The sequence below is a fragment of the Epinephelus fuscoguttatus genome, linkage group LG11, assembly GCF_011397635.1.
Source record: "Epinephelus fuscoguttatus linkage group LG11, E.fuscoguttatus.final_Chr_v1".
NCBI classification, from domain to species: Eukaryota; Metazoa; Chordata; class Actinopteri; order Perciformes; family Serranidae; genus Epinephelus; species Epinephelus fuscoguttatus.
Genome location: NC_064762.1, coordinates 19,559,648 through 19,703,826, shown reverse-complemented (window position 1 = coordinate 19,703,826; position 144,179 = coordinate 19,559,648). Strand labels below are relative to the sequence as shown.

Genomic DNA, 144,179 nt, shown 5'->3' with positions numbered 1-144,179 from the left:
TAAATCTTCATTTGGTGTCTCAAAATGACTATGTGTTCTTTCTCATTAAATTGATATACTATGTCATTATAGTAGGATTAGTAAATCATTATTTTGAGATAAGTAAATCATTATTTTGAGAACATTCCTCATTATCATTTTCATCACACTGGCACAAATGGGCTTCCATAAAAACTGATATCCCAGATTTTATGTTAAAAAATAGTAAAATTATTTTAAAAATGAATAAATTAGAATGATAAAAACAGAGGGAAAAAGCATCATGTACACCACTGACCCTCTCTAGCATCTTCATCATCTGACTGCACCTCAATAAGTCACTTTATAGTGCAAGAACACCATCTATGTGCTCATATTCCTGATGAGGGACACACTCCACCGCTATGACATGCCTCATGTATATGTAGGCCTTCACATACCGTCTCATGTTTTGTATCAAGGACCAACTGTTGCTGGTATTCCCTATCTATTTAAAGAATGATGAAGATGCAGTGTGAAGCAATCTGAGAAATGCTTTGTGGATGAAAGTGATGTAACAAAAACAAGCTGACCTTCAGACAGGGAGCTTTTTTTCCTTGAATATTTGAGATATTTTGATTTAAACTGTCCTTCACAGTTTCTTTCAAATGCCACTCACTCTGACTGTGAGCAACAGTTAAATCCTCGCAAAAGAAAGAGTCAATACTTTTTGAGATAATGTTGAAAAGCAATGTAGAAAAACAAGATTTAGTCTTAAAGGAAAAGAAAGAAAAACAGCTAAGCAGCGCTCCACCCCGGGCCCTCAGATCTGGATCAGTTTCCCTGAGACGTTGCCTTTTTCTCGTAAATGGGTGGGATTCCTGATCCCGTCCCTCCAGGGGGATACAAGTGCATGAATAGCTAATGTTCCAGTGAGACCTCCCCCGCTTTCATTTGGTGCCAGAGAATTTCTTCTTCACTGTCAGAGGAGCAACAATGTGTCGTCTCGAAACTATAGTTGCCTGAGTCAGACGGGATGTTTAAATATTTCCTTCCTGATTTGTTTGGAAGAAAACCCCAAGATTAGGGAAAATGTGAGATTTATGTTTTTATTGGCACATGTTGAGAGAAACTAGAGATGACTTATCTTACAGTATCAGCTGTATCGGTGGGATGCTTTAATATAAGTAAGGCCTATAAAGCTGTCCTTCAACATGTGACCTGATCAGTGGAGGAGGCCAGAAAAAATCAGTGCAAACAGTAGTGACCCCGATCGAAGACCTCGGGAGATAACCAGGAGGATCCTTTTCAAATTACAGGCTTGTAATTTAAGGCGGACTGCACCAAGTTGACCTTCTGGTGACTCGTGTCCATTATGAATGTCTAATGTGTCCAGAGTGTCAGTCAAGTGAAGCATTTGGCCTCGTTCATGATAAGCGATACACATGACATTGATCTGCCCACCAGCCCAGAGCGCTCCATTGTGTGGTCCCTGTTGCACCTGATGTGCGATGCCTGCCAGTGCTGCGCTCCCTTAACAGAGCTTTAATTGTTTTATATCCCCTTCCACATTCTTGGGCTCGCCGTTTCACCTCAGCACACACTCACACACATGTGGTCATACAATCAGATTGAGGCAACACTCATCAGACGCTATTTTTCCTTTCCAGTGAAGTGCTACGCCTGGCCAGCAGTACTAACAAATACAAGCATATGGGAATGTGGCCTTCGCAGGAATGACTCGTCCCAAAGTGAAACCACATTTTATGCAAGCTGTGTTGAGTAAAGAGAGACAGACAAGTATGAAAGATGTTTTCAGTTTGCTAAGACACGCTTAATGAAACTGGAATCCACTTGTTGTTCATCGTCACCTTCTCTGGCAAATGTGTCGACACATTTTCATCAGTTGCTTGAACACATTTGTCCATGCAGGAGTAGCATTTTCAGAACAGCTCACACACACAGGCCTAAACTGAAAGTTACTGTCCAACATGACACATTTTGTTTGCAAAATACTCTACTCACAGAAAATTACAGTTTTTCCCAAGCATTTGAACACATTTCCTGACACTGTAGCTCAGTATCTCAAAACTGTAAACACAAAACCGATTCTTACCACCAAAGCTATCATATGAATATCTCTTACAGAGCATAAATTAAACACTTGGGTGATGAATTTAAAACATCCATCCATTTTCAACCGCTTACCCAGCGGTACTGAGCAAGGCACCCCAGACGTCCCTCTCCCCAGCAACGCTTTCCAGCTCCTCCTGGGGGACCCTGAGGCTTTCCCAGGTCAGATGAGATATGTAATCCCTGCAGCATGTTCTGAGTCTGCCCCGGGGCCTCCTAACAGTTGGACGTGCCTGAAACACCTCTTGTGAGAGGCGCCCAGGAGGCATCCTGATCAGATGCCCGAACCACCTCAACTGACCCCTTTCGACGCGAAGGAGCACCTCTCGCCCAATGTCAGATGGAAGAGTCTACAGACGTTCGCGACCCTGTACCAGGAGAAGCAGTTACGGAAAAAGGAATGAATGAATTTTATACATTCAAATGTATAAAACTGTGTTGTTTCTAAAATTAGAAACCCTACACTAAGAAAATGTTGAGACTGTCTTTCTGTTATGACGAAATCAGCGCACAAGTACAAAAGGTAATAGAGCAATTCATTTGTTTGTTCAGCTGACCAAACTGACTACAAAGTAAATATTTTTTATTTTGGTAGCTCTTCCTCTCTGTTTTCCATGCTGCTCCATTTCCCTCCAACACAGCAGAGGTCACCTGAGGCCTCCTCTATGCTCTGACACATGACTGGACTGTTTTGCCAATACAGTTTCAACAAACTGAAAGCAGGCGTAAGCGAGACCGATTGGTAATTAGGATGTGTCATTTTGAAGGCTGGTGTTTATCAGGTGAACAAGGTGTGTTGTTCAAGTTGTGCTTTGAGTTCATCAGTCTGGAGTTTTGCTGTTGATACATGAGCGTCACTGAGCGAACTGTGTGCATAGTTTCATTTTTTGTGTGTGTATAATACAGAAAAACTAAGTCGAACTGTGTCAACACATTTGCAAGAAAGGACTTCCACTGTGTTAAGAAGGTGATGATGAAGATCAAGGAGATCCCATTTTCATTAAGCATGTCTTAGCAATTGAGAAAAACTGTAATACATTAAATGAACCGTTTGCTCTTCTATAACAGCAGTTCCCAACATTACATCATAGTTTGTTGACAGGCCCTGGGGACTACTACTGCGTATATAAACAGAGCTGTATAAAGACTGTCTGATAAATTGCCTCAAGTGATGTCACTTGGGTCGGTGATGGTTGAGGCTGACGACTTTAAGTTTAAAAATGTAAAGAATCTGTGGGTGTGGGGTTAGAGAGATGATCTGCCCTCCTGTGGTTGGAAACCACTGCTCTATAAAATGGAGAATCTTGTTCTCGTTAGCACCGATGAGGCAATGTGAAATGTTTGTCCCTGTCATACAGCACTGAAGAATAAAACATGTCCCATAACTAAACCACACGTACATAAACTCTTCAATAAACCTTTCATGTCATCTTTTTCTTTTTGGACATTTCCCGCTGCTGCTGCCAGGACCTCATTTACTCTTATTCAGGGCTGGGAAACAGGTTTGAGACACCGGGGAAATCTGGTGCGCCTTTGCTCCTCTCACAGCTAATTAGTGTGTGAACTAATTGCATTGCTAACTTTAGCAAAGCGACAGCCTAGTTCCATCTGTCCGCTATCTATAAAGTAGGGAGGGAGATGGAGTAGAGCCTGCTGCTGACATCCAGGCTCCTTTTAGAATATTCTAGCAAGAACTTTTGTCTTGGGAGCCTGCGAGCTGGTCCAGCCTGGTTCGGATGATCTTTTGTCAGTTTGGCAGAACACTATAAGGACACTGAGACCTTTTGCAATTGACCACAGTTATGTATCCGGTTTACTGAGACTTTCCAAACATGGTGTTGTGTCTTGGAGCATGGACAAACTAAAGCTGTTGAAACACAGCTGCTCTGAGCATCTATTAGACTGTCGGACCTCGAATGGAAATATGCTTATTCTGTTTCTCAACCAGAGTTAGATGAGACAATGAACACCAATCTCATGTTTAAATATGGAGCTGACCAGCAGCCAGCTTAGCATAAAAAAAGTGGTAAAACAGCTGTCTTGGTTCCGTCAACCTCATGGTAATGGCAAATTTGGAAAGCCACTTCTCCCAGCCAAATAGTCAGTGATTTAGTGACGGTTAATATGCAGGTGTATGAGGTATACCCATCTCTTTTTCTAGCAGATTTCAATATACCCACCTATCAGCCAAAAAGCCACTGAAATGGAGTGCCCCTCAAATGAGTCCTAAAACTTGTAAATGACTTAGCATTTTAGCACTTGTCTTAAAGTCTATGGATTTTTTGAATGGGTTTTTGGTTGACCTGAAATAAGGTCTGTGGTTAACACAAGCTTAAGAGACTTTCATGTTTTGTTCTACGGCATAAAATACAGCATTAAATACCCCACTCATGAACTTTGAAGCTACTATGTGCATCATAAAAGGTGGTTGCTAATAAGTGGCTAAAAGAAACCACAGAACATTATCACACCGAGCTGGGATAAACACAGCTTTACAGTCTTGTTACGGTGGTGACATTAGGTCATGTCACCAAAGTGTAGTTAGTTTATAGCCTAACGTTGACCTTTCACTTCTGGTGATTGCACGTAGACTTCAGTAACCATGGAAGTTGTGTAAAGTGAAGACTATTTTTTTGAACAAAAGGTGTAAATATCCTAAATGTTTGTTTGCCACAGAGCTTATTTTCTGCAATAATCCAAAATCCAATGACAAAATCTGCTGTAACCTGTGTTTTTCCTAGTATTTCCCCTTCTCTGTGTTCCTGTCTGTCTTCCCTCCCGTGTTTAGTTTTGTCTTTGTGGTGGCATAAGCTTGGTCCCCCTCCTTGGTTTCCCTGCTTTGCTCACCATACTCACCTGCCTCATCAGTTCATCTCATCAAGTTGCAGTATGTCCTCTCCGGCTCTTCAACCACTCACTGCTAGAAGTGGTAGAGAACCTCACAGCCATGTAAGATATTCTAAGTAACTTTACTCCTTGTGTGTTTTTTTCCATGTTGATACCCTGTCTGTTCCATGTTCAGGATCATTCCTCTCCTGCCATCAAGTTTCACCTGAGTAACAAAGTGACCTCAGGTTTTTTGATGAGGGACCCAATGGGACGCTAACTTCCATGTCGGCCTACAGAGAAATGTCATCTCCAGACCACTCTGTACCCTCATACTCCTCTGTAACCTACCAATCTACCTAGTGATACACCCACATCATCAGCCATTACTACACCACTGCAAATAGGTGTTTTCCCCTTATGTGATGTCAGTCTTCATGCGAAGCTAAGCTAATTGCCTGCTGGCTCTGGATTCATACATGATGTACAAACATAAGAACTGTATAACCCCAAATGTGTTTCCCTTTAAAGCAGCTATGAGTGTGGTTCAATAAATTCAATCAATTGAATGTTCCTTTTATAAGTTACTACCTTGCTACAATGACAAATTTTATGATGTAAACTTAAAGTGAGCTTCCCCTGTTTGAAAGACCAGCAGCCGCCACTGAGCTACACATACACTACTTTACATGTGTATTGTGACACCTTAAAGGTTCACTTCACTCAAATTACAAGGAAACATATCTTCTGTTCTACCTTTCAATGGTATTTATCCAAGCAGATAGTCAGATAGTTTCTCTGACATTCCTGCCTCCATCCCAGTACAATATGGGAGAATGAAAATGTTTTATTGTGCTCATGGCATTGTAAAATTACATTAAGGCAGATGCTATTTGGTGGTAAAGTGAGCCACAGCCAACAGTGCTATTTGCACTGTTGGCTGTGGTGGAATAACCAATGTGGCTATTCACCCCTGGTGTATGTATATTCCTGGGCGTTATGGCAATGTTGAAATTACATTAGGACAAACGGGTCTATTCAGCTACTCTGCTAAAGTTAAGGTATACACAGAGTGCATTCAGCAACTTCATACATTACAAAACTAAAAATAATAAGTCCGCTAAGTCTAAAAATGAACATGGTCCTCACAGGACTGAAACCCAAGTCTACTGTGATACCCTCACACACCTCACATCCCTCTATCTCTGTGGACTGTGTCACTATTTATACTAAATCACCTGATCTTATAGCAGTACATGTGTGAGTTCTTTCTCATAAATGTACCACTTTTTCAGAGTATATCTGAGATTGGCTGGTACTAGCCCTGACCGTGACCTCTTGGCCCTAATGCTGCTTGTCAACGTGACGAGTACAAGCCAATCACAGCACATAGTGGAATCCATAGCAATATGTTGTGGGGACTAGTGTAAATGAAACCTGCAGCGTAACTACTCTTACCCAGGTGCAAATAGACACTCCCTGAGTATTCACACAAATTGTTATAAGCAATTTTCACTTGAAATTCTACAGATTCAACACTTTTTCATTGCTGTGAGTGAGGCAGATGATCTGAAAACCTGGGCAAATAAAAGTGAAGTGAACCCTTTAAAGTCTACTCCTAAAACCATGTCTTTGCTCTGATGTGTTATGATGTTTTCTAGTTTTTTTTCTGACTGCGTAGACTCGCCATAATCGCTACTTATAAGATTGCACACTTTTACAGGCAATAAAAAACTTTGCACTGTCACCAAGTCTTCAGATTGAAAGATTTCACACACATTCTCACATTCCCAGCTTGATAATAATGGCCCTTGTTTAAAGCTCGTTAAACACCGCTCCGTTTGTGGCAGATGAAACCAAAGTTTGTCTGAGGTGAGCCAGAGGCTCTTGTGGTTTGATGACCTAGACTTCTCTTGATGAAGAAAACAGACACCCACTTCCAACAGACCCCCCACATGTCACTCGCCTTCCTGCAGTTGAGGTTGGGTGGATGAGACTCAAATATGATATGTAACGCAACCAACACGCAACAGATGACAGTACAAGAAAGACGATGCAGAGTTACGATGGGAGGATTTAAAGTCAAGGTTTGTAGGTAGCAGCGTATCAGGTTTCTGGGAAACTGAGCTGCGGGGTCGTACAGAGGTGGCTACAGAGGAGATGAGGCACCAGTGGGACTTAACGTCTAACTTACTTGTTAAAGTGAACATGTAAACGTATCACTCACAGGAGATGGTGGTAAAGTTGCACCTGGTTTAGAAATGTCCGGTCCAGGTGCAAAGTGAAATCCTCGTGAAAGGTATAATGTGAGATCAGAGGTCAGGGTGTGTGTTGCTGCTGCTGTACAGTGATCCACAGTAAGAAAGGAGAGAAGCAAGTCAATCCTCATAGACACCCATGTTAAAATCAACTTTACAGTAGAGACTAACATGTTTACAGTCTGGTACAAAAATAGTTTTGGTCTCTTTAACTAATTTCCCCATTATTAACAACTGTGCGGAGGATGAAGTTTTATATAACGTAAGCTTCATTAAGGCTTACAGTTACACATAATTAAAGCTGTGGCTGCTTTAAATGACAGGCTGTCTGCGAGGCGTCACCTCAGGCTCTGAGTCAGACCCACTCCTCGCTGCTCTCTGTATTTTGTCACCGTCATCAAATGTGTGAGCCCAGATTGCAGCAATTTTGAATAAACAAACTTTAATAATATTTATCTTATCTTGTCTATAAATAAATTGCCTGTTTTCAACCTTCAAAATTTGCTGTCCTCACTCATTTTATTTTATTTTTTTAATTATTCTTTCCGCTTTTGGCTTTATTAGATAGGACAGTTTACGTGTGAAAGGGGGAGACAGGTGGGTAGACATACAATGAAAGGGCCACAGGCTGGAATCTAACCCAGAGCCACCGCAGCAGGGACACTGCTATTGCACATGGGATGCCCGCTCCACCCACCAAGCCACTAGACGCCCCCAGTCCATACTGATCTTTGCGGAGAGACAAAACCAGTTGCAGCAGCCCCACATAGGTCAGGTGTATGCAGGGTCCCTTCTAGGATTTGAGGACATAGCCTGGACTTGGAGGAGGTCCAGGGAATCCTCTGCTGGTTGTCCTTTTTTTTTTTTTTTTTTTTTTTTTAAATACATTAATCATTTTTAGTGTTTTTTTTTAATGCACTCTGGTATGTTATTAACATTCATAGTGCCAAAAAAAACATACCAGTTGGAATGAGTTGATTTCCATTGTGAAATAGAAAATGTTCGGTGGGCTACTTGGCATTGTATCATGGGCCAGATTTGGCCCACAGGCTGCAATTTGAGTATCACTGTGTTACTACTGGAGGAGGAGGGAGGCCAGGAAGGAGCCCTTCTGTGCAAAGTTTGCATGTTCTCCCTGTCTCAGCGTGGGTTTTCTCCAGATACTCCAGCTTCCTCCCACAGTCCAAAGACATGCAGGTTAATTGGTGACTCTAAATTGTCCGTAGGTGTGAATGTGAGTGTGAATGGTTGTCTGTCTCTATGTGTCAGCCCTGTGATAGTCTGGTGACCTGTCCAGGGCTGGAGCCTATCCCAGCTGACATTGGGTGAGAGGCGGGTACACCCTGGAGTACTTAATAGTAGTAGTAGTAGTAGTAGTAGTAGTAGTACACATAATGTAGTCTGAGTCTGTGGGACCCCAAACACTGAGCAAATAAAGCCAATATCAACAATATACAAAGTGAATGTGGGAGGCTGTAAATTGAGAAAGGAAAGAAATCACCTCTTGTGCTAACATGCTGTTTGTCTCAGATAAGTCTGAATCATTCATCATCATTTAGGCCGAGCATTTATTAGTTTTTGATGATTCATTTCACTCATTGAATAGACTGAACAACAGAATCTGGAGTCAAGTTCAAGAAGATATGTGTGAAGGAGTTCCCAGGATCATCCTTTCACTGCAGCCAGTCACCCAGATGACATCATCATCTCCGGACAACCTGACACCAGGTAGTGATGTAACAAATAGTATGTTAAAAATAGAAGAAAAGGGCAAAGACGGCAGATATGATGAATAGAAACGTTCTCTACTGAAGGTCAAACACTGAAGGATTGTGTGGCTCCTGGTCTGTGCTCCTCTTACACTGATGTCTCTTACATAACATCTCTTGTCATATTCCTACACAGGGACCTTAAATTTATCATCCAGTGTTGTACCCTTGTTGGCGTATATAGCGTACATGCGGGCATCATTGGCCCATGGAGGACGAACAATAAAAAGTGAATTTATAAAACATGATCTGATCATGAGATACAGTTCATGCTGACACCTTCCAACCAGCTGCCCGTACATCCACCTTGATTAATTTAATCCTCTCATGACGGCTGAGCTAAAAAAGAAAAGAGTTTCATTGTTACTCAGTGAACCCAGAAGAATAACAAAGTGTGAACTTGTGTTTCCTGAGGATTCTGTATGAGCCTGATGACAGAGATGACAGATGCACGTAGTTTCTTCCTGTGCTGATTAGATAGCAACTCGCCATCTCTCCGTTTCATTGAGTGTGAAATATACACATGGGGGACGAGACTGGGCTCACATACCTGGGAGATATCAAACATTTTTCAATGTGGACTTCCTATTTTGTAAATTAAATAAATGTATTGTAAAAATAAAACCAGGAGAAGCTAAAAGTAAAATCACTGTAGAAGAATGTACAATTTTGATGTTGGAGAAAAAAGTTGTATGGGGTAATATAAAGTTGATAAATGCTCTCTTTTCTGGTTTTCAAATTTAAATAGTATTATTTCAGATTAAAATATAAACAGCTGTATATTCTTGCATAATGATAATTTACTTTATCAGTTGTCTATATATTTTGTATAAGCTATGAAATGGTTTAAACCAGTATCAAACATTTATTTATACCTATCGTTTTGCATATTACTGTGTATATTACTATTACACATACACACACACTGTACAGTTTAGTTAATTTAAAACACACATTACACACACATTAAACATGGCTTAATAGAGACAATTTCAAACGCAAGTACACAACTCAGTGTCACTATAACTCGCAGAATTCACAAAAAAAACATTTATCTTTTGCTGGACACATTTTCCCCACAAATATGACATGCTAGCATTATTAGCACAAGCCTATGGCATTTTACATTGTATAAATTAGCCTAGCAGCTAGCGGATGTTTCCCCTACTCATATGAAGCCAGGGACAGCAGCAACATTTACCAAAGGTAACATCACAAAATTTGGCTCCATTACAACTCACAAAGTGCAGTGACAAAACAACTGTCTTATAGTGAACACGTTTTCCAAACAAATGCAACATGCTAACGTTATTATGATGGCATTTTACATTGTATAAATTAGCCTAGCAACGAGCAGAGATTGAAGCCAGGATAAATCACACACAAGACTTAAAATGCTCTTTTGTGAACGTTTTATTGTCTTCACAATTTATTGTTTCTTATCTGTGAAATTAAAGTAAATAAAAGCTTTGTTTCCACTGGTTTCAGCTTACAAAAATAGGAGGCTGTAGGCTAGTATAAGTCATAATGCATGTTTTTGTGTAATACTTTGTGGTGGTGTTGTGTCTCTTTGAGGTAATTTAGTGTCCTTTTTGGTCATTTTGTGTCTCTCTGTGGTTGTTTTTCCTTTTTCTGTAGTTTCTTTGAATCTCTTTGTTGTCGTTTTGAATCATATGACCAATATTGGTCAGTACATGTTAATCTGAGAGGCATTTTGCAGGTTAGGGCTATCACATATTTATATAACTTTATTTCATATTGTATTTGTATGCTAATTTATCCCTTTTATTTGCATTACTTTATGTCTTCAGTTCTCTTTGTGTTCCTATTCTTGCGATTTATTTTTTTTTATATTTAGCTGCATTGTCGGAGGGAGCCTGAGTCAATTGATTTTCAGTGGCAAAGACTGCTCTTGTAATTGTTTTACATTTGACAATAAAACACTTTGAACTTTGATTCTGAGCAAATTGTGTTGAAAATGTAATCAGTGTATCTAATATGCCTCTCCACTTGAGTTTTGTGACTGTTGTTTCTGCTGGCTCTCCGTGTCTTATGACAGAAACGATACAATCACTTTCTCTAAAACATCTCGGTATATTTAGCATCTCACGGGTGTGCCAAATGTACAAAAGCCCCCACTATTTTCCCACCACATCAGCATACATAATGCGGGTGCCACATGGGCAGTGATCAGAGATAGCATTACACACCCTCTGAGGCATTTCCTGTGGCGTTTCCTGCTTTCTTCACGACTTCATGTGCTAATGTCCATTAATCCTGGCAAACTCTCGACAGCTCTTTCTGTCTCAGGCTCTGATATCACAAAGGCTCTCTCTCTCTCACACACAGTCGTGGCTCTGAACTGAAAGCAGCAGACCGGGGCTCCCACTATTTCACAGCCGATGGTGGAGATAAGCTTTCTGATGTGTGTAGGTGTACATGCACAGATGCTTGTGTGTGCGTGTATGAGAGGACAAACAGTGTGGCTCAGCTCGGGGGGAAAAACGGTCTGGGAAATTGTGAAACTGATGCCAAGCTGCACAGAATCTGTGTCAAAAACGTCTGTAAGTGAGTGCTCACACAAACGGATGTATTCAGGTTAAGACATGGGGGCGTGAGCTGAGCAGTGTTCGAACCTGCAATGCATGTTTTTCTGTATTGTTGTGTCTGCGAAGCTTAATGAGAAGTTTTTCCAAAACCAACATTGCGTGTCATCTAATATCCAACATGCAGTTTCAGTCAAGTCTGTAATGATTTTATTATGGCTGCCCTCATCTTTCTTACAGTTACAGCCTTTGTTTGTGGGGCAGCAAAATCTCATTCTATTTTTGGCATCTCATCTGTCATAATGCCCTTTGACACCATAAACACAGCAGACATCGTTTATCTCTGGCGTGACTCATTTCAACAGCAGTCCTTGCGATGTCTCCTCCTCAGTCTGTCACAGATAAGCTCGCCCTAAACCATGCTGCCATTCAATATTACACTAATCAGCTAAGTGACACACCAATGCAGTGGGCGAAACTCTTAAACCATGCACACACACCTCCCACTCTCTTTCAATAACAACCAGCTATATAACCAGCTATATATATGTGAACAGTTGGAACAACATAACTCGTGTGCTGTGCGTCCTCGTCTTCAGTAAAACGTGACTAATATTCATGAAATCAAAACAGGATGGGCCCTTGGAGTTACTTTCCACATTCCTGTGTTGGTAATGACATGGCATATAGGGACTTAACAGCATTTTCTCGCACATAAAGCCGCATTATCTTCAGATGCTAATCTGCTACTTCGTTGCCCCACTTTCTAATTTTGCACGATTTTAGGTATATAACGTACTTTCACTGATAACAACATGAACTGATATGCATAATGAGAACATAGCATCCTGTTATACAACTCCCTTAAAACACAATTAGTAGAGTGATTCTTTTCTTTGCTTATGCATGTGCCCTAGATATATAGTGAGCTAAGACCACTTCAGAAGTTTAGGGCGATATTTGATATCATAAACAAAAGCTAGTTGGATCAACAGTACATCTAACTGTAGAAATAGATGTGTACAGTAACAAGGAAGCTGGACAGAGTAGAAACACCACAGAAATGTTAACATTGAGCCTCCAAAACCAGACCCTACCCACTCCCACTCCATCGCAGAGTGTAACCTAATTTGAAGTCACCTTCGCCGCTGAATGAAGCACCCTCCATCAAGGTGTAGGATATATGAACTCTACTGTTTTCTACAGATGAGAGAAGGATATATTTGATCCTAAATACATTGTAACCTGTAAGATATTAACACCAGTATTACAGTAGGCTAAACGTCTATCTTAGTTTTGTAAGGTTAGTTTCGGAACTTTATCTGTAATGTCTTAGACCATGACAAACAAAATATGGCATTGCACATGATAAGTGAGGCGGCATCGATGCAGACTCTCTGTTGGGGAGTTTTATAACTCACTTCCACTCCTCACTAGTTGGTTTGGGATGGCTCTCAATGTGGCGGACCTTCCGCGTGAGTGCAGAAGCTGAGTGAAAGTAGGTAAGCAGAGGGTGTAGGGAGTGGTTTGGGAAAGGCCCAGGGGAACTACAACACAGTACAATTAATCTAGTGAACATAGGCCTGACATAACAGGAAATTAACAGTTACCTAGAATGTTGTATTAGCACCAAATTAGCTTTGGACAGCTAATGACTAGCTTGGTTAGGAGTAAACAGATAGCACAAAAACGACTGGTACTACCTGCAGCACAGATAATGCTACCATTAGCATTTGAGGAGTAAATAAAAGATGACAGGTAATTCAAATTTTTGGGCACAAATCTGACAAAATGGTGGATGTAACAATGACAGTTAAACTGTAACTGCTGTGGAACTGTGCCAGTAGTGGTTGCTACTAGCAACTAAGTGTTCAAGAAACGTTAAAGCTGTCATGAAACAGCTGGCAGTGTGCTATTTGATTCTGCATATTTATATGTTTCCTGTTAAATCAAGAAGCCAAGGAATATTAATTGTGTTAGTCTTAGTGCTGAATGTGCGTTATAACCCCACTGCCAAATTTCAGATAAACAGTAGCAGCTACTGGCTCAACATGTACAACAGCCATGAAGACAGCCTAAAGTCAAGGACTGCTCGCCACCACCATCGCCTATGCCTGGGGATTTTACAACAAATCAAAGAGGGATGAATTGGAAGAAGATGACCATTGTGAGGTTTTTAGAGCTGAGTTGTACATGTTTGAGCCCAGATCCAAAGCCAGCAGTGCTGCTGGTAAATGAGATACACAGGCTCATTCCTGCAATAAAGCTGATGCATCTCAATGGTATGCTTGTGTCTATATTTGAGAAAGCATTTCATTGGATGCAAAAAAGAATGTACAACCCGAGTGCAGGATGAATCATAAACATTTTTCATCATTTTCCAGAGACCATTAACAACAGGCCTGCCTACAAAAAAAACAAAACAACTTCTCATCTGTTTTTAACAGGAACTTTAACATCCAATCATTTAGGAGAAATGGCAGCAAGAATATTCTTCAAAACAGAAGGCTGGAAATGACACAACAACTCGTACCCACGTTATCAGACATGCATAAACATCGTTAAACGCAGGAAATATCTATCTTGAGCTCAGGAAGTCATTTTGTGTGTCTCACAGCCCAAGTCATTTGAGATAAATGCCTGTTTTTGAGCAGCACATAATTTCCTGATGTTGTAGAGCATCACATGATACAACAGGACGCTTGGACATTGTAAAGTGACGACTAAATTAGGCAGCATTACAGCAGTTAAACGAGATTTATATACCTTATTTAAATCAACAACTGAATATTTTCAGTCACCACCACTGGTAATTGTTTTCAGGCTGCCAAAGGTTCATGACCGCAACCTTCCCACATGAACTCAAAACTATTTGGACTATGGGACTTACTGAAAATGGCCAGGCATGCCTATACATGTGTGGAGTAAAACAGTTATTGGCCAAGTATAATTTCTTTCACTGGAGGACTAGACACTGACATGTTGAGAGGACAGCACCGTTAACAGACAGCTTTGGCATTGTTTGTCTGTTCAGCTGCTACCTGAGGGGAAATCCTTATCACCTTCAGGATTTCAGCGGTTTCGGTTGACAATGAAGTCATCTTGCTTGCGAGAAAGATGATATTGTATGGAAAGGCTGCGGGGCCAAGCCTATCCCCTGTGGGACAATCATTTAGGCTGCGACCTCGCCACTGCCAAGTTATTACTCACCAGTCCAAACAAAGTGATATGGTTCTGTATGAAAGCTGCAAACTGTGGCTTTATTTCAGTATTTCTCAAGAAAGTATGATCACAATGAAGTGTGAATTCAGTAGGAAGGAGGGGCACGGATATGAGGAGCAGGTACAGGACTGAGTTCACCATCCCCATGGGTTCCTCACAATGGCCCAGTTTCCATTCAGTGAGCTCAGGCATGTCCTGCCCCTACACTGTTTATGTGCCGAGATGATAGGCTGCTAATAAAGACGAAAGGACTGAGTTGGGTTTTGGGTTTCCTTTGCATTCTGTGTGCATGCAGGGAGGTTCCTGGAATCAATTACTGGCACTGTAAATGTCAGCGTAAGGAAAAAAGTATTAACTGTTATCAAGGTGGTACATTTAAAGCAACATGATCTCTGCAGACGGTGCTAGCAAGCGTGGATGAATTACTGAATGGGCCCAAAGTGTCAGGCCCTCAGTCTAGTTTCTCTAATCTCTAAATTATGATTATGATCACCATCTTTTATAGGCCAAACAATTTAATCAGACTGAAGGAATCTTTGCCTTATCAGACAATAAGAAGAGATCTGGTAACATCTAGAAACAAAGGGTGCATAATAATATCAGAACAAAAAGATCACATCCGGGAATGTAATTATTGGTTACTATAGGTTTCCATCATTTTTTGGACATATATGACGAGATTACGTAAATGGAGAAAATCTGCTTTGCTCAGAATGTTCGTCAGTGGTTGAACCTGACACCTGACATGACCTAAAACAATGTGACCTCAGCTACTGTTTGTAAATCCTACAAGGACCTTCAGGGACTCATTTTCACACAGGTTACTGAGACGCCCTCGAGCCAAGGAAAAATTTAACTTTGAAGCTGAAAGCTTAGAAAAACATGTTGTGAACAGAGTGTGGAGGATAAACAGGCTCTGAGTTTACTGCCCAGTTTAGTTAAAATCTGATGTGTTGTTTGCTGCAGAAAATATTGTGATTGGCATTTTTTAAAGAGGAAATTCCACTCATACCAGTATCTTTTAGCTGCTGCGATGTCATCTCTGTGTTTGGACTCGTTTTTCACCACAAACTACAAGGTTCTGTAAAGGCTGTTTATGGGAATAAAGTTGTGTGGAATAATAAGTAAACTTGTTTATTTATGATGAAAATGTTTTTAGTATGATATGGCAACAAATTTGACCAATTTTAGCAACAGTAACATGCTAAGACACTCTTAATTAGGAAGTACTTGTTTGAGGACATTAGGACTTAATTATCGTTGACAATGTTTAGTTTTGTATACTTACTGGGTCCTACTATTATTTCAAGGTATGTTGCTGAGTTTATTTTATAATGAGCAATTTTCTAATGTAGGTTAAGAATGAAGTCAGATGGGGAAAGACAGGGATATCATGTACTGACATTGAGTGACGGACCTGTCAGAGGTGTCATTCTCTTCTGCAAATTCTGATTTAATACTTTTTCGCTATGTCTCGTGAAACTCTGGTGTTTTTATTTTTCATATCAATGGTACCTTTGGCAACAGGAACAATACTTTTTTGTTCTGGTTACATGTTCAACACACATGCTGTGTCTCAAATCGCGTACTTCTGTACATACACTTAATATTTTGAGTGCCCAAGTGTGTTCACACTGAGAAGTATGGAACAATGCAGTGCACTATGAGTACCCGGATGGTGCACTCAAAACGGTCAAGAAGTTGAGTGTGGAACTATGGACACTTCTCGCCCTCAATGGTCGCCATCTTGGCTACGTAGCGGAAGGGGAGGGACCACTTTTCAAACTGGAAATGGTGGCCGAGGACTGTGCGACCGTGAACGTCGCTGCATACATGTGTTTTTTGCACTAAGCACCACTATACTGTTGTCGGGTATAAGCCAGCAGTATGTTTATTGGGTTAATTTAGCAGTCTGTAATAATTTGTTACCGCCAACAATAACGCGAATGCTAGTTTGCTAACTAGCTAATTTGCGGTTGACATTTCCGGTGAGTGCACAACGGCCGTGTTTGGTTTGAGACAACACTACCCTAAATTTACGCACTACGCCAATAAGTATAGTGCACATAGTATACTACATGGAAGTGTGCTAATGGAAGTATGTGATTTGAAACACAGTGACAGTTGTTGAAGACAAAAATTTAGCTTAGACTGGTATTTAGTCCTTACAGACACGGACAGTGCAACAGGTACCAGAGCTCCGCAAAGACATTTTAGAAAATGCTAAGTTAACATTAGTTAAATATTTGTTAAAAAAAATAAATTAGTAATTGCTGAAGTGAAGGCAAATTACTTTTGAAAAGAACCAGCATTGGTGGTTAGCCGCCAAGAGTAGCCACTGGGACTAACTAGCTATCTTACTGCTACTTCCGCTATCTCACCGGAAGTTGCGCACATAATAATTTCAACAGGAAAATGTGTATTTTTTTTATTTTAAGGCGAACTGTCCCTTTAAAGCAGTTTCAAATGCATCAACTTGGTGCATTTTAAATTAATACATTTATATTGGTGAAAAAAAGCAGCCGTTAATGTAATGGACCTGAAAACTAGTGTAGTTTTTATTAATAACTCCACCTCTGAGGTCAACTTTAGACCCCTGGAAGTATCTCAAAGTCAATTTGCATCAGGTGAGCCGCCTGTCGGTGTGACGACGATGACGCAACGCGACAGGGACCTGTGCAGTGTGATTGAGGTTTTACCGCCGGACAAAAGGAGGACACCATGTTCGAGCTGGCAAACTTGCCAAGTGGGTCAACGTAGAAGCAGTTTAGTGAAGTGTAATGGAGAAGTTTCAGCCGCTTGTAATGAAGAACGGCTTGTCTCCAGCAGCAGGGAGTAGGAGGAGGAGGAGGAGGAGGAGGAGGTCTGCTCATGTGGTTTCTACAAAGACATCTTGGAAGAAAAAGAGTAAGTGGAAAATGTCCAATGTCGAGCCCCTTCTGTGTGTGTGCAGTGAATCGGCGTGCTGACACAGGTAAAACACACACCATGTTTTCAGGTGCAGACCTCTTGTTGTGTTGCTCTGCTCAGGTGAGGCGCGTGTGTGCAGCCTGCAGGCCAGACTGCAGAGCAGATGACTGCTGACAGATGAATGCTGATGGCAGATAATAGGGAGATTGATGGTGGAGCAGGTTGCATAACGGGGGAGATAATGAAGACCATGGGGCAGTGAAATTCACTCTGGTATGAGATGTGTGTGATGGACAGAGGGAACATGAAGTACTGCTGCTGTGGTCCTGTGATGAGACATGATGAACTCTGACACTGACCCTGTGTGACACTGATCTTACATAACTGGAACATCTTCTTACAAAAGACCTGTTGGGCCAGAGATTGATCCTGTTGTCAGTTGCAGATCAGCCAGGATTTTTTTTTTTTTTTTAACTTGGACAGACTTCAGGCTGTTATGAAACAGCAGCAGATGGAGGATGGAGGTAGCACTGAGCAGTGTTTTCAGCATTCACAGGTGACTTTCACACTTCACAAGTGATGATTTATGCTGAACGCCACCATAAAAACACACACACATATTTAGTTGTAGCGTCTGTGATTGACAAGACCCTTTTGCAACCATAACATCTACTCTTGCTGTTGCATGCTCAGCTAAAGGAAAGATTGGCATTTGGGGAAATATGCTTATTCATTTTCATACTGAGTTAGATGAGAGGATCCAGACCACTCTCATGTCTTTACACCAATCGGTGTTGATTACAGGGGGGATGCAAGGGACACGTCCCCTCAATATATAGAACATGTGCATATGCCACCCCCAATAAAAAAACGGAATTTAAGACATTTACCCCATAAATTGATGCAGAAAATATACAAATGTGTGCAAAAAGAAAAACCACCAGAATGCAGAAAATTACATGTTTGATGCTCTAATTTCTGTATGAAGGACCCCCAAACCTCCCGTTAAATATGTGTCCCCACAATGTTGACATGAACCTACACATTACACTTTTGGAAGCTACAGCTAGCAGGCACTTACATTAGCTTAGAATAAAAGCTGGAAACAAGGGGAAATAGACAGCCTTAATCCAGTTACTAGGAGACCAGCTAATACTCCAGGAAGCGACTTGTAAAATTTAGGGATGTGCGCGATTATTAATCGAGTCGATTAACCGTTGCTAACCTCGTAAGTCGGCACCTGTAATATTGGTTGGTTAAACTCACTCTTTGAATTATTATTATTTTTGTGTAACTGGGTCCCCCCAATGACAATGCTGTAGTAATAATCAGGCACGTTTCCTAAAGATTTATTTTCTTAAAGAATATTGTTTTCAATAAAGGTTATTTATTAACTTTGAGTTGTGAGTTGTCGCCATGTTTTGTAGGATAATGTGTAATCTCCATAATGCATGGTGCATTATGAAATGCCACACATTTTAGCAGCATTTAAAATATAGTTTGGTTATTGCAAAGCGTGATTAACAATTTCTAATGGCTTTTAAAATATAAGCAATCATTTTTTTTGTACATTTCTTTAACCCTATAGATTAAGTTGCACACAATTTTCACTGTTTTGTTTTCTCACTTTTGGACTAGATGACTAATCACAATTCAGACTTTAATTTAAACATAAGAGAAATTAGTTGTTAGGAACATCCCTGGTAAAATGGTGAATAGTTGTTTTAACACTTATTATTTTTTATGGAGTAAGCAAAGACTGAATATTGAGCTTCAGAGGTGCTTGGAGGAGGAATTTATTACCTCCGGATGCAGCCAGGATAGTTGTTTCCCCCTAGTTCTAGTCTTGATGCTGAGCCAAGCTGACCAGTTGTCGAAACCAGCTTCATTTTTACTGTACAGACTGACATTAGTCTTCTCATTTAACTCCTGGCGAAAAAGCAAATAAATGTGTTTCCCAAAATGTCTAACTATTCCTTTAAACTATAGACCTTCTTTTCAAAGAACAATAGAATGTGCTTTACTGTATGGCTGTAACTAACAGTTATGTTCACAGTTAATGGATTAATTGTCTAGTTTATAAAATGCCAAAAAAAGGTGAAAATGCTCATCTCAGTTTACCACAGCGCAAAGTGGCATCTTCAGATTGCCTCTTTTGTGCAACTGACAGTTCAGACTCTTCATTTACTATCAACTGACAAAGAAAAGCAACAAATTCTCACATACAGTATAAAAAGCTCTTGAGGAGCAATATTTGACATTTTTGCTTAAGAAAATGACTGAAATGATTAAGTATCAAAATAGTTGGAGTCATATCAACATTGTCATGAAAAAGGGATAAGGTCATTTTTAAATGTTATGTTAAGCTGTGTGTGCCCGTTCTGCTTCATCCCTGATCAGAGAGAAGATGTTAGTTTGGATGGCAGTTTCCTTCCTCACAGTTAGAGGAAGAATGGCAGGTGTTCTTCCCACTCCTAAATCTCGTGAGAATGTAATCTGAGACTGAACGACCTTAGCACCTTCACCCCCCAGTGTGCCACCCTGTAATGTTAAGCCCAGGACAGACCTGACCCTCGCTTCTCACGTCCTGTCAGTAGTTTGGTCGTGGTGATCTAGTGTCCTCGCTTGTCTTCTGATGATATTGTGGCAGTGGGTTTATAGAGCATGTGGCTGTGGGAGCCTCTTTTTAACCACGTGAGAAGCACGGTAACCCCCATTCAGCAACTACTTTGTCCAATTTGTTTATGACCAAATACCTGCAAAATGAATGACATTCCCATCAGCCTCAGCTGTGCTTCATGCTAATTAGCAAATGTTAGCATGCTAATACACTGAACTAAGATGGTAAATATTATACCTGCTAATCATCAGCATGTTAGCATTGTTATTAGGAGCATGTTAGCATGTTGACGTTAACGTTTAGCACAAAGTACGGACTTACAGAGTTGCATGGCTGTAGACTCTTTGTCGTAAGATCCAGACACACCAAACCGACATCAAAGAACTAGTGGCGATGGCGGCTGATCGTTGAGTTTCCTCATGTCGCCTGACTCTTGCGCAAAAAGTCACACTTGAACGCACCGCAAAGACAACAGCTAGTAGCCAGCTGACAGTGGCAGTCTGTATTTGTTATTCAGAAAGGAACACGGGAAGGCAGGCTGGATTCAAGGTGCTAGTTAGCCAGTCAGCATGTAAACAACACAACCTGTTGTTGAAAGAACAAATGATATTAACAATGTGTTCGCCAACAGTCATAGAAACAATTACAAACTGATTCTGCTAAATAGCTCAGTGTTGCCTGTTGTTACAACTTTGTTTTGATCTCACGCTCTCTAGACTTCAGTCATTTGTTTACTTTCCTCACTTCTGTTTCTCATCTTATGAGCTGAGCTGAACTGCCAATCAGAGCGATTTCATTCACTATCGGGCTTCGCCATCTCCGATGCTGATTCAACTTGCTGAATCGGCCGGAATAAAAAGCTGACAAGTGCCAACGGCGCGGGACACACTGCAAAAACTACGGTGTCTGACGTTTCAATGACTGCCTGACATTGACCAACGGCCGACCATGGGCTTGGTGTGTCAGGGCCCTTATGTGAAATGACCTACAAAAGTATCAGTCACATATATCCATATATCTTCTGACAACATCTTGTCAGGTATTCAGGATATTAAATCTCTGTAAACCTAGAGGTGGCAGGTGCCTCAAACAGCCATTGGCAGGCCTACTGTATTCATCTTTGTCACACGGAAACAAAACCATCGTAGTGACGGCTGGTCAAGTTTATAACGAGCTTCAGCTGTCAGGTAGTTTCTCTCCCTTGTCTCCTGATTGATGTTTTTACTGGAGGTCGTTCAGACGAATGGCTCCACAGGATGTCTTTGGTCCCGCGTTGTATCACGTTTCTCTCCCTTGAAGATGATCCTAAATCACTCCACAACCTGCTCTATTTATATTGAGGTCCAGGTGGTGTGTGTGCAAGTGTATGGCACCAGTGTGTTTGATGGCGATGGTTTATAAGGAAAACAGTTAAGCGTGTACATGTGTGTGTGTATATATATGTTCCTGTGTTTAATGATTATATACCTGCCCTCCTGATGTCCAGTGTGATCCAACACTTTTATCTGTGCTCTGCCTAAAGCAGTTCCAGATAGCGTGCAGAGTTCAAACGCGCCGCATGCGGAAGAGGCCCAACTGTGCTTCCATATGTGGCGTGTTACATATCTGGAGTATAATGTGTGACTAGTGCAACTACAGCAGCTTTTTTGGATACTGATACTACGATCACAATAGACTGTAAGGAGAGTTCACCAGAAAATAATGAATGGTTAGTTTTATTTTGAGAGCCGAAGCGGAAACATCTTATTTTCTCTATTGTTTCCATATCAGTTCTTCTGTTACAGTTCATGGCCGTGTGAATTATAGTAGTCGTATGAAGGCAGTTTGATGATGAGATTTGCTGAATCTCCATTTCCTACTGAGTCTGCCTTCTGTTCGTGAAACCGTCCCTGATAAACTGTTGGTGTTGAGAGATGTAATATCCCCCTGTTTTCCTAATCTCCGCTTGAGGCTGGAGCTGAGCTCTCCCTGCCCGTAGGAGGAGGGCAGTGAGTCTTTGTGCTGGGGGTCATGATCTTTCACCTGTTGCTGGCAGTCCCTCCTGCCGGGAGGTCACATGTAGGAACTGAGGCGTGAAGGAGCTGACAGTAGGGTGGGAGCAAAGGAGGATGGGAAGATGGGAAAGGAAGAAGAAGCTCAGAGAAACAGACTTATTTCTGTGATGTTTTACCTTCAACACTTTGGGAACTCGAGCTTTTGGTCAATAGATCTCAAAGCTTTCATGTATGAGTGTATGTAGGGAACAGGTGGGAATAACAGTAACTCATGATACCATGCTACAACAATGTGTTGCCCACGATAACAACAGTATTACAATACAGCAATTCTGTGAAAGACTATTATGAACTGCAGTTTGTGCTCTTTTATACAGAGCAGGTACAACGGACTGACTAAAATGCACATGTGACGGCATTGTAGCACTTGAACTATGCTCTAATGTTGTATTCCCTGCAGCGATTAACACTGTGCAGCATTAGTTATTACTTTGGGATGGTGTGGGAGTCTGCCTGAATACTGTGACAGACTCACCTTCCAGTCTGTTTTGTTTTGTCCCGCCAATCAACACATTCGGGTGATGCTGTACTGAATGAAATGTTGGCAGCCGTCCTGAGAGCTCCGCCTTGTAATGCAATGAGAGCTCAATAGGCTGCCCCTGCAGCACTCGCAGTGGCAGCCGGTTATTTTTAGGACTAAAGTTACTAGGGGGTCTGAAAAGTTGCTAAATCCAGATGTAAAGGAAAGATGTGCCCGGAGTCAAAAGGAGAGCATCATTGCGTAATTGAATGTGGCACAATGATTGTTTTATCTTCATCTTGCTTATCGCAAAGTCTTTATTGATTTTGTTTGTCCCATATGTCTCATAAAAGCTGAGTTAAAAGATGTCATGCCTTACGTACTTTCCCCCGGTTTCTGACTCTGCACCATTTTCCTCTGCGAGTTTCTTCTTCACTGCAAGCTAATTAACTTCCATTCACTTTGCCCTCATGAATTTGATAAGAGCCGCCACATGGAGTCATGGAGTAGTGACTCTGAACACAAGCTGGCAGGGGAAGCTATTTAAAGTGCCTGCATGTTTTAATAAAAATATCGACATTTGGTGCCAGTGTGTTGACGTATCGCAAGAGCAAGTAGCACGATATATTCCTGTATCGATATTTTGTCCCACCCCTGATGTAGGGTTATCAACAATGCTGCAATACTAGTAAGACAAGCACTAATTACATGGTTTTGGTGCGGTCCTGAGAAGCCACCACACTCATGAACATCTGTCTTCACCTAGCTTTGTCTCAATTAGACATCCATGCTTTCAGCTGCACAGCTGAGTGACCTTTTCCTGCTCCTCATACAGGAAAAGGAAGTGAGCTGTGCTAACAAGTAGGGCATCCAGCTTTAAAATTAGCTTCTGCATAGATGCATACAGGGCACAGAATCCCTGCATTGTGAGAGGTGTAGATGTTTGCTCTATACAGAGTGCTGTTAACCTTTGCAGAACCTTTAGCCACACCCTTCTGTTAAGTTTCGCCTTGGTAGAAATGTCAGCATTAAGACAGGTACTGCCGCCTCTATCAGAGATTAAAACATCTGTCATTTTCTCACCGCCTGCCGTGAGTGGAGATGCAAAGAAAACCGCAGATCTGGGCTAACATGCAAAGCGTGCCCTTTCACATGCAAAGTCATGTGGCAGCAGCACAAGGTGCAGCCTGGTATCATAGATAGACATATAAAGATGAGGTCACACAGTGTTTCAGCATCAACCTGGTTAAATTCATTAACCTGTCACAAAGTGCAAACACATGTTAATGAAGAGATTTTTTAGTCTAGCAAATTTTTGGTTGGCATTCAAGGTGGTTTATGTGGTTCTGACTCTCTAATGTTGCCTTGATGGATGAGCTGCTGCTTCCTGTTACAATTTCCAAAACTCACGGTTTGTCGCTACTTGTGTGTCCGTGTGTGTGCATGCATGACAGAGGACAAAAGGTTGATGTTGATATCGCCATGTGTTTCCTGTTACATAGTCAGGTGTGTGTGTATGTGTGTGTGTGTGTGTGTGTGTGCAGGTTTGTGGTTGTGTCTCCAGGTCCAGCCCATATTTCCGTGGCCCGGACTGCAGCAGCAGACGGACATGCAGAGACCTGCTCCGTGCTGCACAGGGATATTTTTGGACTGTTGTGTTACTGTGAGACAGGCTGTTGGATGAACTTCCCTTTCAAAACCCACTTTGTTTCCAGGTCTCGGAGGCTGGATTTGTCTATATGCACCAGGCTTCTAACTTTCTATTCATAGTTTTTTTTTTCGCATTATAGCAGTGCACGTCAACAGTGACAAAATAACCAGCTGGTTTGAACCAACACCTGCAAGCAAATAGTTCACTGCAGTCTTGAGATTAGAAAATGAAGATTATCTCAAAGTGAAAAAGGAGACTGTCCTCTGTCAAGACTTGATCTAGATGTAAAACTAACCCAGCCTCGTTACCTTGGGGCTAAATACAGATAACCCACATAGGGAACCTTGACCTGACTCACATGCACAAACACACACACAGATTCATCCAATGAACTTGCTCAAGATATCTAGCTGAAGTGACCATCTAACCAGATGCAGGCAGAAGTTTAGTGTCCTAGAAGACTCATTACTCATTCATCATGCAGAGGAGTGTGCTTGTAGGTTAATGTTTCCCACAGATTGTTCATTAGATTTGAGTGGGCTGGTTCTTAGGTTGATCGTTTGAGTTAAGTCTTTTGATCACAAGCAAGCTTATTGTGCATTTTTTTTAGTACTGTCTACTACTTAAGGGAAAAGTAGGCGTTATCAATCATGCGTTTGGTCATGTCTGTATGTACATGTGAGTGTGTGTATTCGTCTGTCCACAGCTACCAACTAATGGACCAATCAGCCTAATACATTGTCTTTGGTAAAACCTGCACGTGTATAGCGCCTTTCTAGTCATCCAACCATTCAAAGCGCTTTTTACTACGCACACTGTCACCTGCTACTCAAAAATAAGTTGTCATATATCGGCATATCAGGTATCAGCAAAAAAATTCAATATCGTGCATCCCTACTTCTTCCTCTGTATTTATTTATTAAAGATACAACCTTCTTCATTATAACATTGTAACTTTGTCTCACAGACAGTGCTTGTTAGCATGAGAACTAAATCTGCTCAGTGCAACGTGCTACAACTCCGTCAAAAATACATGAGACGCATATTTTTATCAGCTTCTGGGATAATTCTGAAACATGCTGCAGTGGATCTGTTGGAACAGAATTGTCTAGAATGGCCGTGATCGACTCCGTCGGTTGCCTGGCAGAGATCTGCACTCCACTGAGAGCACTTTTCTAGTTTAATCTACTGTCTAGTGCTCATTAGCACTGCTTAGAAAGTGGAAAACATCAAGTAAAAAAAGACTTGTTTTCCCCTTAACATAGCTAAATTTAGAAAGCTTCGTGCAGCTGATGGTGCTTAAAGATGGTACCATTTAGATTTGAAGTCATCTTCTGGCTCAGTGCAGAATTGACTCAGGTCGTCCCAGGTTTTTAGGTCTGTGCTGGTATGTATTTTTGTGTCTCTGGTTTGAATCAGTGAAAATGACTCAGATGAGCTGAGACATTTGCATTACCAGGGGCACAATGGACTCAACCAGAGCTGTCAAAGACACATATATGAAATCTGCTGAGTACACACATACATCGTGTATCCACTTCAGACGTGCAACGAAGCATGTGTGGGCGTATTTACGCATATATATATGTCACAGCCCATCCCGTGCATCTGATAACACGCCGCTGTCTGTATTTGTTCAGCAGGGAATAAAAGCATTCCAGCAGACATACCTATAGGCTGCATGTGTGTTCTCAAGCTTTTTCTATACTACTAACCGCCACTTAAAGTACTTTAGAGATCTGCTGTAAAAACATGTTCCATGTAATTACAAGGTTTGTGACGAGGACAGGGAAAGTTTGGCCTGCTGACATTTAAAATGCTAACCTTAGAAAATATTTTAATGCATGCTTTGGAATAGCTTTTATCACCCACCTGGTCGAACAAGAGTTGTTCTTGAGAGACAGATTACCAAGATTGTAGAGTTAGTCAGAATTAGATTAAGTGCCACTCTGCAAAGATTTATATTTGTATAAATTACAGTGCTCATAGGGCACATAGTGCTAACCGCTCAAGCGTGTAATATACAGTGTCAGAATGTGCAAAGCTTGTAATGCAGGTCCTACATGGCTGCATTGTGTTTCTGTGTTTGCCTGCTTATCCCTCCAATTTAGATTATTTTAAAATGCTTTAACATCCCAACACCTCTCATTACCAAAGTATTCTGCCCCTAAAGATATAATATGTAACTTTTCTGCATTAAAATGTTTAAAAATGTTGTGTATTTACATCCCAAATGTTTCCAACAATGTTCATGCCTGAGAAATATGTCATTTTAATCAAAGATGCTTTGTCATATCCCCTTTGTGCACGCATCAGGGTTGTGGTTGTCTGCCAGAAGGCGTCATAAATTGACTTTTTATCCAGTTTAAGCCACATTATTATGCTACAATTTTTAGATCTTGATTGTTTTTAATCATATATTTTAACCGGATGAAGGATTTTTGTCATCAGACGTTTGGATCTGAAGTAATCGGAGAAACAAGCTGAGTAAACGTTAGCTGCAGCTCAAACATCATCAAAGAAACACTGATTTTAACTTGAAACTGCTTTTATCAGTGCTTATACAAGTCGAAATCAGCAGGTCCGTTTGTTTTGGGTAGGAAGAGACCTCTGTGGATAATTCGGCTCCTGCTAAAAGTCTCCCGAACGATGAATACTGAAGAAATCCTGGCTGGGGAAAAATGACTGTAGTGATAGCACTGCGTCATCTTTTGTTTTTGTCTTTAAGGAGAGACCACTAGCCACTGAAAATTACATATTGTAGGTTTAAAGGGGAATTCACTGATTTTGTGCTAATTAACCATTAGCCACCGCAAGCATAAAGCTCTCATGTCTCAGACTGTCTTGCAGCAAGAGCTTGCTTGTTGAATACACTGCACTGGCTTTGAGAAGTGTGTGCCAGTGCACTTGCCTCTCCGTGGCCGTGTAAACTAAAGGCCAGAAGGTCGGAGGTCAGGGGCAGGGTGAGACTGAAATACTCCTGCTCTGAATGCTGCCCGCTAATTCCAGATAGCATGAAAAGAATCCTAATAGTAGTGGCTATATATGGGAGTGCAGGTTCGGTTGACACACTTACTTATTGTACAGTGCCTTTACACGCTATCACTGCCCACTAAGGGTCTGTAAACATTACGAAGGACTGAGTGTGGTGCTTTGTGGTTTTGCTGAGTGTGTCTCGACTCGCTGTACAGTGGAGAGTTAATTCTGTATAATAAGGGCATGTAAACACACCTGCTTATCAAGTGGCTACATGTAGCACTTTGTCCTTTGTGTGTGTGTGTGTGTGTGTGTGTGTGTGTGTGTGTGTGTGTGTGTGTGTGCGTGCGCCTTACCCTGCTGGTTCAAGGATCAACTTTCATTACATAACATAATATAAAGTGTAATGTGTAAAGAGTGGTTTGAGAGTTTCCAGTGGGTCAGTGTAATGGATGACCATCTTCCTCACCACAGCTTTCTAGTTCTCACTGGCTTATTTTATTCCACCACCAACTTTTCTGATCACATTTGTCATTATAATGCTGTAGCTGTTCCTCTTGTGTGATACAGCGGCTTTAAGCCAAGTTCCCAAGCTCCATATTGAGAACTCACCCTCATGGGGCTTTTTTTTTTTCTTACTCACTTCATCATGTCGCTCAGCGAGACAGTCCTGTAACGATCCATTGGATGTTTCCTACTGGGGGGGAAGAGAAGGAGAAGAAAAAGAAGACTGCCAGGATGGGTCAGGGGTCACCAGCACACCATAACCAGAGAATGTCTCATGACAACCAGTGGCGTTTTTATGCCAGTCATGCAGATTCCTTGCTAAGTTTATCAGGTTGGTGAAGTGGGAAACTATGTGGAGTTGAATGTTGCGGTGAAAAATAAATTTCTCTAGTTTTATTTAGATATCCTTTCTGCCCTACACTGGCAGTGGGAATCTGTTGCTAAAGTGCGAGGGCGAGGAGGTTAGGAATAGTGATCCCCTGAGATTGGTGGTGGGTAGTCCCTTCAGTCCCTCCAAAATATATAGTACAATTATTTTGGAATCAGATGATTTATTGTTTTAATGTTGTTCCCATTTCTCTTCACATTGTTTTTTTTTAGTATCTCAATTGCATAATGTCTTTTTAGCTCTTTTAAGGAGCAGTGTGGAAGATTTAGAGGGATTAAGTGGCATCTAGCAATGAGGATTGCAGATTGCAGCCACCTGAATCTCCACCCAGATAGGATTTCTTTATTGTTGTTTGTTCAGGAAGCTTTTACCATGAGCTGAATTATCTGCAAAGGTCTCTTCCTCTCCAAAACAAACAGACCAAGTGATATAAACCGGTAAAAATACTAAATAAAGCCGTTTCACATTCACAATCAGCGTTTTTCCGATTCAAAAATGTGAATGGCTCTACAGTATCTAGAGACAGTGTTTGGTTCGTTCGTTCTGGGCTACTGTAGAAACGTGGCAGTGTAGCATAGTGATCTCTGTGGACAAAGACTCGCTTTCTATGTAGATATAAATGGCTCACATAATGAAAACACAGTAGTTATTTTTAGGTCATTATACACTAATGAAAACTTAACGGCTGCCCCTCAACAGTCGAACAAACGCTAGTAGACCAGAAAGGTCATTAGTCGGCAAGATTTCATTGGTCACTTAGTCCACACTCAGCAGTCAGACAAGAGTCATGTTAATTTCCAGGGCTGGTACCTGCGGTTATTCCACAGGCTAGTTAATAACGTGTCGGGCAGGAAATCCAAAGTGTAGGATCACTCTGAGAAGGTGAAGGACGAACCCAAGGTGATAGTAAACTCATCTTCATTGGTCGACTACAAACATGACATATCATCTGAAACATGGAAGTAGCTACATGCCCATTAGCCCACAGCGTCATTAACAGGCGGCTCGCTCAGTGTGTGATGTGCGCTTGTAGATAAAATATAGGCCTATATTAATGAAGGTTCATTAGTACGGTTTTGTATTTCTCTGTAATGTAGCACAGTGTTAACATTGTTACTGATACTATTCTTTCTCACACCTTCAACTCAAACCATTGTGTTGCCCCGCCCAAAATATATCATTTACAGTGTTCAACATAACATTTTTTTTATAACAGTTTTACTATTCCCTTGTAAATTCTTACTGTCCCAAGTGGAAAAAAAAGAGAGAGAGAGAGAGAGAGAAAATGTCTATAAAACTTCATTTAATTTAACTCCATTATACCTCATTGTAGTGATGGTATATACAGCAGTCCTCACAGAAGCTGATGGATGATGTCACAGCCTCTGTGTACTCATCCACTTCTTAGATGACCTCACAACAGGTTTACAGAGCTTTAACTTCTGCCTGTATGAGGGAATCAGGTGGACGGTGTTGTGGTCAGAGTGGCCTAGTGCAGCGCGGGGGATGGCGTGATAGGCGTTGTTAACAGTTGTGTAGGCCTAACTGTGATCCAGGATATTCTTCTCTCTGGTTGGACATTTTATAAACTGTTTGTATTTGGGGAGTTCATGGGTGACGTTATCTTTGTTAAAGTCGCCAAGGACAGTAACTAAGAAGTCTGGGTAAGTCCGCTCCACACACAGTAGCCTATCTGGTCGGCGAGCATGTGCTGTAGCCTACCTCCTGCACGTTGGCGTGCGGTGTGATGTAAACACCGACCAGAATGAATGAAGCAAACTCACGGGGGGAGTAAAAATGTTTGCAGTTGATGAAAAAAGATTCCAGATCAGGAGAACAGTGCTGCTGGATCACTGTTATGTCATTACACCAGCCACTGTTAACATAAAAACAGATACCACTACCTTTAGTTTTGCCGGAGAGTTCCGTGTTACAATCCAGTCTAAAGAGTTGGAAGCCTGCCAGCTGCAACGCAGATTCCGATATCGATCCACACAGCCATGTCTACGTTAAGCACAAAACTGCAGGTGTAGAAAGTCTTCGTTTTTCACCATCAGTAGCTGAAGTTCATCCAGTTTATTGGCCAGCAAACACACGTTGGAGAAAAATATACCTGGCAGTGGCGTGTGGTGTCCGCGTTGACGGAGACGCACAAGCACACCGGCACGTTTTCCCCTCCTCCGGTGTTTCACTGGACAAAGGTGAGGGCACCTTTGGCCAAAAAGCCCAAGTTGACCTGTCAGTCAACTTGCCCGACGTACTTTTTGATTGGCCCCGGGCCATCGCTTATGTCGAATCGTGATTTAGTAATTAAATTAATATCGTAAACATGCGGGCGACTAGTTGACTAATGGGCATAAATGACGACTATTGGTCGACTAGGAAAATTCTAAGTCTGGGGCAGCCCTAGAAATCACACTTAGTTAATGAATTTACCTTGTGTTCCTGTTTTCTATGGAGGGTCCATCACTGGTTAACCTCAAACCTGAGATTTTATCATGTATAAATAAAACAGATTAAAATCTGATGACTGAATATGAAGCTGTAGGGTGTGAGATTTAATTGGGTGATTATACTAGACGATACTGCTTCACTGAACTGTAACTGACTGAAATGATTTTTGAGCAGCTCAAACTGCCATGAATTAGTCACCCATCTGTTGTTTATGGAGCTGCTCATGATACAGTTCATTTGGGAGAGTTTTCCATATTCACTGCACCTTTATATAACAATTTGAATACCAGAATTGAATTCTTACACCGACTGCTATTCCACTTATCTGCTGAATAATGAGGCCACCAGAAACTTGTAGGTTGAAGCAGAATGTGAATGTGTGCCATTGTTGGCCTCAGCGCCGCCCTCCCTCCTCCCGCTGTGCTCCCCAAGGCCCCATATATGTGGCTGGCTTCTTTCCTCACTGATTTTGTTATGTCTACAGTCCCCCCCCAAATACACTGCACTATTTCTGGCGACCATTCGTTTTAATGTACATGTGAAAGGCAGTGCCAAGTGACAGAGGCACAGAGCAAGAGAAGAAGAGAGCAGATGAGACCCAGGCACCCTATTAAATACTAACAAAAATAAAAAGCCGTGGTGAGGAAGTCGGTAAAGTGCAACTAACAAACTTTTTTTTAGCTCCTGTTTTAAAATAGAGACTAACCAGCTTCCCTTAAGTGAATAAAAATATCCCAAATAAATTTTGTTTTGGGCATCCAGTTGCAAATCCGTCTCCAGCCTTTTCATGTGCTCACTGGTGTTTTATAGCAACAGGCTGAGTGGAGTGAACAGCTGTATTTGGATGTCTCCAAGAGCTCAAACATCGACTCGGACCAACTGGAGGAGCGTATAAAGTGAGCCTTGCTTTGTACCCCCTAGCTCGCATACTTGTACGTCATTGCTTTGTTTCTTAGAAACAGTCAGGTAACCAACAACAGGTTGTCCAAGTGGTCGTAAAATTTACTGGGGCAGTGGAATGAGGGTATGTTGTTTTATTACTTGTTAATATTCAAAGCACTAAACAATAATAATAATGTTGTAAATTTACGAGGTAACCTATTCCTGAGAAATGCCCTCCAGCACCAACATGTGTCTGCTGATGTGAAGACTTGATGCTCAGCTGAATTTTACAGCGTTTCTTTATGACTTGCAGAGCAATAAATGAATGCAAGTGTAATTTCGTTTCACAGATACATTGAAACAACCGTAAATTAATGAAAATACCAATAAATGAGTCGGAAAAAATGGTAAGTGTGTTAAAAATTTAAAAGTATTTTTCATGATGATAGCAAGAGGAGTTTAACTTATGGACATGCAGTAGGCAGCTGTTGTCAGCAAAAAAACCCCTCTAAAACAAAAAGTAAGGCGAAAAGTAAGGCGCCAAAACTTGTCTATCACTCAGGTCACTCAGGATATACAGGTATCATGAGCCAGTAATTTGTGAAAAATCCATGTGAAGCAGGATTTATACTTCTGCGTCAAATCTATGCCTTACTATGCCGTAGCCTGATTTATGTACTAGTGTTTGAAATTGTTGCTATTAAGCCATGTTTAATGTGTGTTTTGTACCAACTAAACTTAACAGCATGTCACAGAAACCCCACCGCTGACTAGTGTTTTGAAGGTGTAACTGCAGAGTGACACAGACACACCAACGCACAGTGCTCACATCGGCGTAGGCCACATGCGTAAGCTACAGCGTAGCTCTGCATAGAGCTGACACACAAGTATAAATCCTGCTTAATTGTTAAGGCTGCAATCATGTGACAGGAGTAAAGAAGGAAGCAGTATGAGGAGCATAAGGTGGCAGGTTGGGGAGGTGGATGGGTTAAACAAACACAGGATTTTCCCTCAGGAGACAGGTGTTCGTGTCCTGTGTAAAAACCGAGTGAACTTTGAGTTATTTTAAGGTATATCGTCATGTTATGTTAAGTAGGTAACTTAAAGTTAACTACGTAACGTGATGACGCCTAACTGTTGGGTGCTAATTTGCAAGATATCCTATAAACTGTTGTATGAGGATACGTTGTGTGTTGACAACCTGTTTCTGCTGCCCCCAAGTGGCCAAAAAATCTTTTGTCAAAACATTTCCAAAAGCGATTATTTTTATATTACTGTATTGTTTACAGCCATGTGTGCTAACTAGCAGTGCTCTTCTTTTGCTGATGCATTATATTGTTTGTCGGCGCTACCGCCAAGAACTGCTGATCATCGGAAAGCACAAAACAATCTTTAAGAATGTGTATTGTGTCACCTGCATGCTTTTACTTGTAGGAAGACATTAAGACACAAACAAAACAGGGACACACTCATCAAAACATTGCTCTATAGCACCACTACAGGTTAAACGAATAGTTAACCCCTGAATGACCATTTGTATATCAATTGCCCACCTTGTGCTATGTTTAATTCATGAAGAAAATGTAGAGGAGTCCTGATAAATTGAAGTTGTGGGGCCCACATTTACCAACAGCAAAACTATATGTGTTATTTACATATGTGTTATGTTAAACTAACCCATTAAAATACCAAAGGCACACAACAACAGAAACTATTGATCAAGGCATCAATAGACCAGCAACTCCTGTGTTCAGCGGGGTAAAATTACTGTTTTTTCAATGAAGTCTGGGTTTGAAGAGAACATAGATAAGTTCCATTCAGTTCCCCGTCGTAAAGGTATGTTTGTTTGGAAAGCACTGATCCTACAACTGGATAAATGATCAGCGTGGATCCCTATGACTTAAGATCAAGACCTTTCTGAATTTTTGGATTCTTCGTTCACTGTGGAGGCTTATGACAAAATCAGCGTTTTCTTCACCAACTCAACGTAATACGGGGTGAGCAATTAATGGTCATATGGGGGGGTGAAGTGCTCCTTTAAAAACTCCACAGGGAGTACTACTAATAATAATAATCTTCAGAAATGAAACAGGTAAATGTCAAAATCTGACTTGCAGAACCATGTCTCACACACACACACTGATACACACGCCTGGCCAGCCTCCAGCTCTTGACTTAACAGCAGCTTTTAGTTGTCATCTCCCATCCCTGTCTTAAGCAGGTCTGTCAGCACTCTGCAAGTACGCCCATGGAGTGACACACTGTTTCTAATAATGAGAATTCCTCAGAGATGGAGGGACAGCAGAATATGTAAAAAAAAAAAAAAAAAAATCAGACTGTGACAATTTGTGTAAGACTGTTTGCACGTTGGGAAGCTTTTCTAGACATTTTTCCTGAACTCCCCTCACTGGGGGAATATTGTGCAGAGAACAGTATAGCTATAAGCTGTGTCATTGTGCGCTTGTCAATTTGTGTACGCCTAAAGAGAGCAGAGGGGGGTTCTCACCCTAACGATAGCATCGCCTCAACAGGCCGCAAACATAAAAGTAATTTATTTCACCGAAAGAGAAAAGAGAGAATTCCCCCCCTCCTTCCTCCAGCTTTCTTTCTCTCCCGTGTCCTCCCCCTCAGCCAACTCTCCCACTCAGCAGCTGTTCCTCTCACTTTCCGCCCTCCCTCCACCCCCACCCTGCACCCCTGCATGCTCCCCCCACAGGCCCCAATGTGACGGCTTTGTTTTATTGTTGTGCAGCATTCGGCAGGGAAACCCCGTCTGGAGTGGAGCAGGGGTTCGACCCCCTCTGAACGCTGGGGTGTAGCCGTGCGGATGCCCAGATAAGCAGAGGATTAGGGGAGTCGGTTGGACATTTGCTTTCTAAATGAGCTTTATGATGTTAGTTTTGGCTCTTGGCACCCACACCCACTTTTAACACCTGTTCTACATGTGAAACTGAACTGTAAACACATATTTCTATGCTGAGACTGCAGGTGAGAAAACACTTTCAACAGTTGTGTGCTTGTGTTAAAATTACAGTCTAGCTAATTTGTTTCGCTGTCAAAAAACAAAAGTAAAGTTTGCATTTCTCGCACCTCTTTTCTTCTGTTAACGAAAAAAACAACTAAAAAGCTGAAGTTGCATACATTGTTTTTTATGTTTTCCATAAATATCAGCGCCAGCCCAAATTTTTATGGTTTGCATAGCTTAGAAAAACATGTATCACATGTCAGCTCCAAGATCTGCCATGCTGCTGCCAAATGGGCCGAAACCCCCCTTGTCAAGGACAGGAAACAAACACCATTTATTTGCGGTGTTGACAAACGACTGTTTCCTGTACAGAGCAGAAAATATGTAGAGGGAGCAAAAAATCAGGACGGCCTCTATTCCTGCAGCAGCAGCCACAAAGTACAGCAGCCTCGTGAAAACACGGAGGATGTGTGTTTATCCTCAAACCACCAATCAGGATGAATGTGGTCCCTACAGGAGATAGGAAGAGCCCGGGGTGTATTTGTGTGAAAGTGTGTTTACCGAGGAAATGTTATGTACACTGCAGTATAGATTATTTTCTCTACAGACGCTCACTTGCTGTGGGGCTGATTTTGGCTACATACAGTTGTTATTTGCTATTTGCGACATAAAACTTTGCTGAGATTCTGTTTGCGTATTCTGCATATTACTGGATTTTAAAGGATTTTGTGTCTTCTCTTGACATTGTTGCACTTCTTTTACCTTTTACACAAACTTTTATCTTACAATTTCAGAAAAATATGATAAGTAAAGTCAAATTTGCTTGCAGTTAAAAGTTTTAGTGTGGGATATATTGGCAGAAATGGAATATGATATCTTCTTTAGTGTTTAAACACTTAAAGATAGGAATCATTGTGCTTTGTTACCTTAGAACAATAGTTTTCAATCTTTTCGTGCCCAAGGTACACCAAAGGGCAAGCCAAAATCTCAAGACACACCTGTATTTATATCTGTGTACAATAGCCTCTAACGTGTTATCTCTCTTATCACAACATAAATGTTTGTTTTTAATTACTTATATCAAGTGACAATGGACAACCAACAATTACTTATTAGATATGCATTAACAAAATGATACAATAATCCATTTTAAATGTTTTAAAATGACATCAAAGCACCAATAACACATCCCTTTAAATGGGAAATAATGTAAGATAATGTAATGTGTCACACACTTCTAATTCCCATGCATGAATGGCGTCAAAAAGGTTCCCTGTGAAGGTTTTTTTTAAAAATTAAATTTCTTTTTGGGTAGAGTTTGCCTCTTTATAAGGAAATGGGTGCACACAACATACCGATACAGTCAATTAAAAATTCATTCCTAACTTCTTGTATAGGCCCAGTTGAATATTGTAATTCTAAGGCAGTGGTTCTCAAATGGTGTCCCGCATCACACACACCATTTGAGAACCACTGCCATGGAATGAGCTGTCTATATCTACATAGGGAGCGGGTCCTCATTGACTTAGATCATCATGTTGCACGTGTTTCCACAGTCACCCAGAATGGACGAACCAAACACTGGCTCCAGATGGGAACATTCAAGTTGGCCAGCATAATTAGCAGCCCCTTTGCAACGGGCCTAACAGCGTCAGAAAAACACTGATTTCTGATATGAAACTGCATCATTCAGTGTTTTTACTGGTTTACATCTTGGGGTCTGTTTGTTTAAGAGAGGAAGAGACCTCTGACATAATTCGGCTCCTGGTAAAAACCTCCTGAATGTCTGTATCTTAAGTTATCAGCATAAAAAGGTGAGCACACATTAGCAGACTGGTGGCCCAGCATTGAAGAAACACTGATTTGTAGCATGAAACTACTTTATCCAGTGTTTTTACGGTTTTACATCACCAAATTTGTTTGTTTTGGAGATGAAGAGACCTGTTAATAATTCAGCTCCCACTAATAACCTCTGTAACAATAAACAGTGAATGGATCCTAACTGAGAGTTCACACTTGGGAGACACTTCAGCTGGTTGCAATCTGCAGTCCTCACTGCTAGATGCCACTAAACCCTACACACTGCTCCTTAAAGTAATGCAACTTGCAGAGGGTGTAAACCACCTTAAATTGCAGGCTTCTACAACATCTCTGTGTACCTACCTGGATCTGATTTTAAGTATGTCTGCGGTGGGCTGGTTGGGTTAGTGGTTTGAAAATGAAACCACAGTGGTTTCCTGTACCCCCAGTCTGCCCCACCACTGTACCCCTGTGGGCTGCTGGTGAAGCGTTGGGAAGATAATGATCTGAGCTGTTTACCCCGTGGGGGCCGTTTTGGGGCAGCTCCCGTCCTCATAGGAAATAACTCACACTAACTGGCTAAAAGCGACGGCGAAGTTTTTAGATTTACGGGAATTTAAGGTCATTGCATGTCTGCTTGTGTGTTTTTTTTAGGAGCTGAGTTGATCCTTGGAGATTTATGCAGCTAACAGACTTGTTGTGTGTACATGTGCCATGTGGTCTGCTGCGCTGCTCTCGACTCCTCAGCTGCTGCTGCTGTGAGCCGACAGACTCCGGGCCATGAAGGTTATGAGCTGTCCGGTGGCTTTTTAAAGCCCCCAACTGACTTCCTGTTGTATTAGAGCTGACATGAAACAGACAGGCTGTAATGAGCTGTCATCTCCAGCACTTAGTCAAACTTCCAACTGTGCCAGTAGAGCTAACATACGGCGTCTGTGCAGGTCTGTGCGCCGGCGCGTGTGAATTAATGCATGTTTGGATGTGTGTGTGTGTGTGTGTGTGTGTGTGTGTGTGTGTGTGTGTGTGTGTGTGTGAGACTGTGAGTGTTGGTTTGTGGGCGTGAGCTCCCGAGTGTGTGTGTGGGTGTGTGTGCAAGAATGTCAGGCTGTGTAACAGGTGGTATCAGCTTTTGGAGTTTGTCGCTCGGACTCAGAACAAAAGCTGTAGATATTTCTGAATGCTGGCTTGTGTCTGGCTGCTACTTCAGTCTTTGTGCTGCAGGGCCACACTGTGTGTGTGTGTGTGTGTGTGTGTGTGTGTGTGTGTGTGTGGTCAGCTATATGGACTAGCCATTGTGCCCTTGGCCCTCAGCAGATGTGGTCTGAACAATGAGCAGGGTAAATAAAAGGAAGTGGTGTATAAATAGCCTCTTACGTCTGCATGAGTGGAGTTCTTGTGCTGTGTGAGTGTGTGTGTCTGTGTGTGTTGTGTGTGAGGGAGAGATCCTGTTTGATGTGAATGAATTGTACTTTAGGAAGTTGCACTGTACTGGGCGCTTCACAGGTGCAGTTTGCTAAACTATCAAACTGTTGCAAATTCCCGGCGCAGCAATATTTCATAGGTCGTTGTTTTTGTTGCTGGTGTCTCTTCTGTTATGACTTGTTCTCATTTGAGAATATCAGCAGCTCTACTTTCAGATTTTTCATCTCCGTTTGTCAGCGCTGCGATGTAAAACCTTCACAGTCCTTCACGAGCCTCACGGCAGGTCTTTATGAGCGGCGAAACTCCGTTAGAAACTTGTCTCTAAATCACATCCTGGCGATAAGTGCGCAGGGGAACAATGCTAAAAATAAAGAAACCTCCTCCTTCTTTCATCCAGCGCTCTCCTTGGCTCGCGTGTATCCAGGCCACATATAGACCAAGGCCGTACAGTCTCACCAGCAAACATCACACAAATGAATGTCATCTCACACATGGTAATGCGACCTTTGTTTTCTTCCTCAGTCACTTCTGCTCGCAGTGTTTTTGTGACAGTTACCTGACACAGCAGCTTCTCTACAGGACGACTTTGCTGACTGACACAGATAATGTGAAATGATATTTAATGACCTCTGTGTTAATGTCGAAACATAGCAATTTAAGACAAGATACAGTGTCTCTCAAAGGAATACATTTTAGTCCAGGGGCTGGAGGCAAACTTCCTTTTTTGGGGGGATGTTGTGATCATTCTGTGAGGGTTTTGCAGGTCTGTGAATGCAGTGCAGGCAGAACTCATCATGGCAGGTGAAAGCAAACTTTGTTTTGCTGGACTCAGCACTGGACTGGTTTCCATGGGAACACAGCCAGTGTAAAGTAGGTTGAAAAACGATAGATAACACTTAACCTTTATAAATCGGAGAGCAAGAGAAATGCAGCTAGCAGCAAATGCTGATACTGTGACGTTTTCTTACAAATATATGAATGTAAGGTAATATCCATGTATCCATTTGTGCTGAAATGATTGGTTAATTGGCAGCAGATCAGTTAAAACTGATTTTGGTAACTGATAAATAGTTTTAAAGTGATTATCAAAGCAAAACTGCCAATAATTAGCTGATCCCAGCTTTTCAAAGATGATTTGCTGCTCTCACCTGTTTTATAGAATCTTATAGAAGTCAGGTAATCTCAATGACCTCTCACTCAGGGCAGAAATGATGAGCATTTTTCTTTTTTTTTTCTACTATTTTCTACAACCTGTTTTATACATCCAAAGAACTTCTATAAAAATGAACTGTGTGGCAACGGGACCAGGCTTCTAATTGAGACAGGCCTTTATATGTCAAAATGTGTTGCCATGCTAGGCTAGTAAAAGGGACTTGGCGTTTAATTGAAGTTTTACGGTATACAGACAGTCCAATGGTAACCTTCAGGGTTTGATTACAGTGCATTAAGCAATGTTTGCTTACGTTGTAAATATCAGTAATTTGAGTTAAAATTATGCAGACTGGATGTGATGGTTTTTATCTCAAGCCATTTCTCTCTCTCATCCCAGATCCTAAATTCTGTTACACCTCCATGGGGACAAGTGTGTGTGTATGTGTATCTGTGAGGCAGTCTGGGTGTCCAGGCTGGGCTCGCGGTGGCTGTGTGTTGTCACTGAAGTCACCGATGGCCTATATTAGCAGCAGCACACTTCAGCTGGAACATAATACAGGTGCTGAACACTGCGGCGAACCTACAGACTGATAACAACAGACAGAGGGGAGGGAGATAAAGAGAGGTGGAGTTACAGTGTCAGTGTCTCAGGCTTAATTTATAGTTGTGCCACTCGGGGCCATGTGACCTTCTCAAAGAGCTTTTCATATGTTGCGTAATAATGCAGATCAGCTTCAGCTTTAAATGCAGCACAAACATATCAGTTTCAGCTGTGTCAGCACACACAGAACAGTCGTTTATATCAGTTTCAGCTGCTGATTTTGACCTCTTGATAACGTCTTTATGATCCCACATGCTGCTTTACCACACAGTAGCACAAAGCCACTCTTTAGTTTGGAAACACTGCTTTCTGATTGATGTTTAACACTTGAACATGGTTTAAAATGCAGTGTTTTATGTGTTTGATCTTTACATTTTATTACCTAAAAATTGGAATTAGAAAATATTTACAGTTTCAGTGAAGACAAATAGTTTTGTGTCCTTAATTAAGCTGAAATGCTCTCATATCTCAGTATTGTTGACCTCAACATTCTCAGCATTCTGTGTCGGAGACTGTGATTTTTCTCAGAGGTGTAGAAAGTGCTGTCAGGGTGTCTGCGGGTGCTGAAGTGTTTATGGGGCCCATCTTCCTCTTGGTCACATCTGGGTCGAGTTAAGACCTGTCACTAACATCTGTATTTACTGTAAACACAAGGGTAGGGACTTTTTCCACTTCCAGAGCCTTTAACAACTTTATTTAGACGGACTGCAGACATATTTCTAGTCTTGGTGTCCAGCTGTTTTTACAGCCACATGTGACCTCATGCTCGTCTCTGTCAGCTGGACCACAGTGTGGACTACTGTTTATACGGTGGCTTGTAATTGAGAGGCTGCAGGTTCTCGAACAAAACACTGGCTACGGATCATGTTGCTAAGCAACTATTAAAACCTGTTATGCTAATACCTGAAATGAATATCACCCCACAGTTTAATCTCGCCATGTGTGAGACAGATTTCAACATGAAAGAGTTACTTCAGTGGAAGCTGTGTGCAGATACTGTAATGCCAGTGTGCCAGGGATTAAACGCATGTTATCAATCGTTAGCTTCCGGCACAGTTTTCCTTGTAGTTTTGATTTATTAATAAAATGTATTCAAAACAAACTTCAAAAAGGGTGCCAGTAAAAAGCCGTCAAAGCAGCGTTTGTTTTAGTTTACACTGAATAAGGCAAATCTGAAGCCCAGTTTAGATCAAAGAATAAACTACTTGCAATGAGCCGTTCTGCAATGTTCTAAAAACCTGTCAGTTGTCACCAGTGCAACTAGTTGAGACTGTGTATCATCTGTACTTCCACTCTGATTTCCACCTGTCAGGCTTATTTTGTAGCTGAATATAATTTGTAGCTTCTTAGAATATGAATGAGGATAGTGATAGTGAGATACTGGCTATTTGAAAAACAAAAACAAAACGAGCATCAGATGGACTGTATTCATAATCAATACGCCACAGTAATATAAGTAAGCAGCACCAGTTAGTCAGTGAGAATGTGTGTGTGTGTGGGGGAGGCATAAGCACATACAGCAAGCAGCAGCAGTGACTCACCTTCTGACACCAGAACACGTGAAGATGGAAACAGAGGGCTCGGCAGGGACAGAGCACCTGCTGTAGCAAGGGAACATGCCATTTGCGGTCATTTTGACTTGTCCAGTGGACTTCACTACAAGCCAATGCATTACATTCTAAAACCAGCCGCCAGTTCACACCACTGCAACTTTTCTCTGCAACGTTCTAAAATGGTTTCATGTTGTTGCTAATCTTTGGTCAATCTGGGCTTAAAGCATGCAACACCTGCATTGTAACTTCATGGAAACTATCAGAGAAAGCTGATTATATTTGCTGTTTGTAATCAGCCTAATCTCCCTTTCTTCCGCCAGATTTGTGCTGGATCATGAATGCACCCTTACTTTGGCCATCGTCTACCCTCTCACCAAAAAAAAAAAAAAAAAAAAGTTCCAGTTTACATATTTGCAAACCACAGATACATTACATTTTTACGTTATTTTGTGGCGGATACATAAAAACTTCACATTTGTGTTTCCCAGCGGCTTGCATGCCACTGGGAAATACTGCGATGTGTTAGTGAAAATCACCCAGGTTGAATGGCACAAACGCTGTTGCAAAATGGCACGATGCGTCAGTAAAAAACACTAAAGTTTAATGGCTTAAAGGCTGCTGGGAAACGCTGCAATTCAATGATAAAAACACCCGAAACACCCAGGTTCGATAGCACAGATACTGGTGGGAACGCTGCAAAGGGTCGCTAAAAACCAACCAGTGTTGGTTGGTCTCGAACAAAGGTCTGGAGTGGTTTGTAGCTTGGCAGGCGTCTCGTCTAGGTAGCATGCCACCCACTATTTCCTTCATCTCCCTCTGACAAAAGTCAGCTCATAAATAACGTCACTTTCTAAACTTTGATATGAAGCAGGCAAATGTACCATTTTCCTCTGGCAGCTGGGCTGGTGTAGTTTGAAGTCCATGTTTTTGTGTTTCAGCTTTTGTGTAAAGCTTTCATTTATTTATTTATTTTAATTTAAGTTTGCCAAATGGAGTGTCTCCTCTCAGAGGGATTTATACGATCAGCGTGGATTTTTCCGCCTGTTTTGAATGGCTCAGTGAAGATTGGCAAAGCCACGGTTTAGGGCTTACTCCTAATTTTGGGCTTACTGGTTACAAAACCCACTATTTACTTTATTATGGTGGCTAGGAGAGGGCTAGAAAAAGAGAGGGAGAGAGGATTGGAGGAAAGTGAAGATGGAGAAAAGAGAAAAATGAAAGGAAGGTATTGGAAAAGGGCAAAATAGGGGAAGCATTACAAGGAGACAGACGGCTGACGCTTGGAGGGAAGGGGGGGGGGGTTACTGTTCGGGAGAAGAGCGATTTTCTTTTGGTACTGTAAATAATAGCCCCTGCTTGAGTTGGACGGCTTTCACGGCTCCTTTTGTGTGCAGTGACATCTTAGGTTCCCTAAAGAGAGGAGAGGGCCGGAGAGGGCTCGGCTTCCAGGGTTTTCACTGGCATGGGAAAGGCAGAGTATTAGCCCAATATGAATATGAGGGAAAATAAAGCCTCCACAGGTCAAAGGGAACCTGCCAACATGCACTCCTGGCTCTTTATCCCACTCAAACCCACATGAGCACACATACAGGCACACACACACACACACACACACACACACATACACACACATCAGCGCTTCACCCCTGCTTTATCATAGTCTGAGCAATAATGTGTTTTGGCTCCTACTTCTGACAACAGCAGCCCAGCGGTTGAGTTGTGGCCTCCTCTCAGTTTCTAACTATAATGTAAAGCTTTTAATCTTAATGCCAAACACATGCACTCTCTAAGATGCCTCATTCATATTTATAGCAGTGGATATAGTATCACTTACACTCTTCAAACCGCACCAAGAAATATTATCTTAATCTAAGTGTGTTTGTGATGACTCATTCAAGAAGTCACTTAAATCCTGATGCTGATTTCAGCTGATTTCCACTCTGCCACCATAATTTGCCAAGATAAGGTGTCATTGATTGTCTCCCTCCTGCAGTATACATAATATGGTTCAAGTTTTTAAGCAGTTTTATTGTAGAAAAGCTTAAATTACATTTCTTTCTACCATGCTAGTGGTTTTATGCGGTCTCTGGGCAGTAACACATTACTTACACATGTTACAGTAATGTGATGACTTTGTTCAGGACCAAGAAATATTAAGGATTACAATTTGAGAGTTACAAATCAGTAATGCTTTTGTGTACTTGGACAATTTTGGGTTTGATTTGCTTGCTGCACTACCAGGATGAGGGAGGGTTTATATCAGTTTCTTCTTGACTGCTGCGGGAAGAGTTAGCCAGATGTGTGAGGTGTGATGAGGTGGGAAGCCTCTGCCAAAAGAGGTTACTCAAACGTTAAAGCCAAATGTGCCCCGCTGTTAATATCTCCACCAGACGTAAGCCTGGAGAGGATCATGTGTTTGATAGTGTGTGAGTGTGTGTATCTGTCTGTCAGTAGCTAATCTTGCACACTACTGGGCCAGTCAACCTAATATTTTGTCTGCACAAGGCCTCAAGGTCTTTCTGTGGCTACCATGATTCGCAATTGTTGAAAAAACTATTTTGTTGACTGTTTATACCGTCATTGAACGCTGACTCCTCATTCCTCTGAACCAATCGATAGGGTCTGCAAGTCCTCATCAGCATCATGTAGCAAAAGCATAGAGTGAAAAGACATTTCCAGAAATCATCTCGGCTTAAAACAAGAATGTCTACTGTCTGTTCAACCCGGTCTCACTCCAAAGTTGTCGAAAAGTGGTGCTTGGTCAGTGACTTCCAACCGATGAAAGAAGCCGTCCTTTCATGTTGGCATCATATGTGGCTGGTTGCCATTATTGTTTAGCGGTGCGGTGCCTGGCAGCATCAAATGGAAACATGGCAGGACAACAACAAAATTAAGCTAGTGGAAGTCTAGGTAGGGTGGATGGGAGGGGTGGTGGATGGGTCCAACAAACCCCGGCTTTCACCCAGGGGGCCAGTGTTTGCTTCCCATAAGTTTGTAAAGCCAAACCCTGTTCGTTTTACCTAAGCCCAACCATGTGTTTTTGTTGCCTAAACTCAACCTCTTGCTTATGTTGCAAAATGTAACCACGTACGTTCGTTGTTGGAGGAAAAAAAACATTAGTTCCCTGTGTCATACAGACCTAGTGCGTTTATTTTAAAAGAGACTGTACTGCACATTTCCTCAAAAATTCGATGTGTACTTTGAAAACAGACGATGCATGTAACAGGCTGAATTTGACAAAACGTCCCAGAACGTCAAGAACCAGCACACCCAGGGTACCTTTCATGTCCTATCTTGAAGTGGAAAGTCCATGACCAAATGTCTGTATGTGACGAGGTCGGAGTGAGAATATGTTGGTCTGTTGAAGGCCACATTTTGGCCTTTATTGTGGCTCAAACACTGACATCCGTAGAAAACTTTGATCTAATGTTGAACCTGAGCATCTGTAGAATAATTCCATTCCCAATATGTTATGATCCACTAAATATCATTCAGTGTATTGTCTTGAGCGGTGCCGATGATCAGCTTCGGCCTGGCCGAGATCTGTATACCACTGAGTGCACTTTTTTAGTTGTTCAGTTATTTTTATATGAACAATATATGACTTATATATAAGACTTTGGGTATTTTTTTTCTTTTCTCTCCGTAAAATGGTTTTGATAATTTATCTTGAATTCAGGGATGGTTACATAAATTTACCCAGAAGCAAATCGAAGTGACTCCTGCTGCTCATCATCGATTGTCAGCTTGTGGGTCGTAGTATTTTGCAGAGCAATATCATGGGTCAGACATTGGGACTTCTATTTACAAAGTGTGGTTGAGGTCTAATATATTTATTTCTCACTCTTCCTGCGGATCCAACAGTGCAGATGAGGCAGGTGAAGGTGCAAGAAACATTCCTCTTCAGCTGGGTATCTCACTACAGCTTCTGAAGTGCATTTAAACGTTTATATTTGCAGGCTCTGGTGTTATTTGAAGGCACATTTGATGGAGCTGGGCAGAGTAATCAAACAAAATGAGTGAGTAATGTCACCATTTAATCATTAATATTGAGTAATTCATACTTTTTCAGTGAGTCATATGTCATGAGTAATTGATTAGCAGTGTGAGTTGACATCAGAGAAACAAAGATCACTTCAAGAGAATAAAAGAACAATATAGAAGTAAGTGACACTCATTAGCATTTCCTTCTCTGTCAATTCGATGCCACCAGGAAGTCTCTGAGCGGAGCTGATAAAATCGTGATGTTTGGTGACGCTGGTATGACAAAGCCATCACATGAGTATGATTCACCTGCCTGGTGATGTCACATCCTGTTTGATTCCTTCATCTGTAAACAAGCAGCTGAAGACGTGCAGGAAATGGCTATGGGGAAGGGGGGAGGTGGGGTTTTCCGTCTGCTGTGAGTTGGGGAGGTCCTGAGCTGCTGTGTAATACACATCTCCACTTTTATTTTGTTTTCCTGCTGCCGAAAACATCTGTCTGTCAACACTTTGATGATCCCATGGTGCCCACCAGACAAAAATATGTTGACCTATTTTCCTTTTTTCCATTACAGGCAGCTATTTTATTCTGAGTTTCAGGCTTTTATGGAGAGGCAGCTCCTGTTTATTTGGAATGGGATGTGACAGATTTCCTCTCAATGGTCACACAGTTGAATGTAGCTTATGACATCAGTGCAGGCAGACTTTGTGGGGCTGCGACCAACAAAATCATTAGCGATCACTCCTCAGGTTATTTTCTCTTGTAGCTGATTGATAATTGAATGGTCGGAAAAAAGAGAAAAAGAGTTGTTATAATTTACAGAATGCAGCTTATTTAAATTTTTGCTCTGTTGAATGTCAGAGCAGATCTTTCTCAGAAAACTGGAAAACAAACTGACCATAAATTTGCCCCAGATAGCATTTATGTAATTCCTGAGGGTTTAACTGTGTCCAGAACTCTGCTAAATTAACTTATATGCCGTTTCTCTATTGTTTATAGCCTTATGCCTTTGCAGACAGATTTCTAATGTCGGAATAATATCATGAGAGTTTTACTGAAGTTGTGGCCCACTGCTGTGAACTCGATCATTTGGAATATAACAATCATAAACCTCAGTCAGAGGTTACTTAATGCAGTCCTTCCCTCGTCTTGATGTTCTGACAAAACCAAATGTGTTCAATATTATCGTACGTTATTAGTCGTGGTTCACACATATAGTAAAGTTCAATGACGTGAATATTGGTCAACAACCAATAGTTGCGCTCTTTCCAGCACCAAACAGGAAGTAACAAACTGGGTTGGCAGTACACATGGAGGGGACTCTAGGGAGGCAAGAAAGAGAAGAAAGGGTGTGTTCCGAATCGCATACTGTTACTTTTGGGACTACAGCTGCCCTCAAAAAGCACGTACTGTTGTATGCAGTATGCACACAATGGGGACATACTACTTTCTCATAACATTACTTCCTGAACTTTGACCCTCTTACTTACTAGTTCGCCAGAGACGGAGATCAACCCGGAGAGCTCTGTTAATGTATGTAGTTTAACCTTAACATACTGTATTTGTGACAGTGAAATTACATCTGCAGTTCTCTTTCTTGTTGTTGTTTGTAATATTTATGATTATTTTGTTCGCTTAAACAATCAATATTCCTATTATTACTAACTTAAATTTACTTCACTGTATGGATGTTCTATCCCGGACGAGCCCTCATTTGTTATGCCCCACCCTCTATGGGATGAACAAAACTCCACCACTGACCCAAAATAACCACTTAAGACACCTTAAAACACTCAAATCCATGGGATTTATTAACAAATAAAACGAGCAAACAAGACAGCAAAAAAATCCCAGGCTGAGAGGCAGCAGGACCAACAGTCCAACCAACGACCAACAGCAGGACACCTGGCAGATCTACAATGAACACATACAGCCAGAACAACTGGTCGTCAGTTACTTGAATGCTCTGTCCATCCATCATTGTGACTGGTCCACCAACCAGCACTTATTTTACTGAAAAATCTTAATTTTTTAAACAGTCCGCCTCCTATTCCCATGGTCTCCTTCCACTAAAATAGCAGAGCTCAGTGGAGGCTGGTAACAAAATCCAATGTGTTAAGTTTCTTCACAAACACAGTTTATCTTTATGAATTACATTGATATCGAATTTACAAGAATACTATAAACATATGACACCTTTATCTTGTGTTTCCATGGTTAAGTGTTTTTGGAGACATGTACAGAGTTGATAATATGTCCTATCTCTTAAAGGGATTTTGGCGTTATTTTCCACCAGGAGCAGGATGGGAAATGATCTGAAAAGTAATCCAACTGTAGTCTTGTAAAAAGTGAGTCAGTCTTTGCAAAATCTGTCTGTGAGTATAAACTTTCATTGTTTTTAGATGTGAGAGGAAGTCACACTTAAGTCTTTAAAAAGTCCCTTCAAAGTCTTGTAGTGTATGGTAGGCATTACTGTGTATATGTAGGTCACTAACACAGAATAAACAAGACGTTAAGGAATACTTCAGCCATAAAATGTTGTCATAACCATATACTTTCAGATTTTAGATATCTCAAACAATCACAGGAACCCCACTTTAGAGAAGGAGGTAGTGGTGCACTCAAAGACTGAAAAAACACAGGTGTTCTTGAAGAAAAGGGTCAGCACATGAAAAGAAAAAATAAACTTCAGGCACTCATGCGTGGAGCAGGAACAGATGTACTTGAATTAAGTTTAAAAAAAGCCTTTATTAAAAACATGGCTGCTTACATCAAAACTTTGACCCTAAGGTCTTCGTCAGGGTGCAAAAGCATGAACAGGAGTCAAGCAAATATTTTATAATCTTGGTAGGGAATGTCACCCAATCCTGACTGATTGTGAATGCCTTGTTGATGCCAGAGGTCAGAGGAGAACGGCCAGACTGGTTCAAGATGATAGAAAGGCAACAGTAAGTCAAGTAACCACTTGTTACAACCAAGGTCTGCAGAAGACCATCTCTGAACCAACAACATGTCCAACCTTGAAGCAGATGGGCTACAGCAGCAGAAGACCACACCAGGTGCCACTCCTGTCAGCTAACAACAGGAAACTGAGGCTACAGTTCACACAGGCTCACCAAAACTGGACAATAGAAGATTGGAAACATGTTGCCTGGTCTGATGAGTCTCAATTTCTGCTGCCACATTCAGATGGTAGGGTCAGAATTTGGTGTAAACAGCATGAAAGCATGGATCCATCCTGCCTTGTATCAACGGTTCAGGCTGGTGGTGGTGGCGTAATGGTGTGGGGGTATTTTCTTGGCACACTTTGGGCCCCTTAGTACCAACTGAGCATGGTTTAAACACCACAGCCTACCTGAGTATTGTTGCTGACTGTGTCCATCCCTTTATGACCACAGTGTACCCATCTTCTGATGGCTACTTCCAGCAGGATAACACACCATGTCACAAAGCTCAAATCATCTCAAACTGGTTTCTTGAACATGATAATGAGTTCACTGTACTTCAGTGGCCTCCACAGTCACCAGATCTCAGTCCAATAGAGCACCTTTGGGATGTGGCGGAACAGGAGATTCGCGTCATGGATGTGCAGCCGACAAATCTGCAGCAACTATGTGATGCTATTGTGTCAATATGGACCAAAATCTCTGAGGAATGTTTCCAGCACCTTGTTGAATCTGTGGCACCAAGAATTAAGGCAGTTCTGAAGGCAAAAGGGGTCCAACCTGGTACTAGCAAGGTGCACCTAATAAAGTGGCCAGTAAGAGTACATCCATCACATCGAAAAAGACAGAATCTCTATCCTATGTTGTTCTGAAGTTGCTGATTCATTGGCAGACACCACCTACCAAGTTTATAAAATGTTTGCTTGACTCACGTCCACCCTTCTGCACCCTGACGAAGACCTTAGGGTCGAAGCCAGTTGGTGTTTTAATGTGAGCAGCATTTCTTCCTGCTCCACGCATGAGTGCCTGAAGTTTATTTTTTTCTCCCCAATCACAAGAACCCATCAAAGTCAATTTAGTCTAAATTTCTCTGTCTGACAAGCTACCTGCCACTTCCAGTAAACTCCACCCATCTTATCCTCGAAGCAGAATGAAAGCAATGATAAGAAGGACCAGTTGGCAGCCGGCTATCAGCTTGTTTTTCCTCAGACACGGTGCTATCGTCTGTCATTGTCTCTGCATGTTTTAAAGTGCAAGGTGTGGTGTTGGGTTACAAAGACTCGGAGCTGTGTTTGTGGGTTTATCCAGGTTAGGATAACAGCAGCAGCAAGTCGCTCACCCACATCAGCTCTGTTTGTGTGGTCACTGGTCACTGCGACAGTAGGTCACAGACAGCGGGGGTTAAAAAGGTGCCTCAGGTTAATTGACGTGTGCTGAAAGTCACTGCGCGCTCCATTGTGCGTGTTTTTAAGAAGATTTAGGTCATTTATTTTCAGAGTTAAGTGCATCCCAGGTGGTTTCTTATCAAAGGTCAATGTTCGCCACCGTCTGCGATCGCACAGAGACCACGTGCAGTTTTGTTTTCCCTGGAAAAACTTAAAAACATGGAAGTGAGAAAGTGTGTGAGCTGACAGGAGCTGCTTTATCAATCCCAGGAAGCCTTGCTGCCAGGAGGCAGGAACAACAGCCACTGGCTCGGAGAGAGGGGACTTTCCTCCATCCTGCTCTGTTAGGATGCAGAACAATGACCAAATTACTCACACACACACAATGACCAGTGGCTTGGATATTTTGTGTGTGTGCTCACCAGCTCACAGCAGGTTGCACTTTGAGCTCTGAGCCGTGTGGTCTGTGCTCGCTGGCTGTTTTAGGGGGCAGTCCAACCCTTTACCCTGACTCTACCTCTACATCTAAGAGGGTCTGATATTGAAAGTGACACAGAGGAGTCAAGACTGAGAAAGTGGCAGAAATAGAGACTCTAAAGTGATGCTGTGTGTAATGTGACCCACTTGTGTTTTTCGGGGTTAGACGAGACGGCTCGTCCTTGTGCTGCCCTCTTTTCCTCTCCTTGTCTGCATCAGCTTTCTGTCTCGCCCACCACACACTAGATGACACCATTATCTCCCTTAATTCTCGATCACTGTCTCTCACTTCTCTCCTCGTCACAGTTTCAACGACAGCCCGCTCTCACCTTTTTTTGCAGTGTTAATTTCTGTCACTTGTGTCGCCTGCAGTGCTGGCCGCTCTCCAGTCCTCGCGGCGATCCCACACCGCAGAGTGAGATAGGAGCGGGGAGCGAGGGCCCGGTTGGAGAGAGGCAGAGAGAGACTAGTCTTGCAGCAGTAATTGGTCAGGAAGTGGGCTGCTTGGATGTGCGAGCTCTGCTCTCCCTCGCCGTCCCCCCCTTCCCTCCCTCCCCTCCCAGTGGGCAGTCAGTTCAGTTGCGATTTGCTTCCATCTGTTCCCCCCTCTTTCCTCTCAGTGTCTCTCTTTCTCTCTGAACTGACCTCATAGAGGGGTGGACCACGGACCGGGCCGCCTTGACATGAGCCCTACCTACCTCTCTGAAACCAGTCAGCGTTTCTAAGACTGTACGTTTAGTGAGAAACTTTTTACGAATGCGTGGACATGGATCTAACCTGTGACAGGATACTGGGATACCAGCAGCTGAGGAAAGGCTAATTGTGGGAATGGTCTCTTTGAGGTGAGTTGTCTTTGTGTTTTAAACTTCCAGGACAGAGCATGGCCTTGGTTTTACTTTAATTTACTTTAAATGGCTCTGCTTAACAACACGCTTCGACGTCACGGTGCAGAGGTTTTTCCTCCCAAACAGCTCAGCTCTTTATTTAATCGTAATTGCAGAGGTCGACTCCGCCAAACCCTGTCTGACCTCCAATTACTTAGCCCAAAGTTTCAATTTACTCTAATGGCACCTTTGCCCACTTGTCTGATTCGGAACCGTGTCAGACTGCTGCAATTTGGGTTTAAGCCTGGGAGTCAGTGCTGGGTGGACGTTGTGTGTCTGAGATGATGACTAACATGGTGTTGCAGGTGTTTTTAAGCCTTGGCTTTGCGTTTTAGCGCTTTCTGTTAGGAAAACATTAGGAGAAGCTGAAGTCTGAATATAGCTTCAACAGATGTGCCCTATCTCCACAGGGACTTTTTGATGATTAACACTGGACACGACAGATTTGTCAGTTTTACCTGACGGAAAAACACAGTCCGCACACTAGTTAATGCTCCCATGAACATATATTTGTCCCTGAGGTGACGTTTCAGGCTACAAGCTCTTCATCAGACTGTCTGATTGACTGTTGTCTGACTCTGTTTTTCCATCTTCCACATAGCCCTCCATCCAGCTCCTTGTGTTTATCGTCTGGATGCATGTTCTTTAACAAACCTTCCTGTCGCAGTTTATTACCCGAAGCATAGTTATTTTAGAGCGTAGTTTAAAAACAGCCACCCTCACACTCTTACCTAAGTGTTTGGTGTGTGTGTGTGTGTGTGTGTGTGCGCATGTGTGTGTTCTCCTTTGTGGTGTGTCCTCATTCTGGGAGCTCTAACTGGAGCACCCAGCTTCTGAGGGACACACATTTACAGAGAAAATGGGATGAACTCATTTGTCGTCACAGGTGACTCGCGCCGTAAATCTTAGCAATTCAGATTTATGGCTTTTGTCACTTGACTTTTTGGTCATCCGACCCTGTTTTTTTACACTTTTTTCTTTATTTTTTTACTGTGTTATGGTGTCTTGTACTTGTTGGTTTTATGTTAGGCAAGACTTTTAACATTTTCAGTCGCAGTCTCCCATGTATGCTGTGTACTATGTGGTTAAATCTGCATTATATTCCAGTATTTATAATGGTAAAACTATCTAAAATATTACTGATGATCACCCCGATCCAGATATGCACTTTTCAGAAATACCAAATCCAGATAACAAGTGCTCTAAATGGGATTTCATATCACTTGTTCCCTTTTTTTTATATTATTTTAACTGTCAAATTATTTTATTGCCTTATTGTACCGTGTGGTTTGGGGTGTTTCGCCTTTTAAAGTGGTTGTATATTTAATTTTTTAAAGTTTTATGTAGACTAGTTTGAGATTTTCAGAGGCAAATAGTTTTAAACTTTATGTTTTGCGAGACTTTTTGTTGCCTTTGTTTTTATGATTTTTGTTTGTTTGTTTGTTTGTTTGTAGAAGGATTCCGTAAGTGGTTGGTTGTTCATCTCGTTGAGGTAGAATCGCCAGTGTGGGGTCACTTTTAGTATTTTTATTTTAAGAGAGAGAAAATGGGGGGGATACAAGTTTTAGAATCTGCTTTAGACTGTGTCATTGTGGTTCATTTTATGGGGACAAAAGCCTTTATTATTTTTTACCTTACTGTACGGAAAGGCTTAATAGGTCACTAATGTCTACTTTATCTACTACTCAGTTTAACCAATCAAGTAGACAATATAAATAAATCTTGATATATTTGAGCAATTAAAAAGTTTTATTGCATTTTGTTCCAGAAGTCCAACCTTCTCCCAAGGTCAGGATAAGATTTTTGTTTTTTTTTTAATCAATTAGCGGAAATCCAGTCAGATTACTTCTAAACCACTGGGTCTTGTTTTACATAGTGTTCAAAAATTCAGGGATCAGCGTCCTCTGTTGTAAATGTTAAATGTTGTTGTTGTTAAACGGTATACATTACCGTGTTGTCTTTGGTTACCCCCAAAAAATAAATATAAGAAAAATAATTACAGACAAATATCTTCCTTAATCACTTTTAAATCTTTTCTTTTGCTCTTAACAAATCCATGATATAAATGTGCATATTAAACACATTACTACACATTTAAGAAATATATTATTCAGTTTCCTCATAGCATTGTAAATAAAGTAGGAGCACCATATATACACTGTGTTATCAGAAGAGACACTGGACACACATTAAAGCAAACTTTATTTTAGGGCTAACATTTTGACGCCAGGTGTGTCTTCATCCTTGTGAGATGGTTGAAGTGTGTTTAACCTCTTCCTTCATCTAATAAACTGTATTATTTTAGTAAGCATCACGTGTTTCCCTAATGGGACAAAAGTCCCTATGTCTGCGCTCTGCTGGTCTCCTTTCCTGGAGCGGGACCCTCGTCCTGCATTTTAATCTGAGGCCAAACACAGCTTCCTCCCTGTATCCGCCACACTTGCTCACGTATTCACTCGGCACACAATAACTCTGCGTGCACACACACACACACACACACACACACACACACACACACACACACATATACATACACACAGTGGACATTAGCAGTGTATTGCTTTTGATTTATAAAGAAATCCCCACAGCCAAATAATCTTCACCTATGAGAAATGAAAGTTTCTGTGAACCACCTGTTTTTCTTCTCTACTCCTCCCTCTGATTTCCTTCTGCTCTTTTATCTACATCTGTTAATGTGAACCTAACTCCCCGCATACTTTATCCTGACATTATCTTGCATCGTAAATACTTTCCCCGGGTTCTGCTATGGCCCGTGGTGCCACCCTTCTCTATCATTAGCTGCGGCTGTTGACCTTGTTGTTGTTGACGTAGTAGCTGTAGTTATTTCTGTGTAGCTGTTGTTTAGTCTGCTGGAATGGCGAAGACGCTCCTTGTTTTCCTGGATGCTCCTCCGGCCAGTTTTGAGGGATTCCTGCTCTTATATAAGCTGAAACCACTGCCTCAGTCAGATTTCTGGCCGGCAGGAGTCAGAAATTCCTGGACTTGTCCTGGCACTGCGAGCAGGCTGCTGCGGCCCGAGGGAATACCGTCCATGAATCTGGAAACCTCATAAGTCTGGGAAAGGGAGAATCAATACGGGATATTACAGAGTTAATCAGGATTGTAGATTTGACACAGATGAAATCAGTTGCGGCACAGAGAATGGTAAAAGTTTCTCACTGGTTGTTGTTGGCCAGAGATCTGCTCATGATTTATGGACTCTGTTGATGTAATAAGACAAATGTGCTGAAACAAGTGTGCTGCACCGCATCACTAAAGGGATGTAGACCACTTTCTCACATCAGCCTGAAGGGAAGTCTGAAGTAGAAGTGCCACTTAACAGAGGGAATTTATCCTCTTGAACCTCAATGACCTGTCGTTGGGTCAGTGATCACTACTCAAAACCAAAATTTGTTCAAATTTGTTCAAAGGCTCTCAAATATGGCTTTAAGTGTTCCAGTCAGACATGACAGTGAGTCAGTATTCGCAGTGTCAGGACCCTGAAACTGAAGCAGCCAGATTAAATCATCAATATTATGACATGTTAAATGTCTCCCAGTAAAAAGGCCTATTGTCGCCTGTGTCTCAGTTTGCATGAGAGTGTTCAGTGATTTAAAAACATCAGGTGTCGGACCAATTAGGCAGATTCAAGGCAGGTCTAAACTAAGCTAACCAGCTGCTAGCTGTAGCTTCTTAGTTAGTGCACAAATAGCGGTATTGATCTTCCCATCTTATGCAGCTCTCTGCCAGAAAGCAAATAAGTGCATTTCCCAAAATGTCGAACTATTCCGTTAAATTAGCATTTGCATTTTGGTATTGGTGTGAAAATGTTACTTGCCTCTAACTGCAACCGCTTTTGTATCAACTGAAAATAAAGAAGGCAGATGCATCACTCGTACTGATTGAAATCAGTATGGCAGTCGTTCCCAAACACAATTATGATGCTGATTGCATTTACCTGTGGGACCTCGAACTAATGACTAAGGAGAAATCTGGGCCGGTTGGAAACCATTGGGTTATGGTACGGGTCAGGGGTTTGTTATTGTGCTTCCTCCCTAACACTGGACGCTTGATGGGTGGACTGTTTGTCTTGTGGGCTGTTCTCTCCCAGATTTCAACATAGCAGCTCGTTTGGAAACTTTCTGTCATAGCAAAGAAATGCTCACCAAAATGTGTTTCTGAAAACTTTTAGGGCAAGATATAAGCCATGCAGTTGCTGAATCTGTCTTCATTTGTAGATCGACAACGTATGGTTTAAAAGTTTCCAGTGGCGGTGACGTGCACTCAACGTCCCTGATTTGCATAAAGAAGCCTAAATTCAACGTCATGCAAATGATGCCCTGTCTCTCAAAACGCAACACAGCGTTACCACAATGCTAATACCATTAGGCTGAAACAAAGCAGAACATCCCCCTCGTAACAAGAAACTGGCTGCCAGTCCACTCTGACTATTAAGTTGATAAATTAATGTTTGAATAGTGCCATAAAACAACAGACTTTAACACAGGAGACAGCTGATTTAGAAAATTTAACGAAAAAAAAATACTATGTAAACAGAAAAAACAAAAGTAGCTAATAAATAACGGTGAACATACACAACAGATTTTCAATAAGCAACAACATTTATATTTCATGTCTGAAAAGGAATAGGAATTAATTTCCTGTTTCCAACAAAAACTGTAACCATGGCAATGAAGGTCCCCTAACCTTACGGATGTATTCACTTCAACCCAACCCTTAATTAAGGACTTCTTTTAAACCAAACCACGATCTCTCCCTAAAGCTACGTAACTTGTTTTTGTGCCTAAGGGTGCCGTCTGACCTAGAGTTGTCTTGCTTTGGTCTGACTCAGGGACTAGTATTGTTACAAATATGCATAATTGCCTAGAGTTGGTTCGTGTTCTCGAGGCAAGGCCAGGACTCCTCCAGGACTGTAACATGCTCATGTTTAACCCAAACAATGTGTCATGTGACTGCAGTTGGTTCAGATCGAGGTCGGAACACGTTCTCACCACAAATGAACCGCACCAGAGTTCGTTTGTAACCGGACCGAGACCACCTCTACAAGAAGGTCTCAGTCTGGTTGTTTTGGTGTGCATCCAAGTGTGATTGCTGTGTTCACACCTGCCCAAACGAACCGCACTTAAGGGGCAAACAAACTTGAGTTCGACTGAACTGTACCAAACAGGGCACCCTAAACCAAACCTTAACCACAGTGTTGTCACATGTGGAGATAGCATGGACTAATGATGGATTTCGTAGTTTCATTTGGAGGACTTGTCGGATAGAGAATATCTGTCAGACTGTCAGAGTGTGAGGAATGAATTCTTCAGTCTTAAAGTTACTTAAGAGGCACAAAACTGTGTGTTAAGGGGTTAATGAAGAGCTCAGGCGGCAAGAACAAAAGCTTTAAGGGTTGTGACACTTTAAGAGTCTGTGCGTGTGTGTGTGTGTGTGAGAGAGAGAGAGAGAGAGAGAGAGAGAGAGAGAGAGAGAGAGAGAAAGAAGGAAGGAGAGTGTGTCTGCAGATGATCCATCTCAGCAATGACAAAGACAGACAGGGTCACAGAGGGAGGGGGAAACTGTATATGAATGACCCCTCCACCCACAAACTCCTGTCATTAGTCACAGTCTCTCTCAGTCTGAATCTGTTTCCCTCTGTATTCTCCCGGCTCAGTCCTCCAGTGTGCTGCAGACGTTACCACAGAAACAGCCTTCACTTTAAACTGTGGACAGCTGAGAAAATGAAGAAGCTGTCAGGCTGTATGAACGAGAGGTTGGACCTGATTTCACACACACACACACACACACGCACACGCACACACACACACACACACACACACACATATATACACACACATGCGAACACACACACACTGCCCACTGCAATAACAACCATTAAATAAGCTCTCCGCCTACAGCCCTTGTCCCTCCAGGACATGCTTAAGTGCACAGAGACAGTTTTTTATTTCCGATTACACACACACACTAAAACATTTTCAAGAGGCCGTGGCCTTTCAAGTCAGAGTTTACAATGCTGTTGGAAAACAAGCGATTGTGCGAGTATGTGCGAACACCAGTAAAAGTTAAATAGAGTGTGTATGAACCCCGTGCCCTGCCTCACTGTTTGCACTGCCCGAGTGTTATGAGGAACGGAGTGGTTTATTGACAATAAGCATTTTCTTCCCTCTCTCCCGCCCTCTGTCTCTTTCTCCCTCACTGTCTTTCCACATGCCACTCTGCCCTGGAGATGAATGCCTCGCTGTCGTCATAGTGACCACCACGGCGCTATGGCTCCCAATCATCTTGGCAACACTGCAAACTCTCAAACCATCAATTCTGACTCTGGGTGCATGGAGGGTGTTTTGGAGGGTGTTTGTCTGTGTGTAGCTTGTTTTTATCCCTGAGAAGAGGAGGGAGGTGTGTCGGGAGAGCTGTTCTCTGAGTGGCGAGGGATGACAGGCGAGAGGGGAATGAGACTGGAGCAGAGCCAAGAGAGGGTGCCGGTGTTGAGAAGTGTGGCGCACTGGGCGCACTGCAGAGGGAAAAAACATGTTATTGACTTGACCGCTAGTAGTGCAGAATCTATAAGTCGATTTAAAGTTTGATAATCAGTTAAAGGTCCAGGGTAGGGCTGGGTGGTATGACCTCAAATTAACATCATGATTGATCAAACATTTTACCTTAATTGCAATAACTGCACGACTATTTTGTTTTTGCCATCATAGTTCACTGACAAGGTTTGTGCTGTAAATATGCTCAACCATTGAAGCAAGGATATTTTTTCTGATGGAGTGCAAATCTTATTTTGTAATTTTAAAATAATTGAATGAAACTTACACATATGAACTGTTTATGGTTATTTATTGAATTTTTGATATTTTGAATATTGTGTAGCCTTTGTAAATACTTGAGTTATCGAGAGCTGCTTTGTGGAGCCACTTGTTGCTGGGCGCTTGTCAGACTCTTTCTTTTTTTTGAGCTGTGCACTGTTCATATTCGGTAATGTGATTGAGCCCAGTGCTGAAACTAATTGGTGGTTTTGCTGAAATGTTTTTTTCGAAGTGTTTACACTTGATTTCTTTCTGTACAGTGTCGTCTTTGTGAAAGCCAAAATGTGTCCAAATGACGGACACACCATTTCTCTTTGGTACAAGCTGCTGAAGCTGCTCAGTTGGCACGGTGTTTGAGTTCTCCTCCATGTTGCTTTCAGGTTGTGGACTGGATGGGACGGAGTCTTGTGACTTCACGCAGTAGTATGTCTTTAAGGGGACAGTACATGAACACACACAGTGGGGAAGGTAGTAATAAACCGTAAAAAATACCCCAAATTAAATTACAGACATGGGCAAGATTACGTTGGCTAGTGATTCTGAATGTCAGTTTCATCAAGCTATGGTTACAGCTTGAGTAGGCCATTTCATCAGACTACTGTCCTTTTCCCAGTCTACAAGCACAGGAGGGGAATCAGCTTATTGACAGAGGTATGTCCGACTCTGCTACGACAGGTGGCGATGTGCCCCCTTTCACCTTGTTAGTATTGGACCTTTTTCCGGTTGACCCATTTCGTCACAGGGCAAACAATGGGCAAACAAGTTAGCTATGGTTAGCTAGTGGTAAAATGGTACCATGGTGGACAACTTTACAGCTCTGAACATTTTGCCTGTCTAATAATGCACGACTCTGAATGTAGACTTCTGCATATTGTTACCAGTTTCTTCTTCTGTTACGCATTTAATGCTTTCGACTTGGGGGTCAAAGCGCGAATGGAACCTGTGGAGAATGCACTGAGTGCCTCGAACAGTTTGGATCTGATTGACTGTATACATGCTGAGTAATTTGACTCCCAATCACATTAACTTGGTTTGTAAGTCCGACTTTGAGAAATTCGATTTAGTACGATTTCAGTTGGACTAACATGTTTACATGTATTTTAAAAGTCCAGTTTTAGTCGGACAAACACATATTGATTTTCACTAATGTCCTGTAAACGTACTGACTGTCTCTTGATAGATAATTTGCATTTTCTTGTTGACCACCATAGTTAGCAGCCCCACTGTAAGAAGCCGAACAGCGTAAGGAAAATAAAATATTTTTAATGTGTTACTTTTACTAGGTATAATCACCTGGTCAGTTTGTTTGGGAGAGAGGGAGACCTCTGTGGATCGTTCGGCTCCTGAGGAATCCTAACCACAGGTTCACACTTGGCACATGGGAGAAGTTTCAGCTGGTTTCAGTCTGCAAATACTCACCGCTAGAAGCTACTGAAGTCTTGATGCTAAGCTAAGCTAACCACCTTCTGGCTCCAGCTTCATATTTAGTGTATAGACATAAGATTGGTATCAACGTCCTCATCTAACGCTTGGCAAGAAAGTGAACAAGCGCATTTAACAAAATGTTGCACTATTCCTCGAGACAGCCAAAACCAAGGAAGACATCAGACATTTCACAGACTGGATGATTAATAAATTATAATCAACAGATTATATCAGTAATGGAAATTATCATCATTGGAGCGCCAACCTCAAGATGATGCAAGGTTTCTCTCTTCAAAGAAAAGATACACTGCTAAAGAAGGTTTTCTCATGCTGGATCAAATCTGCAGCCAAAACATTGAGCTAATCTTTGATTTTTATCAGCACCCTCAGCCTCAATGTCTCCCCTTTCATCCCCTTTTAAATCACTGTGTCTACATGTGTTACAGCTCATATAGTGATTGTCATATCCAGTAAAAGAGGAACAATATTGTTTCAGCGGTCGATCTCCTGCAGAGAGTGGCGTGGAGGCCGCCAGAGCACACGAGGGGCATCAGATAAGCCGGACTGCTGCTGTAGGTTTCTGTCATCAACGGGTCGTGCTTGGCTGAACCGAGGAGTTTAGACGCTCCCACTGTGTGTTTGCCAAGCTAGAGGTGCTCATTATGGATGGTGTGTGTGTGTGTGTGTGTGTGTGTGTGTGCGTGTGTGAGGAGGGGAGGTGGCAGGGGGAGGTGGACAGTATTTGGTTTGGGAGTGGAGGTTTAGGGGCTTCGTGGGTCAGCGGACCCTCAGACCATCAGAGAGAGGGGTCGTGCTACTTGGGGTCTGGTGTGTGTATGTATGTGTGTGTGTGTGTGTGTGTGTGTGTGTGTGTGTGTGTGTGTGAGTGAGGGTAGTCTAGGGGGTCTCTATTATTGTATTGCTGAGGAGAAGGGGGTGGTGTTAGCAGGACCCCATGCTGCTGGGACCAGTCCCTGTCCTTAAAGAGGGACGACAAATAGTCAACACATTTGCTTTAGTGCGTGAGACTAAGGGCCCATTGTCTAACATGTGTCTTCCTCGCGGGACACATGGCCTGTCCTGAACTATAACTGCTTTCCGGAATTATACACTTTTAGAGCAGAGGGTCCCAACCTGGGGATCAGGACACCTATGAGGGGTCACAGCATGAATCTGAGAGGCCCTAGGATAAAAACAAAATGGACTGTGTTTATTTTTCCAAACTGTCCTCTACTCTTTGCTTTTTCTCTTGAAATTATTGGATATTTTAGTTCCTCAGACCTCAAAAGTATTCAGTTAAAACAAGGAACTTTGGTTGGTCTGGTCACAACCTGTAGATACATGCAGCTAGTGACAGGAGTGGCAATTAGATAGAGCAGGGTATCAACCAAAAAGGTTTTTATACTCGGTATAGAGAAGGATTGAAAATTGTAAATCTGTTAAAAGTTGGCAATGAATACTTGTTCGGATTCTTATGTTCTTGCTTAAATATTTCCTGTTGTAGTACATTGACTAACCAAGGCTACATCCACACTCATACATTTTTATTTTGAACAGCATATCTTTTGCTACGTTTACGTCCACACGAACCCGGAATTTTAGAATCCCTAAAATGGAGACCTTTGAAAACACTGCTGATCCTGTTTTAGTTTGAAAACTGTCAAACATGTCAAGCCAAAACATTATAAGCTAGGTCTACGCATCTTCTGTGAGTTCATCCTTCTTGTGTGTGTAATGTTATTCCTTTCCCACTGCCATGGCTTCCTCCGGCAATGGATAATGCTCCTGGAGACGCTCTGATATGTCCTTTGCAACGTCTTGATCACATTATACTTATGTGATATTTTCACTTACAGTTCCACCTTATTGTCGGTCCAAGTTAGGAAATCTCTGGCCTTCGCCATTTTTGTTGTATTTTCTGTACCTAAGCAAGCAACCACAGAGTAGACAACCTGCTTCCTGTTTAAGTCGGCATACGCATGCCCTGTGTACTTGAATGGTCATGTGATATGCATTTTCAGAGGTGTTAGCATGGACGTAGATCATCTGAAATGGTGCTAAAACGCTTGTGTGAACACTAGAGATTGTTTTTGCTTTAAAATGCTGTTCTGAAATGTAAACTTATTAATGTGGATGTAGTTTTTTATTTAAGCAAAGTTCTTGTCGCTAAAGTGGCACTCCAGGGATTGAGTATGGCACTTCTATAAAGATCGGGGACTTACAAGACATATATTGAAATCAAGGGATGGTCACAGAAGCTGAGACGTCCTAATTTTCACTCCTTTGTATGAGTCAAGCTCCGGAAACATTCCTACAGTTACCAAAATGCAACTCAGTGTCTTTAACCAAACACTTCCTGGCTCCTAAATGTCCCACATCTCAATTTTTTAATGCAGCTCAACACAAAATACTTCTGATGATGACAACGAGTTAACTGAACCTAATTGGCCTGTGCCTTTAAACACAGATGCATTGAAAAGTTTGATGTGTTTTGTTAAAAACATGTTTATTCCCCAAAGTATGGATTTAAAAAGAGTTATTTAAGTTAAAAAGTTTGGGAACCACTGTCGTTCATCTGTGTCCATCCCCACTGATGTTCATGTCCATCTTGAATCCCACTTCTGACATTTTATGTGCTCAATCTGTGCAGCCTGTCTCTGATCTCGGACACAATGAGCGGTGCAGTGTCTTGCAGTGGACGAGGAGCTTTTGTGTGAGCTGGCTCCCGGCCCTATTGATCAGCCGTAACCCCCTCCTCTCCTCCTTGTAAAGTGTGTGTACGTGTGTGATCTCTGGAGCTGTGCGCCTACAGCAGCAGTTCAGCTGCCCCGCTGAGCGTGCAGCAGACGCACACACACAAAAGGGTCGCCAGCTCCGCGAGCGTCGCAGACTGAGCTTAAAAGTTTGATTTTTGGGAGGAGAGGAGAAGAAGAGGCAGAAATGAAGTAGAGGGGGAAAAGAAAAAAGAAGGGAAAGAAAGAGAGGAAAGAGGAGAGGAGGAACTCCCAGCTCCTTGTAATTTGCTGTGGGAGAGAGGGAGGAGGAGTTAAGGGGAGGGGAATACCCAGCAGGGAGGGAGCAGGAGAGAGCAGAGGCCATTCACTCTGACACACACACACACACACTCACATGCAAACACACACATGAACACTTTTAGACACACACATGCAGGCGGTGGATGTGTTGCCACAGGAGAGAGGGAGGGAGAGAGGCATTCAGACAGAGGAGATCCTCAGCAAACTGAAGTGAGAGAAAGACTCAGCCTGAAGAGTGTGTGTGGAGAAAACCTGAGAGTGTATGCTCCTGTGTTTATTTTGGAGGAGCGGACTGCACGTTTGCTCCAGGAGAGAGGATTCACAATGACTGGGACAGTTTGGGAAATCTAAGGGAATTCTTTCCAGGCTTCTGCTGGGAATACTCTTTGGAATACTCTGGATATGTGACCTGCTCGGGAAATCCTGCTTTCCTTTTAAACCTGTGCCTCACTTTTTAAAAAACTCTCTCTAATTTCTGTTGATTTGGAGCCAAGCCGCAATGCCTACCGGTAAGCTTTTTCTTCCTTCAAATATACTCAAAGATGTTTCCCAGCATGTTAAATTACAGGCACTCTGAAAGTTTTACCGGAGGTGAAGTGAGTCTATGATGTGGTGGGGACTAGATTTTGCTGTCAGGAGGTGTTGCATGTCTACAAACCTCATCAAACATGCTTAAATCATCTTCATGTAGAATAATATCCTGTCTCTTTGGTGAAATAAGGAAGCTGCTGCTGATGATCAGAATTAGACATCATGTGTGGCATCGCAAAATTACACAAAAAGTGGTTCTTTTCAAGTGGCGTCTGGTCAAAACTTCACACAACAACTTATAAATACAAGTTCCTTTTACTAGCCATTGATGGTTTGGCTGTTTGTTTTGGTGGCTCTTTTGTGTGGTGTGTGTGTGTGTGTGTGTGTGTGTGATATTTTTTTCCTCAGCTGACAGCGCTGTGTGAAGTGCCCCTGCAGCGTCCGTCTCTCGGGCGGCACAGTTGTATGAACAGCGTCTCCTGGTTGTTTTCTCACCCCTGGTGTTGAATGGAGGGTGTTTGCTTTCTCGCAGACTACGAGGGTTCAGTTCCTGATGATGCTGAGTTGATGGTGCACACAGCTTTCTGTGTGGTTAAATGTTTTACTTTGTTGGTAGTTATGGGTGTCATTTAAAGGTTCAGTGTGTAGGATTTCAGGGGATGTAGTGGAAGAAATGGAATATGCTATAATAAGTATTTTTTCTTTAGTGTATAATCACCTGAAAATAAGAATTGTTGTGTTTTCGTTACCTTAGAATGAGCTGTTTATATCTACATAGGGAGTGGGTCCTTATTTACGGGGATCGCCATGTTGCACTGCCATGTTTCTACAGTAGCCCAGATCGGACATGCCAAAGACTGGATCTAAACAGGGCCATTTGCATTTATGCATTTGCATTTTTGAACCTGGTCACCTGGCCGTTTGTTTTGAAAGGGGGGGCCACCTTTGATTTAGTACAATTTCAGTCACTCTAACATGTTAACATGTATTTTAAAAGTCCAATTTTGGTCGGACTTGTGCAATAACTAGATTTTCTCTTACGTTATATAAGCGTACTGACTGGCTCTAAGGCCATTTGTATTTTGGTGTTGGCCACCATAGTTAGCAGCCCCTCCGCAATGAGCCGAACAGCATCAGAAAAGCACAGATTTTAAGGTGTAACTACTTTGTTCAGTGTTTTTACTGGTTTTAACCACCTGGTCTGTTTGTTTTGGAGAGGAGGACACCCATGTGGATAATTCGGCTCCTGTTAAAAACCTCCTGATCATTGAACACTGAAGGAATTCTAACCGGGAGACGTTTCAGCTGGTTGCAATCTGCAGTCCTCTCCGCTAGATGCCACTAAATCCCCCTTAATCTTACACACTGCTCCTTTAAATGCAGGCACTGCAGAAGTCTAATTTGTGGTATGTGTTTAGCTAAATGTGACTCACTTTTTTGTGCATGGTTCTAGACAAAAGAAAAAAAAATAAATCGACTTATATCTCTTAAGGCAGGCGCATGTGTCGGCCTCTTCTTGCCGGGTGTAGGTTTGACTGAGTGTTAAGATGCCATTCTGCAGCCTGTGACCCAAATTAGAGCCTTGAGGGCAGCAGTTGGGGGTGCCTGCAAATGGGGATAGAGGAGAGCACAAGAAGAGGAGGGGGGGGGGGGGGATAATTACTGTTTAGAGCAAACTCTTTGGTTTAGAGGTGCTGGAGACAATGGACCCCTCCGTCCTCCTCCTCCCACCCTGCTCGCCCAGTCCTCTGGGGAGGACATCTGCCCCTACACCGAGCACTCACGTGCAAGGAGCTGCAGTGTTGTGGAGGCTGGTTGGGTGGAGGGTAGGGGGCAGGTCCTTTTTTTGTCTAATATAGAAAACAAATCAATAGCTTTCCAATCTCATGCTTCAGTGTCCACCCATGTGTGTGTGTGTGTGTGTGTGTGGAGGAGCGACAGGACTTCACAGAGAGTGACTGAAGAGTCGGGTGGCGATCTTTTTTCCTCTGGGCCGCGATCCAAACGGGTCAGAGAATGAGGCTAGTGTGTCACACTCCGAGGAAAGGCAAGGGTGTGTGCAGCCAGGGTCGCCTGGGTGTCCCAAGGGTGGGTGTGAGAGTTTGTGTCCGAAAATAGGGGGGTGTAAGTTTGCAGGTGGACATTTTTTTTTTCCCACTGTGGTTAAACACCGTCAGCTTCAGAGCTGCTGCACATTCCTCGCTGATGTCCGCAGTGTCGGTGACAAACAGAGAAACTCTACCAGACTTTAGGGTTTAACTCACATCTCGTAAACACAACCTGAAGACAAGCGGGTGTTGATCACTGCATGTAACGTGTAAATGCAACTGTGCATGGTTTAACTTTATCTGAGAAAAAGCCATTTGTTGCTAATTAGCCTCCCAGCTGTGTGTGTGTTTACTTTAACCACATTTTGTGAGGCAGTGAAAGCTACATGAGTTTATTAGGTCGCAAGTTTGAACTCCTGTCTCTACCCAGGAAGAACGCTTATTTTCTCCTCTTTTCTTCCTCCGAAACATCTGCATTATAATGTATGTCCCACAGGCCAGCACAGCTCTTTGTTGGTCCAGTGATAAGTTGCTCAGCGGAAAACGCCTCCTGTCTCCAATCCCATCCTTCGCCTCTCTCCGTCTCTCCCACCTCTGCTCTTTCTCCTCTTCTTGTCCCAGCTCCTCTGCAGTTGTTTGGCGGCGGTGTGAAATCCTGAGTGACACTTTAAGGTCCTTAGCGTCAGTTGAGATCAGGCCTGCGTCTCTATCAGAAATGGAGACTGACCTTTGAGTGGACACGGCGGAAGATGTGAGGCCGTAACTAACCGGACAGGGAGGAATTAGATGCCTCATTGTGCTGCTGTTGAACAAAGTTTGCATGTGATACTAAAGAGATGAAAGTGTTTGATAGATTGGTTTGTGATAGAGAAAACTTTTAAGCATTAGAGTACTACAAAAGGCGGATTCAAGATGAGACAGAGCGAGTGGGAAATGGAAAAGAGAAAAAGCAAGGCAGTGGGCGGTGTTTGACCTCTGGCCTTTCTTCACATCTCGTCTTCCTACTTTCATTCCTTTGGGTCGTCTCCTCCTCATTTCTCACTCTCTCACAGTCGCACATGTCCTCTTCTCGCCGTGTTTACCCCGTTGCTTTGTCTTTTTAAATCCCAGCTCAAAGTGTTATCAAGATGCTGCCAAAGTGACCACAGAAACCTCTGCAGTGCTTTCACTTCCAGCTTGTACTCACATGAAAACAATCTCCCGTAATTCTTGTTGTGCTGCTGGACTTGTTAAGTCAGCAATAATCTGCATGGCACTGAACTCAGCTGCCATCTGGTTGCAGCATAAATAAGAACACACAGGGACAAACAAGGTTGATTAAAGGGTCCGTGAGCTGTACAAAGTGTGTGGTCATATCCTGTCTGGTTAACTCAGTCCACTCAGGGACAAAAGTGTCAGTATTTTAATTCAGATTTAGGTCATTTCTGGTAAATATAGCCGTTTTATTTAGACTACTCTAAGTAGACATGCTTGTTAGAGGACATCAGTTGACAGAAAGTTGTATTAAGGGATGCACTGACAGAAACCGATGTTTAGAATAACATTTGGCCGATAGCTGATGCAGATGAGTTTAGTTTGTTGTACTTTTTAGCCTACTTCTTGTTAAGATGCATGTTTTTCTTTACAAATATTAGCATCTCTGCCTTGTTGCAGCTCAGTCTTTTCTATTTTCATCCAAGATGGGAGACCCAGAGCTGGACAGCCGCTCACTGACAGCAAACGTGAAAACAAACCACATATGCAGACAGCACCCATTGTCCTGTAATGTCACGCTGGAGTTGAGTCCAGCCAGTCGCTTCCTCTCCGAATCAGCAGTTGGGTGTGTTGCAACTGTTGTCCAAGTCCGACTGCAAGCAACTGATGCAACAAAACTGATGAGCATCGGCCACTGTCATCGGTGACTGTCATCTCATTTGTTGATAGGCCAGTGGAAGTTAACAATGCGAATATTGGCCAATAGCTACCAATTTTCGGCTGGTAAATTGGTACACTTTTTGTATTAAATATCTTCTATGACACCAGATATGGCACTATTTCTTACTGTGCCTGTTTTACTCGGACGTTCTCTGGATTGTTTTTGTCTCAGATTTGCTCACTCTTATTGGATCTTCCATTTTAATTTAATTTTCCTCTTACAAAAGTTTCAGGAGCTGGCTTCTCTGCATGCATCCTGAATCTGTATTTGGAATTTAATTAAGATATGTCCAAATTGCACTCAGGAAACAATTAAGATGATTTGAAAGGAGTAAAACTCCTAAAACTACCCCTAAGAGTCGTATATATTGTTGAGAGAGAGCTTCGAGATGCACGTTGTGATATCCACTTAGTTCTTTCAGATGAGACCCAGTAATTTGAGTGTGAACAGGGTGTGTTATGAACACATGCTCCAAATGCAAATATGAGCCCTGGTGGTCCGTAGCAATACACACAGGCTGGTCAGTGTGTATTTTTACATAGCAAAATATATGCTCGGAGAGGCATGGTCTGAGCCCATAGGAATGTCCTGTGGAGCTCATATGACACGGGGAACTTGGCGTTACTTTATGAACTGCAAAAACATATTCTGAATTTGAATGTTTAATAGGAAGAAGGAAGAAAAGACGGGAAGAAGGAAAGCGACAAGAGTGTGACAGTGACATTAGTGAAGTCTGACATGGCCTGTTGTCCTGGTCTCTCCTCGCTAATGTCATGATGCAAATTTATGATGTTGATGTTCCTTTTTCCCAGAATGAACCTCCTCCTCTTTCTTAAACATCAGAAAGTTCAACAGTGAATTTAATTTGTGCACAAAATAAGTGGTTTGGAGGCTTGTTGATGTAGTGACGACTGTGTGGATTGTGCAGAGGCTGCCTTTGGTTGCGGTTTGTTTTGTTTGCGGCAAAATGGATATGAAGAGGAATGCTCTACTGGCACTGCTTCTCATTCGCTAGAGTAGACTTGTATAGAATTGGATGGTTTAAAACAACTAATAAAATGGCTTCCTTAATTGTTTTCTTTCCATTTTCTAAAGGACAGTAGCGTCAAGACAGTTGGCAGTCGGTTAAAGGCGCAAAGTTGCATGTCAAGGATTACCAATTTTGAAGACAAATTTGCTTTGCCTCTTGATGTCGACTGTTCCTTTGAACTTAATTGATTTTGGTCATGTTACACAGATTTTGTTTTTGGGATCACATTTAGTTCTCTGTGATTACATTTAAGAGTTAAATGAAGTTGATTAAATGTAATACTCCCTATCCAAAGCCAAGAGTTAAAGCCAACTTTCCATATCCATGTTGCCATGAGGGTCCACATGGGAGACATAAGTTTGCCCACTACTTATTTCAGCAAGAGTCTGCTTGAACCGTCCCAATGCATCCCAAAATTTATGACTGCATGGACTCCCGACACCCAAATGCAGACAAGCAGTGGAGCATGAGAGGAAGTGCATGCAAGTCTGCGGTTTGTGCGGTCTGCGCGGCCTAATCCGCAGTGCCTTGTCATTGGTCACTGTAATCACTCCTGCTCTCCGAACTGAACCTGAACCGTTCCCCCTCCTGCACGACACAGTCTTCGCTCTGTGTAAAAATGCCATCCAGAGTTCAGCCAGATCTAATGTGAGCCTTCAGAGCGACCCAAACCAAGTGGGTATTTTCCGAAGTTAGGCTTTTCAGTACGAAATCCCCCTTTGATTTTTCCAGAGGCTGAGTTTTATTGCTGAGGGATCCTCCCTGGAAGTGGCGTGTAGGCTTTGTTGCTGGAACAGGCGTACTACACGTTGTTAGTTTATTACGCTTGTTGTAAACCCAGTGATTAGGGACATCACGCAACTTAAAATAAACACAGTGAAAACTTTTGCAGCTGTTCTGCATTCATCTACATATGACATCATTCTCTGAAATATCTTAAACTTGTTTGAGGTTTAAACGTTCGCGTGGGATGTTCACATGCCCGTTACAAAACACTCACAGAGCTGTTGGTGCTGTTTGAGCTACTTGTGAGGATCATCAGGGTCGTAAAGAGGCGAGGGTACTCACAGCTGTTTGCTGACCACTCCAGGATGAAGAGCACTTCAGGTGACCATAAAGAGTGCGACTGAAGTGGACGAGTTAAGTGTAGCATGAGTCGTTAAACCTGGCTGGACTGGTAGTCGGACTTTCAAGGTGGACTAACTACACCAGTGGAGGGAAGTTATTAGTTCGTCATATATGTGCACACGTAACATTCTGATGGTCAGTTTGATCCAGTTTGACATATAGGTGTTTGTTGATTCACTGTGCACTATATTATCATCTTCAGTAGAGTTAAAGGAATACTTCACCTCTCAAATGATTATTTTTTAGATCAATTACTCTCTCTGTGTTACGTTGACTTTGTGAAGAAATTTTTGCTTTTCTTGCATGTTTTCACAGTGAACGAGGAATCCAAAAATGGAGAAAAATTCTTGATGAATTGAAGTCATAGGGGTCCAGGTTTAAAAACAGCAAAACTATGTCAAAGCATGTGTTTACAAACTCTCACACAGCTTGTGCAGTATAATCCAAGTCTCATTTATCCAGTCATATGGTCAGTACTTCACAAACAGACAACTCTTTCCGCAAGGATGGAACTGTAAGCAGAACTTGCTCTATGCTCTCTTCAAAGCCAGACTCCATTGAAATAAACAGTAATTTTAACTCGCTGAACACGGGAGCTGCTCGTCTACCTCTGCCCCAATCAGTTAGTTTGTTAGTGTTATTGTGTGACTCTGATGAATCGTACTAGCCCTTTGAAACACTTTATTATTGAGGAACTGAAGATAAAGTGCAATATATAAAAACAGCCATACCTAATGATGTTTACAGAATTTTTAATAAAGGGGCAGATTGGTTTAAATTGATTTTCCTTCATTTGACAAATCATCTCACCACAAAGTGCATTCAGTGGCTCTACTGGAGCTTTTAATTGTTTCATAGCAGATGGAAATTTAATCATGAATGGGCCTTATTCATTAATATGTGTGTAGAAATGTTCTTACAGTGCGTGCAAAATTACAGTCGGATTCCTGACGTGTACATTTTCTAAGACTGCCAGGCCTTCATCATTTCTGCTCGCATGGTCTGAGGCAGTTTTAAATTTGCTCGCAAAGTACAAACAAATTCAGGTAAGAAAATATTAAACAATTTGGATTTACGTGTTTAACGTTGATATGTAGGGTTCAAGCACAGATTTGTGTGTACGCATTGTTGTGAATGCGGCCTGATGTTTCCAATCGACCTCGTGGGGACAATCCTCATGAGGATTGTTTGGTCAGGTATTGTTTTCAAAGTCAAAAAAAACGCTTTCACTTTCAGTCTTAACAGTTTTTATGTTCCTGTGTAGTGCACCCAAAAACCTGTTGCAGGAAGGTCACTGCATTTTACCATAAATGAGGTCATCTCTTAAAATGCTGCCGGTAATCAAAAATAGATATGATCCAGATGAGCTGCTGAATATGTACCAGAGTCCATGGAAGTATTTGAGTATTTTTTTTTACTATCAAAAGTAAACACACATACATGAGAGATGTGTTTACTTGAAACCGAAAGAACGAAACACCCCATATGACTCACAGTATTTTGCCAGTGTTTTGTACCCTCTGTGTTCTGTACATTGTCTGTCTTCAGTCCGGTTCCTCCTGCCTCTCGCTGTTTGCCTTCTAGACAGGCCTGATGTTTAACATATTAAACTTTGGCTGAATAATAAAGAGCCCCAGCTCTTTGTCTTTTTCAAGTTAAATGAAAGCCAGAGATTGGAGTCAGCTTGTTCAGACACTCGCTGATTCACTCTCCCTCTAGTCTGGCTAGAAAACAAACCCCTTACACACTATCCTAATCCCTGCATGCACGCACATACACAAACACACATACACACACGGAGGAGAAACAGTCCCAACCTGCATGCTCAGGAGCATAATTAGAGATCATTTACAAGGATCAGGTTGAACATAATCTGGACAGGAGGTAACTAAAGCTCGGCCATCTTTGCTCTCTGTCTGTGTGTGTTGTTGGGGGGGTGTTGCTGGTTTGTCTGTGTGTGTTCAAGAGCCATTTCACCCAGGAAACGGCCAGGGTGTGCCCCAAACATGAAGCTGGAAGGTGGGAAGGAAGGGCTGGGCAAACACAAGATGGAGCAATCTCTCCTTGTGATGTTTGGGTTTGACGGCAAGCGGAAACACATGGTCTCTCTGTATTTGCACTTGTATGTTTGTGTGTGTGTAGGTTGCACGTGCGCACACTCTGCACGTCCATATCTAGCTGCAATAGCTGGCGTGAGGACCATTAAGTTATTAGCTCAGTTAGCGTTATCTGTGGAGCGATAAATGTAATGCATTTTGAGTGAAACATGCACACACAGCATAGCTTTACATACATCACCTACTGTGATAAGGAAGGATATATATCATAGATTAGTCAAAGGGCACAGAAAATGGTCAGTTACCTATTAATGTCACGGTGTGTAATATAATATATCCCTTTGTTCATTGTGCACGGTGACTTGAAAGCAGCGTGATGTTTATCCAAAGGCCAAGGCTGTTGGTTTGTGTGTGTGTTTTGTTTTCACCCACCAGATTTCTTCTCCTGTCTGATTTGTAATTGTTAAAAAGTGGGTCAGGCTTGGGAGTGCAAACATTTGGATGGACACACACACGCACGGTGAATCAGTTCCAAACTTGTCTGAGGAAAATACAGTTTCATGCCACTTCAGTTTTTGGATGCTCCAATTCCTTCCTGCTTTTCTTGGCACGGCAGCGGAGCGAAATTAAAACTAGAGAGAGCGGTGATTTAGCGCATCAGGCACCCCTCATTCTTGTTTTTCAGATGCGGGATTACAACACGTAGTCGCCTTCTGAGGAACTATGTAACCAGGAATTGACTTCATTTTATTTTCCTGTGTAAAACAAACTTGTTCAGTGAAGAGGGACGGACTTAAGGGGAAACTGCAATGTGTGATGTATGGACTTAAACCTGCACTATTTTATACTTCACAATGGATCAAATGACTAACTGTGATGTGAAAGGTGCCACTCCTAGTGACACCACAAGTAATTGTCACCAGTTCCCTCAGCTTGACAGACCTTTTGAGCCTCTTTTAGCTTTGTTTTGGTGGCCTGCACAATCCTCTCTCATCAGCCTTCTGACAGTACCTCCACTAAGGAGATTATGTTCCTGTTTGGTTTGTTTGCCTGTTTGTCAGCAACATTACGGAAAAACTACAGGCTCGATTTTCATCAAACTTGGTGGACTGGTGTAGCATTGGCCAAGGAAGAACCATATCCAACTCACGGGGCGGATACATGATTATTTTTCACTTTTGTTAACACTGCGAGATAGCAGTCAAGTTTAAGTAGTCCCCTGGAGTAGCCTCAAGGAACAGATAGCCTATACATGTAGTTGCTTGAACTTTGTATAGCAAGCAGTCTTTATAGAGCACTTGTTTGACACAATTCTAATAGTTTTGGAAATATAGCCAGACATTGCACTTGCAGATTTGACTATCATAGAAGACAGGACTGTTGGCATTGTTTTAGGTCTATGCTAAGTGCCCTTCTAATTTACAGATGTAACAGACAGCTGTTTTCCGTAAATAAACTGTGATAAACCAGCTGTATGCTACGTGCCTGGCATCGAACAGGAGACAGAAAAAGTTAGCAACTACCTAGCAAAGAAAGTGGAGCAGTTAGTGATAAAGACAAATATTTCCGTCAGGAGTTGGTGGAGACCAAAATGATGCTTAAAGGACAGTGAATTTTACTCGATTAGGTCAGTGTTTGGGTGCAAGTAGGTATGTTTTTGAACTTCTGACAAAACCAGGCTTTTTCCTCCCTGGTACCGTCTTTATGCTAAGCTAAGTTGCCTCCAGACTCACCGAAGTGACAGTGGTATCAAACTTGTCATCTAACTCTCTGTGAGAGAACGATTTTTGCTAAAAATGTTATACTGTTTCTTCAGCATTGATCAGGTGCTCTGAAACACAACTCTAAATAAATGCTAATTTTGCTTGATGTCTACTCCATCCCAGCTGGCCACCAACGTCTTTCGACATTGATATTTGGTTAAACTTATGCAGTGACATTGGGTGACCAAAATTCAGTGTCAGGACAACGTCTAATGCAAACATCAATTGGTGTAGAATGCTGACGACAGATTGCATTGACATTTTGTTAGTTTTAAGTTGTGTTGTTAAGTAAACAAAATCCAGCGTCTTCCAAATGTCTTATGCCAATGTCATCTTAACGTATAATACTGACATTTAATCATCAGGTGTGAAAAACTAAACCCAACGGCTGCAAAACGTCATGATGTAAACTAACACTGTGAGGCACTGAAAATACTGTCAACCTGATTTCCATTCCAACCAAAATGTAGCATCTGTCAGACATAAGAATCAGAAGTCTTTCTGACGCCATTTTGATGTCCTGTGCCAGCAGGGATGGTAACACCTTCACCATAACAGCTTTATAGGGTGTTTACACATTAGATGTGGTGTTTTAAACTTGTTAATCCGCCCCAAGCACCCCCTAAAATTAAAACTCAAATAGCTAGAGCAGGAACGTGCAGTTTCTGTTTCTAATCCTGGTATCAGTGCAGTTGTGGTTGCCAGAATCAAACCTGTGATCTTTCCATCACAGACCAGTCTAACAGGCATGCCCTCTGCTAAAGTGAGGTGTCACCATGGCAAAAAGACCTCCAAGGTACCATTTGAAAGGTGAGAGAGCGGGATTCTTTGAGCTTGTTCTCAGTTTCACGTTTCATGTTTTTGAACGTGAGTTTGTGATCTCTGATGCTTTGAAGTGAGACGGGTTTAGGCTGAGCCGGTGCTGCTGGCAGCGAGAGAGCGACTGTCCTATGGGGCATTGGATCCCAGTGTTGCCACAACACCAGAGCTGCCGGGTCACCGGTGTATCGAGCTTTGATGATAAAGAGTGGTGTCAAACTCCCACTGAGCCAGTATGAGGCCCTCTCTCACGCCGTCCTTCCTCCGCTTGTCCGCTGTGTTTATTTGCTCCCTGTTCTTCCCGTCAAAGCTGGCTCTTCCATGAAGCGAGACCTTGGAAAACGTCGAGGGGGAAACTTGGAAGGCTTCCGTCTGATAGGCTGCATGTGTGGTTTCACTTCAGCTGGCTTGGCTGTGAGGCCTTGGGAGCCGGTAATCATATCTTAACGGATCTCTCCACAGACGCAAGGTTGTGAGCCAGTTTGGCACCGGCTTGACGCCAAGCAGACCCCTGTAGTTGCACACACACAAACACACAAACTTGTCCATGGAAATAGGGCTTTCATTCATTGCCTCTGTGTGCAGCGCTCTCAGCATTACACTCCTAATCTCATCATTAAACTCAATCTCTTCCTCTGTCCTTCTGCAAAAATGCTCACACACACTTACAGTTATTACTTGCACAAATAAATTAGAAATCAAATGTTTTTGTAGCTTGTGTTTAAATGAAATGTTTCTTTGGGTGGAACTGAGGACAACTCAGGGAGGGCTTGTGGTCCTCGTATGGCGGGTGGTCAGTTAGACTGTGGTCAGCTGGTATGTCGGGAATTGGAAATGCTAAACAGATAGAGACTGTAAGAATATGAAAGTGGTATTGTAACTGTTAGAAGTTACACACAGTGAGTCTTTTTAGCACTTAGAGCAAGAGAGGGAAATACAGGGTCAGTGCCTGTCGAATGTGTGAATTTAATTTGAATTTTAACGACTCTGGATCTCACTCTCCAGCATCAGTTATATCGTAAGGACATTAACTTTTACAGTCACTATTACTGAAACAAGTAAGACGTTGCACTTTGCCTGAAAGACTTTAACTTAACTTTATTTGTACTCCGTGTCGTAATTCTACTCTTGCTACTTCTGTCCACTCTGGCTTCTGTTGCTTGTGTGAGGAAACCCTCAATTGTTGCTACCCATTTTTGGCTTGGCATACAAAGCCAGCCCTATAAACACAAGAGTCTGTCCGTCATTGAGTGAGTGATTGACGAAGTTACACCATTTGTCAGGGTGATTGATGACCTAAGAGTTGGTATTTACCCATAGGCCGTTGCTCTTTTCAAATGAATAGGTGCCAACAGTCCTGTATTGCTGTATTCCTAATTTTCTGTAACCAGTGTAGCATGATAGTGTAGTGAAATTAGACTGACACCTTTGTTTGGCTCATTTTCTGTACCCACTGTAACGTTAAGAATAAAAGCATGGTGGAATCAGAAAGCTCTCCAGCTAACTAACCGGCTGCGGTCGAAATGGTAGTTTTAGATGGAGGAAAGAGAGGATCACCTCATCAATTTGTTTGAGGAAGAGCCATGTCTGTATGACACAAGCCTCAAAGTTTATTGCTCAATATAAGGTGCCGCCACCAGTATGAGGAGAAAGTGGAAATAAGACATTGCAACAGGTGCCGTCACCTTAATAACAACCTGTGTCAAGAGGATGACCAGTTAATTGGTTTGGCCGATTAATCAGATGTTTTACAAACTATCGTTATCCTCGGAACTTGGCTCCGATAGCGACCAATGTCTGCGTAGCCTCCAACAGTCATGCATAGTCCAGCCATATATATTTTCTTATCCAAATTAAAGGTCTAATGATCAAAGGTGTAAAGTCTGAGAAGTTCTTGGAGATGGATGCACTTTGACTTAAAGCACAAAGAAAAAGAGAAATAGGTACAAAGGCGCTGTCCATCTCATCTCAATAAAGCTAAAACTCTGATAGTCTCTTGCAAAGGTAGATGTGAAAGTTGCAACATCATTGTGAGAGTCAGCAGCATCGTGTGTTGCGTATGCAATTATTTATTTAGAAAAACAAGGACAGCCATTCTGTTGAGACGTATTAGACACACCAATTGTCTAGACCGTGGTTGTATTTGTTTTCAATAATTATACACAGGCATCGTGATTAATATGACCATAATATGACCATATATTTAAAAATGCAACAGGCAGAGTCATTGTTTAGGGGACATTCAGACCAACAATACCACGAAGTACAGCAGCTGAAGGGGCTGCAGTGGTGTAGGCATGTTGCTACAGGTTTGTACAGACAGAAGGGGAAAGACAAACCAGGAAGTCCAGTGTGAAGCTTTATTAAAAACCAAGACAGATTACAGTGATTTATGCTACACTGAGCTCGGATTGAGCAACGTTGGAAGGGTCTCGTCATTTCAGCAAGCAATAATTTTCTCTGTCATCTTAATGCTTGCAAAGTACCTAATAAATTAGATCAAGGCATTCCATTATTTGTGGATCATTTTGGCGAGTGCACTTGACATTACTCTGCAAGACAACTTGAGTCATGAGAATCTGTTTAGTTGGAGCTGTCTGCAGCCTCACAAGCCAGGGGTGTCATTGAAATAAATGAGGACGATAGTGTGTGCAATTGTTGGTCTGAAAAAGCCCCCAAAAAATTAATCAAAATGAAAATGAAATAAAACTGATTAATAACTGATCTCTTCCTTTCTCTCATGTCCCTCTCCAGACGATCATAACTACCTACCTGATGCATTGCCTCCACTCCCTGAAGTCCCGGACTCTGGCTCGGCCCTGAGCTCCGTTGACATTCCCTCCCGCTGCCTCCGCAACCCGGCCTTCCGCCACACCTCCTTGCGCTACTGCTCCGCCCTCAGCATGGACTCCTCTCCGGATAGCGCCGAAAGGCCAATCAGCTACAGCTCCACCTCTTCTTCTGCCTCCTCGCGGGACAGTCACTGCTCACTGGGCAGCCGCTCAACCCTCGTCCCCACCCCTCACTGTAACCCTGTGACTTCAGACCGGGACTCCGGGGCAATCCGGTTGGAACTGGTCCCGGCCCGGCAGCTGGGATGCGGGGAGGAAGATGATAGGAATGATGGAGGGATGGACACAGGGAGGGGACAGGGGAGACAGGACAGTGGACAGACTGTGACAGAACATTCAGAGCCTGAGGTGAGCCCAGAGGGAGGAGAGCGGACGGGTCAGGTGCAAGGACCAAGGACGTATGTGGACCGGGTGGTGCAGGAGATAATGGACACAGAGAGGACCTACGTCCAGGATCTGCGCAGCATTGTAGAGGTAAGAAACACTCGACCACGATAATATAATTAAACACAAGCTGTGTGAGAAATTAGAAGCAGAAGGATTCACATATTGGCAGGAATTCAAAGGTGTGTTAGCACATTTGGCAGGTCATCAAATGTAGATTGAAAGTAAAATCAGAGATTTTTTTCTAAACTTATTATACATGTTACAAAATACTTATAGAAAACATGTGAAAAGACTGCGACCTACAGTGCTGCTTTGTGGAGTTAGACCGTTAAACAGTTTTTCACCATTTCTGTGTCATGGATATTTTGGGTTGATGACGCACTGGACCCATCCTATCACAACCCCTCCCGTGCTATATTAAAACTTCAAAACGCATGGTGTCATCTCATTCATCCTGTTACCCCATTTCCGCGAATTTGCTACTTTCAGCAACCTTTCTTAGCTCTTTCAGTCCAATAAATACATGAAAAAACATCTCTGTTAAATGCCACAATCATACAAACATAAGTAAAAGCTGCCATGGACATACCTTTCAGTCTATAGCCCCAATCGGATACCCAGCCTGGTAGTTACTTCTAATTGCTTTGAGTGTGTTCTTTGCGCTCACGTTAGCTGCCGAATGAGAGGTCTTTGCTCTGTGGCAGCTTGATCTTCAGCTCAGCGTCTGTAGTGGACATGCCCACAGTGTCTCAGAGCAAAGAATACTGTTTATTTTTTCACAATTTTAAAACCTAATTTTATATATTTGGCAATATTTTTAATCACTTAAATCTGGCTTGGTGGTCAGTAAGATATTTTTCTGTGGTTTGACAAACTCAGAACACATTTATCTTTGCTTTACCCAGGCTTTAAACAAATTTGTGTTCATTTTGATGTTTTTGTGACTTTAAATGATTCATTCAAAGAGGAAAAGGCAAACAGAGTAAAGTCTAAAAACAACGACTTAATTTTGTTTAGCAGAAATACACTGGTGCAAGAGGTACTCACACCTTTTACGTAGTTAAAGGTAGTGATAGCACAGCGTACAGATATGCTGTTACAAGTAAAAGGTCTGCATTAAAATCTTCACTGAAATAAAAGCTCAAAAGTATTAGCATTATTATGTAATTGAAGTACCTAAAGTAAATGAATGATATGAATGATATAGTTTATATTAAAGGATTAGAATGATTATTAATGCATTCATGTGTTCATCGCTTTCATCTTGCAGTGGGTAAAGGTGGAACTAATTTGACTTAATTTCTATATTGCTGGATAGTTTAATCTCTAATAATACATCATCATTTATGACTGTACCTAAGTGAATCATCTCTCAACCCTTTAAACTGAACCGCTGCCCTGATTCAATAAATAAAGGCAGAAACTGAAATCGGAGCAAACAGTTTTAAATCTTTTGAAGGTTCCATCTTTGACCTAAAGCGTTTCCCTGCTGACCCAGTTTAGGCCTGCGAGGCAGTGGAACGTCAGGAGCGATACGGGGCTTTAAATCACCAGATAACACACATCCTTCAGGTCTTTGTGGTTTTCCTCACACACGTGACACACACAGCTCGTTGCCTGCTGGGAACCCTCCGATACAATAAGGTCACCTGCGCTGGCAGGCGGGGTTTGGCCGAGTTACACGACACCGGTGCCTTTGTCCTGCAGGCACAGGCACACATTGAAAACTTCAGACGTTTTTTAAACACACACACATACACACAATACTGTATGCACACACACTCGGATAAATACGCTCTTTTTGTGAGGTTGGCTTTGAACTGCAAGAATACACATTGCCTCTAGTCAGTGCTTTAGTGGCTTTGTGAAGGGTTGGGTGTAGTGGTTTGTATCAAAGGTTGCTCTCCTTTCTCTTCCCCTCCTCTTTGTTGCTCTGCTCAGCTCTTTTTGATTCTTAAAGTTCATGTTGTTTGTGCTCAGATGTGATTTCATTTGAATTCTGCAGCTTAATTCAGATTGATTGTGGTGTAAAATGACAAAACGTAGGTGTTGGAGTTGTTGCATTTTGCACGTGTGTATGAGCATGCCTGTGCTGGAGCTTCGCCCACCTTTTCCCATATCCTCCCTTATCCTCCCTATCCTTAACAGCGCTTCCTCCTCCACTCTAGGCTGCGGGTGCATGGGCCAGTATGTGTGTGTTTGTGTGTGTTTGTTGGGGTTAAAAAGGTTCAATAGGTGAATGGCTGTTGTCAAACGAGAGCAGGAAACGCATATTCCCAAGAGACGGGACAAATAAAGAGAGTGAGGGTTAGTTTTTGCGGTTTTGACCTGTCACCCCTGATTGATGTCTCTCCTGCTCCTCCTTCCTTTCCTCCCCTCTTCATGAGGCAGAGGTGAGGGAAAAAGGGGGGAGACAGAGAGGGGAAGTTAGGTGGGGATTTAGCCCAGAGATAACAATGTCCAAAGTAGGTTAGGATAACACTGAACAGAGCTTATGAGCTGTACTTAATAACCCTCTGCTGCCTCCACTCTGCAGACCACCTATAGCCATTAGAGAGGCCGACCACCCAGCCCTGAGAAGACCACACTTACATGGCAGGACAGCTAATTCTTCACCACTACTTTGGAAGAAAGACGCATGCGTTTAGCCTGTCTGCACCCCTTTAATGACAGTCACAGTGAGTGCACGGAGGATGGATTGCACTGATTGTATCTGTGTCAATAGAGATTTTAACATGGCAGAGAAAAGCTCAGGCTGCTGGACAGCATCGACCCGTCTATTATCAGCACCGGCCCATACAGAGTTAGTCCAGCAACCGCCGTTTCGATAATCCCCCTGCCCCTGCTGCTTCCTGCAGTGGAAGAGGGTGTGACAGCCTTAACACAAATATTTACCCAGACTCCCCTGGGCTCACCTGTGTTTCATCTGTCAGCGGTGGTGTTGCAGTCCACACACACTCATATTGTGCCTGTCGGAGTGTGAGCTGTATGTGTGTAAGTAGCGCTTGTTGTTGTTGCATGAATTAACACATGACTACGGAGGCCCTGAAAGCTCAATATACTGCAACTTAAAGCATTAACATAGACACGACTATTTGATATGTAAAGATATAGTCACGCGTGTATGTTTGTGCATGTGTGTATTCTACTGCCTAGCTCATGACACCGCTTTGCACTGCGCTCATACGTTGGTTATTGCTTAGGGCGTCATAGAAGCTTAGCATCAACTCTCCAGTTCCCCCCAGGTTAGCACTGTTAGCTCTGTCAGCACTTTTGCTGTTGTGTAGGGCAGTTTATGGGGTTAGCAACTAGCTGCTGGCTCAGTCACCACCGTGTTGAGAGCCGTGTCCAGGTGAAAGTCAAACTAAACAATGCTGCTGGGTCCTGGAGTGAATGTCTTCCAAATATCCAGCTTCAAACTAACTTCACCGTGGTGAGGCAGCTGGGGTTGGCTTGACAACAGTGTTTTGTAGTGTGGAGCAAGAGATTGGAGCCTGCAATGTCTGCTCACTTGCTATGCCAAAAGGTCTACACGGTCACAAAAAATGGGCTGCACGCGGTCCGTGCAAACCCTCGTTGACATGGTTGGATGACAGCACTCGCATCACACGGCCCAAAGTGGACTCTCCTGGACACACAGATGCAGAAACTCTGAATTTTGAGCCCTTTCTCATTCCCAGGGCGTCAAATACCGCCACTTTGTCATGCCCTTCGGAATATGGCACTAAAGGCAGCCTTTTGGGTCTCTGTGAGGCACAATGGGCTTTCAGCTCCAACTTAAAATCCTCCACAGCAATACTTGACACTGAGAGCAACTGAGGTAGTTTAAAGAGTGTGAAAGTTTGCATATGGCACTGAGAGAGGACTTTTGGCCAGGAGACAGTGTAAAGTGTGAAACCAAAAGTCAGTGTTGTTTTGAATGTCACGTGAGACGCACTGACGTCACTACATGTCAAACATTCGTATTTTAACCCAAAACATAATCCTTTTTTTACCCTAAGAAGTTGTACTGTTGCCTAAACCTAATCACGACTGTTTCACACCATTAACCTCATGATACAGTGTGTTTCAGCTGTTGGGCCTGTGTGTTGCTATGAGACGCCAAGAGGCATGACAGATTGTTCGGTATTTGATGACCTTGGATGAGAATGTGTTGGAAATAACGCAGGTCCTTTTAAGAAAACACATAAGAAATAGACAAAAGACAAGCAAATAGATAAAATATTTCCACCAAATACAGAAAAATTCTGCAGAAACAGAAAAAAAAACAAACACAGAAAAACAACACAATAGAAACACTGCAAGTCACACAGAAACATGATGAAAATTTTCCAGGACACACTAAAAATTCTGAATGTCCCTGCTGTGCTTATGGTCCAATGGAAACATCTGTTGTTTTGTAACAGTGTTTGCAGTGTTTCTGTATTTGGTTGTATTTGCAGTGTTTGTGAGTTTTGGACAAGATGTTTTCTTCATTTGGTTTTGATTTGTCTATTTGCATTTCTATCCTTAAGATGCAGTGTGTTTAGCTCTCAGGCCACCATATATTTCTGTGTGTGAACATTGTTTGGGTGTTTATTAGTGCTGACTCTAGATCAGTGTGTGTAATGAGACTAATCCGCCATCCACAAACAACCTCAAAGACAAAGCTCTGGTCTGTCTCTCCCTCTGTCTCCTCTTCCTCTCTGTCTCGCTCTAAGACCTGGAACACATTGCCAAGGCATTTAAAGTTTACCAGGAATTTGGAAATAAACTTTGAACATCACTTGACTCGCAGAAACATTCAAAGTAATGAGATTTGGATGTTTACACTCGGCATTGTGTGGAGGAATGACTTCCTACAGCGGTGCAGAGTGAGGGATGTGTTTGGCGTGTAGGAAAAGAGTGTGTGTACTTTCAGAGGTTAATGGTTAACACGAGAAAATATCAAGTTTGTACATGTTATGTCTGATGCTCGGCAGGGAGTGTTGCTTAAGGTGTGTGTGTGTGGATGTGAACGCTGCCCATTGTTGAGCTCAGTCAGGCTTTGGCTGAGTGTGAGGAGTGACTGGGTCAGGTCGGGTCAGATCCGTGACCTCTTGGCTAATAAAGCATCGTGTTACACTTTACCTGCGATAGTCAGCTAAATCCAAACATGACCCTTTGACGTGACCCTTCAACACAACCAGCAACATGCCCGTTAGTCTTATTCTGCAACTCAAAACCTCAAAACCAAACTATTGGCTTAAAGTTCTTGTGTTGCCGTAAACCCGAAACATCCAAGATGGCTGTCACTCACTCCCGAGTTAACTCTCCAGCCTTTAGCTGAGATAATTTTGTCTTTGCATCCCTCCCTTATCCTAACCAAACACACTTTAATGGACTGCTCAGGCTCACCTATTATAGTAATAATGATAATGATGGCTAAATACATAAAACATTACCAGGAACAGAAGCCACTGCAGCAGACTGGAAGCAGGGGGAGTCTGTCGCCCTCTCCGCTTTGGTCTTCTAAAAACACACAAGTGCTGTGTGTGGTGAAATGATCAGTGTGGGTGTGCGTTCAGGGCAGCCTGGTACTTTTCTCAGTGTTGTAATGTCTGTCCTGCCGCGCTGCAGACTGTGGTCAGGGTTTGAAACTGCTACTGTGCTGCATGCTTCCTCCTCCTTCATCCTTATCCACACCTGCTCCTGGTTTAGAGTTCAAATACAGCTGCATTGATGGTTGGGATCATTTTTGTGGATGTGTGTGCAACACTGTGATCTTCCTGCATATCTGTGTTGTCGGATTTATTGGCTTGAGACCGTGATGACATGGTATGGAGTGCAAACAACGCACGACAAGAAAACTGCACCTAACTAAAACTTATCAAAGAACTAGATGTGAAAAATATTTTAGTTAAAGGAGCAGTGTGTAGGATTTAGTGGCATCTAGCATTAAGGATTGCAGATTGGAACCAGCTGAAACTTCTCCTGCTCAGGATTCCTTCAGTGTTTATTGTTCAGGAGGTTTTAACGGGAGCCAAATTATCCTCAGAGGTCCCGTCCTCTCCAAAACAAACAGACCAGGTGATTAAAACCGGTAAAAACACAGCATAAAGTAGTTTCATTTACCTAATCAGTGTATTTCCTATGCTGTTTGGCACATTGCAAACGACCCACTTGCCCAACACCTGCTAATGTGTGCTCATCTATTTGTCTGATAACTTCCAATCCAGGCATTCAGGAGATTTTTTTCATGAGCCAGATTACCTGCAGGGGTCTCTTCCCTTCCAAAACCAACAGAACCGGTAACTTTAACTGGTTTAAACCCCGAAAAAATGTAGTTTCATGTTACAAAGTCTGTGCTACCATTGCTCCTGACGCGGAGAGGCTACTACCTATGGTGGCCAATGTGAAAACACAAATGGCTCTATCTAGAGCCAGTGTTTGGTTTGTCCATTCTGGGCCACTGTAGAAACATGGCGGACTCCATGGATGAGGACCTTCACAAACTGTTGTTTGTCTTGTAATATCTGTTTTGAACTTCTTAACTTTTGCCCCAGACAAGTAGCCCCTGTATTATTGTAAAAAAAAAACCCACCAATACACCAATAAATATTGAACTAAAACTAAACATTTTTGAACAATATAAACTAAACTGAGATTAAAACAAAGCCAAAAACAAAATAAAAACGAATCGAAAATACAAAAATAGTAACTTGGAAGGAATGAAATGTAACAAAAACACTTCCAGCCTGCAGCAGTAAACGTAATTTTCTCACAAAGACTATCAGTATTGCAGAAAGCTTGCAAACAAGAGTAAAAAGGTTTAGAACTACTGGTTTGTCTCTCTCCACCTCTCACTTTCTTGCTGCGGGGCGGACTGAGACCTGAGGCTAGTGTTTAATCAGCACTCCTCACTAACGGCAGTGATGGAGGCAGCGATAAGAGCCACAGAGTGAAATCCTCCTGAATACACTGATACCTGTTTTCAACAAGGGGCCGCGTTAAACCTGCCGTCTCGAGGCGGTCGTCTGACTCTGGCATTCATTGACACTAAATCTGATGACCTGTGTTGCTTCCTTATCAAGCTGTTTACACTAAACAACAATATCAGGGGTCACACAGTGCGTTACACTAATGGGCTGTTGTTATCTACAGTACAGCTGGCTTTATTTTCCAATGCATATTTAGAATTTTAGTTTCGTCTCTCCCACTTAAATCTAACTAAAACTGAAATCATATATAATAACAGTGTTTAGTTTTTATCTCTATAGAAACTGCTTCTGTACATTGCTGGGTAACGCAACCCCAAACAATGCAGAGTAGTCATACAGGCTCTGATGAAAGATGCATTGTTTTTTCTGTGAAACCACAACATAATGTCTCCCCCTTCAACAGCTATGTATCTTACAGCTGGAAGGTTAAGCCTCAAGACTTTATCTTATACACATACAATAATGACATTACAAGGTAACTTAGGTATTTTTTAACCCGGACTCAGTCATTTAGACACCAAATCTTGGAAAATACGGTCCAGGTTCTCTTCTAAAAGCCCTAAATCAGACTTAAATGAAAGTATTCACACATTAACACACAGATAACTCACAGAGTGTCTTTGTCACGAGGCTGTCCAGCCAAAGTGGTGCAAAGTAGAGTCAAGTGTCCTGAGAGAGTCGTGGGCTTTGAAAGCTAGTGAGGTGAAGTGTGTAGGAGTCACAGTTTGAGTTGCCTGTCAAATCAAGTGTGTTTGTGAGTGTATGCCAAGACTGGTGCCAGTCAGAATGCGCTAACATGACTGTTTTCTCTCTGCAGGACTACTTGGAGTGCATCAGTAACCAGTCTCGGCTAGCCCTGAGCTCTGAGGATAAAGGCTCCCTGTTTGGCAACATCCAGGACATCTACCACTTTAACAGGTACAGCACACAAAGAGCTGGAGACTCAGACCTAATGCTGTGTTCACATCATATTAACTGGGTGGGAGAGTCGGGAAAGATTCCTGTGTTTACGACTTGCAAGCAGCATCATCAGAGAATAACTCAAGATAGGTGTGTGATTGTCACGCTGGGAAAGTGAGGGTTAAAATACTGTGCTTTGACATTTTAGTCTCGACTCCACTCCCCGAAGACTTTAACTGAAACTAAAAAATAAACAATATATTAACAGATAGACTTTACTTCAGTATTTCATTATTAGTCGTCTTCATGTAAAGTGTCTCAGCTGCGTGAAAGTGAGTCAGTAAATGTTCAGAACTCTGACGTGTTTAGTGAAAAACATTGATCTTGACTTTCAGTTTGCTGATGACGACTGGAGGCTAAAAACACACACAGACGCTTGTCTCTCCCAGGATCAACAAACAATGTGCTGCCCGTGGCGAAACTGGGCTGAGCACCTGTTGATTTCAGGGAAGGGCGTTGTTGTTGCAGTCAGGTGTGTGTTTGTGTGTCATAAGTCCACGTCTGCATATTTGTCTCCTCCGGCACCATTCTAAACCGTGTGTGTGTCTGCGAGTTGTGTATTCAGACGAGGTGGCCGGTCGAGCATCAGCCCTGGTGGTCTGAAGACACAAACGTGCACACTCTTTCCCCACACCTATTCATTTCTCAGCTGTCACGCGCAGACAGACTGGCCAGTAAAAGGAAGCATAAAAGCAGTTTAAAGCGGACACAATGACCTCATGCTTCAGCCATGAAACAATAACTCCCAACAGTTTTTATTTTTTTCCACAGTGTGCTCTTACACATACACAGCTACACACGGGAGCTGCCCTGTTTGAATTCATGGAAGTTTCTCATTTGTTCAGAGCCTATAGTGGCCTTAGACCTCATTTCTGTACCCAGGGTGACTCTTGCTCCTGACAAACTGTTGGGAACAATGAGCCGTGGGAGAGTCGTTAATGTGTGAAGATGCAGGAAATTATGGGTGTACGGTCAAATACTGATGTCTTTGAGCTCTGTGTGTGTTTCAGGGATCTTCTTCATGATCTTGAGAAGTGCAACGCCGACCCCGTGGCCATCGCAGAGTGCTTCGTATCCAAGGTAAAGATGGCCGCCTCCCTGCCCCCTTTTTACCCCATGGCATTTATTTAACTGGTATAGTTACTGTTTAAGTTAAATTACTGTTTGGAGCCCAAAGCAAAAAATTAAAATTAAAATTCTTTCCTAAACTAGGGGAATTTTGGACCAAGCAGTTCTAGGGAGGCCACAGAAAAACGACATACCGTCAAGGGTTTTTTTTTTCTTTTTGCATTCACACCGCCAATATACAGATATAGTAAATGAAATACACATAATGGAAAAAATTACCCTCTCACTTCGCTTACAAATTAATAGATCTACAAAGTTATGCTCAACTGGATCCCATATGTGCAGCAGTCACAGCCACCTTTTTTGGTATAGACAAATTAATAGATGCCTTAAAGAATGCCTGGTGTCCTGACCAACTTAAAATAATGTACTGGAATGTCTCCCAATTTGATAATGTGTACCTTTGTTACACATCCCTTTATCACAATGTAAAATAGTTAAAGAAAACTTTAGAGGGTACACACTGTTTAAATAAGAAAAATGAGGAAAGAAGGTTTTAAGTCATGCTGTAAACCGTAATACTCTTTGTATCTGCAAGTATACACAAGTCCCTCAAAATGGCGTTTTGAGAATAACGATTGTTACTACTTTATTGTGCTGTGTGGACACAAGGAAAGAGAGGTTCCTGGAACAATGTAAAGGTTAATCCAGTCTTAATATGCCTATTGTTGAGTCAGTATTAAAAACTGAATTTTATTACATACACAGCAGCCCTGCCCTGTTACTTTGAATTTGCAAAGGAAGCTCTGTGTTAATTTCATGCCTCCAAGGTGAACAAAAAAATCCAATAAAGCGAACACACGTGATGAATTGAAGTAACCTATAACTGTTTATAACTGTAGTAACATGTTACTGTTCAAAACCCTTCCGCATTAACAGAGCAGGTGTGCTACTCATCTGTGTGTGAAACTATTTATGTAGAAGTTTTTGAGATAGTTGTTTTTTCCGAAAATGCACTTGTTTAGGAAGCACTGAGCATACGACTGGATAAATGAGACTTGGATCAGACTGCAGGAGTTGCGTGACAGTTTGTAAACAGGTGTTTTGATATATTTTTGGTGTAGTTAAACGTGGCCCCCAATGACTTCAATTCATTAAGCATTTTCTCTGTTTTTTGATTTGTTGTTCACCGTGGAGGCATGCGAGATAAATAAAGTTTTCCTCACAAATTAAAGATAACATGAGATGAGTAACTGATATAGAAAAGATCATTTGGGGGTGAAGTTTCCTTTAAGTAGGATTTTGAGTGCATGACCTTTACCTGTCATGGAGTGTTTTTACATTGTAGTATTGATACTTCTGAGTACTTCGTCCTGGCTCTCTGCCTGTACACACTCCTCTGCTCGTTGAAACATGTCCAAACAGCTGGTCCAGACACTCACACATAACACACACACAGACACACACAGATAGAAAAAAAAAAACACTCTAATACGAGAGATAAGTTAACAAAAATCAGGTGAAGATGCTGCATGAAGTCAGCTCAGTTTATTGACGCTAGTAGAATTATTTCAGCGGTCGGAATGTGAGTTTACAGGGCAGCAGGAGGGCCCGGGAGGAAGGACACCTCCAGAGGAATTTTAAGGACCGTCCAAATATATAATCACCTTTTTTACTGGAGGGGGGATAATAGCAGTGCTTCATCACGAAAAACTAGACTCAGCAACTCCTGTCAGAGTATCCCCGGTTTCTTCGTCTGCGTGTTCCAGCTATTCCTCCACTCCTACTCCTCACCCTGTCCGTGCCCTAAAAAAATGACTGCATGATTATGTCCCATGATAATGTGCTGCATTCCTGCACTTCCTCTAAAACACTTTACATTCCCTCCCAACCCAACTGCAATTACACCCAGTACCACAGAGCAACTGTTTGACCATATATAAAAAAACACTAGTCAGAGTCAGCGTCACAGCCGCCCTAAATACAGCAGCTGTTGTTTAGGTGGAGCAGTTTTATAGCAGCCCGCAGCACCACTCTGCATAATTAACTGAGATCCATAAACAAACCAGCGCGATGACATCTTGCTACCGACTGATTAACATTACAGCATCGTGAACTGATCTCAAATGATCCCCACAGTTGGTTTCTATTCTGTAGCCAGGACAGCATTTAGTATAAAAACAGTAACATCCTTATAGCCGGGGGGTGAAATTGGATCACAGCCAGCTGAGAATAGTGCTCCACCTCTTGAAATCCAAATCACATCCTGCCTCTGATAACCTCTCTCTCATGATACTGGTACTCGTACTGTAGATGTCCATTAAAACTAATGATAGTAGCCCTTGTTTTTTACTGCAAGAACTCCTGAGTTGCTGCTTCTGGCCCTTTCCAACACACACACACACACTTCACTGCTGTTTGTACCTGTAAATGTTTATATGCATGAATATAGTTCAGCTGGTGGCCAGGACTTGAAAATAGTGAGTTTGATTTTGTCAAATTTAACCTAAAACAGTTATGATAGCCCATTACACAACTCATCGTTTACTTTAAGAAAACATTTCCCATTGAGATTAAAAGTTAAATTCTTGATCTTGGAAACAGCGGTAAAATAATCTCACCACAAGCTCCATTAGCTGCTGCTCTGGAGCCTCCGCAGATAAAGTCTTGACATTTCTCATGGGATTTTCGATGTTCTGATCACTTTAAAGACTTCACCTTCATGTTGGCTTAAACGCTGAGAGTTAAAGTGCATTTTTGACTTCGGAAAAAGTACATGAAGTTCTTTAAGTGCTGATAAAAAAAATCAAAATCTAAACATTGATAATCACAATGCAGCTTGGCAAACTTCATCCGTTGAGGAAGATTGTCTGGTACTAGCGCTGTCTGGGTGAAGGAATTAACTCTGTGGGGATTAAGAGCGCAATGTGTAGTTTGACCGCCATCTTTTACTCGGTTTATCCTGATTTTAGTTATTAGGTATGTTGTTGCTTTCTAAATAACAAATATGACAGTTTTGAAACAAATTAAATTCTTGTTAATTGTTAAATGCAGAGCACAGAAGGACAGTGAGATGCAAAGAAGGTGCAGCGTTTTTTCAGCTGAGACACTTTGGTTGCGTCTGGTTGCCATGACACAGAATATCGTCAGAAGTAAAACTGCCATCCCAAAGTACTTGCTCTGGATGAAGGGGACAGCTGAAGCATGTAGGGAGAGAGGACGAACCCCTCAGTCTGTGTGGGTTCAGTATGAATTTCTCTTTCAGCGTTGTTGTTATTCAGTGATGTAACAGTTGGTGTTTGTGGTATTTGTCCCGCCCCTCCTACACTGTGATTGAACAGCTGGATAACACACTTTGTTTTTTGAAGTTATCAGGTCCTACTTAGCCCAAATAGCTAGGAGAAAATAAAAATGCTTAGCAGACAATAGCTCAGGTCTCAGGAGGAGACAGTAGCTGTTGATGGTGAAAGCTGTCTTTAGGCTTCGATGGATTTGTCAGTAAGTAGGTTGGTTGCGTCCACTGACTGGAAATATTGTGTAACTACTGACCATCACCATTTACAGTGAGACATACAAGTGTGTGTGTGTGTGTGTGTGTGTGTGTGTGTGTGTGTGAGTGTGTGTGTGTGTGTGTGTGTGTGTGTGTGTGTTTGTGGTTTCATCATTTTACAGGCTGACTTCTGGTAAAAGGGTTGTGACCAGAATAGTAACCTGAGTTCTTTTGTATTGCAGAAGGTTAGTCATGGTCGCTAAGACCTAGAAAAACCACAAAGCCTCTCTTTCACTATCCGCTGTCGCACATCTAACTCATACACACTCACACAGACACTCGCAGCTAATATTTTTCTAGCCTGAGCGGCCAAGAATCACAACCCAGCACCGTGTTTGAAGAGGAGTCAGATCTAGTAGTAAATCTCTGCCTCTCTCTCTCTCTCTCTCCCTCTCTCTCTCTCAGATAATTGGCTATCTATCCTCATGATCCTCTCTGTTTGACTAGATCCTAGCTCTGCTATGTGATGAGTAAGCCTTTAACGCGTTTTATGGGTTGCTACATGCTGACTGAAGCACAGGGAGCACTATTACAACAAGATCTCGGGCTCCTTTTTTTCGCCCCTAGTGATTCTGTCATATTCAGTGCTTCCCTGATGACTCACCATGACCTGTCCAGTCTTGACAAATCAACGAAAACTGCAGATTTATGACGTTCTCGTTAAAAACGATCAGCGGGTGCTGAAATAACTCAACCTTGTCTTGTTTCACTGAGGAGCGATCAGCAGCCACAGCTCAAAAAAATAAGTCTTTCTATATAATTTGTATCCTGATACTCCAGAAGGGGGTATTTTTCATCCTGTGTCGGAGCCAAAGCTCTCACATGCAGCATTTGGATTTGATGATTATATGATTTAGCTTAGCTTGTATATATTTCTCAAAGGGAAGCATATTATAGATCTGAGCTATTTCAGGGTCAGCTGGTTACATGGTTGGCTTCAAAGAGTGTGTGCAGACATGTCAGCTTTAATGACAAAGTCTGCAGACGTGCATGCTCTGCACAAATTTGAACTTCATAGAAGCATTTATGTATCTTGTGGTCTCGGGTCCACGGTCCAGAGGGGTATTAAGAGCGTGTATCAGCAGCGTGCGTTGGTGTGTGTCGTCAGGAATCGATGGTGGCACATCTGGTTGCGCTTAGGCCTGGTCTGTGGCGGCAGACTGCTGGAGACTAGGAGGAGAGCCCTGCTCTTCAATTTAGGAAAGTTCCCACGGAGCACCTCGGGCTGACAAATCGTGAGAGTCTGCGTGTGTGTGTGTGTTCTGTTTGCGTTTGTGTAGGTAGCTTGAATTGTTCGCTGTGGCTTGAATAGGAATGTATATTTATCTAAAGCAAGAAACATCCACACACGCCCAGTGTATGCATGCTGTATGACCATGAATCACATGTTGGGAAATATGTGTGAATGTCCACATTTCTCTCAATGTGTGTGCGTGTGTGAGCACACATCATGAACCAGGACAGACTGTCATCTGCCCTGTGTGTTTATGATGTCGCTTCCTGCATCCTGTGACCCCCAAATGTTTATGGACACAAATAGAGTTCAGTTGGGCTCTCACGTTATGCAACAGTGAGGGGTTCACGTCCGGGCCTCCAACAGAGCTCGATGAGGGGGAGTGTGGATCCGAAAAGAGCAGGAATACATTTCTAAAAGAGAGGAAAATCAAAAAAATATCCATAGAAGATCGATAAAGAGATGGCATGGAAAATGAGATCAAGAAATAGGGCGTGGAGAATGGAGAAAAAGAGGTTCATTCAGGCTCTGAAAAATCATACGGCCTCTGATGTCTTTGATGTTCAGAGAGGCATGCAAGGTGGGAAAAGTCTCAATTAAAGGGGCGGCGATGAAGTATGAGGGGATGTATAATCCGAGCGCTCAGGGCCGTCGGGATCAAAAGAGACTTAAAGGCCAGGGCGAGGGCTAATCATAAGCTACAGGGTTGACTTTCAATTAGTAGCACTGAACGGAGGAGAGGGGATGCCTTGTCTGTGGGCTCAGAGTGTGTAGAGCCGTAAACATGAAATAACCGTCATCAAATCTGCACCGGACCGCTACAGGTACAGTCCGACCAGTGAGGCGAGAAGGACAGAAAATCTTGACCTTGAAAGCATCGTACAGTACAAGTGGTTTGGAACCAATTTTACTTGTTCCAGATATCCATTGTGTTCAGATTATTTTCATATGATGTGATTATTAGCAGACTCTTGCTTTGGTTGTGAAATCCAGCTTTGTGAACGTCAAAGGAACATTATTGTTATGAGAAAACAGTGTAGACTTTTCAAATTAAAATGCAATTAAACTGTGTTATGAAGCAACAATAGTATAACATTCATAAAAACTAATGTAGACCTGATGTCGACTGTGATGTCATCAGTCTGGAGACTGTCATGAAATTTTCTCATCAAACAGAAATGAAAGAAAACCAGTGGCTGTCTGGTAAAACATAAAAAATGGGAAGCTTTTAGCATGCATGGTCACAATAATAAGACAATAATAAAGTTTTTTTTATATTGAATTTATTAAAACCAGAAGTTACAAAGTGAAAAAACAAAAAAATACAGTCGTAAACACATACACATGAGAACAATGAACCATAAAAACATCTGATCAATTTATACATTTATATGATAATGAAGTTCTTTTTTTTTTTTTCAAAAGGCCGCATGATAAAAATACTTTTTCATGAAGTGATTTGAAAGAGGAAACTGACTTTCCAAATCAGATCTCATCAAGCAGGTTGACAGTAGACACAAAGTACATGATTTGTTGTTTAAGAGCAAAAACATACGTCACTGACCTTTAATTAAATGTTATCCTGTAATTATGCTGAACCAAAAATTACCCAAAAAAAACTGTCAGAGATGCACCCTCACGGTGGTGAACATAGAAAACATCATACCTGCAAACATTGTGACTGTGAGCTTGTTAGAAAACTGATGTTAAAGCTACAGAGGGTCACCTTTTAAACATATTTTTGTCATAGAAAAGAGAGACAACTGGTTGCTCTGTATATACAAATGTTGATCAAAACCTATGTTTTGCGTGCTCGTGGAGAATGGGAAACAACAGGATCAATAGGAAGGCAATCCAGGCCTGGATTTAACACACAAGTGAACACACATCAGCATCACATGACATCATCTTTACCTTCTTGACTGTTGAGTTAGTCCTGCGTCCTGTCACTTTATTGCATCAACTAATTTGCCCTTGTTTTGTTTTACAGAGTGAAGAATTCCACATTTATACTCAGTACTGCACCAACTACCCACGGTAAGGCAGCAACCAAAGTGTGTGTGTGTGTGTGTGTGTGTGCATATATTCAGTTCACCTGTCTACTGTACAAAACCCATCTTCTGCTTGTCACCCTATCTCGATCTCACCTCCACATACTGTCTTCCCAGCGTCTCACATAGCTCCATTGTGTACGTCGATCAATGCATTACCTTTTTCTCCTCCCTGACAAACTGACACGCTCCATAGAAGTCACCTCAGCAGGAGTCAATGTGTCTGCCGTCAGTTGTGCCTCAGGGTCTCTCTGCCTCCCTCCTCCATGCCCCAGTTTTTTTTCTTCTTCCTCCATTCTTTTATTCGCTGCCTACTGACAGAGTTACAGCTCACACACTGACAGATGGGGTATTACAGTTGTCACCTTATCATACCTAACGCTGTTAATGTTTTATTAAGCTCTGTGTGAGTGCGCTCCTATGGGAGGAATAATGTGGAGCTCCTTTGTGTCGGTGTGTGTGTGAAACGCGACGCTGCTCTTCATGCCAAGATACACGGCACCTACCGAACACACCTTCTCCTCTGGCTACCATTTTTCTTTCGCAGTGTAGGATAAGAAAGGCACGTGGAGGAAGAAACAATTTACAAACTAATTGTGGCTAATTGTGTGCTGACTCTGTGTGTGTGTGTGTGTGTGTGTGTGTGTGTGTGTGTGTGTGAAGGGGCTATTGTCAGCTGTTTGAGATAGACCTTCTCCCACATCCACACCACAGCTGGTGACCCCAACCAAGGTCACACACGACAGACGTGCACACACACACACGGAAGACACTCACTCACACAATCACACACTCACACACACACACACACACACACACACACAGAGCGGCTGCAGATGTATCATGGCCATGCTGTGCTCTAAGGTCGGGTTTCCTCCAGAACAATGTGAGGCCTGTGTGGAGCCTCACTGGAATTTAGACATGCAGACATGCACATGCATGCGCTCACACACGCAAACACACACACACACACACACACACGCACAAGAGCCACAGTAAGAAAGTTTTGGGTAATTCACAACTGTCTTTCTCTGTCTTTTCCACTGTGTATGCGTGCGCATGCGCCGGAGAAAACAGTAAAAGCATCAATTGAGACTGAGATCTGAAGCTGAAATAGGACTGAACGATTATTTACTAGCCTCACCATTTACTGACCTTCATTGGACAAGAAAAAAACAAAATACAAATTGAAATTAAAAAGGAATAAAATGTTTGTGTGTGAAGAGTTTTATCTGATGGAGTACACCCAACCTTGAAACACTGAACATTTAAGGACAGCATCACCATTTTTCATGTCAGTCTGAAGGCCCAGACACACCAAACTGTTATCAAAGAAGTACTGTACTGGCGACAAGGGCTGACTGTTGTCGCCTCATGTTGCCTTTGTCTCGGCCAAAAAGTTGCACTTGAACACACCGCAGATACTACAGCCAACGGCCAATTAGCATGTACACTCTTTGCCTGCATGAGAGGAAATTACTCTCCATACCAGCAGGTGGCAGTTGTCTTAATTCCTTATTTTCAAAAAGGGGAGACCAACAGGAAGGATTCAAGATGCTAGTTAGCCAGTTAGCACATTAACAACACAACGCGACGTTGCACAAACCCTCCTGACTTTCACTTCTAGTTCTCTTCTCACAATTTAAGTAGAACCGCAAATTAGAGCGATTTCATTCACTGGTCAGCTCCGCAGTCTCCAATGCCAATTCCACAAGTGCCAAATAGTTGCAACGGTGCGGAACACACTGCAAAAAGTAGGGCAACAGATGCTCACTGACGGCCTGACATTAATGGATAACTGATTGTCGGCTTAGTGTGCCAGGGCTCTTGAAACAATAGTCAGGGAAGGGATCTTTTAAAGATGACCTTTTATGCTCATTTTCAGGTTCGCACTTGTGTCTAAGCTTTCTACTAGAACATGTCTCTTGAAGCCCCCTCTCCTTAAAAAGCCCAGTCTGCTCCACTGCCAGGTCCTCCATATCTCGGTGTCTCTGCACTGTCACTGCCACTACACAATAACTGTAACAGAGAACAGCGGCACTTTCTACCATAAAAAATTACCAATTAAAGCTTCTTAACACAACCAGATATGTCCCAGCAGGACTATGATCTGAAAGCAGGGAGAAATTAACAACACCAGCAACCAAAATTACACGTTTCCCTGAGGTTAGCATGTAGCTACATGTAGCAGTGTGGGCTACGTAATGTAAACACTTGCAGTAGCGCGCCTGGAGCAGACGACCATATAAAGAAATCCTGCGCACTGTGACGTCATACTGTAGCCAGAGTAGAGAAAACATTGGAAACAGAGTATTCAGGACAGGCATGCAGAGAGTTGATGCATTATTTTACACACATCCAAAAGATATAAAAATACTCAAATTGATAATGTGATATATACAGTCTTCACACACCATGCCTTATATTTCTTTCTGTCTTTTCCTTTTTTAGTATCGTCTGTCAGGACATACATTACAGCTTTTAACTTATCATCAGTGTGTAATTGCTTTGCTACACATCCCTGATATCTTATTGGCTGTGTTTTGTCTCCACAGGTCGGTGGCTGTGCTAACAGAGTGCATGAGGAACAAGGCGTTGGCCAAGTTTTTCCGCGAGCGCCAGGAATCTCTGAGGCACTCCCTGCCCCTGGGCTCCTACCTGCTCAAGCCAGTGCAGAGGATCCTCAAGTACCACCTACTGCTGCACGTACGTCTGTCTGTCTGATGCCTGCCTCGCTCCAAAACACACTTACACGCAAACAATTACTCTTAAACCCACAGAAATGCAAGCACAGGCATGCACTTGTTAAGTCCAGGACTCGCTAATGTTTTTATCCATACTGATACAAATGCATGTGTACGGTTGGATAGCAGCGATTCTGACTCAGCTCCCAGTGACAATCTCCACTGGAGAAGCCAAATGTTTAGACATATGGCGCTCAGTGTGTATGTTCCTGTGTATGTATGTGCTTGCATTAGAGTGCAGAAACACACACATAGGTGCCTGTATGAGTGAGCCCCCTGTGCATGTGCATACAGTGTGTGTGTGTGTGTGTGTGCTGACTCCCAGTGTCATGTCCGTGCAGGAGATAGCCAACCACATGGAGAAGGACACAGAGACCTACGAGGTTGTGCAGGAAGCCATAGACACCATGCAGAGAGTGGCCTGGCACATCAACGACATGAAGAGGAAGCACGAGCACGCCGTTAGGTTGCAGGTACGACAAGCACACATAAGAATAAAGCCTGACGCAAAATATTTCATTATCAAACAGGTGTTTTCCACTTGTTCGACGCCTCTGAGTCCACTAAATGTCGAGCGTGTGATCCCCTCCATGATGCACCCCGCACACTTTCCACGTCTCTCATTATTCCTTTAACAAAAACAGACGCGGCAGTGTCGAGCCTTTTCAAGGAGCCAATTCTTTTATTGTTCTGCAGAACAGTTATGTGGAGTCTAGCTTTGAGTCAGCCAAGGCTCTGATCCTCCCCACGTCTTACGCAAGTCGCTGCGCTTTCCACTGGGCTAATGATGGCCTTGCATAAGGAGGGCACATAAAAGGGAAGCTTGTTTCTTTTATCAGCTGGGAGCCAGAAGGGTCAGATGAATGCAGGAATGTGTGAGGAAGCCTTCGCTCTGGAGAAAGGATTGGCTCTGTGGAGATTTCAGCATTTTGTTGTTTTGTCCTCTTCATTGCCTTTTTTTTGTGTTTACCCCCCTGCAAATCTGTTTGTAACGTGTCCTTAACCTTCTGGTTATAGTCTGTTTCTCCCTTCATCCAGTAGCACAGCAGACATCCTTTAGCGTCCTCCTTCACACTATCTTTAAAAACCAACCTTTCCAAATGAACATTTGTACATCAGTTACTCGCCCGTGTTACCTTGAATGTATGAAGAAAACTTTGTTTTTCCAGCATGCCTTCACAATAAATGAAGAATCCAAAAGTCATAGGGGTTTTTCTTTACTTTGCTGTTTTAAAGAATTAGTTTGGAGTCAGTTAAGTCACACAGTAACACCAACAAATTACAGATCGAGGCAGTGGTAGACCAACAGCTTCAGTGTTCAGTGAGGAAAAATTACTGTTTTTGTCAGTGGAGTCTGGCTCTAAAGAGCGATAGATGATTTTCACTTTTAGTTCAGTTCCCTGTCAGAGAGGGACTGTTTGGGAAGAATTGAGCATTCAATAAGATCAATGAGACTTATACTGCATGAATTGTGCAAGAGTTTGTAAATTGTTCAATTGACCCTTCGCTAAGTCCTGCCCATAGACACAGACAGGCCAATCATAAAGTAGCATCGAGCCGGGTCAGACCAGGGTCTGACAACAACACAGCTGTGCTCCCTTGACTCTAATGCAGTCGTTTCAGATTTCCCTCATTTTCAGGCTGGTTTTGTGGATTTGGAGCTAAATGTTGTGTCTGGGGCACGTTGTGTATTAATGATACTCGTTACCTGGAGAGGTTGGAAAAAGATATATGTTTCTTCCCTGTTCCAAAACCAAAATCAAACCCTGAAAAGTGTAGGGTTAGCTAGCTAGCTACTGAAGATATAGCCTACTGAATGTGTACACATGCTGCTTTTGCTTTTTAATGATTATAACAGTGAATAAAGACCGATCCTGCTGTACAGGAACCAGTGAAGGGAAGCAGGGAAACTTGGCTGATATTCAACCAGCTCTGTGTCATCACATTGTGCGCAGATGAATGTTGTTTGACGGTGGAGGTCCAGGTGCTGGCAGCAACACGGGGGCGAAGCCAACCACCGTTCATCTGCACACACTGCGATGCCACACAGCTGGTTCAGTATCAGCAAAGTTTCCCTTTATATTCATTGTCTTGTGTGGCGATCAGCAGTGATGTGGTGGTTCGCTTTTACACTGTGATCTGTAGCCTATAGCTCGGCTTTAGCTTCTAACTATCTTTGTCTTTTTAACCTGTTGTTGCTGCTGAGTCATTTTCACATCCTGGATATATCCTTCAAACACAGACTGTAGACCCCTCTGTCTGCTTCTCTCTGGAATCACTGTTTCATTTTTACAAAAATATGAAAATATTTCTTTCGGGGAGTGCAGTTAGTTACATTTACCTGTATTTTTGTGCTTTCTGCAGGAAATCCAGAGCCTGCTGACCAACTGGAAGGGCCCTGACCTGATCGGCTACGGAGAGTTGGTTCTCGAAGGAACGTTTCGTCTGCAGCGAGCCAAAAATGAGAGAACGCTCTTCCTGTTTGACAAGCTTCTCCTCATCACCAAGAAACGAGAGGAAACCTACACGTACAAGGCTCACATACTGGTCAGTCGTGTCTTTGAAGCATCTTGTGTCCTCAAGAGAGACATAGAAATATGCAGATGTTTCTGCTCTGCAACAGTGTTTTCACTTCCTGTTGTTCTTTCCTGCAGTGCTGTAACCTGATGCTGGTGGAGGTGATTCCTAAAGAACCGCTGAGTTTCAGTGTGTTTCACTACAAGAATCCCAAACTTCAGCACACAGTCCAGGTACAGCAGTGTTACATAAGAGAGTGCATATCATAACAAAAGTCAAAGTGTGAAGTGTTTGAACTGTGCAGCAAGGGTGCAGTCAGAAAGTGTGATGATTATTTGCAGGTGTCCAGGCTCACCTTGCTGAGTTGCTCAGACATGTTGAGTGTTTAGAGGCTAATGGCAGCCATTGTTGTTACCTAACCACTGTGTTTTGGACAAGTGCTGAAAAATTAAAGCTAATATGTGTGATGTAAGAAAGCCGTGTTCCAAATGTTCAAGGGTTTTATCGCAGCCCTCTCGACCGCCTCTTAAACTGCATGTCTGATATTATCTTCCCTCTGATGTTTTGCGCTCTGCCCTCAGGCCAAATCACAGCAAGACAAGCGCATGTGGATCTTACACCTCAAGAGACTCATACTTGAAAACCATCCGGCCAAAATCCCCGCCAAGGTAAGAGCGACTCGCCTCCTGACAGCTCCCTCTAAGTTCACTGACGGCGTAAACACAGACTTTGAGTGGGATGTATTGGAAATGCCACTCCCTCTTGTCCACTTGTTTTCTTCTTCACCTCCATCTTTTTTTTCCCTCCCTGCTTTTTCTCCACACTTTAATGCGCTCTGACTCCTTCCCCTCATTTGTTTTCATTAAATCACAATCACTTTTCTGTCTCTTCTTCTGCCTCTGGCCTTGTGCAAGTGGAAACTGATGATTCCTCCTCAGGGGTGAAGGTCACTGGGAAAGTTCACCATGATTACATAAAGTGGCCTCTTGAGTGCCAAACTTGAGCACAGTAGTTCACAGGACTGTAATGTGGCGCCACCTAGTGTCAGCTTTTATGTTCACTCATAACCTGTTTAACTCACCCTCATTTTATTTCAATTCTAGGCCAAACAAGCGATTTTGGAGATGGATGCAATGCGTAAGTGTCTATTTATATATGTATAATTTAACAAAATCATATTTTTTAAAGTCTGTTTAATTTTATGTTCTTCTACAGCAACCATATTTGATGCATTTTATAATTATGTTTTTGGCATCTTTTCTATGATTTCTCCAGATCATCCCGGGTTTCATTACAGCCCTGATGGCGACAAGAAGGATTCCCCTCAGACCAAGGAGGGTCCAACTCCTCGTAGAGGACGCAGGAAAGGTAACAAGATTACAAAAGGATTTTATATCTTTTTTGAATTATACAATTTGCAAGGCTGAACTTCAAGAATTAATCGATAATTCTTTGACTTTCCAGAACCTCTATCAAAGTTATTGAAGAATGCAAAGCAGAATGCTGCCAACACAGATGGTGAAAAGGTGAGTCTTAACCAGACATGATGAACAGTTTCAGGTAGTGTTAATTTATTGCTTTTATTTTTTAATTTAGTCCTGGTCTTAGTCCTGTGTCAAATGTCCTTGTTAGTTTTTATCATATAACCCTAACCCAACCTCATCCTGTTTTTTGGTCCAGTTTTAAGTCTGAGCAATTTTAATTTTATCTTAGTTTTTAAAAAACAAACAAAAAACATCACTATTTTAGTTTAGTTTTAATCGATGACAACTGTTGCCATTTAATTTTTTTAGTCATCAAAGAAGGTGAATCTAGCCTAGCCTAAAAAATAATTTTGTCGATTTAGTCCAACTTATTTCACATAAGATTTTATTTTATTATCTAATGAAAAACACAGGTTGAATTATTACTTGCCCTACTTCAGTTTCACGTCGACATCCCCACTCATATAACCAATGCTTGCAACATGGACCAACACACAAATACACAACTGCTTAACTAACACTGGCTGACCACTCTAAAATATTTTGTTGCCCTTTTTTGGGCAACTAAAGTAAAACAAGATTTTACTTAAAGTTTTTTAACTACTTTTTTTCATCATCAGTACTGCATGTTGATATGATCACAGTTAGTGTTTAATGACGTAGGTGCTGTCTCGTCGTCGTCTAGTCTTACTCATGGAAAAAAAGGTTGCTGACATATTTATTCATAGTTTTGTTAACTAAATAAATTCTAAGTTGAGGTGCATGAGTTCTCACACAGTCTCTTGAAAAAACCTTTCTCCTCTCCAGCGAATAAGTCTGGGAGCCACCCTGCTCTCGCCAATGTCTCAGCTGGCTTTGGGCACCATCGGCCGCAGCCGCAGCCTCATCAATCAATCGCAGGAGTCCCTGGACCCCGGCGATCACTTTGACCACAGTGACAGAGAAGAGGAGCCTCATCAGCAAGATGCTGACGACGAAGATGACAGTGGCCTGGTGAGTTTAAAGCTGCCCAACGAGTGATGCTCATACATATAGTATGACCTCTTCAGATATGTTGTTAATGCTGATAACTCTGCATTCAGGGAGGCGGAAAGCGGCTGCGAGTCCCTGGCAAAAGCAGTAGGAAGAGGCTGAACCCTCAGGCATCTGTCGACAGTATAGAACAGTGGAAAACCTTCAACATGAGTTCCTCAGACTTACAGGTATTAATCACAAATTCACCATGATAATTTAATCTGCTTATGTCTTGATGATTTTAGACTAACTTAACGACATGTTAAACAACAACGTCTGCTTTCCTGTCCTGCAGAAAGCCAGAGAATCACTGGTGAGGGATGGAAGTCGCCACCCACCGCTTCTCAGGACACCTCACGTGACAGAGGAGCCGCCAGACACCCCCATCCCCTCTGTAGTAATCACAGAGAGTGAGAATCCTGTAAGGAACATCTGGGCGGACCACCGCGCTCGCAGGGCCATGTTCCCCACCCGCCAGCGGACCATGCAGCCCGACGACGAGGACGAGGACATCTACCAGATGTTTGTCCCGACAGAGCAGAGCGGGCCAGAACCAGAGACGCCCACGGAGAGGATGGAAGCCACCTCATCGCCCAAGACAGCTCGGCCCTGCAGCTGGCATGTTGAACAGGTGCCCACTGTGCAGATTGACCCTCCACCTGACGGGAGCAGAGTCCTGCGGAGGGCGAGCAGCGCGGGGGAGAAGGCAACGGAGGCCCGACAGAGTCCTGATGACGACCAGACTGATCACAGCAACCTGGAAGTGATCCACACTGAATCCTCCAGCAACGACATATCTGGATCATCCTCAGCTGAGCAGCTGACGATAGACGATATAGAAAACGTGTATGACAACATCAGTTATGAGGACTTGAAGAGCATGGGCCTCGTCAGAAGGGACCCAGAGGAGAGCCGGAAAGAAACTTCTGCAGATGCACAGGGTTCCCAGGCCCAAGCAGCAAGGGTACTAAATGCTCCAGAGGTTCCTGCGATCACAGAGCCACTGATTGAACCAGACACTTCCTCAGACAGCAACCGGTCCTCAACACAGGAGGGGAGGCCATTTGGGCCATGTGAGCTCAAGATAGTGGAGGAGAACATCTACGACACCATCTGCTTCAGGGAGCCTCCATCAACAGAGCCTAAAGGAACGAATGAAGGCGACAAACTACAACGAGAGAGGGACAGTCTCCTGGCCTCTGAGCAGGACCTAACTGAAAGCCTCGGAGGGTTTGTATCCGAGGAAAGTCTCCATTTTGTAGAGGACGAAGCACCAGACACGTCCCACCCTGTCCCATGTTCCTCTGAGCCAGATTATTCCTCCTCGTCTGCCTCTGAGACTTTCTCCCAGCGCTCACAGAAAGGGGATAAGATGTCAGAGCAGGTCGATGAGATCTGGAACGATCTGGAGAACTACATCAAGAACAATGAGAAGAAAGCTGATAGATTTCCTGCTGCCTTCCCTGTTGGTGCCACTGAGTCGCCTAAGAAGGCGTCTTCAGTTAAAAACAGCCCTACAAAGAGCCCCCCTGTAATTAGTCCTCAAGCAGCCAGCCCTCCACCCAAGAGTCCCCCAGCACATCAGCCTAAACCCCCACCTGTCACCTCTACACCGTCATTCACCATCCCAGTCATCCAACTGCCAGACCCTCAAAGTGAAGGCGCCACTGCAGAAGAAAACCACAGTCCTGGTCCTGCAGCTCGCCCCCTTCCTGCCACCCCAGAGCCCCTCCCCGGCACCGTGAAGAGCATCCGTAACAGACTGGCTCGCCTCAGCAGCGGCAGCTTCCGCCTAGAGGACGACGACCTGGTGGAGCTTCCTCAGCGAAGCACCCCTCAGAGGGATATTCCCCTCAAGGAGCTCCACAGCTTGTTTTCGGGGGAGCTGGCAGGGCTGGACTCGCCGCTGGCCTCCTCCTCTCTCCTGCTGGGTGAGTCTGTGGACTTGGACCTGATGGATAAATCAAAGAACCGCGTGTTCCTGATGGCGCGGCAGTACAGCCAGAAGATCAAGAAAGCCAACCAGCTGCTGCGCATGAGGAGCATGGACCCTGGAGACGCTTGTAGTCGCGCCAGAAATGAGAAGAAGCAAAAAGACCTGGCAGCCATCTTGGAAGAAAAGAAACAAGGGGGAACTGCCATAGGTAAGACCAAACATGTAGCTCTTAGAACGATTGTTTCTAACTCTAGCGTTGTTGATAGTGGCAACTAAGAATGCACTGACCTCGCTCAGTCTGAATGCTTTCCCAAAACTGAAACTCAGGGCATCTGCCAATACTGAGTACCAATGTGATTAGAGCACTCTCTTTTTCCTCAAATATAAAATCTCTGTACCTCATTTCAAGGAACTAATACCCCCTTTTTTCACCAAATGAGATCTGGTTCTTGAACTTGGTCTGCTCAGGTAATCAAGAATGCGTCATTAATGGATGGTGGATAGCATTGATTAGCCTACCTGCAAAGTTATGTTCTGGAATTTCATTTATTTGTTTTCCAACCTGTAGAATACGACATGCCCACTGATGTTGTCACGGTTCACACTTTAGGTCAACATAAAAAACTGCCATTTTTGGTTCCAGCCAGGAAACAAACCTTTTAGGTTCCGGACCAATATTTTTTTTTGGTTGAAACGCTCCAAATGTTTCAAAATTAGGTTCAGGATTTTTAACATAGCCCGTTCCATGTTGGTGGAAAGTAGTATAATTGGGGTCATTCATTTGCAAGGTCATATCAAGCTTTACATCACGTCTCAGCTAGAAATAGAAGCAATCATACACTGTCATGCTTTTAAGTCTTGTGCAAATTTTATATTTACTTGTGCATTGCCCCTTCAAAACATGTATGCTCGGAACTGGCCGATTGCTTGGACTGTGGGGTTTCTGGTTGCAACATCACAATCAAATACACCTGGGCCCCAAACAGCTAAAGATTTATTATGATGTTTATATATAAAAAATATTGAATTATGTTGCTATTCTAACTCATTGTATCCAAAAATAATGACAAATGACCACCCAAACCCTTAAAAAATCAAGTCAGCAGCAGTAATTATTTACTGTGTTCATTTCAAATTCATATTTTACTCACAAAATATAACATTTAAAATATGATGCATTATTATTCATTAAATTATCCACCATTATATTAGAATTGAAAACTCCACCTTGGACAGTACATTTAAGTACAATGTGCTGATAATCCCTCTCTTTCAGTCCTCACCTAAAGTAAAAATTTGAATGCAGGACTTTTACTTTGTGGTACTTATGGTTTTGAATACATCTTCTATCACTGCCAATGCCAACATTCCCAGTTAGAGAAAGGGTGTAAAGAAAAGCAAGATGGCGTTTGCCTTGGACCCCCAGTCACTAAATCTGCCCCTGAAAAACACCCGTCGCAGCTATGGTCAGAAACACTGGTGAAATACACGGTGAAGCCCCGCCCCCAATGCTGCACAAAGCCCATTGCACTAAAGTCCACAACGCATGTCCTCTGGCCCCCAGCAATACACCCACCGAGTGTAAAGTAGATCAGATGACCGTTTGCGAGATACTCAAAGGCCACACAGACAAACAGACAGAGATTCCTTGATTTATAGTTTATTATAAAAATATGTATTCACACCTTCTTTACATCCTCTTTGTGTTTCCTCTCCAGGTGCGAGGATAGCGGAGTACTCCCAGCTCTATGACCAGGTGATGTTTAGGGATCCTTCCGCTCCAGCTGGCCCACATCACTCCCATCCAGGGCTGCCGTCTTCTCCGTCCATGCCTGAGACCTCCCTGGAGGAGGACTGGCTCCACTCCACATACAGCAATGGAGAGCTGGCCAGCTTCGTCTCCTCATCCAGCGAGTTGAACGATGCTCGAGCGTCTTCCACCCCACAGCGCAGACTCACCTCGGCCTGCTCTATCCCTTCTCTCAAGACCTCCCCTCCCTCTCAGACCTCCCCGCCGTCCCAGAGGTGGAGCTCGTGCATGTCGGCGCCGAGTGAAAAAGAGGAGCACGTGTACAGTTCCATTAAGAGACATCCTTCCTTTAACGCTCCGTCGACTCCCTCCTCAAAGTCTTCCCCATCCGGTCACTGTCAGTCGCTCGGCTCTCTGGGCGGCCAGCAGCAGGAGAAGAACCAGTCTGGACTCAAATGTAACGGACCCACTGTGGATCGATCCACAGACAGACTCCATGGCCCCAGTCTGGGCCGCGCTGGTCGGCAGAGCAGCCTCCCAGAGCGCTCTACCCAGGGACAGTCAGACCTCACTTTGCACGACGGTCAACAGGTGGTGGTCCTGAACCGGGCTTCTGCACTGAGCATATTCACCGCCACCCAGAACTACCTGGCTAACTTTAAGGACGATGGGGAGGACGACGATGACTATGTCGAGATCCGCTCAGAGGACGAGAGCGAGCAGGAGCAGGACAGGTTGGCGCGGCGAAACGGCAGCTCAGTGGCCCTTTCCAATCAGAGCCGGGGTCTCGCCCACTCCCAGAGTCTGCCGTGCACACCGGTGCGCTCATGCGACCCGCTGAGGTCCCTGAACCGCGAAGAACTGGAGAAGTACCTGTGGAGCGAGCCACAGCAGAGCCAACCCAAAATCGTCCAGTCTCTGAGGGAGAAGTTTCAGTGTCTGAGCTCCAGTAGCTTCGCCTGAGTCTATACGACGAATAAAAGCCAAATATATGTAAACATACAGCATATAGCAACAAAAGGGACACTGCTGCTTTGCCTTGAACACCCTTTGTCAACATCATAGCCCACAAACAAACATAGAAGCAGTTTCTTTGATCGCAGCCATATTTGTAACAACTTCAATGTAAAATACATGATAGGTTACTAGTAATAGTGAAAAGCCTGCATGTGAGCTGCCTCAGCACTTCCAACAGTCTTCTGTGTGTGTTTCAATCAGATCTGGTCAGCGGGGAAGCGTTCAAAGCAAAAATGTTCTCAGTTGTTGGTAAAGGTATTCAGTGTGACTGAATGGGTTTTTAATATTCAAAGGAATTCACACGTTGCTTTATGTGTGTGTGAGAGGAGCGGCTCAGCTGGAGGACTCAGTGCCAATAAACTGTTGTACAGTTACAGTAGTTCAGGATATCTGTTACCGATTGCAGGAAATAAAATCCGGTCTGTGCCCGACATCTCAAACTGAAGTACAAGCGTCAAAAATCGGACTCACCACGTCAAGCTCTTTGTTTTAATTTGCTGGTAAGGTTATTTTAACTGCATTTTCAGCACTAGGTAATCTTAAAGGGACAGTTCACCCCAAAATTAAAAGTACATATTTTTCCACTTACCTGTAGTGCTATTTATTGAACTAGATTCTTTTGTTGTAAGTCACCGAGTTTTGGAGATATCAGCTGTAGAGGTGTCTGCCTTCTCTCGAATATAATGGAACTAGATGGCACTCGGCTTGTGGCACTCAAAGTGCCAAAACAGGAAGTTTGAAAAACTCAACAGTAATGTCTCTTTCCAAAAATCATGACCTGCTAATTTAAGATAATCCACAGACCTTGTTGTGAGCAGTTTCATGTAGGAACTATTTCTTTTCTACCGAACTGCACCCGCAAGCCGTATCACTGCGCAGAAGGAAGTGTGCATCTACTCATGGATGAGAAATGCAAAAATTAATGCGGTCCTGCTGAAGGGAAGCGCGTGTCTATGCTAGCTCACCTAGCACCACTGAGCTAGCTAACGTTGTAGCTCAGCCAAGGAGGACAGCACTAATTTTTGCATCTCTCATCCATGAGTAGATGTACACTTCCTTCTGTGCAGTGATACAGTTGGCAGGTGGAGTTTGGTAGAAAGAAAGTAGTTCCTACATGAAACTGCTCACAAGAAAGTCTGTGGATTATCTTAAGTTAGCGGGTCATGATTTCTGGAAGGAGACACTGCTGTTGAGTTTTTCAGATGTACTTTTTTGGCGTTTTGAGCACCACAAGCCGAGTGCCATCTACTTCCATTGTAAGGCGAGGGGAAGACAATACTCAGCAACTCAAACCTAACATAGACTGATAAATAGCACGACAGCTAAGACGATTTTGGGGTGAACTGTCCCTTTAACCCACGTCAGAGAGGTGAACCACAGTGGTCACTAGTCTTTTTGACCATGCTTACACTATCAAACAGTCCTGACCGAGCAGCTTTTTCACATAGCGATCTTCAGATTTGCTACTCAGGCTAGATCGTCACTTTTAACAGCTTCTTAGCGATAACAAACAGGACGCCGCTGTAAAGAAAACACGTCGGCTAAGATCCAGTAGGTTAAGTATAACTAGATTTAGACCTGTAAGTCTATCTGAAGTTATTGTGTTTCACTCTACCTGCCACCTTTGTCATCGATAGGGTATCACGCTTTAAAATCAAGAGAAGATGCTGATATTTTAGATAATCTATAAGAAACCGTAGGGCTTTGTATTTATTTTGAATCTGAGTAAAATCAGAGATGTTTTTACGTGTTAAAGTCCGGCGGGCGTCCATTTTGTAGAGTGGAATGTGCATCTCAACAAGTGGATGTTTCTTTGTTTTTAATCATACTAATTTTAACATTTGTTTTTAAGAGGGACCACGAAGGAAGGAGAGTTCGTTAAAAGACTACAGTACTGTATTTGGTGTATTTTTATTTTTTTCAAATGGATAGTCTGTTTACTTTGTTTACGTTATGGGACACTCCCAACTGTCACACTACTGATGTTGCATCCACGGTCACACAAAGAAAGTCACTTTAATAAGGTTCATACAACACAATTGTTTTCTCTCCCCTTATAAAGTTTACCACACATTTGTTGTCTTTAAAAAGATCACAAAAAATGTCCTATTTATTTGTCACTGTTATTTTGGCCCTTCTCACTCTCACTCCAAGCCACTGACAAGTTGTAAAATAAAGTATTTATTAAAAGATGGTTTTATTAAGAGTTAGGCAAAAATTTGAATCAAATACTGTGAATATTTTCAGAAGATTTTTTTTAATTTTTTATCACGCACTGCTTAACACAAGTTCCAAATCACAACAACACGTGAAAAGTCAAAAAGCACAATATCATGGCCTACTGTTCATATCAGGAAATGTACGTCAAAAACAAGTTAGGAATATGAAGTATGTTTTTTTTTTTAATTGTACATTTTGTCCTCTGTTTCACTGGTGGGGATTGTTTGTCTTCATTGACTCTTTTTTGCACTTTTCTGTCTTTTTTTTTAACGTTTTATTTGTAAACACTTTGTAAAGATGTACATTTTAGGAAAGTTATTCTTGTATGCCATAGGTATGCTTTATAATGCTTTAATGTTTAAGTTAAGTGTACTGTATTTTTTTAACTGCCTAGTTGTCATTGCTCAACAAAACAATGTATCAGAGGTAATAAATTCAGATTAAACTCATCTCTGTGTTTTTGTGGTTGTTAATGAATAAATATGAACATGGTGTAGAATTGTAGCCAATTAATACCATTCAGAGGATACTTTCATCAGCAGGAAACACTCACTGCTTATCCTTTCAGTGAGAACTGCCTGACAATTTGACATAATTCTAGATGATAATCATCATTTTGTGAAGAATATGCTCAGTGGGGGATAAAAATAATTAATTCCCCAGTCATTTTATAATATGCACATGTCTACATGTTCTTTGTTATCATATAATAAGGATATCAATTTATATACATTACGCAGAATATAATTTGCATATCATCACACTCCCTTGAGGTTTCAACATAATGCTTGGGGGCCAGTTAGTTATTACATTTTGGTCAGTCTCAGAGTGCATTGCTTATGTCTCATCTGAGGATGATAAATAATAAATAAATGCATACATATGCAGATACCTGCTTATAAAGTTTGCAATTACTTTCCCAAAAAGGCTAAATCAAATAAATCGTCAAAGATAAAGAATATTGCCCAACCAAATCAATCGATCAATCAGTCAAAGAATTGATTGACCAATATTAATTTTAATGTGAATTTAAAGCACAATCAGTTTGAGAAGGATCCCTTAAATTTTTTATTAATTAATTTTGTCTAAGAATTGTGACCAAGAGATTTACTGAGGACACTTTATGGCTAAAAAATAAACTATAATTATTATTATTATTATTATTATTATTATTATCATCATTATTATTACAAGAAGGGAAATAATTTGAGCAAAGGAAAAATAGAATTTTAAATAAATAAAAATTTTAAAAAGCAACCGAACAAAAATCTAATGGCCAATACATTGACATGTTGGAAAAAGAGGAGAAAATATTTTTAAAAACAAAACAAAAAAAAAACCCCACCTCAATACTGTAGTATTCTCGATGTATTTGCTTAAAACAGCAGAGGGCGCTGCAGTCCGCAGTCTGAAAATCGCTGCAAGAACCATACGTGAAGACCAGGCGTCGGTACGGTGAGGCATTCTGGGAAATGTAGTTTAAAGGAAATAGCGTGACAAAGCGTTCTTTTCTAACTTGCTAAGGGAACTTGTTGACCCAAACCTTCGTTATAAATTTAAAGTTGACATATTTTACATAGTTAAATCCCTCATACGGCAATTACCGTTTATTTTATAAATAAATTTTCTTCTCGAACCTTCTGGTTATTGCCGGTTTACCCATAGTGCACCTCGCCGCTTCCCTTTCTTCTTGGTTGTGTGGTGGTCCAAAATGTCGCTATTAGAGGGTCCGTTAAACGTGCTCGGCCAGAGGACAACTGGCGAATCTGTTCGTACTCAAAATGGTGAGTTGTGGTGCTCTATTACTTGGTGTTTCATATACGCTGCGTGTATTTTATGTGCGTCACGAATGGTCGACAGGAGAAGTGATTTCATTTACTGAATGTACCACACGTGTGGCTAATGCTAATGCTAGCTAACTTTTTAAGCCGCTTCTGCAGTCTCTAGTGAAATTCTGCTAAATACAGTGAAGTCTGTTTTTTATACACAAAGTGCACATTACACTAACAGCATTAGCTATGAAGTCGTATTCCCATTATAGTACCTTCCACTCGCAACACCATGAATGGATGGCTATGCTAATGGGATAGAGGAACACTGTCATGGTCTGAAGGTGTGGCTACTTCACTGTGAGCCCCACTCAATAAAATGACAGGATAAATGAATAACGGTGGTTTTACAAGTAAAGTCAGACATGCTAAAGGGTGAACCGGTTGTCCTTTAAATGTAAAGAATGTGTTATGTAGTGCTAATGGCTAGTTGCGGCTTCTTTTTGTCTCTGCAGTCATGGCCGCAGCATCCATCGCCAACATCGTCAAGAGCTCCCTGGGACCTGTTGGCCTCGACAAGATGCTGGTGGACGACATTGGGGTCAGTGTCACATTCATCATCTTTTTTCAGTCTCTTCACTTTATAACATATACTATGATCTAAGTTGCTCATGTGTCATATTAATGTACGATAGGACGTGACCATCACCAACGATGGAGCAACCATCCTGAAGCTGCTGGAAGTGGAGCACCCAGCTGCCAAGGTCCTGTGTGAGCTGGCTGACCTGCAGGACAAAGAGGTCGGAGATGGGACCACGTCTGTGGTGAGTCGGGTCAACAGCTGCTCCAATATGGTGCCAGAGCTACTGGCTTAATAGACATATTTCTAGCTGTTCACATAATACTGAGGTCAGTTTGTTGTAGGGATGCACCGATTGAGAAAGTCTGGGCTGATACTGATGTTAAACAATTTGGCTGATAGCAGATACTGTTGTTTTTCTTGTTATTTATTCCCCCATCTTGTGCCAGGGAAACAAAAATCTTCACTATAGAAAAAAATAACTGAACCGTAATAAAGTAAATCAGTCCTTTATTACACTGTCTTTGAATAAGCACAAATTCAAACACACTGTTATGAAACAATCTTCCTACACATGGAAAACATCTTAAAAATAAAATCGTGGTTTCAAAAAGCCTTTTACCACATTTAAAATAGAATTTCCTCTCATTACTTTTCTATATTGTTGTGAAAGCATCAACAAAATTTCTCCCTCAATCAACTGAATTTAAGTTTCTCGCCAAAAACTAAATTTCACAAGATTACATCTGAACACATCATGATAATGTTATGATTTACCTTTGCCTAATACTAATTTTTAATGGATAGAGCTTGAACGCATCACAGTGTAACTTGACCTCTGTTAGCAGCTAGTTCCACAGTGGAGGGAAATCAGGGTAGCAATACGGTGCATTCCTTGATGTGTCAGTAGTGGGTTTAGTGCGTCTGGTCATCATGAAGATCTCTGTTTATCCCAAACACTTTTTCTTTTGTCCCATGGGACAGCGTTAATCTTAAGTTCTCCTTTCCTGCATAAAACTGATGTGACACAGTAGAAAAACATTGGCCACTGCTACAGGTATATGTCATATTATTTGCCAGTAGGCCGATGGCAGTTAGCAAGGTGAACATCGGACGATACTGATGTTCAGCCATTAAATCAGTGCATCCCAAGTTTGATGTAAAAATATGTCCTGTTTTAGTACCATGCATCTGCCTTTTAATACGGGTGTGTGGCTATGCTAACAGGAGAGAGAAACTGTCCTTCAGTGTCTGAAGGGGTTGAGCAGCCTCATTTCTGCCACTCCTAATGAAACGATGGTACAATATGAAACTCATACCTTTTGACTAAACATTTTAATTGGTGTTGTAAGTATTCTCAGTTATGATGCCTATGCCAGTTTTTACTTATGATGTATATTGTGTTACGTTCTTTTAGGTAATCCTTGCTGCAGAATTGCTCAAGAGTGCAGATGAGCTGGTGAAGCAGAAGATTCACCCCACGTCAGTCATCAGTGGATATCGTCTGGCTTGCAAGTAAGATGCCAACACTGAGAACTGCTCTTTACACTGTTCTGAAATATTTTTGAATTGACACTGATAATTACTGAATGCCTCAGATCTGTGCAGATGTTTGACATGCAAACTTGCCTTTTCATCTTCCAGGGAGGCAGTTCGCTACATTAATGAGAACCTCACTATTGGAACAGATGACCTGGGCAGAGAGTGCTTAATCAATGCAGCCAAGACTTCCATGTCCTCCAAAATCATTGGAGTGTATCCTTCTTGCTGCACAGTGCATGAAATATTTTGGTTGCGTCCAACCGACAGAATCAGTGGAGTTTGCAGGCAGCATATAATTGTCTGTGTGAGTAAGTCCTTTATCTGCCTTAACCCTGAGCCCTCAGTGACGCAGACTTTTTTGCTAACATGGTGGTGGATGCTGCCATTGCTGTGAAGTTTGTGGACAGCAAGGGGATGGCCAAATATCCCATCAACTCTGTCAACGTACTGAAAGCCCACGGCCGCAGCCAGAAGGAGAGCTTCTTGGTTAATGGCTATGCACTGAACTGCACAGTTGGATCACAAGGTATAGTAGTTTTTATGTTAGTTGCTTGAAACTCCCAAATTTCAATAGTAAAATGTGATGATTGTCATTACCATTACAACTCCCATTTAATTTGCTGCCATGCCTCACATGATGGCGTGAGCAGTGATACGCGTGGGAGACAGTAAATTGGCTTTACAAAGAATGTAGACACAGTGGTTTCTAAACTGTGTCACAACTTTTCTAGCCAGACAATGGAATAATAGCCCAAAGTTAAATGAGCGTTATTTTGTCCTCATACTGTCAAGTTGTGAGATAAAATTGGCAAATGTAATTATTATTTGGATATTTCCCCTGCTAAACATGCTGTTTCATGTTTTTCCCAAGGGATGGTAAAGCGTGTCCTCAACGCCAAGATTGCTTGCCTGGACTTCAGCCTGCAGAAGACCAAGATGAAGATGGGAGTCCAAGTCGTTATCAGCGACCCAGAGAAGCTTGACCAGATCAGACAAAGGTACCGACTTATTTTCTTCTACTTGCACCATCATAAGCACATCCAAATCATCCCATTTAAATTTGCTGTGATGCTCAATCAATAGTTTACACAGTGATACGCGTGGGAGAAAATATTATCAGCCTCAATATAGAGCAGCAGTTTCTCCCTGAGCTGTTGCACCAGTATTGTGGGCTGGACAATTTTGTATATTTATATTGTATTGTATCTAAGTATAGCTGGTGAAGCTGAAACAAGTTTGGATTCTGTCGCTCCAGGGAATCTGACATCACCAAGGAGAGGATCCAGAAGATTTTGGCATCAGGCGCCAACGTTATCCTGACCACCGGTGGCATCGATGACATGTGTCTTAAGTACTTTGTGGATGTAGGAGCCATGGCAGTGAGAAGGGTTCTGAAGAAGGACCTGAAGCGCATCGCCAAGGCAACAGGAGGTAGGGTGGCAGTACGCTGAAGTTTGTGTACATGTTTGAATGTCTTGATTAAAACCCTTATGTTCAGTAAACTAATATCACAGTGACGTTGGTTGTGTTTGTCTGTTCTCAGCCACCGTCTGCCCTTCACTGACCAATCTGGAGGGAGAGGAGACGTTTGAGGCCACTATGCTTGGCCAGGCTGAGGAGGTTGTGCAAGAGCGCGTCTGTGATGATGAGCTCATCCTTGTCAAGAAGTAAGAACTGCAACTACAGCACTGTTTTATGCTTTATACACACCACTAATTATGAAGTGCTTCTTACACAATGCTGAGTTGATATCTCTCTGCGTATACATTTCTACAGTCTGACGCATGCTAACTGTGCCGGCTCTGTTTTCTCCTCACTTTTAACCCTCTCAGCACCAAAGCACGCACATCAGCATCCATCATTCTGCGAGGGGCCAACGACTTCATGTGTGACGAGATGGAGCGTTCAGTGCACGACGCTCTCTGTGTGGTCAAGAGAGTGCTCGAGTCCAAGTCCGTAGTGCCAGGAGGTGGCGCTGTGGAGGCAGCTCTGTCTATCTACCTTGAAAATTATGCTACCAGCATGGTGAGCCATATCCACAGAAACACTTGTATTTCTTCAAGTATGCAGCTGACGGGGTATTTGGGATTGGATTCTTTCTTTTTTTATGAGAGGATTTGCCACGAGTACAGTGTTTGTCCTAAACAAGTTTCTCCAACGCTGAGATGTTAATCATCATTGGGGTTGCAGTAGTATGAAAATTGATGGTTATCATACCATGTATATTTGCTTATCTGCACATGCACATCTCCTCTCCTCTCCTCTTCTGACTGCCTGTCAGACTCGTCATCTTTTGCCACAGACCCACATGCAACAGCAGATAAAATGTCAGAGAAGCAAGGCTGATATTGCCTATCTCCATTCCTTGCCAAAAAAATAAAATCAGCGGTGTGTTATTACTTAGAATATCCCCAAATCTGCTTGAGAACACCATCAAGAACAAGGGGGTGTCCTCGAGGACAGAGATCCAGTATGCAAACTATCTTGTGTATTGCTTTAATACTTGAGGTTTAAACGTAGATCAGACAACGTGCCCTCAAAATCATTTTCTATATCCCAGCTCCTGGCCACATCTAATTTTTCTGTCCATTCAGGAACCTCTAAAACAGACTCTTGAGTGTCTGTGCGAGTTAAAGGGACAGACAGGAGCAGTCTGCCTATTGTCACAACAGTATGCTATGTTAATTAAAAAATAGACCAAAAAAAAGCTCATGGCTGATGTTATTTTTCATTTAGTAGTTAATTTAACATGCCATTGCATTGCTGCTAACATGTAATTTAATATGCTTTGGTTATACTGCATAGTTACATACTTTTTAAATTTTAACCATGTATAAACCCTTGTCTCTAATTCCTTTGAGGTTCGGTGTCGCTGATAATTGCGACATCATGAAACTGATGTTTTTGAGGTGGTTATCCTTCTGTAAAAATCTCAAATCATTGCAATCCTGCTTATCATTTGTTTCTTCAGGGTTCTCGAGAGCAGCTGGCTATTGCTGAGTTTGCTCGGTCTCTCCTCATCATCCCCAAGACGCTGGCAGTGAACGCAGCACAGGACTCCACTGATCTGGTGGCCAAGCTCCGGGCCTTCCATAACGAGGCGCAGGTTAATCCTGAGCGCAAGAATCTCAAGTGGTGAGTGCTTCGTAACGGCACCATCATGGAACTCCTGACAGCTGTTCCTGATGTTGTAGGCGTTTGATAAAACAATCTTACATACTTTGCAAAACATTCAGTATTTGACCACTATCATTTTTGTCTTGTAGGATTGGTCTGGACCTGGTCAACGGCAAGCCCAGAGACAACCGTCAGGCCGGCGTGTACGAGCCCACCATGGTCAAGACAAAGAGCCTCAAGTTTGCCACCGAGGCCGCGATCACCATCCTCCGTATTGACGACCTCATCAAACTGTTCCCCGAGCCGAAGGAGGGTGGGCAGTCGTACCAGGAAGCCGTGCAGTCGGGATCCCTGGGTTAAAAAGCTGCGATCAGTCCCGATAGATTCATCATCTGTATTTATACGCAAGGAGCTCTTCATGGCTGTTGCTCTAGTGTAGGCCGTGCACTTTGCCTGTTTACTGTTCTCCCACTCCCTCTCCTCAAGAGCTCTCTCTTCCAGAGGAACTGTAAGTGATTTTTTTTTTGGACACTTAATAAAAGCTCCAATGGTTGTAAATGACCGTTGATTTGTTAATTCAGATTGGCTAGCTGTGGTTATTGTGCAGGCGTTTGACCGAATTCAAAGAAGTGTTTGACTCTATGGCTTATTCTTTATTGATATGTAGAACAGCTGGATTACAGGAAACATTTTCACATGTATGCTTTGTACAGGAAGCACGAGGTTAGAGAAGGCTGGCATACTTGACCTTATGGCACTTAGCTATGTTTCAAGGCTGCTGTCTTCATTGGTTAAAGAAAGTGGAATGTTGATCAGAGTCAGATTTATACAGCGATCGAAATCTATTGACAGCTTGAAGCAACTATCACATAAATTACACAAGTTAAAAATAGTCTACAAACAAGGTATAGTGTCTTCCAAAGCCTGTCCATACTGGGTGCTAAAAGCCTTGCATTTGCAGTTCGTGTTCCACCTTTTACAGTTGTACAGGTACAGTGAAAGCAGGTCATCTTACAGGACAGAACATGATTAAGCTGTCATACATTAGATTTACATGATCTTGACGTCTAAAATCCCCTAACATTAAGTCATATGCTACACAGCTATCACCTGAGGAAGGGCGAGTTAAGGTTCACAGTGAGAATGGCAAGCTATTAATCTATAACATCCAACAACTCGTATCCCTTCTGCCTCAAGTACAGTGATCGGAAGATTCCCGGTAAACCGTTAACACTTTCTATCATGACCCGAAGTGTAAACAATGTGTTTAAGTATCCCTTATCCATTACAAACATGAGATCAAGTGCAATCTGTGAAGCAGCGTCAAGGTGTCATCTCAAACCATCTCCACGCACATGGCGATGCCCATCCCTCCTCCTATGCAGAGAGATGCCGCGCCCTTACGGCCTCCAGTTCTCTGAAGCGCGTGCAACAGGGTCACCAGTATTCTGCAGCCAGACATGCCGATGGGGTGGCCCAGGGCGATGGCACCACCGCTCACATTCACCTGAGGAGAGGAGGGGGGGGAGGAAGTGTAAGAGTAAACTGGAGTGAAATTTACACACTAATAAACATGTTTTCAATATGTAAATCTCAAAATGATGACACGCTGTTAGTGATGCTGCTCAGTGAGACTTACTTTGTCTTTATTCAGGCCAAGCTCGTTCACCACGGCAACAGACTGGGCAGAAAACGCTTCATTGATCTCAAATAAGTCGACTTGGTCCAGCTGCCAGCCGGCTTTCTCAACCTGTCAGAGAAAAATGAGAGAATAATAAAGATGAAGAAGCAGCTGGCTACTTTATTGTGTATAATGTGGTTGCTGGTTTGAGCCCTTCTGTGCAGAGTTTTTTTTTTTTGCATGTTCTTTGTATTAGCGTGGGTTTACTCCAGGTGCTCCGGCTTCCTCCCACAGTCCAAAAACACGCAGGTTAATTGGTGACTCTAAATTGCCCATAGGTGTGAGGATGAGTGGTTGTCTGTCTGCTTGACACATTTACGTGCGTCTGATTTCTCACCGCTTTCCTGATGGCTGGTATTGGTCCAGTTCCCATGATAGACGGGTCAAGGCCAGCTTGAGCCCATGATACGATTCTGGCCATGGGTTTAACGCCACGCTTCGCAGCCTCTGACTGGCTCATCAGGACAGTTGCTGCTGCTCCATCATTGATTCCTGCAGCAAAATAAAGAGATTAACATACAAGTGTTTGGTTAGTGAGATAAACCTCAGTGACATCATCTCAAAATGTCCACAAAATGAGAGAACACCAACTGTCGAACCTGAGGCGTTCCCAGCGGTGACGGTGCCGCTGCTGTCCTTTATGAAGCAGGGTCTGAGTTTGGACATGCTCTCCATGTTGCTGCCGTGACGAGGAAATTCATCCATCTTCACCTCCACTGGACCTGAGGATGACAGACAGTTGTTACAGTGCACGCACACACAGGGCAGATGAGATGATCTCTCAGTAATAAATTGCTGAATTCCTCCTCACCTTTTCTGGACGGCACCATGACTGGAACAATCTCTTGATCAAAGTGTCCAGCTTTCTGTGCAGCCTCTGTTTTGTTCTGGGACTGGACAGCAAACCGGTCCTGGTCCTCCCGACTGACTCCCCACTGCTTCGCCACATTCTCAGCTGATAAAATATATAAGATTTATCAATACAATAAGTACTCTTCAAGGAGTTTGCCTGACTGTGTATATTCTCAGCTATACACACCTGTGATGCCCATGTGGTAGCCGTGGAAGGCGTCTGTCAGGCCGTCGGCCACCATGGAGTCCTGCAGGGAGGCGTCGCCCATCCTCATGCCTGTTCTCATCTGAAGCGTGTGAGGAGCCTAAAGTGGAACCAGGAAACAAACAATGAAGACATCTTAGGCTGGAGATATACTCGCTTTTTCACCCTATGTGTGTGAGATTATCAGCTACGTTGTGAACAAAATTATGCACATACTTTACAAGAACTGACTAGCACGCACAGCTGTCAATCCCGATGTCAAATCAAACAGCTAATTAAAACCAAACTTAGCAGAAAAATGAACACATCAGCTAATAAGAACCATCTTAAATGACAGAATCCATCTTTGGACAAATTTGACATGTACTTTGTGTTTTTAGTTTGGCTCATGTCCCGTTCACTAACAGAGGAGGTAGGGTTTCTGACCTGTACTGCCACCAGCCACCAGGGGGCGACGGAGATGTTTTGGCTTTACTTTCATCCATCTTTCTATACAGTCTATGGGCAGTACCTAAAAAGCACTAAGGTTACACACCCAGCTATATTTATAACAGGCTTTCATAGACAATGCCCACACATTGTATTATCCATCTGATCTGAGTGCAATTTCTTTTTAAAGACTATTTTTAGGCATTTTCTGCTTTATTTAGACAGTGACAGAGAGAGACAGGAAAGGCAGGAGGACAGAGGGGACAACAAATTCGACCCAGGGTCAATGCAGTAAGGACTTAGTCTTAAGGCGCTTGACTGCACTTTGATAGACTCCTCTGACACATCTTGTGTCAAGACTTACCCTGCTCATACTCTCCATGCCCCCTGCCACCACCACAGCAGACTCTCCAGTCTGAATGGACTGAGCTCCCAGACACACAGCCTTCAGCCCAGAGCCACACACCATCTGGCAGCTCCAGGCCGGGACAGGGTAGGGAATACCTGCCCCAACACTGGCCTGACGCGCCGGGTTCTGCCCCTGACCTTAAGGACAGGAAGGAAAAAATACAATGGAGGTGAACACAGATAAGTGAGTGGAAGTATTGTGAAACAAAGAGAAGCCATATCTGGCCCAATAAGTGTTGATGCAACGGTCAATATAAGGGCTAACTACTGTCACACTTTGATCTCAGTGATCTCCTGAGCTTTCACCTGCTGTTAGGACATGTCCCATGATAACCTCTGAGACCTCCTCTGGCTTCACCCCAGCTCGCTTCAGAACATCCTTGATAACCACAGAGCCCAGGTCATGCACAGGCACCGTGGACAGAGCACCGTTCAAGGACCCTGTGTAGAAATGATGAAAGGTATTGTTGCATGAGCACATAATCAGGGACAGCTTGGAGGCTTAACTAACTGAAACACTGTTAGCCTACTATTTTACATGGAGAGGAGACTTGTACTGCCTTTTAGACGGATATGGGCCAAAGAACTGTATCAACAAAAGGTTTTTTTTAAGGTGCTGGTTTTAGTGCTGAAACGATTAGTCAATTAATCCATAAACTGATCAAAAGAAAATTAACTGCCAACAGTATTGACACTAAGATCTACATAGCTTGTCATTTTAGATCAGATGAACTCCACACTACAGTGCATATTCATCTTTCTGCCGTACTCAAAAAGGAGCTCTGCACACTGCTAGACTCCAATTAAATGCTTTATTTCTTACAGTCTTTTCAAGGTAATGTTTAGATTTACAAGATCTTCCTAGGGCGAGTGAGGAAGAGAAACCAGGCATGTCTTGTAGAGGCTGTAGCCTAATGAACTCAGATCACTATCACCTGCTGCTCAGCAAACAGCAGGGGCAATACATTTACAGACAGGAACCAAATACTAGACAAATGTGTCAAGCAATGTTCTGTATCCCTCTCCTGCATCTCCATCTTTCCCCACATGAGGGTAGATAAGCAAATGTTGCCACTTTCTACCAAAGGCTTTTTTCATTCATCTGAGATCTGCCGCTGCTTTACACCAATCAGCCACTGACAGGTGAAGCGAATAACACTGATCATCTTGTTATAGTGCCATGTTCTGCTGGGAAAGCTGGGGTACTGGCATCCATGTGGAGGCCTGGTAACACGCACCACCCTCTCAAATAGCGTTAAAGACCAAGTACACCCCGCTTATGGCAGTTGGTGCTCATTCCTGAGCAGTTTTCTGTTGTGGCACGGCACATTATCCAGCTGGGGGTAGCACTGGCATCAAGGAGTACTGCTGCCAAGAGCGGGTGTACTTGGTCTACAACAGTGTTTGGGTGGGTGGTGTGTGTCAAGAGGCATCTTACATGCATGCCAGGACCCAAGGCTTCACAGCAGAACATTGCATTGTTCAGTTCGAGTGTTCACATATGCACAAATAATGCTGAGTCACTGCTCTGAGTCCACTTAGAGGGCTGAAAGGACCAAGTGTGAAAACACTGTTAGACACTCAGGTTGTGGCTCCTAAACTGTGGACGCCATTAAAAAGCAGCTCGAAACTCACCTGTTCAGACTTGCCTTTGCTTAGTTTTATTTACTTTGTGCCTTTATTATTCATTACTTTTATATTTTCTCTTTCTTTCTTGTCTTGCTTTTATATTTTGTTGTGAAGCAATTTGGACCTCTGATCTAGAAAAAGTGCTATTTTTTTTATAGTGCTATGTGAAATAATACAATGAATACACTTAGTTTCTTATTAGATAAGAGTTAACTTTATGGTCATTGTGTAGAGAAGAGGTGTCAAACATACAGCCCGGGGGCCAGAACCACCCCGCCAAAGGGTCCAATCCAGCCCACTAGATGACTTTGCACCACTAATGTTGATGCACTTGTGAAGGCTGAGAGGTTTCAGGGGGAATTTAAATAACAGTGAATACTTTGTGTGTGTCATATTTAAAAGATATTGAACATTGTGCAAAATATTGTCAACCAGCAGCTTCAGTACCAAACAATCTGGACTTCTATCTTAAAACAATATTAGCAGAACCCTGCTGCTGAGGCAGAAACTTTGGATGGTAAACGGTTTATAAGGCAGGGGACGATTTAATCTGCTTTTTTCAATAGCCTCCACTTTAGTGGGAAATTGTGCAAACATGTACATGTGATGACAGTGGGTAGCAGACTGACTGAATGTGGAAAAACTAAGACATACTGTTGGATTTGTACATATTTTTTCTGACAATGTCGCTGGCTGTTCATTTGTTTTGTAAATGGATGAAGGTTTACAGAATAGTATTCTTTACTTAACAAAAAAGGGTAAACATTTGAAGGGGTTGTGATTTATAGGTTATTAAGTGATGGTTTTACTGGTCTGGCCCACTTGAGATCAAATTGGGCTGTATGTGGCCCCTGAACTAAAAAAAGGTTGGACACCCCTGGTATAGAGCATGGATGGTGAGACAACAAATTGAAGTTTGGCATCTGCAAGCAAGTGCAAAAAGCAGGAGTGCAATGATAGTATCTAGGCTACAATACAAAGGAGTGTTGTATATTCTGCTCTGTGGGCAAACAGGAAGTTCTACATTTAACCACGAGGCATAAAGTTAAATAAAGTGATATAAGGTGTGTCGGTGTCAGTTGAAGTTATCGTGCTATCAAGTAGTTTACATTGCTCAACACACACCTTGCTGTCAAATAAAAATATGTTCACATCTTACAGAGACTACACGCCTAACTTGCTCTGTCACTCTGTACATGTTGCAGGTAACCAATGGTAGGGCGCTCGTGGTCCGTGGCACTATGACCGGCCAGCCAATCAGCGACCACAGAGCACTGCGGACACACGAGCGAACCAATCAGAGCTCTGCAAGCGAGACTCGGCGTCTTTAATTGAATGACATCAACCACTGCCAAATTAAACAAGACTACTGACAAAACGGCTTTAAAAATAGCTAATATCACTTTAAGTATATAAATAAATATGTTAGCTTGAAGCTACATATTCCGATACAGGTAATTTAACCACCGAGACGAGCAGTCACAGTGTAGCTGCAATACAATGTTAGCAAACTGTTTTAAATGAACAAGTAACGTTATGGCGCTGAGGGGAACATTAAATCTTACCAATGGGTGTCCGTGCAGCAGAGACGATGACGACAGGCTCGTTGTTCATGTTGATAGATGGCTGGTTGGAGTTGGAGTGCTCGTTACAAACTGTTGTTCCTGTCTGTCCACACTGCTCCGTCCGTCCCGACTGCACCGTGCGCTGTTGACACCCGGTAGATCTGCACTCAGTCGGCTATATGGAAGTACAACTGGTGGGGTAAGGCACCACAGCGCCACCCTGTGCCCTGGAGGGGTAGTGGTCATTCATTAAAATGACAATTCGCATTGAGCTGAATTTACAGCCTCATATTTATTCTTCCATTATCTTAATATTGATATTATTTGTCACATTAGGCTTTCCAAATTTTAAGTATTTATTATGCCACATTAGTCAGGGTAACATACGTTATATAGCTTTCTAACTTTGATTTATCTGCTTGTGTATTTTCTACTTGCTTGTATCCTGTTCTTTTTAATGCCAGCTTCCTGCTTGTGCTACTGCAATGCTGGGATTAAAGAAGTTTGATCTTATTACATGCCACCTAACTCACTGGTTCCCACCCTGGGGGTCCTGACTCGCACTAGGAGTCGCCAAAGCTTCACAAAGTGTGTTTTTATACACTTTACTTATTTTACATACTTATATGTTGCTCTTTTTTTTCTTACTGATGGAATTTCATTCATTTTCTTGAAGAAAACTAAATGAAGTTGTTAGGGTTTTTTTTTTTCCAATTTGGATTATTATTAAAGATATAAGCTTCAGAATCTCACAGGATAAGACAAGCTGTCCTGACAGAGCCTTCACTCTGCTTAACAGCCTTGTCCTGCATTAGAAAAGTATTAACAGAAAAGCAGTTAAAACAAAACTAGAGGAAAAAATGGCCAAGCATCAGAGAAGAACACTGAATTTCTCAACATAAAGAAAGAAAAGAAGCCTATCAAGTATTTATGATTGTTAGAAATCCAAACAAATATATATTACAGACAGAAATATATTTATCATTCCTACAAGTATCAGGAAAACTCATCTCATGATTCAGTATTCACAGGAAATAATCTGCTCAAAATGTATGTAAAATCTCCTCCAGTTAATGCATTCACTACGTGGGTTAATGGCAGTTTCAGGCATTGAGTACTGTTATTATGCATTGAATATAATGTGACATATCCATAAAATGTCAGTAATAGGTAATCTGCTTACTCACTGACCTAATTACTCTCATCTGACATTTATGTTAAAGATCTTAAATTAAGACAAGAGAGCAAAACCCCGTTTATTTTTAGGCATGCTCATTCTTTTAATATAGTAGCTTTGATATAAGGCAAATGTTGGTTACTTATATTTAGTGAAACACTCAGTGAGCAGCCTTTCAGACCCAGTTTGGTGGATTAGATGAGGCCTTTTAAATATTCATGCTCCAGCTGAGCCAGTAGGTTACATAAGCAATGAGTTTCCATATTAATGTCCTGATGGGTTGGTTGTAATAATAGGTTTCACTCTGTAGTATTAAAAATCTTTATTGGTATTTGGTCAGTACATGAAAAGGACTGAAGTCAGAATAATATGAACATCGCATATAAACTACTCACAATTCGACAGAGTCTTTTGAACTGAATTTTTTTGTCAATGAAAAATTAAAATTGCATTTAAAAAAAAAAAAATACAGGCCAACATCTAAAAATGACCTTGAATATTGCGAAGCTACTGTAATTCAGTGATTTTACTGACTTTTTGACGATGAGTTACAACACCAGATGCCCGATTTCAGTGTCAAGAGCTCAAACGAGAACAGCATCGACATGCTCAAAGAAACAGCAGAATGAAACGCTCTAGTTTTTAAATCATACATCCACTCAATTCAAATCTAACATTAACCAATACCTGTTATATCCCTGTTTTAGCAACACAATTGTGACAGAGGCATCACGATAGGCGAGGGGAGGAGGGTGAAAACAAAATGTCTTGGACAGCAGCGCTGTGTTACAGACTATGCATTTGTTGCCTTGTTTGAATTGTATAAAAAAAGAAAAGACAGTACATGTCAAAGTACATTACAAAACCGCACTGTCGCTCGTGCTGGAGTCCAGGCCGTTCTGAGCGTGCCGTGACCCTGCAGTCCTGGTGCCCTTGGTCACCAGGGCAGCCTTGTCCTCGTGGGGGTCGGTGGTGGAGTCTGTGTCATTCGAGTGCTGAGTCAATGATGTCTCGCTGCCTGTCGGAGAGTCCACGCTCTCGTACCCTGCGCTGAGCTGGCTCCCGAAACCCACGGGTCCTCCAACTCTCCCGACGGCGGTCTGACTCCCTGACGCCTCCTCCGAGTGGTTGGACAGTTTGGTCTCAGCTTCACCGGGACTGGAAACCATGGGGGACATGGGAAAGTCTTCCTCGGTGCTGCTGACCTCCCGGTACAGGCTGGGTGTGGTGGTCTCGCTCCTCTGGGATGAGTTGCCGTTGCTTGGTCCGTTGGAGACCCTCCCGTAGTCTTTGCCCATTGGTTCGGAGGGTGCGCTGGCCTGTTCGGGCTGGGTGGACGGTTCGGCGGATGAGCAGGAGGCAGCGGGTGAAGTCCTGCTGGGCCCGGCTCCGGCCAGAGCCCCCTGATTCTGAGACAGCTGCTGACGAGACTCCTTCAGCTGCTGCTGCAGGACGAGGATGGTGCTCTGCATCCCCTCCACCTCCTCGTCCAGCTGGATGATAAAGTCATTCAGCTCTGGGGGAGACAGATCAGGAACAAATGAAGTCAACAATCTAACTGACAGTAAAACGTTACACACAATCACACTTGTGGATGCCGCTCGAGTTCTCACCGTCCTGGCTGCTCTTGAGCTCCTCGCTGTACTTCTTCTGCAGGGCCAGCTCGGCCTCCAGCTGGGCGATGCGTCCCTGGGACATCTGCCTGCCCAGCTCCTGGTTTTCCTGGATCAGCATTCGACACTTGGCCATCAGTTTCTTCCCCGTTTGGCTGCAAGGGAGACAAGTCTCACATCACGCAGTGAACCAGGAGACAAACACAACAGGCAGAGAGATGCCCTTGATATGTTCCAACTTCTTGATCCACAAGCTAAGGCTCAATATGAACTCACCAACCTGGCCTTACCTAAATGACTCTAATCACAAAAAGACTTGCATTATAATCATTAAATTCCAGTGCAACATAAAATCGCTGACACAAACCTGTTCTGTACAATGTAGATGGTTTTCTTGTAAAAGACCCACAGTGCAAACACATTTTTCTCTAAGTATATCAAAAGCTAAATTATGAGTATATTTAAATATCCTCACTGTGGCTGAAACCCAAAACAAGCTACCTATACCCACATTTCTCTGAAACTAATGCATCCATTCTTACACTTAATTCACCATGTTGCATATTGAGGAAAAGTGAGCACTTAAAAACAACAGTAGCAACCCGTCTACCAAATTTAAATGCACGTGCTACATCACTAAGTGTGAGGAACAAGCAGAATGAAATGTAACACAGTAATATCAGAATAACACGCTACAAAAAACCCTCCAATTTAAATATCAACCCTTAACTATGAGTGGCAAAAATGGAAGGTAGTACCAGGCACTGGTTTTGTGTAGTCATCCCTTTAAAACACACAGGAGTTCAAGTCTTTCAGCAGGAAAATCAAATAGCTTAAGGCGCCACTTTCTCAACTCCACAACAGATTAATGAATCCTCCAACAGCCCAGCACACCTGGCAGTTTGACATTAGCAGTTTTTGGAGCTATGCTTTACAAAGCCCTCATCAAGAAGCCACAATTTTCAAACAAATGACAGGCATACACATTATTTAAAAACCAGAACTAGCTGCCATCTGGTATGTCTAGAAATGCCTGTGGAAGTGATCTGGAAATATAACAGTAATGGCTCAGCAACTGTACCCTGTAGAGACAGTTATTAAAGTGGTAACAGCTCAGAAACCTCATCAAAAACAATTGTTATTCTAACTTGTCATAAAAATGCACTGAACATTATTTACTTAATTGCAATAGCTGCATTTCTCCTCATATAATAGTTATCATTATCATTAATTTCTCTGGAAAACTGGGAAGACATGTTATTAGCTCTCAAAAGGCAGTATGTACACCGCCAGCTCAAATCTCACAGAAGTGTGAGAGACCTGAGTATAAATGAGTTTTTAAAGACAGTAAACACATAACAGATCCCACGTGTTTCATTCTGAAAACTGTGGCTACAGATCTGCGCCACACAGGTGAGAAACAACGTCTAATGAGCTACTAGCGTAAATGGCTGAGGGAGAGATTGGGAGGTCAATCACAAAAATACACAGAAATACAATAAATACATTCTCATCAACTCATAACATGACTTGATTAAGACATTTGCATTCACAACTTGAAAACAGGACTCAGTGCACCTACAGCAGTGTGTTTCAGGACGTATCTGGAGAATTAAGCAAGGCTTAATTCATCGTAAAAAGTGCAAATATTTATACAGGTGTAAACAATCCGAGCCAATCATGCGTTCACACACACACACACACTGCGGTAAGTGTTTGTTTCAGAGAAACAAGAGAAAGATCAAATGAAATGCCAATAAAAAGAAACAAGTCACAAAATAAAACATGTAAATACACTCTACCGTGAGTGGGCCCATGTTCAAAGACACAGGCAACTGGACCCTCATCCCTGAACCATTAGTCCTCTGTGGACCGAGGATGTGCTCCGCTCACAGTCTTAACATCATTTCTAGTGGCTCATCCCCCCCGCAGTCTTACTTTTACTCCTAGAAACTTCCCTCATGTTACTGCAATGTATCTAGACTGTCCAAAAAGTCTTTACGTTTCTCAGGCAGACTAGAGGGTATGTGTGTGGTGTAATCCACATTTAAATGTCTTTACAAACCAAGTATGGGGAATTGTCTGTAAAATGTTCAACTGCTGTTTTAGGCTAGGGATGCTCCCTGCCTGACTCAACCTCCACCTCCACCATAACCCCCCTATTTAATATGTGAACTGTCTGCTTTGAGCTGAGGGGGCTGGGAGGGCATATCCGTGTCGGGGAAGTGAGTGACCACCTCTTCAGGAACAGTCCGGACTCCTTCAGGCCCTTGGACGGTGAGGGGATACGAGGGGAGAGAGCTGAAACACAAGTGTCACCTGACCATACTGTCTTTTCGCTTTAGGTTATGTGATATGTAGCTGGCACAGTGCAAGAGTACAAAAAACAGGTTTGTTTTGCAGTGACTGGCTTTCTGTAAAGTCTGAGTCTCGTGGTGAGTACAGCATTTGTCAGCCTTCCCCCCCACCATTGTTCCTGCATGCCTGCAGTGAGAGTGAGGGTGGGGGGCATGAGGAAGTCTTGACTTTTTTTTTTGGGAGGAGGGGGGGGGGGTTATTTTGATTGTCTTTACCTATCAGGTGTAAATTTCCAGGCACTCAGTTCATTTTGGGCCTGCTCCAGTTTGTCTTTAGTCTGTTCTAGTTCAGCCTTCATTTTGAGGAAAAACAAGTTGATGGCTGGATCCACCATGGATGACCGCAGTTGGGCCGCACTCGGCTGCTGGACTTGCTTGAGATACTGGATCTGGGTCTGCGGGGTAAAACAAACAGGTGTTACTGACCAGAAAAATTAAGTTCATCGCTACTGATGAAGCACTTTTGATTGTTATGAGTACCAGTCCTTCAGCGTGACCAGTCTCCAGTGGAGGGAGCCACATCAGCAACAGCAATATTCTGGTTCTAAAATCCAGCTGTATCAAAAAGGTAATTAAATTATTTTAAATCCTAAACTTCAGGAGAATAAAATGGGTCATAAGAGATTACTTTAAAGATATACTATGCAGGATTTTGCTTAAAAAACAATGCATATGGAAGTAATCCCTCTCAATCATCACTTATGACCCACTGGAAGTGTGTATTTTCTGCAACGACTTCTCCCCTTTGCCTGAATTTTCTGATTTTCTTCTTACTTTCTGTGTTCATGACGTTCATGGGCGTGTGCCCTCACAGCGCTCAGGTGACGCAGAAGCATCCATGAGACACAGCACCAAAAAACGCAAATATAGCGAGGTAAAATGGCAATTGAGAGTCAATCTGGGATTGGCTAAGATTAAAACTTGAGCAGTTTTTGCCTTCTCAAACAGTACGATCCATCAGTTTTGAACAGCGTCTAGCCTTGATTTAGATTCAGATAACTGCAGAATAATAATACTTGGCTGAATGATTAGTCACAGCTATTTAGATTAATCTTATATTATATCCAAGTCACTTGAAATCTGTGTGTTTCTTTCCTGGACACACCCAGGAAGACCACACGAGTTCAAAACAAACATAAAGTCACCTGCCAAAGGCACAGGTATGAAGACCTCAAATTTCCACAGAGCTTATTTGAATATATATTTACATGAGAAACAAAGGGTGCGACTGATAAACGCCAAAGCTAAGAATCTGGGCGCTGCAGTTGAAAAGAAAAGCGAAGAAAGCGAAATCTGGGTTCATGTTTAAAAAAAAAAAAAAAAAACCCTGCCTAACCTCTACCAGTACGTTGTGATCACCTCAGCTGCACTGCAGGAATGGCATGTGCTGCCATAAAGCCACTGGGTGATCCAGTGAGCTGTCAATCTGATAAGAGCTGAAAGATGCCCTCCCTGACACCGTTTACCTTTGGCCCACATGCCGTGATAATGAATGAGTGCAGGGTGTAGTGTAGTGTTGAAAGGATGTTGATTGGCAAATGAGAGGTAATGAGAGGATTCCAGTTTGCTAGTTTAAATGTTTCCAAAATAAAAATGGCAAAACATGTGCTGATTAGAGCTTTGCAAGGACGCTGCTTGCTTTTTGGCATCTCAAAGGTATAGATAGTGTGCTTTTTGGGGTTATTGCCATTTACTAAACTTAGAAATTTGTGATGAGCATTTGATGTTTACCCCACGATTCAACTTACTGTGAAAAAGTCCAGTAACTAATCAGTAGTGAAAGGTGGTTAGCTGCAGTCTTGTAGTAGTTACACAGCTATTACATTGTCACTCATACTCATAGGGAACATCTGCAGAGCATCAGTTTACACTTTCTGGAGATGCTCGGCCCATTAACAATTCTGTCAGAAGCAGTCAACGTCAAATGAAAACCAAGTTCCCAATAATCATATCAAGCGCGCTGAGAAAGTGGAGGAATAGATACATACTGTGCACTCTTGCATTTCCTGCTCCTTGGTGGCAAGTCGCATAACCAAGATGTTCTCCCTGCGCGCAGACTCCTGCTGCTGCTGCTTGAGCTTTTCCTCTGACTCCTTCAGCCCCGGTACGTCGTTGGCTGAGACGGTGAAGAGAGCAAGAACAGAAAATGCATCAGGACACTCTCACATGCAGCCAAACATAGCGATTACTGCTGTCAGGGAAGACATGTTGCAGTGGATGAAAGCAGATGTACTTACAACATAGCTCTGTGTATTTGGCCTCCAGGACCTGTACGTATGCTTCATGCTGTTTCCACCTGAGGGGAGCATAACATGTAAGCATTAACAACTTAATTCTAATACACCGAGATCACAACAACATTAAGCTTTATATGTGGAGCTGGTGTTTACCTCGCACACAGCTCCTCTCTGGTGAGGGTCTTCATGTCAGATTCACTAAGGCGAACCTGTAGAGGAGGAAAACAACAAGAGGTTAAGTAAAGAGGCTCATCAATTACTAAACACTGAGACATGGAGGGGCTCGTGACTCATGAGATATAACCCAGAAAACACTCACCTTCTTGGGCAGAGGCTCCTCGTTGGTCATTGTGAGCTCTGGAAGTAAATACAAGAGACACCTCATTAATCACAGCTTGGTGTCGTGTGTTGGAGCGGCTGCATCATCTTTAGCTGTAACGCGATGGCTGTCCACACGCACTAATATATGACACGTATGTTAGCTTATGTGCTGCTATTGTTGTGTTTCCGGCTGACATATAAAGCTAATAGCATGTGGCGGCTACATTAACTACATGGGGGACCAAATAAAAGTTAACATCACCAGTGAATAAGAGCAGCCGAGCCTAGTGTTAGCTGGTCTGGCAGGCAGCAACGATGGATAGCAGCGAACACAAATAAGCTAACCAAGGTTAACTCCCGGGTGCTAATAACATTTAGCATCCGCTAGCGAAATAAATACAAGCTATGAAGCTACAGTGTTAAGCTGTGGTATTTTCTTTATCTTCAGCCTGGCAGCATGCAGTTCTTGGCTCTGGTTTCGGCTCCTTGTTATCACAAAATGGCGGTGAAGGAAATGACTCCCTCCCTTGCGCTCCTTTTCCTGAAACTAGCGGGCTCTTGGCTGCAGATTTCGGGCCTTCAGCCTTCAAAACACTCACCCGACCCGTTTCTCTCGATGTTTCTGGGATCTCTCGGCTTCGCGGATTCTTTACGAGTCGTGAAAATGCAACTAGGTTGAAAATTAGCTGGGAAATTTATGTGTAGTTGACTCGCTTCGGCGTAATCACCATCATCTTCGTCACTGACGGTGGAACAGAATGGCTCTGGCCGAGCTGCTGCACTGCACTCGCGTTGCTGCAGAGTACGACCAGAGATAATGGACAAGGAGACAGACCTCTCACTCCGCAGCGATTTCCGGAACCTAAAACTAGATACTGGGGAAATAAATGCTCCTCCATCTTAATTGTTTATTTCTAAGATATGGCACATTGTATTCCCTAATGCTGTTATATACTTTTTAAATTTTATTTTATTAAAATGTTTGTCTGTAATGAAACAATGTGTATGGGACACATTTTGGTACTTTTCGTGCATATATATATATATATATATATATATATATATATACACTGATAAGCTAAAACATTCAAACCACTGACAGGTGAAGTGAATAACTTTTGATTATTTTGTTCCAGTGCATTGTTCTGCTGGGAAGCCTTTGGTTCTGGCATTCATGTGGATACCACCTGACATGTTCCACCCACTCAAACACTGTTGCAGACCAAGTATCCCGCCTCATGGCACCAGTACTCCCCAATGGCAGTGGCCCCCAAGCAGAAAAAAGCAGCATGCCACACTACAAAAGCGTTCAGATATGGCCCGTGGAGCGTGACAAAAAGCTCAAGGTGTTGACCTGGCTTCTAAATTTCCCAGATCCCAATCTGCTCAAGGTGGGGCTTCCTTGGATCGGACTTGGCTCTGACCTGTCGAGGCATGGACACAGGATCTCAAGGAGTGTCCTGCGGTGTCTGGCACTAGTGCGTCGGCGGCAGATTCATTTAGTCCAGTGGGTTGTGAGGTGGGTTAATGGCACATGCCACAGATGCTCATTCAGATTGGGATCTGGGGAATTTGGAGGCCAGGTTGACCCTTTGAGGTTTTTGTCACATTCCTTTGGCCATTCATGAGTGGTGGTTGCAGTGCATGGTGCATTATCCTGCTGGAGGGCCACTGCCATTGGGGAGGTTTGAGTGGGTGGAACATGTCAGGTGGTATCCACATGAAAGAATGAAACAATCTACTGGAACAAAATAATCAAAGTTATTCACTTCACGTGTCAGTGGTTTTTATGTTTTGGCTGATGGGTGTAGATGTAAAAGCTGTGTAGTAGAGCCAAAACATCAGCTAATTATGATTACTTATTATTTTTGGACGGAGCAATTTATGCTTGCTACAAGAAGGAATGTGCACAAAAGAGGACCGCATGATGAAAATATGTGAAGAAGGACTGATAAATAAGAGTTTAAAATTGTGTTTTTCCCTCCTCTACATAAGGATTTAAATATACAAAATAAGGAAGAAAAAAACTGAACCAAAAACACATAGAAACTCACTCAAATGTTTTGTTAAAGAAAATTTAAAAAAAAAACAACCTGTACAATCTCCTCGGACCACCCCGCCCTCATCCTCTTCCTCCTCCACGTCCAGCCACTGCTTCTATTTTCTTGGACTTGGTCTTTGGCTCGATGTCAACCAGCAGGGTGTCCAGTGAGAGGCTGTCGGGGAGGATAAGTAGTGAATGTTGTTGCCACGAATGCTCAGTGATTCCAGCTGAGTGGGCTCCCTATTTTTCAGGGTCATTTTCACTGCCCTTCAGGTGGGTGTTCATGCTCACATTGGCATGTGATGGTGCCATGGAACTGGGTGCCATTCTTCAACTCAATGGTGAGCGTCTCATGGCTGAGTTTAATCAAAATCCTGACTAGTTTCATGATGGTGACGGACTGTAGAGACAAATCCTCTACCTGATCCTCTGAACAGTTAATGGCAATCTACTGAAGACTGATGACTCTTAGTATGGGTATGTAAGAGCCACAGTGTGTGTATATATAACAAGTTAATTTGAATATCATGCAAAAATCATTTTCAGACATTGAATAAAACATAGATATTGTATAAAATGTAAAAGGACTAAAATTAATTCATGTTAAATTTTGATGATGACACTTTTGGTTAAAAAAATACCTTGATAACTGATTTTCTCCATATCGCCAAGCCCCAAGTTTAATAATCAATCAGCTGATGACTGCCAAAGACGCCTGTTTCCACTGTCGTAACTGTGAATAAATGCTGGTTTTCTTTGTCTCCTTTCATAATTCATGTCTTTTTTTTTTTCTCAAATGTAGGCCTTTGGCTGGATGCAACAAGCCATCTCTTGGCTCTGAAAAATGTGGTTGATATTGATCACTGTTTTTAATGAGATTTTATAAACCACATTTCATGTGCAGCTAGCTTTAGTTGCAGCCTTTGTGTAGTTTATTGTGGCAACGGTTTAAGTGCTTGGCTGTGATGCTGACTGAATGTTTCAGTGCATCATCAGTTATGAGTTGAGGCTTCTTATTTCCTGATGTTCACTGATTTACATATTTTGTTAGTGTGAGAATGTTCTTGAATGAGATATGGGGAAGTCTGGACTGAATAATTTTGTTTGTTGGCCTATTAGTAGGCATACAATTACTAAGTGACAACATTCACTTATTTGTCCAGAATAAGTTTGTATGCCAAGTTAGTTATTCAGTCTTTAACCCACCCATCACAAATACTGAGGTGTCGTTGGTTTTAATTTAATTTAATTTAATTTAATTTTTTGGTTTCTGAGTGATTCATTTGCCTCAACATAGACGATCTCTGGTGTTGCCTCCGCTGTGGTAGAAGAGACGTTCACGTGATTCTTTACTTTTCTGTTAGTTTCAGTATTTTTGCTAAGCTGTGCAGCATACTGCTACAAATTATTTACAATTATCATGTTTATATTTTTTATTTTAGTACGTATAATTTATTTACCATGATATCGCATGTTTCTAAACGAAAAGAGAAAACAATATAATTTATAAACTATAGATTATTTCTATGACTAAACATATGCAATGGCAGTTCAGCTGCACTCATGCACTTGTAGGGTGAGTTGAAAAATGTTTTAGAACAGGGAGGGATAAAATACATAATCTGACGTATTTAGATATATTTCGACACATCACGTTTTTATCACACATATCTGTATTTATTACGTATACATATTAATGACAGAAATTGTGGCTTCAGTTGTTGCAGCTGAGGTTTATTTAATTCCTGTACACTCCCGTCAACACCCCCGCGGGACGATAATGGTACGGTCGGCTGCGCTGTCAAGTTGAAAGTGCTCATTTCAAGGGCAGTTAGGAGTTTGTGTCTATCCTGTTCCGTTTACCTAGCTTTCACTAACATGAACATGCTGTGCAGAGTTGGCCAAATACGCAGGTAAAACGGATATCACCTCAGCATTTAGTGGCATTACCCTGTTCAAAGAGCAAATGGGATTAAGACAGCTGACTCCTGCTAGCAGCGTTGAACTTGAGACAGTTGTTTATTTAGAGCTAACAGCTAACGTTAGCTAACTTAGTGTAGCAGCGCGGGGTTAGCTTGTGGCGCACCATATAAAGTATTTAGCTTAACTATGGTAAAGTCCTACACTCATGGCCTTCAGTGTGAATTGTTAACTTCATGTTATATTTGGATACACGTATTTATTGCTAGCTAACTCAGTGCCACCTGCTCATTCAGCTAATATCTAAACACTTAACCAAGGTACTGTGAATTCACATGTAACACCAGAAATTTGGGTCACTTACAGCCAGTTGCTCAAGGCTTATCAAACAGGACTTGTGCCAGGCTATCTTGGGCTAATATTGTGCAATTTGATAACACAGGCACCATTGTTAGCTATGTTATTCTTGTCTCTCCATACATTTATAAATTATTGTTCATGCTCAGCCGTATGCCACATTTATCTTTCACGCTGGCTACACTAAACCTGACTAAAAGCTGAATTCTGATTGGTAAGTTTCACCTCTGATTTATTCCAGGTGTGCAGCCAGCCTCAGCCAAACTATAAACCAGGTAGCTGCATCCAGGCAGAAGCACACGCTCCCTGACCTGACCTACGACTATGGTGCCCTGGAGCCCCACATCAACGCAGAGATCATGCAGCTGCACCACAGCAAGCACCATGCCACATATGTCAACAACCTCAATGTTACAGAGGAGAAATATCAGGAGGCGCTAGCAAAGGGTACGATCTCACATGAGAGAATTAACTAATATTTATATCAGGAAAACATCTGTACATTTCCTGACATCTGTTAATATATTGTTAAGTTGTCTTCATGTTCACCTGCATGTGTTTGACTTGTATTTTAGGAGACGTGACCACTCAGGTTGCCCTCCAGCCTGCTCTGAAGTTTAACGGAGGCGGCCACATTAACCACACTATCTTTTGGACAAACCTTTCTCCAAATGGTGGAGGCGAGCCACAGGGTAAGGCAGAAACTCATCCACTACTCATATTTTTTTCCCCACACTGCTTAGTTTTGTATTTAACTTCAACATGCATTAAGCAACACGTGACTCTGTGCTGTGAAAGGGTTGTTAGTAGCGCTGCACGTGAGTGAACAGCCAACTCTGCAGCTCATTGTGTTTGCATTATTAGCCCTCACAATGACACAAAAATACCACACTCTTCAGCCACCAGTATAAAACATAAGCAGCCACTCCCTGTTAACAAGCTCAGACATGCTGAAAATATACCACATTTGTAACACCAATCAGCAGAGAATAACGTCAGTGAGTGGCTTGTGAAGCATCCAGTAAGCTTAAGTACAAGGCTTTTATATTAAATTAATATGTGTGGTGTGTAAATTAGGTGGGCAGAAACATGACTCCAGTGTCTGTCCCATTAGCTGGTGGTGGCTCAGCTTTGTGCATTTTCTTTTGTCATTCTGCCCTCTAGTAGTCCAAAATGCTGCCAAAACAGCTGATACGGAGACATTTTGCTTTCTTAAAAATACATTTTCCTGCTATATTATTTATTGCATAATTATTAGTCAGTATGCAGCCAACAGGGCAACTCTCTTTCAGACTATGTAATTACAAAAATGGACTCTTTCTGATTTTGTTTTTAGCTTTTAATGTCCAGTGTTACTCTGAATTAGCGCCAGTCTGTCATTTCTTGTAGGGGAGCTGATGGAGGCCATTAAGCGGGACTTCGGCTCCTTCCAGAAGATGAAGGAGAAGATGTCCGCAGTTGCAGTGGCAGTGCAGGGCTCAGGCTGGGGCTGGCTGGGCTACGAGAAGGAGAGCGGAAGACTTCGTATTGCTGCTTGTGCTAACCAGGATCCCCTGCAGGGAACTACAGGTCAGTTGAAAACAGCTTTGAAGTAGAGACAAGACTCTTTCTATTATATGTTATTTATATTTAAAGCCACCTTCCACTCAAAAATGTGTTTTTGGTATACCAGTGCCCCCTCACGTGTCTGACCTTGACTGTATTGACTTGTATCTGTGCAAAGTTTGTCACTAGAGGGATGTAGGGGGACAGACTTCAACACAACACTGGCAAAGGAACCTAAAACCTCCAGTACAGAGGGCAGAGTTAGCATTCGTGTTGTGAAAGTTTTGACGGCAAACATGGTAGAATGTGCAGTTTCTGGATGTAAAATGGAACCTGGAGCTTTCTTCCACTGTCTACCAAAAATTCCATCGTTGCAGAAATTATTGTATGTTTCACAAAACACTAACGCAATGTCAGCCAACGTGTTCTCAGCTACTGCTAGTTAGCCTACAAGCTAACAAACAACATAAATAAAAGATGCTAACTAACTACACTTACTGTTCCGAGACATTGGTTGTCCTCATCTGAGTCTGGGTCTTACTAAGGCTCAAATATGTTTGGCTGAATCTCTCTGATGTTTCTTCTAACGCTAATGTTAGCAATGTAGATGCGCACTGCTCTTTCACCAGTCAACCAAGTGTGAGCAGCGCTGGAGAAAGCAGAGAACTAAACCTACCACAGACATTTCTCAGTGATGGAAAAACAGTAGATCTTCCTTTATCTCCTTTTAGGAGTTTTTTGTTAATATTATGAAGGAAAACTGTGTTACACAAAATATAGTAGTAGTAGTATAAGAGCCATCCTCAGTGTGAAATGTATATGCAGGATGCTAATTTGTCCTGTAGGGGTCACTGTATTGTCATGGATGTCTGTCAATATGGGTAGGAACCAATTCATTGAGGGACAGTTGTTGCTAGATGGGGAGCACACATAGTTTTTTGACCGCAACACCGGGCCACATCAATTTTTTCATTGAAGACTACAGCGGTAAGAAATAAATTATGCATCGAAGAAGAAGAAGAAGAAGAAGAAGACTCTTTGTTTTCACCTGATGAGCAGCGGTCAATTAGGCCAGGCAATGGTGTCAGTCAATAAGTAGCCTGTCTATGCAGCCCCTCCGTAGCTTTAAGTGAAGGCTTAGCCGCTATTACAAGTCTTTTTACGTACTTCAAAATGTGTCTGGAGAGTGGACTTTAAACCGAGCCATTAGAGTAATTCTGTCCTGTCTCTGACCCTCAGGTCTCATCCCCCTCCTCGGTATCGATGTATGGGAGCACGCCTACTACCTTCAGTACAAAAATGTGCGGCCGGACTATGTAAAGGCTATCTGGAATGTCGTCAGCTGGGAGAATGTGAGCGAGCGTCTCCAGACTGCCAAAAAGTAGAACCTAATCCCAAATATTCTCAATTACTCCTCTCACCCTGACCTGGATTAAACAGTAGTTGCAAATAATGTTCAGTTTTATGATACATGGATTGTCAGAGTGGTGGTGTTTTTTGTATTCAGAGAGTTTGGACTGTTGGATGATCCCCTGCATCAAAGTTGATTAAGTTGACTTAAGAGATTACATTCTTTATGACAAACGTCATAAAGACACATGCAAGTTGAAGTGAAAAATTATTTGCAAGTGCTTTTTATCTCAGGTCTAATCCCAACCTTCATACCTTTTTCAAGCGCACAAATTGGCCACCTTTCACATCAAGGCTGGCTGTTGTTAATCACACCCAAATATTGCCTGGCATTAATTTAAAGTAGGTGTCTGATAAACAGAGTGAGCATATGCAGTGAGCTTTGTCTTTGACAGAATACATCGCACTAAAATCAAAGAGTTTGCTGTCCATGTTTTGATGTATTATAATAAAATTATAGGATTTCAATAATACAGGCTGCATGGTTGGTGCTTTATTCTTTTATTTTTGTGTGTTGTGACAGATAATCCAGTTAAAATGTTTTTTAAAGCTGTCGTTAGGGAGTTACAAAGGCATCAGAGAAAAGAAAAACATGGTTATTGTAGTCACAGCAGTGTACAGCACAGAGCCTTCAGAATAACAATAAAGATCAGTGTTAATGGGTGTTAAACACGGGTCATGAAATTTCTGATTTAATAATAAAAACAACAGTCTTAGTGAGGTAAGTGAAAGCATTTTTTACCACATTTGGTGCGGCATGCAAGATATCGAGAATTTAAATTACCAGTCCGATTCAAAGGCCTCCTCTTGGCTGTAATTCTCAGCTTTCATCTTCGTATATGGCGCTGCATGATGGCTATCAACATTTGTTTTCCCACTATTTTGTAGTGATTTAGAGATGTCTTTCTTCTACAGCACGGCCAAGTTGGCTTTAGTCCAATCAAAAGGATTAAGTTTTAGTTGGAAAAAGAGTGCTTGCTGAGAAACCACAGCCCTGCTGATAAAGTCAACATGAGTGAACGAGGTGTGCAAACAGGACGTTAAACACTAGATGAGGCATATACTGTATGTCCAGTACTGTAATAATACTTCTTAATAATAATATATTCTATTTAAAAAGGCGCCTATTGTTGCTGTGATAAAATCAGGAAGGTGGGGGTGCAGAGGGTACAGTCAGTGTAAAGTGCATATGCCAGTTTGAACAGGTGAGTTTTGAGATGGGATTTAAAGGATGGTACGCTGTCGTACTGTCAAATGCGCGGAGGTAGGGGGTTCCAGATCCTGGGGGCAGTGCAGCTGAAAGCCCTGGCACCCACAGTGCTGAGGCGTGAGGTAGGAATGGTCAGGAGACCAGCAGAGGAAGGGTGCAGGAAGCGGGAAAGGGTGTACTCCTGGAGAAGGTCAGAGGGATAAGTGGGGGGCTTTGAAAGTGAGCACAGGGTTTTTGTAATCAATCCGGTACTGATCAGGGAGCCAGTATAGTTGGATAAGAATGAGGGCGATGTGGTGAGATGAAGCCTGTTCGAGTTTGGTGGGAAGGCCAGAGAGAACTGCATTACAATAGTCAATACGAGATGTGACAAATGTATGGACCAAGACCTCAGTGCTGCACTGGGACAGTTATGGGCAGAGTCTGGACATGTTGCGCAGGTGGAAGAAAGCAGTCTGGGTAATATTAAAACCTCCTGAACTTTTCTGAGCTGAAATATCACACTTGGGGAAGATAAAAAGTTTCCAGCCATAAAGTTCAAGGATGTCTACAATTCCTTAGAATGTCTTAAATTCAATTTTACAAATATTACCCTTTAAACTCATTGAATAGTCCTAAATTTTAATATATGAGGTCTTAATTGTCACATTTTATCTTTTAATTTCTCTGTCAAAATGAGTCAAGCTCTTCTTTGTGAACATCTACATTTCTGATGTTACAAATCTTTAAACCTATCATCCAATACTGTCTCTTAACTTAATATTTACACTTACCTGTTGAAGAAACTCCAATAACCATATTCCTATAAACCTATCTCTGCATGGGACCACATATATACTTGCCTTTATACTTCCCTGCAGTGCAGATGATGACTTGTCTTAAAAAACAGTCCTAAATTTAGTTAATAACTAAGGTTGAGCTGAATTGGATGACACAAGTGTTCGGTACAGATAAGGTTTTTACGAGTGCAAATATCATCCGAGGAAATTTTATCAATATCTGTGCCTGTGATGAAGGAAAATCCTCATTTGGGTACATGTGTTCAGTCTCTTACCAAAAATGATGATCAAAAATGATCTGACACTCAATTCTGAGGCTGCTCTGTAAACAGTTTTTTAATAAACAGTAAATACAGTAATGTCTGATCAACCCATATTAATTTCAGGCTTAAAATAACTTCCTAACCTAACTAATGTCCCACCCAGAGTTGGTTATAACGCGTTACTTGGTAACGCGTTAGAGTACTTTGATTACTTTTTGCAGTAACGAGTAACCTAACGCGTTAGTTTGCTGATACTTAAGTAGGCTACATTTTCAAACAAGACATCAGTTACTTCCGTTACTTTTAGAACGCTGGTCCTTCAGGTCCAAAACAGCAATGGCTGTCGTTTGGTTCTAATAACGGAGATAACGTTAAACCTATCAGTCTGAAAGAAGCCACGGAGCTTGTGGCTCGCTACGTGGTCGGAGAAATGCTGCTGTTGTCTAAATAGGTGGAGTAGGACTTGCTGACAGACATATTTCAGACTCAGGACTTGCATTATGCCTGGTACACGCTGGTACTCACCAATTATCCCCGGTCGTCTTTCACGGCGTGTGTGATGTCATCGGGTTATTCTTGTCATGTTTTTATTACTTTCACTATTATTTGAGTCACTGCCAGAACTGCGTCTGTTCCATAGACTGTATAAAAATATGTGCCAGCCGACATGTTGTTGTAGTCACCTAAAAGCGTCATCAGATGGCAGGAGCTACATTTGAAGCGCCATATGTAAACTATCAAGTTACTGTATCTTCCACAGGAAATTCCGACAAATGTTTCAGAATAAAAGCCTATTTAGAAAATGGAGGGATTCTCTAGCCGAGGTTATAAGGGGCTTTTAATTTGAAACAAGTGTTGAGTTTGAAATGAGGGTGCGATATGTTAACTTTACAAAGACAACGGAGCGGATAAAAAGTAAATATATAACACACAGAGGGATTAATAAATAACGGACCGTCTATAATGTAGTTTGTTTGAAATGAAGCTGGGAGCCTCTGCAGTTGTGGTGAGTAAAAGCCCCGCTGCTATTTGTTAATGTTATTACTTTATGTCCGACTGTGAGGATGTACCATTGTTTGCTAGCTTGATGCTAATGACAGTAACGTTAACTCAGCGGGTTGACAAAGTGCCTCTGCTGTTTCACACCATCATTTCCCCCTTTTACTCTGTGTGGTAACATCCCTAGAGGAAATATTAAAAATGCTGGGGTGTTGTTGTCATACAGTTGTCTATGGCAGCAGATCGTTCTGTGTTTCTACTGGTCAAAGTGACGGCTGTGATGGGAGAATTGGACCTCAGTGAAGGGCAAGTGGTCCATAACTTTAATTTTGGAGACAAAAAATGTAGGCTTAGCGCCCTGTGGTCCATTGCCCAGTAGGAAATGTAAAATACTCAAAAGTACTTTAAAAGTGCTTAAGTTACTTGGAGTAACGTTGGAAGTACTTTTAAAGTTATTGAGTTACTTTACTCAGGGAGTAACGCAGTAAAGTAACTGGTTACTTTTTTTAAAAAAAGTAATGCAGTAACGTACTTTGATTACTTTTAAAGTAACCCTTACCCAACACTGGTCCCACCCATTTCCAGTTTAAACTCTGATCATTCAAGAGTACAAATACAAATACAGTTAAAGATAATGGTGTACTTACTCATCCATGTTAATAATGATCTTGAAGAGGTCTTCGAAAGCATTAAATTTAAATGTCTGATACCTGTGGACACCCTGGTGGTATGTTGTGTGATCTGTGCTGCCTTTTTACAGTGTGACCAAAAGGGGGCAGTGTTTGCCAAGGTTTTCTGCTGTAGATGCTCTGTGGCTTGTATGCGCACATTTTCCTTTGCAAAAAAATCCTTTATGATCAAGTGCATTTAAATGATGAATATACAGGACTTATATATTCATGGAATTGGCTCAGACAAGCTTTCAAAAGATCATCACCTCTTAATCCACACAACCCACAGTGGATTTGTTCAAAGGCTTCAGCAGCACAGTGTGCTTGCCTCAGGAGTTCTATGTTAAAAAAATAGGTTTCCTTTAAAATGATATCAAGGACTTTACTTTGCCTGTACAAATAGTTTCCAGCTGCTTCATCTCCCGTCATCCAAGTGATTCCGCTCTTCCTGTCAGTGATTAAGACTGACCAGTTTGCCAGTGGGAATTTCACATTCCAGAGATCTCTCCCTTTTCCTGGAGGTGGTGTCATGATGGAGAGGTGAACTGGTTTTCGGTGGACACTGTGAGCTCAGGCACATGGCGACCAGACTCTGACTGAGCGACTGGAATCAGCACCCTTTATTAAGTTATGTGTGATTTTGGTCAGGAGGGATAACTGAATGAATCAGAAGCATGTCATTTAAACAGTTTTGATTTACACTCTGCAGACGCGTCTGTGAGTTATTACAGATTGGCGTATTTTGACTCCATTGTTACATGGATATTAATTGTTCAATTTGACCTACAGGCCTTTTGGGACTTGTGTATCAAAATACTACTGATGTGGTAGAGACCAGCTGCAGCTGAAAGCCTGTGGGAACACAAGCTAATGACAACTGACTTCTGACTGCTTTGGAAAGGACGACTAAGAATTTCTCTGAATTTATCAGAGCTGTAAATACGACAAGACAAACTTGAGTAGTTTCATTTCTGAGACGTTGCCAGCCTTTAAAAACAGAAGTCTCCCCCATTTATAAGATGGTGGTTTGTCTAAATGTGGCCTACTTTTGCTCTGTAAAAGTTGGGGTGTGCCAAAAATTATTTCCTTCTTCCACAACTCGTAAAAAAAGATGGAACTCACTCAGGATAAAGTTTCTTTAACCTCTGGAAGGGAAGAGAGGAAAATAGTGGGACTGAGTAAAACTCCTCTCTGAAGTCTGTCTTTTTGTCTTACTCCCCTCTCCCTGATTTTCTCTGTTTTCCTTAAAACCAATTTTCATGCAAAAATCTGCAAGTGAAACACATTCAACTTTGTGGCTTATCTTATTATCACCCTCCATCATGAATGTCCATCCAAAAGAAACACATGTTGATCAGTGTTAGAGAGAACTTTCGATTTCAACCAAGACTGTTTTGTTTAGCTGTCTTCAAACACACACACACACAGGCACAGACACACACATTGGGAAACATGAGCTCAACTGTTGGTGTGGTTTCCTCAGTGCGCGCACACAAGCATGCAATGGGACTCGCATGTGGCTTTGTTTCACATCCTTTCTTTCATTGTCAGGGCATGAGTGGTGGAAGTGCGTGCCCATCACATACTGTATTCTTTACTCATTCAAATTATGGCCTGCATCACCACACACAGAGGCATTTATTTTTCTTCTTGCATAACACTGTTAATGTTGTCCCATATTTCAAAGATAAATGTTGGAACGCAGAAACCTTCAAATATAAAATCACATTATTCAGGCTTGTTAGCATTTTCTATGCCTCTTTAGCCTTCTGTTGGGTTTCAAACACAGGAACAATGGAAAGGATATGGTGTTTAAAGCATGGAGCATGGAGAAATAGGGTTATTCATATTCCCTGTATACACCCTGATTTCTTTCAGACTCCAGCTCCAGCTATTCGGGTTTCTCATAAACAGAATATGCCATCTATTGTCATCTCACCAAACATACAACAGTAATGCAGGTAAAACTTAACAGTGTTTGCGGGGTTGTCCCAACTCTAAATAAATACTAATACCATAAAATAGACATCAATTAAATACCATAAAACCCTAACTATCCAGCAATAACTCACAAGCCAAAGCTAAAACTAATGGATGTTCAGTTAAACTCGTTAGCAAACAGTAATGGATAGCTATACAGTTGGAGCTAGTTAGCGAAAGCTAAAGGATATACAGTTAACCTAGTGAGTAAAAACTTATGGATAGAATTACTATACAGTTGAATCAGTTAGTTATAAATAACGGATAAAGCTTACAGTTAAAGTAGTTAGCAAAAAGTAATTGCTATACAGCTGGAATTAGTTTTTCTAAAAATAATGTATAGTTAAATTAGTTAGCTAAAACTCATGAATATACAATTAAACTAGCTGGCTCAATTTAATGGAGATACAGTTAGAACAGTTAGCAGTTTGAACTAGTTAGCAAAAAGTAACAGATACCATTGCTATACAGTTGGAACTAGTTAGCTAAAACTAATGAGCTAGATAGCCAAACGAATAGTTATATTAGTTAGTTAAAACTAATAGATGTATAACATTAGTTGAATTAGTTAGCAAAAACTAATGAATATACAGTTGAACTAGTTAGCTAAAACTAAATTGAACTAGCTAACTAATCGATATACAGTTATACTAGATAGCTAAAACTAATGGATATATACCATAAGTTCAAGTTAGCTATGGATATACAGTTAAACTAATTAGCTAAAATTATTGGATATATAACATTAGTTAAAGGACCTATATGTAAAAAATCTAAAGCAAATAGTCGTAAAATCCTCCTAATATGTTACAGAGACTACGAAATAATGTTCATACTGATCTCAACGACAACAATAGTACAGCCAGAATATTTGCATTTAAAAAAAATATTTTACGGTCCGCAAATCATGTTTATGTTTTGAACTTGTGTTTTGGCCTGTTGCGCCACCCACCATCGTCTACCAGTCACGCAGTCAGTAGAGTCTCAGCATCAGTTACAGTTACGACTGAGCTACAGCAGCACGGCAAGCAGCAATGTTAGCAGTGTCCCGGTAGATAACATTAGCAGCCGGCTCCTCCACTGTATCCCGGCAGCAGCGTTAGCAGCAGAGAAGCCGGACTTGCTCGAATGGTCCGCTGGAAACCGAAGGACGCGGCGACACGGCCCTGCCACGGCAGCCACCCATGGGCAAACAAATCAGTCTCCAGCGTGCCGCTGTCCAGCAACCTCGAATCTGTAGGGGAGGGGTGGCGGACACAACTCGTGGCAGTATTTTGAATTTGAGTGCAGTAACCGTTTTGGCCACATTCTTACATACAGCGCCTTTAAAGCAGTTAGCTAAAACTAATATATATATATTGTTAGTTTAACTAGTTAGCTAAAACAAATGGATACAGTTGAACTAGTTAGCTAAAACTAATGGGTATACAATTGAACTAGTTAGCTAACTAATTGATATACAGTTATACTAGATAGCTAGTATGGATATATACCATTAGTTCAACTAGTTAGCTATGGATATACAACCAATTAGCTAAAATTATTGGATATATAACATTAGTTAACGCAGTTAGCTAAAACTAATATATATATTGTTAGTTGAACTAGTTAGCTAAAACAAATGGATACAGTTGAACTAGTTAGCTTAAACTAATAGATAATGTTAGTTGAACTAGTTAGCTAACTAATGGGTATACAATTGAACTAGTTAGCTAACTAATCGATATACAGTTATACTAGATAGCTAAAACTAATGGATATATACCATTAGTTCAACTAGTTAGCTATGGATATACAACCAATTAGCTAAAATTATTGGTTATATAACATTAGTTAACGCAGTTAGCTAAAACTATATATATTGTTAGTTGAACTAGTTAGCTAAAACAAATAAGATAAGATAAGATACACCTTTATTAATCCCACAATTGAGAAATGGATACAGTTGAACTAGTTAGCTTAAACTAATAGATAATGTTAGTTGAACTAGTTAGCTAACTAATGGGTATACAATTGAACTAGTATCAATATAATCAATATACAGCTATACTAGATAGCTAAAACTAATGGATATACCATTAGTTCAACTAGTTAGCTATGGATATACAGTTAAACTAATTAGCTAAAATTATTGGATATATAACATTAGTTAACGCAATATATATATTGTTAGTTGAACTAGTTGGCTAAAACAAATGGATATAGTTGAACTAGTTAGCTAAAACTAATGGGTATACAATTGAACAACAGTTATGCTAGATAGCTAAAACTAATGGATATAAAACATTAGTTAACACAGTTAGCTAAAACTAATATATATATATATTTGCTGAAAGTAATGAATATAGTTAGCTAAAACTAATAGATAATGGCTATTCAGTTAAACTCATCAGCTCAAACAATTGGATAT

General features: G+C 42.2%; 5 protein-coding genes, 1 non-coding gene and 1 pseudogene across 7 annotated transcripts; 4 read left to right on the top strand and 3 right to left on the bottom strand.

Annotated features, from left to right (window-relative positions):
• The first annotated feature begins 50,358 nt into the window (after positions 1-50,358).
• LOC125897191 (pleckstrin homology domain-containing family G member 1) lies at positions 50,359-105,644 on the top strand. Of its 2 annotated transcripts, none has more exons than XM_049590313.1 (17): positions 50,359-50,740; positions 76,121-76,692; positions 84,382-84,482; positions 85,535-85,604; positions 92,367-92,413; positions 94,983-95,133; positions 95,513-95,644; positions 97,536-97,718; positions 97,826-97,921; positions 98,270-98,356; positions 98,792-98,825; positions 98,964-99,056; positions 99,153-99,214; positions 99,980-100,165; positions 100,255-100,374; positions 100,482-102,330; positions 103,841-105,644. In XM_049590313.1, the coding sequence occupies exons 2-17, from the start codon at positions 76,270-76,272 to the stop codon at positions 104,833-104,835; spliced, it is 4,629 nt and encodes a 1,542-aa protein (XP_049446270.1). In that variant the 5' UTR covers positions 50,359-50,740; positions 76,121-76,269; the 3' UTR covers positions 104,836-105,644. The 2 variants fall into 2 exon arrangements, with proteins under 2 accessions (XP_049446270.1, XP_049446269.1); XM_049590312.1 differs by lacking the exon at positions 50,359-50,740 and adding an exon at positions 62,164-62,584.
• A 3,105-nt stretch (positions 105,645-108,749) lies between these two features.
• Positions 108,750-114,697, top strand: tcp1 (t-complex 1). Its single transcript, XM_049589879.1, has 12 exons — positions 108,750-108,893; positions 109,394-109,479; positions 109,574-109,702; positions 110,876-110,973; positions 111,103-111,213; positions 111,345-111,526; positions 111,872-111,998; positions 112,256-112,431; positions 112,544-112,667; positions 112,833-113,025; positions 113,972-114,135; positions 114,267-114,697. The coding sequence occupies exons 1-12, from the start codon at positions 108,821-108,823 to the stop codon at positions 114,475-114,477; spliced, it is 1,674 nt and encodes a 557-aa protein (XP_049445836.1). The 5' UTR covers positions 108,750-108,820; the 3' UTR covers positions 114,478-114,697.
• Positions 109,138-109,275, top strand: LOC125897648 (small nucleolar RNA SNORA29). The gene has a single exon (XR_007450454.1). It is a non-coding gene; the product is annotated as a small nucleolar RNA SNORA29 (small nucleolar RNA).
• Positions 114,698-114,749: 52 nt separating the features above from the next.
• acat2 (acetyl-CoA acetyltransferase 2) lies at positions 114,750-121,034 on the bottom strand. Its single transcript, XM_049589880.1, has 9 exons — positions 120,887-121,034; positions 117,999-118,133; positions 117,649-117,830; positions 116,838-116,955; positions 116,610-116,753; positions 116,398-116,520; positions 116,136-116,290; positions 115,757-115,867; positions 114,750-115,624 (listed from the first exon to the last, which is right to left on the bottom strand). The coding sequence occupies exons 1-9, from the start codon at positions 120,933-120,935 to the stop codon at positions 115,454-115,456; spliced, it is 1,188 nt and encodes a 395-aa protein (XP_049445837.1). The 5' UTR covers positions 120,936-121,034; the 3' UTR covers positions 114,750-115,453.
• Positions 121,035-122,370: 1,336 nt separating this feature from the next.
• LOC125897029 (WT1 associated protein) lies at positions 122,371-129,397 on the bottom strand. The gene is made up of 8 exons (XM_049590052.1): positions 129,191-129,397; positions 128,590-128,627; positions 128,424-128,479; positions 128,271-128,329; positions 128,022-128,149; positions 126,250-126,428; positions 123,677-123,831; positions 122,371-123,579 (listed from the first exon to the last, which is right to left on the bottom strand). The coding sequence occupies exons 2-8, from the start codon at positions 128,617-128,619 to the stop codon at positions 122,921-122,923; spliced, it is 1,266 nt and encodes a 421-aa protein (XP_049446009.1). The 5' UTR covers positions 128,620-128,627; positions 129,191-129,397; the 3' UTR covers positions 122,371-122,920.
• Positions 129,287-132,279, bottom strand: LOC125897572 (small nuclear ribonucleoprotein Sm D1-like; annotated as a pseudogene).
• A 130-nt stretch (positions 132,280-132,409) lies between these two features.
• On the top strand, positions 132,410-136,340 carry sod2 (superoxide dismutase 2, mitochondrial). Its single transcript, XM_049589235.1, has 5 exons — positions 132,410-132,548; positions 133,154-133,359; positions 133,488-133,604; positions 134,302-134,481; positions 135,697-136,340. Exons 1-5 carry the CDS (start codon positions 132,514-132,516, stop codon positions 135,840-135,842), a joined length of 684 nt encoding a protein of 227 aa, XP_049445192.1. The 5' UTR covers positions 132,410-132,513; the 3' UTR covers positions 135,843-136,340.
• The last annotated feature ends 7,839 nt before the right edge of the window (positions 136,341-144,179 follow it).

Bases quoted from the DNA above. Each gene is read 5' to 3' on its own strand.
- LOC125897191 (XM_049590312.1), top strand. The intron at 92,414-94,982 runs GTAAGGCAGCAA...TTGTCTCCACAG, and splicing joins TACTGCACCAACTACCCACG to GTCGGTGGCTGTGCTAACAG. The intron at 98,357-98,791 runs GTAAGAGCGACT...TTTCAATTCTAG, and splicing joins CGGCCAAAATCCCCGCCAAG to GCCAAACAAGCGATTTTGGA.
- tcp1 (XM_049589879.1), top strand. From the start codon at position 108,821: ATGTCGCTATTAGAGGGTCCGTTAAACGTGCTCGGCCAGAGGACAACT. The intron at 108,894-109,393 runs GTGAGTTGTGGT...TTGTCTCTGCAG, and splicing joins ATCTGTTCGTACTCAAAATG to TCATGGCCGCAGCATCCATC. The intron at 109,480-109,573 runs GTCAGTGTCACA...AATGTACGATAG, and splicing joins TGCTGGTGGACGACATTGGG to GACGTGACCATCACCAACGA.
- acat2 (XM_049589880.1), bottom strand. From the start codon at position 120,935: ATGAACAACGAGCCTGTCGTCATCGTCTCTGCTGCACGGACACCCATT. The intron at 117,831-117,998 runs GTGAAAGCTCAG...CCTGTCCTTAAG, and splicing joins GGGACATGTCCTAACAGCAG to GTCAGGGGCAGAACCCGGCG. The intron at 115,868-116,135 runs GTGAGAAATCAG...TTTCTCTGACAG, and splicing joins TACCAGCCATCAGGAAAGCG to GTTGAGAAAGCCGGCTGGCA.
- LOC125897029 (XM_049590052.1), bottom strand. From the start codon at position 128,619: ATGACCAACGAGGAGCCTCTGCCCAAGAAG. The intron at 128,150-128,270 runs GTAAGTACATCT...TCACCGTCTCAG, and splicing joins CAAATACACAGAGCTATGTT to CCAACGACGTACCGGGGCTG. The intron at 123,580-123,676 runs GTGAGAACTCGA...TGTCTCCCCCAG, and splicing joins GCTCAAGAGCAGCCAGGACG to AGCTGAATGACTTTATCATC.
- sod2 (XM_049589235.1), top strand. From the start codon at position 132,514: ATGAACATGCTGTGCAGAGTTGGCCAAATACGCAG. The intron at 132,549-133,153 runs GTAAAACGGATA...GATTTATTCCAG, and splicing joins AGAGTTGGCCAAATACGCAG to GTGTGCAGCCAGCCTCAGCC. The intron at 134,482-135,696 runs GTCAGTTGAAAA...TCTGACCCTCAG, and splicing joins TCCCCTGCAGGGAACTACAG to GTCTCATCCCCCTCCTCGGT.